This window comes from Oncorhynchus masou, chromosome 6, assembly GCF_036934945.1.
Source record: "Oncorhynchus masou masou isolate Uvic2021 chromosome 6, UVic_Omas_1.1, whole genome shotgun sequence".
Lineage (NCBI taxonomy): Eukaryota > Metazoa > Chordata > Actinopteri > Salmoniformes > Salmonidae > Oncorhynchus > Oncorhynchus masou.
Genome location: NC_088217.1, coordinates 47,167,798 through 47,311,976, shown reverse-complemented (window position 1 = coordinate 47,311,976; position 144,179 = coordinate 47,167,798). Strand labels below are relative to the sequence as shown.

The 144,179-nt window shown below is 42.5% G+C and overlaps 4 protein-coding genes across 8 annotated transcripts; 3 read left to right on the top strand and 1 right to left on the bottom strand.

Annotated features, from left to right (window-relative positions):
- Window positions 1-30,294: 30,294 nt before the first annotated feature.
- LOC135542158 (FERM domain-containing protein 4B-like) lies at window positions 30,295-101,750 on the top strand. 3 transcript variants are annotated; one of them, XM_064968870.1, is made up of 23 exons: window positions 30,295-30,475; window positions 63,174-63,239; window positions 63,358-63,452; window positions 63,757-63,849; window positions 64,318-64,402; window positions 67,447-67,503; window positions 67,871-67,893; window positions 85,301-85,384; window positions 86,301-86,366; window positions 86,853-86,910; window positions 87,672-87,758; window positions 93,308-93,384; window positions 94,094-94,232; window positions 94,858-94,999; window positions 95,138-95,268; window positions 95,365-95,481; window positions 95,648-95,876; window positions 96,134-96,190; window positions 96,322-96,469; window positions 97,115-97,279; window positions 97,501-98,231; window positions 98,444-98,594; window positions 100,259-101,750. In XM_064968870.1, exons 2-23 carry the CDS (start codon window positions 63,174-63,176, stop codon window positions 100,692-100,694), a joined length of 3,237 nt encoding a protein of 1,078 aa, XP_064824942.1. In that variant the 5' UTR covers window positions 30,295-30,475; the 3' UTR covers window positions 100,695-101,750. The 3 variants fall into 3 exon arrangements, with proteins under 3 accessions (XP_064824942.1, XP_064824943.1, XP_064824941.1); XM_064968871.1 differs by lacking the exons at window positions 30,295-30,475; window positions 100,259-101,750 and adding exons at window positions 59,697-60,174; window positions 98,969-99,733; XM_064968869.1 differs by lacking the exon at window positions 30,295-30,475 and adding an exon at window positions 59,701-60,174.
- A 5,022-nt stretch (window positions 101,751-106,772) lies between these two features.
- Window positions 106,773-110,130, bottom strand: arl6ip5a (ADP-ribosylation factor-like 6 interacting protein 5a). The gene is made up of 3 exons (XM_064968867.1): window positions 109,830-110,130; window positions 107,976-108,193; window positions 106,773-107,845 (listed from the first exon to the last, which is right to left on the bottom strand). The coding sequence occupies exons 1-3, from the start codon at window positions 110,006-110,008 to the stop codon at window positions 107,667-107,669; spliced, it is 576 nt and encodes a 191-aa protein (XP_064824939.1). The 5' UTR covers window positions 110,009-110,130; the 3' UTR covers window positions 106,773-107,666.
- Window positions 110,131-111,263: 1,133 nt separating this feature from the next.
- Window positions 111,264-119,669, top strand: LOC135542157 (CCA tRNA nucleotidyltransferase 1, mitochondrial-like). 3 transcript variants are annotated; one of them, XR_010456028.1, is made up of 6 exons: window positions 111,264-111,331; window positions 111,753-111,888; window positions 112,236-112,426; window positions 112,689-112,794; window positions 117,881-118,043; window positions 118,212-119,669. XR_010456028.1 is itself a non-coding variant. In XM_064968868.1 (5 exons), the coding sequence occupies exons 2-4, from the start codon at window positions 111,753-111,755 to the stop codon at window positions 112,758-112,760; spliced, it is 399 nt and encodes a 132-aa protein (XP_064824940.1). In that variant the 5' UTR covers window positions 111,264-111,331; the 3' UTR covers window positions 112,761-112,794; window positions 117,881-119,669. The 3 variants fall into 3 exon arrangements, 1 of the variants encoding a protein (XP_064824940.1); XR_010456029.1 differs by lacking the exon at window positions 112,689-112,794; XM_064968868.1 differs by having other exon boundaries at window positions 117,881-119,669.
- Window positions 119,670-131,909: 12,240 nt separating this feature from the next.
- Window positions 131,910-133,263, top strand: LOC135541131 (vasopressin V2 receptor-like). Its single transcript, XM_064967248.1, has 2 exons — window positions 131,910-132,774; window positions 132,985-133,263. The coding sequence occupies exons 1-2, from the start codon at window positions 131,910-131,912 to the stop codon at window positions 133,188-133,190; spliced, it is 1,071 nt and encodes a 356-aa protein (XP_064823320.1). The 3' UTR covers window positions 133,191-133,263.
- Window positions 133,264-144,179: the final 10,916 nt, after the last annotated feature.

The window sequence follows — 144,179 nt, the reverse complement described above, 5'->3', positions numbered from 1 at the left end:
AAAAAAGCACACATTAAGATCAGGTGTGACCAATTAGTGGGCGCGTCCAGCACACCTGAATACACTTAACAAGATAGAGGATAGAGAGAGTTTTGTTGTTTCTGAGAACGGAATGTATATGTTTTTAAATAACATTCTTAAAACATATTCTGAACATTACTAAAGTATTCTTGAGGTTTTTATGGAGATTTCTTCACGTTTGGGAACAATTTGAGAACATGATTTTAAATAGAACAATGAGGAAACATGTAAGAAACGTTATGCTGAAGTACTGAAATTCCCACAGAAGACCGTTGTTTCTTAACGTTCTATGAACTATTTGACAACATTCCCATGTGTCAAACCAGTTGGAGAACGTTCCTAGAACATTACCAACATTGAAATGAATAGTAACCATATTTGAACTTTTAGAAAATGTTATGTTAAAGTAATGAAATACCAAGAAAATACATGTTTTTGTCAGGTTCCTTAAATGTGCTGAGAATATTCCAAAGCCAACCCACTGGGCACACACTGGTTGAATCAATGTTGCTTCTACGTCATTTCAAAGAAATTATGTGGAACCAATGTGGAATGCATGTTGAATTGATGTCTGTGCCCGTTGGGAAGCAACTATTCTGCACCATTCCCAGAATGTTGTGGGAAGGTTGTATGCAAAATAACCATAGGACAATCCTGCTCTCACCAAGCTCTAAAAATCATATGCTTCTCAGAATATGCCAGCTGGTAAGTGTCAAGAAGGTATGATGTGTTCAACAGAGTGGGAGAGAGAGTGGAAGCTGTTGAGAATAAACAAAACACTGAATGCATATCAGTGAAAACACAGCTCTTCCTTGAAAACAAGAGAGACTTTGTGTGTTTAAGTGACCGATATGCTCTGGATTCCATCGTAGCCTCAAGGCAGTGGTTTTTGCTTTCTAGCCTCCCAGCCCATAGATACAAGCCTCTGACATTTCAGGCATAGGAGCCGCTGTGATGCCATGGGCTGCTCAGCTAAGAAGAGGGGCCACAGACAAAGAGGCATCTTCTACTTGTGCTGTGTGGTACTGAGCCTATGGCAAGAGACGTTAACAAGAATGTAACCCTTCTCTACCCAGAATGGGAAACATTGTCCAATTTAAGAAATTAAGGGATTAAGAAAATGCACTTGCCTAAATGATGAACAATGAAGTTTATGTGTACAGCTGCATAAACCAACAGAGCTGGTTTATCATAGCCTGGCATGAGACTATGAGATCTCTCAGCTAAACTTATGACAGTGGAAGTCCATTAAACAAGAGAGGTCTGATACTGTACATCCTGCTATGGGGTCAGGAGGTGCAGAATGCATCAATGCGTCATATCATTATAGCACAAAACCAAAAATGTAAACCACAACAAATGAATACAAAAGGCAATTCATTCATTACTATTTGTTGTAGTTTTTATTTTTGGTTTTGTGCTATTCATTGCTGGACTTGATATGACACATTGATGCATTCTGCACCTCTTGACCCTACAGCAGGATGTACAGTATCAGACCTCCCTTGTTTAACAGACTTCCACTGTCATAACAAGTTAAGCTGAGAGATCTCATAGTCCCATTCCAGGCTATAATAAACCAGCTCTGTGGGTTTATGCAGCTCATTGCCAAAATGCTGAAGTATCCCTTTAACTTTCACATTATTAGTTATTATTACTTCACATTGCATTGGGATCCTTGGCCGTATACCCTTGTGTGTAAAGCCCCTAAAATCGAGGCAGGGAGAGAGTCCTCAGAAATCCAGAGTGATGTTGGTATACTTACTGAACTGTGTTGAAACAAAGACCTTTTTCAAATTGCTGGGTTTTGACAAAGCATTAAACCTCAGCATTAAACCTCCTCTCCAAAATAAGGAGCACAATGATGGAGCATTATGCAGCTCTGCACTAGGCCCCAAGCTGAACATTTCCAGAGGTCAACCCTACTACCAACTATCAGAGAGAGGGAAAGGACAACAAGTCTACTCTCCATGTGGAGGTAAATCTGATGGTATTTAAAAGTCAACTGTCTCAGTTTATTGCAGAATGGCCAACTTTATTTGATATCAAATATTTGGTATCAATTTATGAATTTGGATGATTTATGAGGCTATTTATTTATGAGACGCAGTCCCCTCCCAGTTCAGCCCTCTCCTGCTCCTACTGTGCCCATGCAGGTGAAGCTTTGCTGAGCTCCATGGGTACAAAAAACCTTATTGATGTCAAGCTGTGATAATCATCTAAGAACCCCTTATCCTAATTCTGCACTAGCCACCACTTACCACCACAGCACTACCATAGATTTAACTGGTCACAGCCACACAGAAAATAGGACTCTCGAGTGATAAGCCCTAATAAAACCTTTGTTGTTCTCATGCTATAAAAAGGTTTAGATACCAATCAAAAGTGTATATTTTTGCCGCACAGGAACAATGTGATCTTCGCAGTCTGGATAACTGCAGCACAGCTTTGAAGCAAGCAATCCAAAATCTTACATTATGAAGATACAACACAGATAATGTCTATAAGAACAATCCTTCTTGTCTATTTCGTTTGCTTGCTGTTTCATCTGTTTATTTTAGGCTGTTCGTGTTTCATGCAATTTTCCTAATTTAACTATTGACTTGCAGTAATGACACATGCCTTTGTGTATGCCAGAAATTAAAATGTTCTCTTTCGCCCTCTAACTGCTGTCACGCCTTGGTCTTAGTATTTTGTGTTTTAGTTAATTAGTTGGTCAGGCCAGGGTGTGACATGGGTTTATGTTACTGTGTTGTCGCATTGTTTTTTTTGTAGGCATTGGGATTGTGGTTGATTAGGGGTGTGTTTAGTTTAGGTTTGGCTGCCTGAGGCGGTTCTCAATCAGAGTCAGGTGATTCTTGTTGTCTCTGATAGGGAACCGTATTTAGGTAGCCTGGGTTTCACTGTGTATTTCGTGGGTGATTGTTCCTGTCTCTGTGTAGTTTCACCAGATAAACCAAAGTGACCGAGCCTTTCTTTTTACTTGTTTTGGAAGAGAAGAGAACGAGCGCCATTCTCCTTGCAGAGATGGTGCTAAATACATCAACACGGTCGGTCCCTGGGATTGGGCTGGCCAACACGATTCGGTTTGCTTGGAAGGAAAAGGAGTTGGAGCCTTTAGGACGGGAATCTTTTGGAAGGATAATATTGATGGGGATTCTAAAGCTGACGGTGAAGGACGTGTTTTGTTTCCAAGGCAACTCGGAGGGAGCATACGACGTGGCACTATATACAGAGGAAAAACACGATGATATCCTGAGGGCAAGAGCAGTGGGATGTGAGAGGCCGATGTGCCACTACGAAATAACAAGACTGGCGAAGAATAACTTTAGGGTTGTAACTGTAAACATTTACAACCCTTACGTTAAGGACGAAGAGGTGAGGGCTTTTCTGGGGAGATACATGGATAACGTCTCCTCAGCAAGGCACCTCAAAGACTCCCTTGGGTTTTGGAATGGGAGGAGAGGCTTCCAGGCCCTCCTCAGAGAGGACCCAAAGGGACATGCTGGCTACCTCCATCCTCCTGCTATGTTCTCCCTAGGGGCTGACAGGGGGACGTTGTTTTATGCACGTCAGCCCCCAATTTGCTGTATGGCCTACGGTCACATATTCGCCTCGTGCAGTACAAGAAACTGCAGATTTTGTGCATCTGAGGATCACGAAGCGAGGGATTGTGACACGCCTAAGACGTGCCATGGGTGTGGCTCATCAGCACACCTGTGGCGGGGGTGCCTGGCCCGTCAGAGGTCATATGCATCTGCGGCTGGGGGGGAGCAGGAGCGGGGGATGGGGGAAGAAGAGGAGGGGAAGGAAGCACGCCTCATGACCAGAGTACAGGTCCAGAGGGGAAGGCCACAAGGAAGGAAGAGGAGCAAGAAGCGGCGGATGGAAGAGAGAAGGAAACGGAAGGCACGGGAGTAGGAGAACCAGGAAAAGCGGCGGAAGAAGGCAACCGAGTGGAGGAGCATGAAAGAGAAGAAAGCGAGGGAGGAGTGGTGGAGAAGGAGACGGTGGAGGAGCAAGTGGACTGGGGGGAAAGTGCCCTGGTGGAAGAGATGAGGGGTATGGTGGAGGAGCTGGCGGGGGGGGTGGTATCTCTCCACTGCCGCCATCACCAAAGAAGAGAATGAAGAGGAGGGTGCGATTGGCAGACAGTGAGGGGGAGGGGATGGCCAAGAGAGTGATGGGGGTGGGAGAAACCTCTGGGTTGCTGCTGGTTTCCCCAGGCCCTCAACTTCTGTTGGGTGGGGACACACCTAACAAGTCTCAGGACTGGGTACAGGAGGAGGTGGGGAGTTTTTTTGGGGGGGACTCAGCCTCCCCAATTTTTTTCCAAACCAGCTGCAACACTGGGGAGGGGGAGGATTGTGTGGGTAGACCCAGGGTGCAGGGCACCCCGGAGCCAAACACTATTCCTGCATCCTGGGATGGTGTGATGGAGGAAGAGGGGGGGATGTCGGGATTACGGATGGTGTTCTCACCGGTAGATATGGAGCAGGGGAGCATCGGGTGAGTCTCCTGTTTTTGTTTTTTTCTGTCTGGGTTTAGAATTTGAGTGTATTACATGTTTTTATTTTTTCATTGAGTCTAATTTTACTTTTGCTAGTTTAAATGTAAGGGGTTTAAGGGATTTTGTTAAGAGGAGGGCGGTTTTTAGTTATTTGGAGGGTGTGGGGCTTGATTTTTGTTTTTTACAGGAGGTTCACCTGAGGGATGGAGGGGATGTTAGTAGGTTTAAGAGGGAGTGGGACAAGGGGGAGTCGGTTTGGGGTGTTGGGGGGGTGCACTCATCAGGGGTAGGGATTTTGTGTGGGCACAGGGAGGTAAAAGTGGAGGATTCTTTTGTGGTAATGCAGGGGAGGGTTATAGGGGTGGATGTCACGATAAGGGATTGTAAATTTAGATTAGTGGTGGTGTATGGGCCACAGGTGGTGGCAGACAGGAGGGAGATGGTGGACTGTCTGACGCCCCTGTGTGTCACAAATAGGAAATTAGTGATAGGGGGGGATTTTAATACAGATTTAGGAAGAGGGGGGGATAGCAGTGCAGGTGCCATTGCCAGGCTAATGGCTTGCCATGGTCTGGTAGATGGTAGTCTGCACACTACTCCGAAAATGGACGGTCCTACATGGCGCAACTCCAGGGGGGTTGAGCGGAGGCTCGACTATATTTTTGTACCCAGGTCTTTGGGTAAGTTGTCTGGGCGGCTGTTGCCTGTTTTCTTTTCGGATCACGACAGGGTGTTCCAGCAGGTGGGGTCGCCAGTCTGCCTCTTTGGTAGGGGGTACGGGAAGCTAGATCAGGATGTGCTGGAGGAGCAGGCTTTTGTCGACGGGTTTTATGGTTTCTTTTGGAGGCTTGAGGGCCTCCGGTCCATGTGCGAGGGGGTGTTAGAGTGGTGGGAATTAGTTGAGGTGAGGATTAGGGCTTTTATAATAGGGTATTGCAAGAGGAAAAAAAGGGAGGAGAGGAGGGAGGTGGATCGTATCCAAAGGTTAATTGAACTCAAATACGAGGCAGGCAACCTCGGCGGGTCGTTTGACTGGGAGAGATCCGCAACCCTAAAGGCGCAGCTCAGGGAGTTGCAGGAGCGGAAGGCTCAAGCTTTCCTGGAGCGTGCGCATAGTGGCTTTCTAGAACATAATGAGACTTGTTCTGCTATGTTCTTTAAGTTGGTTAGGGCAAGACAGAGTAGGAAGGTAATGCATGGTGTTAGGGAAGAAAATGGTAGTATAGTTAGAGAACCAGAGGATATGGTCAGGGTGACAACTGATCATTTCCAAGGTTTATTTAAGGAAAGGGAAATAGATGTAGAGCAGGGAAATGTGTTTTTAGAACACTTGTCCAGGCGGTTGCCGGAGGACATTAGAGAAGTGATGGAGGCCCAGATCTCACTAGAAGAGGTTGAGAGCACTCTTAGGAGGATGGGAAAAGGGAAGGTGCCTGGGATGGATGGGCTGCCAGTTAAGTTTTCTCTCAAGTTTTGGGGTATACTTGGACCAGTGGTCCTCGAAGTCTTGAAGGCCATCCTTGAGACGGGGGTCCCGGGGAGATCAATGGCTGTTGGTGTGCTGTCACTTTTATATAAGAAGGGGGAAGTAACAGACCTTGGCAACTGGCGGCCGTTGACCATGCTGTGTGTAGATTACAAGCTACTTGCAAAGGTTTTAGCAGACCGGTTGCGCACAGCCCTTCCCTACGTCGTTCATGAGGATCAGACGTGCGGGGTAGAGGGCCGCTCTATTAGATGGAACCTACAGTTAATCAGGGACTCCATCGCTTGGGTTGAAGATAGAGGACTGCCTTTTATGGTAGCAGCGCTAGATCAGGTGAAAGCCTTCGATCGCGTGAATAGATCCTTTTTATTCAGAGTGTTAGTTCGATTAGGATTTGGGGAGAAGTTTATAGGATGGATTCGTACATTATATGTCGGAGCGGGGTGCCGAGTTAGTGTAAATAGTCACTTGGGTGACATTTTTGACCTCTCGTCTGGGGTCAGGCAGGGGTGCCCACTCTCGGCTCTCCTCTTCGTTCTGTACATGGAGCCTCTGGGGTCTGCCATTAGGGCAGACACAGGGGTGGAAGGTTTGCTGATCCCTGGAAGTGGTGGGCTGCGTGTTAAGATGACGCAGTACGCCGACGACACTTCCTTGCTGTTGTGCAAGGACTCGTGCCTGAAAAGGTCCCTTGCCATCTTTGGGGATTTCACCCGAGCGTCGGGAGCAGTTCTGAACCATGCAAAGTCTTCCGTCAAGTTTTTCGGAAGATGGCGCGGTAGAACGGATGTGCCTGGGGGGTTCTCTCTCTGTGAGGGGGCCCTGAGGATTCTCGGGGTCCATTTTGAGACCTCCGGCTCAGCGACACTAAACTGGAACATGCGTATCGCAGTGGTACAGAGGAAGCTAGCAATGTGGAAAGCTAGGTATTTTTCTTTTATGGGCAAAGTCCTGGTCCTAAAGGTGGATGTGTTGCCGTCTCTTTTGTATTTGGCATACATCTACCCATTGCCGGCTTGTCTGAGGAGGCCTCTAGTGAGGCTTGTGTTTCAGTTTATGTGGAGTGGCAGGTGCGAGTGGGTCGCCAGGGCACGCATGATCTGTCCCATCAGGGAGGGAGGTAGGGGGGTACCACATTTCCCCCTCAAGCTGGACACAATTTTTGTTTCTTTCTTGTTAACGGAGCTTGCTCAGCCAGTGATACACCCATCCGGTTACCTCCTGCGGGTATTTTTCTCGTATCAGGCGAGAAGCATAATGGTGTGGTCTAACACGGGTCCTCGGGCGGAACAGCTGCCGTGGCACTTTGGTCATGCGGCCAAGTGGCTGCGTGCGCACCCTGAGGTTGAAGTTGCCCGAGTAGGTTTAGATCATAGGCACCTGTACGAGGAGGTCAGAAATGCAGGGAGTCCGGCGCCTGTAGTGGGCATCTCGGAAGTGGTCTGGGAGGGAGTGCAGGCGCGGGGTCTGGACAACAGGCTCAAGGACCTAAATTGGTTGAGCCTTCATAAGTGTTTGCCGGTACGTTCCATCTTGTACCGGTATAGTTTGGTGCAATCCCAGACCTGTCCAAGATCCTCTTGTGGCAGGGAGGAGACTGTGCGCCATGTCTTTTGGGACTGTGCCTTTGCCGGAGTAGTATGGGCTAGAGCACGGGTGTTGTTAGGTTTGGTAAAGGGGGATTTTGTATTGACGTGGGCCAGGTTAGAGAGGGTTGTAGGGAGAGCGAGAAGGACCGATAGGGACAGGTTTCTGCTCTGGATTCTCATGAGTCTCTTTAAACGGGGGCTGTGGGAAGCAAGGCAGAACATGGTGAAGACAGGGAGAGACTGGGGGTGGAAGGGATAGTGAGGAGGGTGGAAGGAGATTTGAGGGGGAGGATGAAGAGGGAGGAGAGGAAGTGGGGGCAGCATGCTGCTCGGGCGAGGTGGAAGGGGGGTTTAGGGCTGGGTGTCATTTAGATTTGTAAGAGGATAGATTAGGGACGGGGAGATAGGGAAAGGTATTTTGTAGGGTGACGGGGAGGGAAGATGCTCCCCTGAGGTTTTGTTTGGGGTTTATGTTTAGTTTAATTAGTTTAATTAAAATACCATTATTTGAGTATGTATGTAAATTATGAGTTGTAAAGAATGAATGGTATTGAAGATAAATTATTTTTTATAAAAACAAAATTAAAAAAGGCTGTACTTAGGTTTCTGCATGGAGCAGCCAGAGCTGCCAGTCTGCATGGAGCAGCCAGAGCTGCCAGTCTGCATGGAGCAGCCAGAGCTGCCAGTCTGCATGGAGAAGCCAGTCTGCATGGAACAGCCAGAGCTGCCAGTCTGCATGGAGCAGCCAGAGCTGCCAGTCTGCATGGAGCTGCCAGTCTGCATGGAGCTGCCAGTCTGCATGGAGCTGCCAGTCTGCATGGAGCTGCCAAAGCTGTTTGTCTGCATGGAGCTGCCAAAGCTGTTTGTCTGCATGGAACAGTCAGAGCAGCCAGACTCTGCCAGACTCTGCCAGACTCTGCCAGACTCTGCCAGACTCTGCCAGACTCTGCCAGACTCTGCCAGACTCTGCCAGCCAGCCAGGATCTGCCGGATTCAACTGCCTGGCTGGGCTGCCCCTCAGTCCCGAGCTGCCCCTCAGTCCCGAGCTGCCCCTCAGTCCCGAGCTGCCCCTCAGTCCCGAGCTGCCCCTCAGTCCCGAGCTGCCCCTCAGTTCAGTGGGTTTCTGGGTGAGGACTATTAGGCCATGGTCGGCGGCGAGGGTGGATTATCCCAGGACGCGAAGGGGAGGAACTATGACATTTATGGAGTGGGGTCCACGTCCCGAGCCGGAACCACCACCATGGACAGACGCCCACCCGGACCCTCCCTATGGTTTTGAGGTACGTCCGGGAGTCCGCACCTTAGGGGGGGGGGGGGTTTCTGTCACGCCTTGGTCTTAGTATTTTGTGTGATTTAATTAGTTGGTCAGGCCAGGGTGTGACATGGGTTTATGTTACTGTGTTGTCGTATTGTTTTTTTTGTAGGCATTGGGATTGTGGTTGATTAGGGGTGTGTTTTAGTTTAGGTTTGGCTGCCTGAGGCGGTTCTCAATCAGAGTCAGGTGATTCTTGTTGTCTCTGATAGGGACCCGTATTTAGGTAGCCTGGGTTTCACTGTGTATTTCGTGGGTGATTGTTCCTGTCTCTGTGTAGTTTCACCAGATAGGTTTCACGTTCCGTTTGTAATCGTCATTTGTTTCATTAAAAAAACATGAGTAACCAACACGCTGCATTTCGGTCCGACTATTTAAAATAGATAAATATTATGTAAATAATACCTTATTTACATAAGTATTCAGACCATTTTCTATGAGACTCAAAATTGAGCTCAGGTGCATCATGTTTCCATTGATCATCCTTGAGATGTTTCTACAACTTGATTGGAGTTCATCTGTGGTAAATTCAATTTATTGGACATGACTTTGAAAAGGCACACACCTGTCTATATAACATTCCACAGTTGACAGTGCATGCCAGAGCAAAAGCCAAGCCATGGAGGTTGAAGACATTGTCCGTAGAGCTCCGAAACAAGATTGTGTAGAGGCACAGATCTGGGGAAAGGTACCAAAACATTTCTGCAGCATTGAAGTCTCCAAGAACACAGTGGCCTCCATTATTCTTACATGGAAAAAGTTTTGAATCACCAAGACTCTTCCTATAGATGGCCGCCCAGACAAACTGAGCAATCGGGGAGAAGGGCCTTGGTCAGGGAGGTAACCAAGAATCCGATGGTCACTCTGACAGAGCTCTAGAGTTCCTCTGTGGAGATGGGAGAACCTTCCAGAAGGACAACCATCTATGCAGCATTCCACCAATCAGGCCTTTATGGTAGAGTGGCCAGACGAAAGCCACTCCTCAGTAAGAGGCACAAGACAGCCAGCTTGGAGTTTGCCAAAAGGCACCTAAACACTCTCAGACCATGAGAAACAAGTTCTCTGGTCTGATGAAACTTAGATTGAACTCTTGGGCCTGATTTCCAAGTGTCATGTCTGGAGGAAATCTGGCACTATTCCTACGGTGAAGCATGGTGGTGGCAAAATCATGCTGTGGGTATGTTTTTCAACGGCAGGGACTGGGAGACGAGTCGGGATCAAGACAAAGATGAACGGAGCAAAGTACAGAGAGATCCTTGAGGAAAACCTGCTCCAGAGCTCTCAGGACCTCAGTCTGGGGGCGACGGTTCACCTTCAAACAGGACAATGACCCTAAGCACATAGCCAAGACAACGCAGTCGTGGCTTCGGGACAAGTCTCTGAATGTCCATGAGTGGCCCAGCCAGAGCCCAGACTTAAACCTGATCGATTATCTCTGGAGAGACCTGAAAATAGCTGTGCAGTAACGCAACATGACAGAGCTTGAGAGGATCTGCAGAGAATGGGAGAAATTCCCCAAATACAGGTGTGCCAAGCTTGTAGCGTCATACCCAAGAAGACTCAAGGTTGTAATCGCTGCCAAAAGGTGCTTCAACAAAGTACTAAGTAAAGGGTCTGAATACTTATGTATTTAAAAAAAAATGTGTAATAAATGATCAAACATTTTTCATTATTGGGGATTGTGTGTAGATTGATGAGGGGTGGGAAAAACAATTGAATCCATTTTAGAATGAGGCTGTAACCTAACAAAATGTCTAAAAGGTCAAGGGGTCTAAATACTTTCAGAAGGCACTGTATATGGAAGGTTGTATCTATAGTGGCTACATGTGAATGGCTGTGTTTTAAGACTTTTAAGACTTTAGAGGGGCAATCTGCAGTTCGAACAACAAAGAGGCCACCTGACCTTGGTTTAGGTTAACAGCTGAGTGATGGGGCTTGAGAAATGGAACTACTCACAAATTCATAGACACAGCTATGGATACACGTGCTGACCATACCTGAGATCAAAAGTATAGTTTTAACCATGTTTAGAAGCTATACATTGTTTATTTACAATGGTATTTTTTACAAACAATTTTGTATTTATTTTTATTTCACCTTATTTAACCAGGTAAGCCAGTTGATAACAAGTTCTCATTTACAACTGCGACCTGGCCAAGATAAAGCAAAGCAGTGCGACAAAACAACAGAGTTACACATGGGATAGACAAACATACAGTCAATAACACAATAGAAAAATCTATATATAGTTGATGTCGGAGGTTCACATACACCTTAGCCAAGTACATTTCAACTCAGTTTCACATTTCCTGACATTTAATCCTAGTAAAAATTCCCTGGGTTAGGATCACCATTTTATTTTAAGAAAGAGAAATGCCAGAATAACAGTAGAGAGAATTATTGCTTTCAGCTTTTATTTCTTTCACCGCATTCCAAGTGGGTCAGAAGTTAACATACTAATTGAGTGTATTTGGTAGCATTGCCTTTAAATTGTTTAACTTGGATCAAATGTTTTGGGTAGCCTTCCACAAGCTTCCCACAATAAGTTGTGTGAATTTTGGCCCATTCCTCCTCACAGAGCTGATGTAACTGAGTCAGGTTTTTCAGCCTCCTTGCTCGCAAACACTTTTTCAGTTCTGCCCACACATTTCTATAGGATTGAGGTCAGGGCTTTGTGATGGCCACTCCAATACCTTGACTTTGTTGTCCTTAAGCCATTTTGCTACAACTTTGGAAATATGCTTGGGGTCATTGTCCATTTGGAAGACCAATTTGCAACCAAGCTTTAACTTCCTGACTGATGTCTTGAGATGTTGCCTCAATATATCCACATAATGTTATTTCCTCATGATTCCATCTATTTTGTGAAGTGCACTAATCCCTCCGCAGCAAAGCACCCCCTCAACATGATGTTGCCACCCCCGTGCTTCACGGTTGGGATGTTCTCCGGCTAGCACGCCTCCCCCTTTTTCCTCTTAACATAACAATGATTATTATGGCCAAACAGTTCTATTTTTGTTTCATCAGACCAGAGGACATTTCTCCAAAAAGTACGATCTTTGTCCCCATGTGCAGTTGCAAACCATAGTCTGGCTTTTTTATGGCGGTTTTGGAACAGTGGCTTCTTCCTTTCTGAGCGGCCTTTCAGGTTATGTCGATATAGGACTCATTTTTACTGTGGACATAGATACTTTGTACCCATTTCCTAAAGCATTTTCACAAGGACCTTTGCTGTTGTTCTGGGATTGATTTGCACTTTTCGCACCAACCTACGTTAATCTCTAGCAGACAGAACGTGTCTCCTTCCTGAGCGGTATGAGGGCTGCGTGGTCCCTCTATAAGGGTTTTCGTCTTCCTCCTCTGACAAGGAGGAGTAGTAGGAAGGATCGGAGGACCAATGCGCAGCGTGGTAAGTGTTCATTATATTTATTTATAACTCAGAACACTAAATAATAAAACAACAAAGAGAACGAAATGAAACCGAAACAGTCCTATACGTTGCATACATAAAGCACAGAACAGAAAATAATCACCCACAAAACACAATAGAAAACAGGCTACCTAAATATGGTTCTCAATCAGGGACAACGATTGACAGCTGCCTCTGATTGAGAACCATACCAGGCCAAACACAGAAATAGCAAATCATAGAAAAACTAACATAGACAACCCACCCAACTCACGCCCTGACCATACTAAAACAAAAGACATAATAAAAGAACTAAGGTCAGAATGTGACACCCATGGTGTTATACTTGCGTACTATTGTTTGTATAGATGAACGTGGTACCTTCAGACGTTTGGAAATTGCTCTCAAGCATGAACCAGTCTTGTGGAGGTCTACAATTTGCTCTTATTCTCCATGGACTTTACAGTGTCCAAAGACTATTTGGAATTAGTGCTACAGGATGCAAATTTATGTTTCAAAAAGCTAGCCTTTGCTTTCTTAACAGACTGAGTATATTGGTTTCTGACTTCCCTGAAAGTTGCATATCGTGGGGGCTATTCGATGCTAATGCAATACTCCACAGGATGCATTGAGCTGATCAAGGGCAGTCAAGTCAGGAATGAACCAGGGGCTATATCTGTTCTTAGTTCAACATTTTTTTGAATGGGGCATATTTATTTAAGATGGTGAGGAAAGCACTTTAAAAGAACAACCAGGCTTCCTCTACTGACGGGATGAGGTCAATATCTTCCAGGATACCCGGGCCAGGTTGATTAGAAAGGCCTACTCGCTGAAGTATTTTTGGGAGCGGTTGACAGTGATGAGGGGTGGTCATTTGACCGCGGACCCATTACGGACGCAGGCAATGAGGCAGTGATCATTGAGATCTTGGTTGAAGACAGCAGAGGTGTATTTGGAGGGCAAGTTGGTCAGGATGATATCTATGAGGGTACCCATGTTTACAGATTTAGGGTTGTACCTGGTAGGTTCCTGGAGTAAAAGAATGGAGTAAAACAAGCTTATATGTTGTGTTCTGATGGGGTATGACAGTTGAACAAAGCTCATGAGGGATTCATAAGTTATATTTTTCAAGAATCAATGGCTATATATTTCAAAAGTCCAAACATTTATGTAGGATATGGAGATTGCCCCTTTAATATTCACATGTAATCCAATAAGAAGGACTGTGGTCTTCTTAGGGAGGGATTAGGGAGGGGATTTATGAACTTCACCAGGTTTTCATGACATAAAAAAAATGTTTAAAAGGGTCACTCATGTAGTAATTATGAAATGGCATGTTTGGTATGTGCTATCCCAAATGTCAAGCATCAACTGCGATAATGTTTCATTGTGATGATTTTGAGCCAATTAAATATTATCCTGTGAGCATTATTTCAATGCAGTATTTAGTTTCCTAAACAAGCAAAAGAATGAAAGTATTGGGCCTAATTAAGAGCATTCTTTGCTGACTTAGTGTTCTGTGTGTGGTAAAACTCTGTGCATGCCATTGTCTTGACCCCTGAACTGGTTCCTTACTAGTTTCTCGCAGGGTCAGAGGTAACTTGACTAATTAAGGGTCCCCTCAGTCTTTAGATAAACTCATCTGTGTTGAATGTTTTCACTTTCATGGCCCAGCGGCTCTGCCTGGTACCTTTAAGCTAATTTTGCCTGCATGCATAATTTTGGAGGGACCCTGTTTATCTAGGCACAGACAGGTCAAATTCAAACTGCCGCGATGTGTTTACTAGGGACATTAGATGTTGGTGGGTCATTTTTACAATGAAAGAAAACCCTACACTTCTGAGAACCTCTTTAATGTCAAGCATTTCTCTAAAGCTTTCCTGGAAACAGCTGGATGCTTCTACAAAGCATTGGATTCACAGCTGTTTAAACATTATTGAATGTAAAATGTATAATGTTCTCTAAAATATTACAACCATCTTAAAAACCAAAGAAACTTAAAAAAACAAACAATATTTATCAAAACAAAACATGAACTAATGTGTTGTGCAAGGCTATAGGAGGCCACAACCACCATGTGACTGAAATAGAAACAAGAAGTCTGATAAGTATGCAGAAAGGAGATACAAGGCTATCAAATGTGAACAAACTCTGATAGCCAGAGTAGTCTGTTGTGACTATCACAAAATAAGTAGAACTCAAAAACTTCCTGCAATGCAGTAAATGTAAAACTTGTAATGTATCTGACGTTTCAAAAGGCTTCTGAAGTTTGTAATTTCCACTTTAAAATGTCAAACTTGATTTTCCCTTGTGAAAAATGTATCAACCCCTACAAAAAAGTCCATTAATTATAATCCACACAATAATTCCCATTTGCTGTTGCTGCAGAATTATTTTCCAGCTCTAAGAAACTGGCTCAAATTAAGACCCTGCACCTGTAGGAGGGGATAATGTGCTCGCATAGATCTCTGATTGATAACTAATAACATCTCTATCAGGACAGGTATAATATTGCTAGATTCTTTACTTAAATATTTTATCAGCCATAACAGCAGCACATGCATTTTCATGATAATTCATCTCTGGTGGAGAATTTAGTAGCAGAGGAAACCCTGCCAAACAAGCATTCAGTGTAAACAGTAATAAACATATAGAACTAATTAAGCATAACCAGTACATAAGGGAAACCCGAGTGCATCAGCTGATATTGCACCAATTGGATTCACACTCTTAATTACATGCGGTCTATTTCAAAAGACCCGTTCTACACAAGCTTCGTCGATGCCAGATGTCACGTGCTCACATGCGCTGGCGGTTATGGGTATATTGGGCTGCAACCCAACATGGCGATTGGAGTATGGACGAGTGGGTTTTGTCGAAAGGAGTGAGGGAATGGAAAGCGAATCAGCCAATTGGGCAAATTTGTTGACAATCAAGAAGGCTATGTAGCCCTTGTCTGCGCTGGTGTCTCTTGCTGTTGCTCGCAATGCTTGCTGTTCTGATATCTCACCACCACCTATATGGGTTCTGTGTTTCATATAGTTTATATTCTCACTGCCTGTAGTTATATTATAATTTTAATATGTCTCTTCGCTCTGAAGGAGCAGAGCCCTAACGCCAACACATGCATTATATTTTCTAATAAATGGTTAAACGTACACTTTGTGTTTTCTTTCTGAACTGAGATTAATGGCAGACAATTGCATGCTAAATCCCAAATAGCCAACCTTTTAGGATACGACACATTTAAAACACAGAGTTGCTGCTTGGCCCCTTTCTTTTAACAAGCACAACTAACACTCTCCATGCAGTAGGTTCCATTGAGCAAAATATAATAACCATCCTATCGAAGCCAATTAGGAGTCACGCGATGAAATGTTTAATGGTTCTCCCACTACGACTCTGGAAAGCGTGCAGTTTATTATGACTCTGGAAAGCGTGCAGTTTATTCCGCATTCACATGCTAGTCAGAAATTGGAAACTACTGTTACTACAACCAGTTGTTAGAGAGTCGGACATGTCGGAGTTTCCTAGTTCTGACCCGTACTTGAACGCGGCAATATGCTACAGATAAATTGTGATGAACTTCAAAGGGTGGTGAATGTGCAATGTGATGAGCTTGATACGCCATTCCAATAAATATCGAGGGTCTTATTCTGGTGACATTATGATCGATGCTTGGCTGCCGTTTGACAAATAATATCGCTCTTATCCATAATAATCAAATAACGTAGGTAGCAGGGTAGGTAGCAGGACTACGCTGTCTCGGCGAGCTGTTGGCAAGAACGCACTTGTCAAGACCGGTGTGGGCACATTTGCTATATAACGCAACAGTTTTTGTGTCAAAGCCATCAATAGAGTTGAAAATGCCATGGAAATCAATTTAGCTTGAATTTTTCAGTCAGTAAATTGGAATTTCACCGCAAAATGTATTTGTATGTGCACTAAGTCATCACTCAGTCTTTTATCCACAAAAAGTCAGTTTGATGGAAAAACATCTCTTGTGGGGGAAATGCGCTTATTGTTTTATGCAGATTTTTTGAATATTCACAATATTATTTTCGCAAATTGGTGGAAACCGAGCTAGAGAAAGTAAAATAAAACAACAAATACATGCAATTTAGAAAATATAAAATCTTACCTGTTCTTGATTCCTAACAGTTGCCTTGGGAAAACATTGTAATATCCTTCTGTCTCATTGCAGAAACATACTAACACTACCATTAGTTTTTAGAGTTCACTAGGACGTACCAGAAATCAAAGCAATGAAAATGGTCAATGTAGTGGAGCAAATAGGATTAAACATGTTGAATGCCAAATGTCTGGAAACAGAGGTATTTTGTCAGGAGATAATCCAGATATGGATTTAACACAGTTCAGTCTTAAAAAGCTGTAGTTTTCAGTTTTAAGGTGACACAGTCACCATTATTTATGTAATGAAACTCCATAATCATGTTAAATGAACAATCTTAACAAAAAAATGCTATAAACTGTAATCTGTTCATAGTCACGTTTAATCAAGAATCTAAACTAAATTCTGAAAAACGGGCCACTGAAAGACAATTCAACTGCAGCACTAACTATAGCAACCCATGTACCTAGGAATCAGTGAAAGACAGAAGCTACAGATGCCATGCCCATGCCCCTACCTCTTGGCAGCTCCTCTAGTACCTCCACCCAGAGCAGTGAAAAGAGAGTGTCCAAACCTACCTGCCTGGGATTGTGGTAGTCTTAGCTTGAGGACTTCCATGGGTCACAGCGGGCAGGTTGGGGGACGGCGTGACATTGATGGTGGGGGTCTGGGGGGGGGGGTGCTGAAGTGTAGAAAGTGGTGTGAGGGGTGCCTGGTGCACCTCACTCCCTGTTCCCCCTATTCCCGCTGCTCCTGCGAGCTGTTCCCACTTCAGCTGCTGGCGGAGAGGACGCGTGACGTCACCACGGGGGGGCACACTGAGAATCCAGGGGGGCTTGGAGAACACATGTAGGTCCAGGGGATCTCTGCAGACCACGGCCCAGCCAGAGCAAGGCAGAGCTGGGGAGAGAGACACAGTCAGGACACAAACACACACGCAGTGAGAGGCTGATTGCATTATTCTGAGCCATCCAGGTTTAACGAGCAGGATGAGGCATCATATTAGAATACAATTCAACGAGAGAGAGAGGTAAACCGAGGCATTATGAGTATGTAGGGAAAGGAGAGATTTTGTTCGGAGCATGTGGAGAACAATATGTGAAAGAGGCACATACATTATTATGTAGGTAGCAAGGAACTAGCAAATAAGGGGAAGCTGCAAGTACAGGTGTATTGTCGCAGCAGAATAATCCTGTAGCAACAGGATTTGAACAATTAGTCCATAATGGTTAGGCTATCAGCTGTCCAAAATGAGGCTGCATGAAAAATGGAATACTGTTAATATAACCATGTGTTAGAAAATTATTGACAACAAAATAGTGTTCAAATTAAGATCATACACCTGTAGTTGGTGGGGGAGAGAGAGATGCTGGAAGATTCTTACACAGAATCTAAACTTGGACTATTCTCCCCTGATGCCTGATCAGAGTGGAATTCTGGGAAAGCTGTGACCAAGACTGGGCCACTCAGCTCCTAGAAGTGGCCTGTGGCCCTATAACCTCAGAGACGTGGCAACAGCAGACTGGCTACAATATTGACCTGCCTTCTTGGAACAAGACTCTGCAGTCTTATCATGTGCAATAATACAAATGAGCAATAAGTCATTCCTCTCCATCTATCACTGTTATTCCCATCCACTCTCTTCTCCCTTTATGAAATGTACAATGTGTTTCTCAAGACGGACTCTGCCGATCCCAGACCTGAATGGATGTGGCAGTGCATGTACTGTCAGGACGAGGCATTCCCTGGGTAAGTGATCCTTTTGATAAAACCACCGCAAAGCCTCTCAGCCTGCGCAGCTGTGTGATAATCACGCTAATTAGCCAGTCATGTCAAATTCAGCCACGCACTGCAACTATCACTTAGCATCACCATGCCCGTGGTGGAGGCTTCGTGATCTTATAACCCCACCCTAAAATATCTAGACAATCCCACTATTCATGCAGACTGAAACTGCCCAAAACAACAAGCAAGAGTCCTCTGGCTTTCGTCCACGTACACAGTTATAGGAACTACACAAATGTTAAGCTGCAGACATTTATAAAGACATGAGTTATGTGGAGTTTATGGCCACAGGGATAGCCCCCTTTTTTCAATTTTTGCCTAAAATGACATACCAAATCTAACTGCCTGTAGCTCAGGCCCTGAAGCAAGGATATGCATATTATTGGTATCATTTGAAAGGAATCCCTTTGAAGTTTGTGGAAATGTGAATGTAGGAGAATATAACACAATAGATTTGTTCGAAGAAAATACAAAGACCAACCGTTTTTTTCTACCACCCTCTTTAACATGCAACAGAAAGGTCCCAGTTCTAGTCATCACTCTGGTTGTAATTCCGATTGTGTCCACGAGATGGCAGCAGTAAGTGCAAAGTTTCAGATGGATAACTTGAAGTATGAGCAAACTACATGACATTTAGTGTGAAGTCACCCAGGTACATTTGGGCAAATCATGGAGGAGACATTTGCATTCATATGACATTTTTTTGCAAGACTATCATCAAATCTGTATATTTGGACTTTTCCAGTATTAGTAGCCATATTATAAGTTCAACATTTGGAAAACAACCAGTTTTCATAACTTCATAACTCTGAATATTCTTATAATTTTTGTCCAAAGGGAAAGGCATGCTGTCGCACAATGTTAGTAGCTACATTTTATGACAGATACATGGTTTCCAGATATTCCCATAAAGCCCAGCTCATTGGCTATCTAGCTAGCTTTGATTGACCCCTATTTGTGCTTATTTGACAAAGTTAGAGCCATTCAAGTGAAGACCACCCGCGTCATCGGCATGCCATGAAGGCGTCGCTCTCTGACCAAATATAGGGTCCTATAGGATATACTACACCCCTAATGATATAGTGAAGTCTGGTTACATTCTAGATTCTTTGAGGAATACATACAAACATGATTTGACTGGTGGAAACAATGTTTAGGGTTAGATTTTCACAGATTCCTTTCTCTGCAAATTGAAAAAGTGGAAATACAAAATCGATCGTGCATGTTATACAGACTTTAAGGATATGAAAAAAGATTTTCTAACAAAACGACACTTCATGTTATCTCTGGGACCCTTTGGATGATAATTTAGAGCAAGATTTCAGAATGTAAGTACACATTTCACCTTCAGAGGTGAATTTATCAAACCTATCGCGGTGAAAAAGTGTTTTGTTGTTAGGAGCTCTCCTCAAACAATAGCATGGAATTTTTTCATAGTAATAGCTACTGTAAATTGGACAGTGCAGTTATATTAACAAGAATGTAAGCTTTCAGCCGCTATAAGACACTTCTATGTACCAACATTTGTTGTTTCTCTAAAATCTGCGATCGTGACAAAAGGTGCTGCATGATTTACAACTGTCCGGTTGATGGGACACCGATCCCTAAGAAGTTTTAAGCTACAGAGAGACATCAGGGGAGGGTTAAAAGAATTAACAAAACCAAACCAAATAACAAATCATTGTGCCATACAGGAACTACATGGCCTGACAGGACCATCCCAACAGGGTCTTTTCTCATCATGTAGGTTCATCTTCAGGCTGTGTCAGACTGACCTCCATTGATCATAGCCACAAACCATTAAGGGCATGGTCCTGTGTGGCTGTTAGTAAAGTGTGGCGCTAGTAATTCTTAGGTTGGGGGTTAGATTCCTGCTGGGACCTTTATACAAAACATTTATGCACTCACCGTACTGTAAGTCACTTGGGATAAAGGCATCTGCTAAATAGCATATATATCAAATATTATTATGCATGTATATAGGGCAGTAAGGATAAATGTTATGTACCGTACAGTGTAACATCATGCAATAGACTATATTAATTTTCACAGAAGTCACGCAACACTAGGACACGTGTTTTCTAAAGGTAAGTCAAATTAAAAGTCTAAAGGCATGCAAAATGTGTATATTGCTGTTATTTACTAGCAATTCCTTATCTTTAAAAGTACCAGAGAGCCCACTATGGACATTTTTTGTTCCAAACAAAATGTCTAAGAATAAACAAAATCAAAAAGGGTACTTTTGAAATATTTATATATTTTTTTATTATCCATAAATTAATGTCAACAATTTGCATTCTTAATCTAAACTGGCTTTGTAGCAGTGATGCCATTGATGTCTCAATGTTTAATCTACTTTCTAAGTCTAATACATTTCAATAGCACAACATGCATATTATCTTCCATTGAGAAATGTATTTTTATTGAGACACTGTGAAACATATTTTATGAACAGTATAGATATGCAACAAGGCAGTTATTGTTTGTTCCATATCCATATGTTCCATTTTCTGGTCTAGTTAGAAGTTACAAAGTATGATATTGTAGCCAGGGAAATCCCTCAAAAGCTTGGTTGAAGCTTACATACATTTTTATTTATTCTGCCACATATGCTGGGGCAATTTAATAGAACAATATTCTAGATTTACACCAGGGGAAGAAAGCATCATCGAATTGGTATTGTGAATTGGGTGGTTCGAGCCCCGAATGCTGATTAGCTGAAAGCATTGGTATATCAGACCGTATACCACAGGCATGACAAAACATGTACTTTTACTGCTCAATTTACACTGGTAACCAGTTTATAATAGCAACAAGGCACCTTGGGTGTTTGTGGTATATTGCCAATGTACCACGGCAAAGGGCTGTATCCGCGTTGCGTAGTGCCTAAGAACACCCCTTAGCCATAATATTTTTGCCATATACCACACCACCTCAGGCCTTATTGCTTCTCTCAGAAGAAGCATGGAGAATTTGGGAGCAGGTGTCTTGCACCTAACTCACTGGTGATACCAATTCAGTGACAAATCCCCATAAAAATTAGCTGGAGATATCTTTTTTTTTTGCACTGGAGTCTCAATCCACTGCATCCACATTTGTAACACTTCCGCATCTGCGGTCAAAGTGAACAGACATGTTAGTCACAACACGAGACATCCCAAAAATTGGTCTCCTCACAAAATCATCTGTAGCGTCCGGATTGGCCTACAAACTATTCCCCTCTATGGAAAGATGAGACTCACAACCAAGTACATTTCAGTTGTTTTGCTATAGAATGCACACAGGCCTTCCATTGACATACAAACTATTCCCCTCTTTGGAAAGATGAGACTCTCACGAAGAATTACATTTCGGATGTTTTGTTCTCGGATGCACACATGCCTCACAAGACTCATCTGAAGGTCCCCTGGTACCAGTCTTAAAAAAAAGTATACACGGAGACTGTTTAGTGACAAAAATAAGGGGTTCAAATGAGGGGTTAAATACATGTAAAATGATATTTCTGATATCTCTCAGATATAGGACAGACACTTAAGAAAAAACGTAATTCAGATTTTTTGGGGGGACTATCTGTTGTTCAATGCGTTTCTATGGTCTAATATCAGTAAGGCCATAACATTTTTCATCAAATCTTTTATTTTGTATCTTTTTTTATGCATCAAAAGGTCTTACAATTCTCAATCAAACAGCAAAATGTTCCTTGGTTTGACCTTCTTAAAACAATTACAATTTCTGTTGATTATGTCTACATTCATTGATGCTCCTTACTGACAAATGTGCCTTTTTTGAAGCCTGATAAGTCGAGACACCTGAAATGGGGCTGACACTGTCCGGTGAAAAACACACATGGTCATGAGCCAGTTATGTTAAAAGGAAATAGGTGGATAATATCTGATTGCCGGTCGTAGTAACATTTTTAAAAAGTTACGCCGCCTATACAATTATCTGAAAAAGTTGGGTAAACGGTGTTTACCTCTGTTTACTCTCCACTAGGCCTACACCACTGCCGGTAGTCTACCCTCTCAGCTGAGGCAATTTTACACACATGAACACAAGCAGAACCAGTAGCCTACATTCAATATAATACAAGTTGATTCAAAACATGTTTTACACACTAGTCCATGAGCGGTCCAAAATTCATGAGTTAATATTAGCATAGAGTCTTCACAGATCATGTGACATAAAACACAACCTTTCTTTCCTAACATTAATGACATTTATGATGGTGTTATTTGCCATTAAGCATTTAACAATTGAATTAGAACATAACTTAAACCCTGTACGAATCATGGATCTTGGAGTTCTCGGAAAATGCACTGTAGGCCTAAGTGTAACTAAATCAATTCAAATTTGATTGGTCCGAAACACATATTTAGCAGATGCTATTGCGGGTGTAGCGAAATGTGCAGTAATATCTAACAACACACAACAATCTAAAAAGTAAAATAATGTAATTAAGAAATATAGAAATATTAGGACGAGCAATGTCGGAGTCCGGAGTGTGTGTGTGTGTGTGTGTATATAATAAATAATATATTATAAATATATAAATATAATATATTATAAATATATAAATATAATATATTATAAATATATAAATATAATATATTATAAATATAATATAAATATAATATATTATAAATATAATATAAATACAATATATATATTATAAATACAATATATATATTATAAATACAATATAAATATTATAAATACAATATAAATATTATAAATATAATATATATATTATAAATACAATATAATATAATATATATATATAATATATATATATATATATTATAAATATAATATATTATAAATATAATATATTATAAATATAATATATATATAATATAATATATATATAATATATATATATTATATACTACACAACCAAAAGTATGTGGACACCTGCTCCTTGAACACCTCTTTCCAAAATCATGGGCATTAAAATGGAGTTGGTTCCCCTTTTGCTGCTATAACTGTCACGCCCTGACCTTAGATATCTCTGTTTTCTTTATATTTTGGTTAGGTCAGGGTGTGACTAGCGTACACTCAGGGTGTACGCTAGTTTTTGTATTGTCTAGTGTTTTTGTATGTCTAGGGTTGCTGTAGGTCTAGGGTTTTTTGTATTTCTATGTTGGCCTGACATGGTTCTCAATCAGAGACAGCTGTTTATCGTTGTCTCTGATTGGAGATCATATTTAGGTAACCATTTTCCCTTTGGTGTTTGTGGGATCTTGTCTATGTGTAGTTGCCTGTCAGCACTAATTTGTATAGCGGTTGTTCAGTGTTCATTCTTTAAATAAGAATGTATGCATGCATACATACATGCATGCATGGCTGAAATAGCCGAATCCACTAATTTGAAGGGGTGCCAGGACCTGCCAATCAGAATGAGTTTTTCCCCACAAAAGGGCTTTATTACGGACAGAAATACTCAATTTCATCAACTGTCAGAGTGGCTGGTCTCAGGCAATCCCGAAGCTGAAGAATCTGGATGTGGAGGTCCTGAGCTGGCGTGGTTACATGTTGTCTGGGGTATGTCCCCCCCGTCCCCAGTGAATGTTGCGCCCCTGTCTGAGGTTGTGAGACGTACTGCCAAATTCTCTAAAACGACATTGGCTTATGGTAGAGAAATTAACAGTCAATTCTCTAACAGCTCTGGTGGACATTCCTGCAGTCAACATGCCAATTACATGCTGCCTCAAACTTAAGACATCTGTGGCATTGTGTTGTGACATAACTGCACATTTTAGAGTGGCTTTTTATTGTCCCAGGCACAAGGTGCACCTTTGTAATGATCATGCTGTTTAATCAGCTTCTTGATATGCCACACCTGTGAGGTGGATGGATTTTCTTGGCAAAGGAGAAATGCTCACTAACAGGGATGTAAACATATGTGCACAACATTTGAGAGAAATAAGCTTTTTGTGTGCATGGAAAATTTCTGGAATGTTTTATTTCAGCTCATGAAACATGGGACCAACATTTTACATGTTGTGTTTATATTTGTGTTCTATATGACTGATCTCATTGAATCCTATAAGTATCATTGACAGCTTCAGGTGAGTCTACAGACACCTCCAGTTCAGTGAATCCATGTGATATGTTTGTAGTGCTCATAGACATGTCATCCTCTTCCCTTGGGTTGAATTCCTGCCATTCCTCTTCCCCCTGCCTACATCACACACTCTAGGACAGTGGATCCAAACCTTTTTTGGTTACTGTACCACTAACTGAATTTTGTTCTGCCCGGAAGTACCCCTGAAGTACCCCGTCATGTGCATTTTACCATTAGGCCTATGGTCTCATGAGTCTTCTCAAGTACACACTAGGCCCCCTAGTAGGGAACCACTGCTCTAGGAGGCATGTCAGAGCAAGCCTGACACAACAAAGCATGTCAGCTTCACTGTGAAATAGCATCACCTCGAGCACCGGTGAGGGTGGAGTAGCCTAGCTGCCTAACCACCATAGCCCGTACTATATTTGTGCAAATAGAGTCCTTTTCACACGAGTGTACACGTGAGATTTGGTTTTGGGTGCCTATATTACTTTGTGGACAATCCTGAAACAAAGGGACAAACCTGATGAGCACACCCCGACAATATTAATTCTCTTACCATGATAAAGATGGCTAAAATCCTATGAATAGTAGTTAATCTTGCCAGCATTCCATAATAGCTACATTCCACTGATGTAGATTTACCATTGAGAAATGAGATATACATCTAAAAATAAAAATCTACGTGCTCAGCTACAGTGCTTGAAGCATTAAATTGGATGAACACAGGAAAGCCTTTTCTCAATTGGATTTGCTCAACTCTTGCTTCCTGTCTCCTCCATCCTCTCTCACCTCCTTTTGGAAAAAGGTCAGAAGTAATTGAGGAGAAGCAGCGAGGAGAGGGAATGTGGACGAAATTGCGCTTGAATGAAATTAGGCTCGCCTTCTCCTCCGCATGGCATCAGGCAAATTACGTTTACAGGGGTGGATCCCAAAATAAATGTATAAAGTGATACAAAAAAGAATGTTAGTTGTGCAAGACATTTTTATCGTAAGTACAGTAGCATGTTGTTTTTAAACGCATGCATGCTTTTCTCCTGCGACAAAGCAAAAGCTGATTCAAAAAAGGCTGTGTGCCAAATTTCTAAACTCTTCCATGAAGGACTCAGGTAGGATACACAAGGTGGCTATCATGGACGGGAAGACACTCTTCCCATTCACCTACTAACAAATTGACATCTCCTCTACCACTTCTCGGTTTACGGGTCAAGGAGGAGAGAGGGCGGAAGAGAGAGAGTGGAGGACTGACTTTTCCCAAATGAGAAAAGGCCAGTCTTCATTCCAGCGGTAATGCTGTTCAGTAACTGAGTCACATGTTATCTCCACGTCAGGATTATCTCCAGTCCAAACAAAGAATGGCCCAAGGTTTACATCACAGCTACTCGTATTATCCTTAATATCTCTAGTTTAAAAAATAACCATTAGTCTAATAAACATCAATGTGAAATATTTATATCAGTAATCATAAAAGACATCACTAATCATCATCGTTTTACTTAGCCTGCTCCAGGCAGTAGGTTGTTAAGATCTGCACTGACCAGTTTTTCATGGGCTTGCTCTTCAACAATACCTGGAACAATTCAGAATCTGACTGCATACTTTCCAAGTGAAACTCTCGCACAATAGCTACAAATAATCTACACATAATTATGATGAACTGTCATTTGAAAACAAAAGTTATTTCTGTAGTCATATCCTGTGAACACCAAAGGGTGGGTTAATCAACAACTACTTGTTTTCCATGATGATACTGAGAAAGCAACAGGCAGAGATAATAAACTAGCCTACACTAACTTCAACTGTGTTATACTTAGCTGGTATATAGCAGCACACGGTTGTAATTTTTAATAGACTACCCATAATATTCTAGGCCTCACAACAATTCTTATAGCATAAATTCAGCTATTTGCTGCGCAAATTAGTGTGCAAGGAGACTGTCCAGTTCCACGTGCACTCCACTAGATGGTAGTGTAAGGCAAGAGGAAGTCCAGGAATATTCATTTCTTTCTCCTTGTCTGTCATCTCTGTATCCTGAAAACAGATATTTATTTTACCCTTAATTAACTAGGCAAGTGTTAAGAGCAAATTCTTATTTACAATGACGCCTACGCCGGGCGATTGTGCGCCCAATCATGGCCGGTTGTGATACAGCCTGGAGCGACCCCTCTAGACCGCTGCACCACTCGGGAGCCCAGATATAATGAATGCCCTGGGGGGGATGTGCATGAGGATATTTGAAGATATCTTAATATTTTAGTTTTATTGTATTTAAAAGTGTGTTTTAATGATAAGCACTTCATCTCTAAATATGATCAATTTTTGTAAAAAGAAATTATGGGCCACAAAATTGCACTATTCACATATTATGATATATGTCACATTGTCTGGTCTAATATGTTGCTCATCATTCATGTCACTTTCATTCATATAAACATTATAAAAAGTGTCAGGTATACATTCAGGTAAACATAGGGTGCTGATATTATGGCTTTAGCTCAAAATATGATCATAAATCATCATTGGAGTATTTGCAAACCATAATGCATGAATGCAGCACATAGAACCTGAAACAGGAGGTACAGGGAGACACATATTGGAGAAATAAAGGAAACTGCCAAACGAAAAACCCCTCTATCCCCCTCTGCAATATCCCCACATTACACCTCATCATTTTAAAATGGGGGACGGGCTGACAAAGCTGAAGGAGAGACTAATGGTGGTGTAATTCAGTATGACCTGGAAAATGAAGAATGAAGGCTGGTGGCTGTATCAGTACAATACCATTGTACAGTCAACCTGTTTTGACTGCACTGCTGAGTGAGATGGGATGTCTATAGCCCATATAGACACTAGCCCATATGGATTCAACACCCACAATTATTATTGTGTCCTTTGTTTGATATTAGGGATTGTACACAAGTTCACAACACAAAAAAACAGTTGTAGTTTGCAAAGTTAATGAGAGGTGATCGTCTGAGCATCAAATACCATATTACCAGTTAACCAATGTCAAGTCTAATGGTAGTGGCAGTCAGAGATAAATTGGCCCGAGGCCTGTAAAAGGAGACAGATTCTTGGAGATGCATGGTGACATGGTGCACACTGACAATGGCCCCAGCAGGGAGATGGGCACAGTGTGTCAATCAGCTCAAGGTCTCTCCGGTCCTGAAGGTTACCCCTCCTTTCCATGTTAACATCTGCTTCATGAGGAACACTGATGGGGACATAATCCCTTCTATTCAATATTAATGGTGTGAACCTCCCCTGCCTAAAACAAGAATTACTCCACTTTATCAACATGGTATTTTGAGGTAGACTATTTAAACATTACTTACGGTACATACCATTCATCCAAATGTATTATTTTTTGTATTATTAAACATAATTCTCAAAATCAGTAATTACTTACAATTTTCTTAAAAGATCTGTCCATTTCCTCATGGACCTATTCTTAACTACAATAGAACAATGGCCTATAAATAAATACTTATGTGATGCATTTGGTTGTTCACACCTGAACAAAAATGGTCTTAATCCTAAAACAATATGCAATATGAATTTTAAGTATGTTTGACTATGTAGCCAATACCTTCTTTCTCATAATTAATTAATCTTTAAGAAAATTGGCATGCCATCTAGATTTATTTTTAATGTATCATTGAAAATGACAGATAAAGGAAGTGTCTGTGGCTGCATTTAGACAGGCAGCCCAATTCTGATCTTTTTCATGAATTGGACTTTTGACCAATCAGATCATCTGTCAAAAAAAATATCTGATTTGAAAAGATCTGATGGGTTTGCTCAAAATACCAATTAGTTGAAAAAGATCAGAAATGGTCTGCCTGTCTAAACGCAGCCAAAGTGACAAGGCCTTCTGTGGTAATCTCCATGGGACCTGAAGCCAGGCAGAGATTTGGGGATAGAGATTCTTAGGGCACACATGGCACTGGGGTGAGCCTAATCACTCGCTACCAGAAATCCCCACAAATGGGGGATGGGGGTGGGGCAGTCCCATGGGTGACTCATTTCGGATTTGAAGGAAGCATTTTGCCTCTGTACACACTAGTCAGTTGCCTAGACACAAAGGATAATAATTGGTTTCAAATAATTGGTATGCAAGGGTGAAGATTGCTAATGGGTACCACCCACCTTTGGTTTGCATATTAACGCTTTGACCTGGTTGAGCTACACTATATTTACAAAAGTATGTAGAAACCCCTTCAAATTAGTGGATTTGTCAGTAGAATGGCCTTACTGAAAAGCTCAGTGACTTTCAACATGGCACCATCATAGGATGCCACCTTTCCAACAAGTCAATTCCTCAAATTTCTGTCCTGCTAGAGCTGCCTCAACCAACTGTAAGTGCTGTTATTGTGAAGTAGAAATGTCTAGGAGCAACATTTGCTCAGATGTGAAATGATAGGCCACAAAATCTCACCGTACAGGATTGCCGAGTGTTGAAACGCGTAGTGTGTAAAAAATCTTTTGTCCTCAGTTGCAACACTCACTACTGAGTTCCAAACTGCTTCTGGAAGCAAAGTCAACACAATAACTGTTTGGCGGGGGCTTCATGAAATGGGTTTCCATGGCCGAGATCGGTGTGGTAGAACTTGACTGGCCTGCACAGAGCCCTGACCTCAACCCTATCGAACAACTTCGAGATTAATTGGAACGTCGACTGCGAAACAGGTCTAATCGCCCAGCATCAGTGCCCGACCTCATTAATGCTCTTGTGGCTGAATGGAAGCAAGTCGCCACAGCAATGTGCGTATATTCATGGAACGCCTTCCCACAAGAGTGGAGGATGTGTAGCAGCAAAGGGGGGACCAACTATATTAATGCTCACTATTTTGGAATGAGATGTTCGACAAGCAGGTGTCCATATACTTTTAGTCATGTAGTGTACCTTACAGTAAACCTTGTCAGTTTTTTAAAATCCTTTCCATTTCCTAGTCCTGCAGTTTTTGTGGATTTCAGAGATTTTCCATTGTTCAGACTCCACAATGATCTGGCACTTCCTTCCTTCCCCTTATAACTTGTTTCACAATTCTTTCAGTTGAAAGATACCCATTTTGCACATTCACATAAATTCTACTGACCAAGTACTCAGTCAATATCCATTTTAGTATTGGGCTTGTTAAAAGCTACTAATTCAACATTTTAAATTCTACCAGCTTACTTTTTCACCTAATAGACGAATCATTGTTTTTCTCATGCAGTGAACACTCTCTCTTGGTCTATCTGTGCCCATAAAAGTGGGACATTCTGCAGACAAATTCCAGAAAACTCATTACCCCATTGGTTAGACTATCACTGAGATCAAGATGAATGTATGTGAGAGAGCAGCAGCATCATCTCCACATAACCAGCCATGTGTGAAATCACAGGTCGGAACAGGACTGATATCTTTTCATTATATTCCCCAGAAACCAAAATCCAAATTTATGTGATCTGCAAAGACAATCTTCTCTTCGATACAAATGAAAAGGCAGTGTAATTGAATGATGTGCACCTGCAAATATCTTGACATGTAAATGTAGATTTCACAGGAAAGGACGCATTCATCTCTCTACCATCAACACTTTAAAACGATGGGATAAAACATGTTTCATCAGGTGGGCTTAGTTCTTCTCTGATAACTGATGGATGCAACGTTTGTTCAACGTTTACTAATGTGAATGACCAGCATGATTAATAGATCATTCAATATTTCAACCACTGTAGCTAGCTACAGTATGTTTACATGCAGAGCAGAGCAGACCAGAGCAGCTTGCAGAGCTTTGTTGATATGGGTGGTTCAGCAGGTGCCACATCGCTTGTGCGTGGAGCGTGCGTTTACGCAATGGAGCGCGTTTCTGGCACAGCCAGTGGGAAGTTCGTCTGTTCTGTGAATTGGCTGAAGGTAGGAGGGGAGGAGGCGGGGTGTGGATGGGTGGAACTGTGCGCGATAAGGATATGCACCGGCAGCTTTGCTTCCTGGCTCCAACAGATCAGTTGTCTATAGAGAAAGATCAGCGGTTAAATTGTACCTTTATGAGTTTTACTTGGTTACGTCAGAAGAGAAACCCGGTGGAATAACTTGTTTTTATCCGTGCGGGTAAAAACCTTCTGTTCATACAAAGAGTCCTGGAGCTCAATTCGATCATAACGGCGACAATAAAGACAAGGTAAGGAACTGCCCAGTTGCTTCTCAAACGAACCAAATCATGTTTTATTGATAATTTAAGCAACGCTTATCGATATCAATACTGATGAGGCGAGCAAACATCGGTAATTTGTGCCAAGCCCAACTTATTTATGGTATAAGTTTCACCTGTTTTTGTAGGCTACACGCGGAGATTTTGTTTTTCTTCAGCAATAAACCAACCTAAGCTGGTACTTGCTCTGTGTTCTCTCCCTCAGTTCTATTCCATTATCCTGTTGCGTTGTGCATTACTTGGCACATGTTACATACTTAAACATTTTAAACAAGCTAGGAACATACAATATGAATACATTATTATTATTATTATTGAGACATTGTACAAAAATGTCATGTATTGACCCAGCTTAGTGTCATTATCTACCAATTTGAGAAGAGAACATACACATCAGGTGATGACCAAGCCTGGTCTCAGACTCACTACGCTTGCTATGGTTACCTAAGACAGAAGGATACTTAAGTTTTTTTTTAAAGTAGGGTGGGCGTATAACAACTCAACGCAACTTTTCAACTACTTTGTACTTTTTAGCTACTTTGCATGTTAGTTAACCCTTCCCCCAACCTGAACCCTTTTAGCTAACACTTCCAACCCTTTAAACTAATTCATTAACTTAACCCTAGCACCCAGTCTAGCTAACTTTAGCCAGCTAGCTAACGTTAACCACCTAGCTGGAATTCGTAACATATCATACGTTTTTCAAATTCGAAACATACAATATGTAACGAAGTTGCAAAACATATGTTTAGCAAATTCGTAACAGATAATACAAATTGTAATTTGTCACATTCGAAATGGGGGACGGATATCCACAAATTAATACAAACCATACGAAACAATACTAAAATACATTTACGTACCGAATAATACAAAATGCTCCGAGACCAGGTTGCATGACAGATTGATGTACCACACCAAAACATGCTTGTTTTCTTGTAAATATGCTGTAAACATGCACACATGCTGCTTTTCGACTGTAACACCAGTTTTACACTAGTGTATACACCCTAATGTTATACTAGGGTAATCGTGTTTCCATATCTAGGGCTGACAGTGACGACTTGTGAAGAGCAGAATCAATTACATGATCAAAGCAGTTGCTTTGTGAGAAGGTGTTAAAGTTCACAGTTAACCATTTATGTAAATATTATCTGAAAAGTACCAGTGGCCTGACTTTGGCCCCAAGAGAGCAGGTCCACCGAAGCCATGGCCCAATGAGACACGGGTGCCAGCCTTTTGGGTAAAATACGGGGGTAAATCCTGTATGGAAATGCACCAACAAGGTGTTATTTATGAGCACAGCACGAGTCCAGGGGGACAATAAAGACATAACAGACAACGCTCACAGACATGGGCAGACACAAACAAACATCCAGCCACAGACTTACAACTTCTGCCTGAGTTTCCTGTTTCCTGGGAAAGACCAACAATGGGAGAGAGAGCATGTGATATCCTGTACGAGTCTTGTGTCACTCTGGACTCAAGTACCAAAATAAGGCCATAACACAAATTTGATTGTAATGAAATAAAGTGTAATTGTAGGCTACGCATAGGCTACTCAAAGTAGGAACTTTATAGTACAGTAAAGCCACAACTAACTGTAAACAGCAACCCGATCAGTACAAAGTTGGATTCACAAACCTCAGTTTACCTCAGTACACTCGCTTACCTCAGTTCACTGGTGTCATTCAATGGTCGTTGAAATAGCTATACAGTGCTAATGTGCCTGTCGCTACAGTGATATTGAAAAAAAAGCATGAGGTTGGTTTGTAAAGGGGTCAATATTGAGTTTGCAGTTCATAAAGTAAGAGTGTTACACAGGCCCGCAGAGACAGACGCAGAGCTTTGTCTTATTAAACTTGTAAGGACTTTTTGGGGAAGAACAATTGATTCCCATTCAATATCCTATTTTCCGTAACCTTCATTTGAAATCTAACCCTGAACCTAACCCGAAGCCTTTTTACAAGTGAGGTCTGGCAAAATGTCCTCACTTCTCATAATTTCTTGGTTTGCTATTCTTGTAAGGACTTCTGGTACTCACAAGTACAGTAAAATGTGTACACACATTACAGTAATTACAGTAGAGTACAAAAGCAGGACAGCATTGTTGACTTTAGTCTAGGATGTTCAGTTGCTTTTAATGGGCTCAGTGCTTCCAATTCAATAAAGCTATTAACTGTCACAGAAGATTCCATTGCTGGTGCCCAGCCAGCAAAGATAAGTTATTTACCAATCAAAGTACATTAATGGACTCATCCATACAATCTAGCCTTGCAGAGTGTAAACAGTAGAAACATACCTTTTTTGTCTAGACGTAACTGTTTAGCCTTCAGAGGCAACACATGTAGAAACCTGGTCCTGGGAATAGTGTGATTTCTCACCTTTAGACCAATCCTTTCTTTTGTCTTAAGATTTGGTCGCTGACATTTTCTGTTTTTCCCACGCACCTACCATTTGAACGTTTTTCCATGCACATTGAACAGGAAGATTGGTAGTTATTTGATACTGTGGTCATGCAGGTTTGTACAAATCATGTAATCTGACAGAGTGAGCAGGTCCTGTTGAATAGAGCATTCAGGGCATTCTAGTCTTACAGGCAATACTCTGAACCCTTTACTGACTACAGATTACGACAAAAATACAAAATAGGGGGAAAAAAAGACTAATGCAATAAGTTAATGATCTCTCTCTTCTCAAAGTTATGAACTTTTGCATAATTTCAAATATTTTCTCCAGTTCATTATGCTTGCTTTAATGAATAGGCATACTAATGTGGCTACTCAACTTGATTATGGTAGTGCCTAATGTAAGTTCATGCCCCAAAGCAGTGCTGGTCAATGCCTGTTTGTGGGTCAACTAATCTTTAGCCTTAGCAGTGGAAATCAATTCAAAGCCCCATCCCACTGTAGATGGCAGGGTTGTCCAGAAAGGAAAGCTGATTTAAGAGTTGCAGTAAAAATAATTAGAGTTCCAATTAGGAGTTTGGCAGGGTTCATTGTTTGTTTTATGCCAGAGATAATGCAAGAGACAAGGGGGTGAAATTACTGTGAAATATACATGCAATGCAAAAAGAAAAACATCAAATGATTTGCCCTCTGTGCTCCCAGTCTCTCAAGGAAGGGAACTGTCACAAACATGGTTAACACTGTCAACAGGACTCTCTCTTGTTGGCTGTTATACTGCCTGTGTGGTTGGTTATCTCTGGACCTTTTCCTTGTTTTACGTCTGCTTTTGTCCTTTCACAGGACATCTTGTGTATAACAAATAGTCTAACTTATTTTCATGTACTAAACCATGGACATTCTGAAATGTCCCTTTTAGAGGTCGACCGATTAATCGGAATGGCCAATTAATTAGGGCCAATTTCAAGTTTTCATAACAATCGGTATTTTTTGAGACCGATTTGGCCGATTAAAATATATTTTTTACACCTTTTTATTTAAATAGGCAAGTCAGTTAAGAACACTTCTTATTTTCAATGACGGCCTAGGAACGGTGGGTTAACTGCCTCGTTCAGGAGCAGAACGACAGATGTTTACCTTGTCAGCTCGGGGGATTCAATCTTGCAACCTTACATTTAACTAGTCCAATGCTCTAACCACCTGATTACATTGCACTCCACGAGGAGACTGCCTGTTACGCGAATGCAGTGAGCCAAGGTAAGTTTCTAGCTAGCATTAAACTTATCTTATAAAAAAATAATCAATCAATCATAATCACTAGTTAAACTAGTAATATCATCAACCATGTGTAGTTATCTAGCGTGCCCTGCGTTGCATATAATCGATGCGGTGCAGATCGTTGCTCCAATGTGTACCTAACAAAAAACATCAATGCCTTTCTTAAAATCAATACACAGAAGTATATATTTTTAAACCAGCACATTTAGCTAAAACAAATCCAGGTTAGCAGGCAATATTAACCAGGGGAAATTGTGTCACTTCTCTTGCATGGCATGCAGAGTCAGTGTATATGCAACAGTTTGGGTCACCGAATTTGCCAGAACGGTACGTAGTTATGACATAACATTGAAGGTTGTGCAATGTAACAGCAATGTTTAGACTTATGGATGCCACTGGTTAGATAAAATAATAAACGTCTTGTTTGAAATAGTTTCCGGATTCGACCATATTAATGACCTAAGGCTCGTATTTCTGTGTGTTATCATGTTATAACTAAGTCTATGATTTGATAGAGCAGTCTGACTGAGCGATGGTAGGCAGCAGCAGGCTCGTAAGCATTCATTCAAACAGCACTTTTGTGCGTTTGCCAGCAGCTGTTTATGTCTAAGCCTGTCAACTCCCGAGATTAGGCTGGTGTAACCAATGTGAAATGGCTAGCTAGTTAGCAGGGTGCGCGCTAATAGCGTTTCAAACATCACTCACTCTGAGACTTGGAGTGGTTGTTTCCCTTGCTCTGCATGGGTAACGCTGCTTCGAGGGTGGCTGTTGTTGTGTTCCTGGTTCGAGCCCAGGTAGGAGCGAGGAGAGGGACGGAAGCTATACTGTTGCACTGGCAATACTAAAGTGCCTAGAAGAACATCCAATAGTCAAAGGTTAATGAAATACAACTGGTATAGAGAGAAATAGTCCTATAATTCCTATAATAACTACAACCTAAAAATTCTTACCTGGGAATATTGAAGACTCATGTTAAAAGGAACCACCAGCTTTCATATGCTCTCATGTTCTGAGCAAGGAACTTTAAACGTTAGCTTTCTTACATGGCACATATTGCACTTTACTTTCTTCAACACTTTGTTTTTGCATTATTTATTTGAGGTTGAATTGATTTTGATGTATTAAGTTAAAATAAGTGTTCATTCAGTATTGTTGTAATTGTCATTATTACAAATAATTAAAAAAATTGTCCGATTAATCGGTACCGGCTTTTTTTGGTCCTCCAATTAATCGGTATTGGCGTTGAAAAATCATAATCGGTCGACCTCTAGGCCCTTTGTCAATTTAGGCACAGTCTTTTGAAACACATAAACATAATGCTTTTGTTTGATTTAGCAGACATTTAGGAAGCAAATGTGCTTCTTTGTCCTGTTCAATTTTTTCTGTTATGGTTTGAGTGACTGTACTCATCCTCTTACGTGAGTGGAAGATTTGAATCCCCTACTGTGACACATTTCATGCTTTGGTGTTCAGTGCGATGCAGAGTAGAAAGCACGGGGATTCGGCCTGAAAGGGGATCCTCAGCTGGCAGGGAAGTCCTTTGGGAGGCAGGGCCCATATCATTTAGATGAAAGAGAATGCATTAAGCCAACAAGCAATCTATTTAAGGAAGAGAGAGGATTGCCAGTTTGTGGACAAATTCTACCCAAAATTCCCAGAGCACATGCATTTCCTTATACATAATTTAGAGGATGGATATAAGGATGGATTTATAGATTACCCATTTGTGTCAGTGGACATTGACTGAGGCACTTCACATTAAGTGCCCCTGTCTCATGGGAATAATGCGGGTAATGTCACAATTCCAAGCATTCAGATTCCAGACACTCAGTCTTTGGGTATGGCCCCATTCGTACACAAAATGGAAAAAGTTTGTTATTGACCTCTTTTATATGCCTATTTATGGGGAGCTCTAAGAATGAACTTTGTTACTTTCAGAAACCATGCTGCGTGTACATTTGGTCACCTTCCACCTCTCAGTGGGTATTGTGGTGTATAGGTAGGCTTTTAACAGGAGTAAGATAGAGCCTGAGCTATAGACCAACCTCTTCCCCAGTGGTACCACTGGCAATGGCTGTGCACTGAGGAAGGCCAGAGGCTGTAGGGTAATAATTCCCTTGAGAAGAGCCAACATTAGCCGCACCACAGTGTAGAAAGCACCATCCTTTTGTTATTGTTTGTCTCATTCTCAGTGTTGCAGACCAGCACTCAATTATGCTGAGGCTTGGGAACTGAGAATACCAAACAAAGCAGACCCCATCCCTGGCCCTTGCTCTGTGTCTGTCTGCGGATGCTTCAGTATCCTGCTGCTTTGCCTGCAAACTGGGAGGAGCTTTCGGTGATCCTTCCTGTAATTACCGTGTCTCTTTGTGTGTCTCCCTTTTTTTTATTACGCTCACTATAACACACACACACACACACACACACACACACACACACACACACACACACACACACACACACACACACACACACACACACACACACACACACACACACACACACACACGAGAGAGAAGCTGGAGTGCTCATTTAGGAGGTTTGAGGGCCTGAATGATAATGACCACTGAGAGAACTCTGTGCTGATTGGGGGGATGGATATGGATGGAGAGACCTGAGCAGCTATTATTCTCTCACTGTAGCAGCAATAGAGATGTTCACGGAGGCAGATGTGTTCAGGGAGCAGACATACCCCAAAGCCTTGAAACCAGTGATCAATACTGCTCAGTGGTTAAATCCCCATGTGAGTGTTTTCGCATGGCTACTGCTGGAGGGGTTTGCTTGGTAAAGACATGGCTAGTGAGCTACAGAGCCCTCTGAACCTGTGATATATTGAGTTTTCCTCAATAGCTTGTCTAATGCCTGAAGTGTACTCTTTATTCTTATTGTTTGTGTTTGCGAGATTGCCTCTCCTTGGACAAGCGTATACTCTGTTTGCTCATATTGGAAGACTGTACTAATCATGAAATGTGTATATGTTGTTGATTTTAGGAGTAATTTCTGTGCTGTTTGGCAGATGGAAGACAATGTGTATATCCCACGCTTGGATGAGCCCTGCCTCATTAATGTTGTGTTCTGTGAGACCCCCTCCCTCCCCCAGTAGAGGCCACCTGTCCTTTCCCCCTCCACACTGCTGTCCCTCCCCACCTCTTCACATTAACAGAAGCAAGCTACTAAGCAGGTAGCCAGTAGCAAGCAGTCAGCCACCCTCACTGCTGCAGAGAGGACAGGGGAATACCTGCCCCATGGACCAGCACCCTGCTGATCCATTCAATACAATGAGAGTCCTGATCACTGCTACAGGAAGACAGCTATATGGGAATATGGGCCTGTTACAAAGGGAACACTGAGATTGATATAAAGACACACGGATACATTGTGATAGACAATATAGAGAGTTCTTCAATGGTATACTGTCTTTTGATACTGTTATGGGTGGCTCCACACTGTAGTGTAGGGTTTAAACAGGCTTGGTCACTTCCTAGACAATTCAATGCTACAGACAGTGGTGTCAAGTACTTAAGTAAAAATACTATCTGTACTTTACTATTTATATTTTTGACAACATTTACTTCACTACATTCCTAAATAGCTTGTCTAATGCCTGAAGTACTAATTTAAAATGTACTTTTTACTCCATACATTTTCCCTGACACTCAAAAGTACTTGGACCATTTTCTGTCCTGCTGGGAATTCAAAATGTAACAATTTGCACACTTATCAAGAGAACATCCCCTGGTCATCCCTACTGCCTCTGATCTGGAGGACTCTCTAAACACAAATGCTTTGTTGTTAAAAGATGTCTGAGTGTTGTGTGACCCTGGCTATCCGTAAATAAAACATTAAATTGTGCTGTCTGGTTTACTTAATATAAGGAATTTAATTATTTGTATTTTTGCTTTTTATACTTAAGTATATTTTAGCAACTACATTTACTTTTGATACCAAAAACAGCAGTGGTTCAAACTGCAGAACCCAGTTCCCACATTTGAATATAAACATTCATTTTATCAAACAAAACTATGCTACATTTTATCTCTGGGACCCTCAGGATGACAAATCTGAGCAAGATTATTGAATATAAGTACATTATTTACCTTCAAAGGTGAATGTATCAAACCAGTTGCCTTGATAAAAGTTGTTGTGCACTCTCCTCAAACAATAGCATGGTATTCCTTCATGGTAATAGATACTGTAAACTGGACCGTACAGTTAGATTAACAAGAATGTAAGCTTTCTGCACATATAAGACATGCATATGTCCTGGAGAGTTGGCTGTTACGTCATTCTAGTCACATTAGCGCACATTACATTAGCAAAAACCGTCCCTGTATAGAGACACAGATCCCTTAGAGGTTTTAACTGACTTGCCTCGTTAAATAAATAAAATACAAATAGTAGAAAGGTTGACCTATTCTATTGGTCAGTGTTACTAATCCATTTGTCCCGGCAGTCTAGCCGGCAGTCAAGGGGGTGGGTGGTATCGAGACCCGTAACGTAACTCATGCAAGGTGTAATAGTGACAAAGTAACGGTGAGAACGAAAATCACAGACATCTAAGTTACCGTCAAACACTCAGGGTTTATTTCTAAACACACGGTAAAGGGGGGCAGGAAAATGGGCTGAGCTGGACCCAAGGAAAGAAGCAAATGTCCGAAAACACCCCTAAATTAGACTAGCCTACTTCAATACAGCTAATTGACCAAAAATACAGTGGGTGGTCCGCCCAGTTCTAACTAGTGTTTTAAACTAAGTTTACCTACGGGTAGTGTATGCCGATGGGCGACTTGTTTTAGTAATCCCTTTTCCCACCATCAAACACCATAACAAAAACAATACTCACAGGTGGGGACAAAGTGACATGTAGCGAAAACAAAACCAGAGAGATTGACAGAGAGATGGAGCTCCAGGGGAAACAACTGAATGGGTTTTTAAACCAAGGGAAAGGGGATGTAATTGGGGAATGATGATTGCCACCTGTGAGGAGGGGAGAAGGAGATAAAAGAAATACACACACACAGGATACACACAATATTTGTATCCTTCACAGTCAGCTTGTGTCGAAATAATTCCTAACAGACTCGGGGACAGTTGTGGGATGATAGATCCCAAATTCATACAACAAGTAGACCTTGCCTACTTGTTGTGAATGTAAACAGATCAGAAAAATTCGCTTAAAATATTGATAAACTATTAGGCTATTTATTCACATTATACGCGCAGCAATGCGCACAAGGCAGTATAGGCTACGGGCAAATGTTTGTTCCATAAAGCAATTAGCGGGAAAACACCGTTGCCAAAAGCACACAGCACATGTGAGCTGTTTCATGTGTAAGAGATTAAAATATCTAATACGCAGCAATTTGCATGGTTTGCTCATATGACTAGGATTGTGCTTTTGGTCACTGGACAATGAAAGAACGTTTATATAAAATAATTACCTCCACGGATGTGGTCTGATTTTGGCTAGGCTACTTTAAACCAAGGTACACATTCAGGTTTCAAACAATTTAAGTATATGTTTTGAAAATGCATAGCCTCGCTGATGAAGCCTGCCTCCTGTTGCCTATGCATCTGCTGTTTGAGATGCTGTAGCAGATTTCCCGCTCAAAGTCTCTATCTGTATGCTGTAGGCGTGTGATACATAAGATGCATAACTAACATACTGTACACAATCGCAAATTTAATTCCACAAAATGATGCAAATTACCTATAGACCGATAAGCATGGCCAGTCTAATGTTTTTCCATCATATGGTATTCCATCAATGAATAGGTTAAAAAGCATTATTTTGCAATGGGATTTTTCCTTCTTCTCCCAGACAATTGGCCTGCCTGACTGAGCAGCAGGCGGAAGAGCAATATCCGCCGTTGTAGTAAGGATAAAGCCTGACCTGGAATGCGATGCTAACAGAAGCTGGCTAGCTTTATAAAAGCCTAAGCAGATCTAGCTTGTATACCTTGACTGGACATTGAGAAAACCTGATGCAGTGGGCTTGGCTCTACAGCTGGATGCCTCTGAATCATGCAGTAGAGACAATCTCACCACCCTCCCATAAGAGGGTGGCATCCACACAATGGTTAAGTAACATTCACCCCTGAGGGAGAATGCAGAGACAGGGGAGTGAGGTTGTGTATAAGGGTGCAGGGTGGTGACCTTGTTTATGTTTGAAAGATATGCTACCCTTCAGGGATATGTTTGTCAAGATCATTGTTGTAGCCTGCTGTAACAAAGTCAAAACAGACAGGTTTACCCGTTGGCACTGCTGACACTACAAACCACCTATGCTTAACTGTAAGCAGTATGGAATCAAATGTCTTGCTGTATATGTTGTGCTTGTGTGTACATATGAGACGGTGAGTCATAAATCCTTTCCAGGGATTGTAGAGTATCAGAAGTAGTCTGCTACTACGCTCAGCACCCCTCCATGCCAAACCACGATTCTCCAAAAGCTCAGTTCCCCACCGAAGTGGACTAGACAGACCCTGGGATAAGTGTTCACACTGTGACAGATTGAGAGGTCCTCTGTCACATTGGTGGTTTGCTGCAATGGACCAATGGTGACTAATCCAAATTGACTGCTGTGTATCCGCTAGTGTTTTTTCCCATAATACCCCAGGGACTGTTTTGTCTATGAAATCCACACTCTGAGTATTCACGGTCTGAGGTTTTCATTGTCACTCTGTCTGTATTCCCAAAGCATGTTTTGCTGCCCTGATAAAGCTGTGTAATTGATCTGATTATTTAGTTAGAGGATTGTTTGATAGTCTCATTACAATATCTAATAGTTATAGTAGTTATCACCTGGCAAACACTCTCTAATAGATGATATCTTTGTACAAGGACAAGAAAGAGCAGTGTATAAAATAAGTCAGTAAGTGATATGATGGGGTTGAGTTTAACTGGAGAGATGTACGTATTACGTGTGATGGTTATTTAGCTCTTTGAAGCATTGATTTTTAGCATTGACAATACCATATTTCTACTGTGTGTGTCTGCGTACTTGACAGTTGGTTTAGCATAGGGCTGTGACCGTATTACCGCCACAACGGTAGTCACGAGTCATGACCACAGTCAAATTCCATGTGACCGTTTAGTCACGGTAACTAGGGTTTTTCAAGATCTGATGCTGCTGATGGTCATTAGTAGCCTACCAAACTTGCTAACTACCTGGTATTCAGCACTCTCTTGTCCCTCTAATCAAATCAAATCAAATTTTATTTGTCACATACACATGGTTAGCATTTACGTTAGCAGATGTTAATGCGAGTGTAGCGAAATGCTTGTGCTTCTAGTTCCGACAATGCAGTAATAACCAACAAGTAATCTAACTAACAATTCCAAAATTACTGTCTTACACTTGTGTGTATAAGGGGATAAAGAATATGTACATAAAGATATATGAATGAGTGATGGTACAGAGCAGCATAGGCAAGATACATTAGATGGTATTGAGTACAGTATATACATATGAGATGAGTATGTAAACAAAGTGGCATAGTTAAAGTGGCTAGTGATACATGTATTACATAAAGATGTGGTAGATGATATAGAGTACAGTATATACGTATACATATGAGATGAATAATGTAGGGTATGTAAACATTATATTAGGTAGCATTGTTTAAAGTGGCTAGTGATATATTTTACATTTCCCATTAATTCCCATTATTAAAGTGGCTGGAGTTGAGTCAGTGTGTTGGCAGCAGCCACTCAATGTTAGTGGTGGCTGTTTAACAGTCTGATGGCCTTGAGATAGAAGCTGTTTTTCAGTCTCTCGGTCCCAGCTTTGATGCACCTGTACTGACCTTGCCTTCTGGATGATAGCGGGGTGAACAGGCAGTGGCTCGGGTGCTTGTTGTCCTTGATGATCTTTATGGCCTTCCTGTAACATCGGGTGGTGTAGGTGTCCTGGAGGGCAGGTAGTTTGCCCCCGGTGATGCGTTGTGCAGACCTCACTACCCTCTGGAGAGCCTTACGGTTGTGGGCAGAGCAGTTGCCGTACCAGGCGGTGATACAGCCCGTCGGGATGCTCTTGATTGTGCATCTGTAGAAGTTTGTGAGTGCTTTTGGTGCCAAGCCAAATTTCTTCAGCCTCCTGAGGTTGAAGAGGCGCTGCTGCGCCTTCTTCAAGATGCTGTCTGTGTGGGTGGACCAATTCAGTTTGTCTGTGATGTGTATGCCGAGGAATTTAAAACTTACTACCCTCTCCACTACTGTTCCATCGATGTGGATAGGGGGGTGTTCCCTCTGCTGTTTCCTGAAGTCCACAATCATCTCCTTAGTTTTGTTGACGTTGAGTGTGAGGTTATTTTCCTGACACCACACTCCGAGGGCCCTCACCTCCTCCCTGTAGGCCGTCTCGTCGTTGTTGGTAATCAAGCCTACCACTGTTGTGTCGTCCGCAAACTTGATGATTGAGTTGGAGGCGTGCGTGGCCACACAGTCGTGGGTGAACAGGGAGTACAGGAGAGGGCTCAGAACGCACCCTTGTGGGGCCCCAGTGTTGAGGATCAGCGGGTTGGAGATGTTGTTGCCTACCCTCACCACCTGGGGGCGGCCCGTCAGGAAGTCCAGTACCCAGTTGTACAGGGCGGGGTCGAGACCCAGGGTCTCGAGCTTGATGACAAGCTTGGAGGGTACTGTGGTGTTAAATGCCGAGCTGTAGTCGATGAACAGCATTCTCACATAGGTATTCCTCTTGTCCAGATGGGTTAGGGCATTGTGGTTGAGATTGCATCGTCTGTGGACCTATTTGGGCGGTAAGCAAATTGGAGTGGATCTAGGGTGTCAGGTAGGGTGTAGGTGATATGGTCCTTGACTAGTCTCTCAAAGCACTTCATGATGACGGAAGTGAGTGCTACGGGGCGGTAGTCGTTTAGCTCAGTTACCGTAGTTTTCTTGGGAACAGGAACAATGGTGGCCCTCTTGAAGCATGTGGGAACAGCCGACTGGGATAGGGATTGATTGAATATGTCCGTAAACACACCAGCCAGCTGGTCTGCGCATGCTCTGAGGGCGCTGCTGGGGATGCCGTCTGGGCCTGCAGCCTTGCGAGGGTTAACACGTTTAAATGTTTTACTCACCTCGGCTGCAGTGAAGGAGAGCCCGCATGTTTTCGTTGCAAGCCGTGTCAGTGGCACTGTATTGTCCTCAAAGCGGGCAAAAAAGTTATTTAGTCTACCTGGGAGCAAGACATCCTGGTCCGTGACAAGGCTGGTTTTCTTTTTGTAATCCGTGATTGACTGTAGACCCTGCCACATACCTCTTGTGTCTGAGCTGTTGAATTGAGATTCAACTTTGTCTCTATACTGACGCTTAGCTTGTTTGATTGCCTTGCGGAGGGAATAGCTGCACTGTTTGTATTCGGTCATGTTTCCGGTCACCTTGCCCTGATTAAAAGCAGTGGTTTGTGCTTTCAGTTTCACTCAAATGCTGCCATCAATCCACGGTTTCTGGTTTGGGAATGTTTTAATCGTTGCTATGGGAACGACATCTTCAACGCACGTTCTAATGAACTCGCACACCGAATCAGCGTATTCGTCAATGTTGTTGTCTGACGCAATACGAAACATATCCCAGTCCACGTGATGGAAGCAGTCTTGGAGTGTGGAATCAGATTGGTCGGACCAGCGTTGTACAGACCTCAGCGTGGGAGCTTCTTGTTTTAGTTTCTGTCTGTAGGCAGGGATCAACAAAATGGAGTCGTGGTCAGCTTTTCTGAAAGGAGGGCGGGGCAGGGCCTTATATACGTCGCGGAAGTTAGTATAGCAATGATCCAAGGTTTTGCCAGCCCTGGTTGCGCAATCGATATGCTGATACAATTTAGGGAGTCTTGTTTTCAGATTAGCCTTGTTAAAAACCCAGCTACAATGAATGCAGCCTCAGGATGTATGGATTCCAGTTTGCAAAGAGTCAAATAAAGTTCGTTAAGAGCCATCGATGTGTCTGCTTGGGGGGGAATATATACGGCTGTGATTATAATCGAAGAGAATTCCCTTGGTAGATAATGCGGTCGACATTTGATTGTGAGGAATTCTAAATCAGGTGAACAGAAGGATTTGAGTTCCTGTATGTTTCTGTGATCACACCACATCTCGTTAGCCATAAGGCATACGCCCCCGCCCCTCTTCTTACCAGAAAGATGTTTGTTTCTGTCAGCGCGATGCGTGAAGAAACCTGCTGGCTGCACCGACTCCGATAGCGTCTCTCCAGTGAGCCATGTTTCCGTGAAGCAAAGAACGTTACAGTCTCTGATGTCCCTCTGGATTACCTACCCTTGCTCGGATTTCATCAACCTTGTTGTCAAGAGACTGGACATTGGCGAGAAGTATACTAGGGAGTGGTGCATGATGTGCCCGTCTCCGGAGTCTGACCAGAAGACCGCCTCGTTTCCCTCTTTTACGAAGTCGTTTTTTTGGGTCGCCGGCTGGGATCCATTCCGTTGTCCTGGGTGAAAGGCAGAACACAGGATCCGCTTCGCTAAAGTCATATTCTTGGTCGTACTGATGGTGAGTTGACGCTGCTCTTATATTCAGTAGTTCTTCTCGACTGTATGTAATGAAACCTAAGATGACCTGGTGTACTAATGTAAGAAATAACACATAAAAATACTGCATAGTTTCCTAGGAACGCGAAGCGAGGCGGCCATCTCTGTTGGCGCCGGAAGTAATACTCTGACATAAATGCAAATGTAATCGAAAATCAAATCAAACATTTCATGAGTCCACAAGCTTGTGTTGTGCAACATTTCTATAGGCTATGCAATTGCGTGAGAAAACAAAGTTTTGATGGCCTCTATTAAAAAGAGGAGTATCCCATCAGCTTTCTATAGGCTAGAACTACTATATTTATTTCTCAACATTCCTAATGTTAAACACATTGCTTCGCTTTACAACAGGAGTATAGTCTACCTGGCTGGCATGAAAATGAACCACGGGAAAAGCGTCCTCCATTCCCTATTTAAGTGCATGACATGTTCTGAGACACGTGCATGAAAATGGTCCATTCTAAATCAAAACAAATTTCACACATATATTATATGTAAAGACAAGATTAAACCAAGAATAGTCTGATGGGTGACAATATTAGACTGTCACTTGTGAATGATGCCCAGCTTTTATGCAGTAAGGCAAGAAACAGCTCATGCCTTTTCAGCGACTTTTTCAGATCATAGTCCCTCAACTCATGTAGCCTAGCCCATAGGCCTATATGTTTTGATAAGGTTTTTATCACAACTAAAGTGGCCAAACAACTTCTTAAAATTAAGCATGTTAATCTGCTTTAGAACCGGTGTAGAGCCTAACTGGCATACATAATTGGCAAGTGAGTTTCAATTTTGGGGAAGATAATTTGTGGTCACTTTTGAGAATGGCGTTTTCCTGTTAATTAATTGCATTTTAGAACATTCGCGCATAGCCTACTATCGTGTGTGCATTGCTGCGCTCATAATGTGAAGAAATAGCCTAATAGTTGATCAACATTTTTAAGATAAACGTTCTGATCTGTTGCATCAGTTTCATTGCTTTTAAAACGCTTTTGGATGTGAGTGGTTGCATTAATTTGGGATCTATCACATTCCACAACTGTCCCAGACCTATGTTTGGAATATGGATTTCTCGCAATAGAATAGGTTAACTTTTGTACTGTGGTGGATAGTAGATTGACGTAGGCTAGTGGTTTTGCTGTTCATTAAGCCTACTCATCTTGTTGGTTGACGAAAAGTAAATATGGACCGTTCTAACATCTTAAATACGTGCTTTGGAATTCGATAAGAAGGATGCGCGCAGTTGCATCCTTGATGGGTCTGTCTTTTACTTCTAGCCTACTTCAAGAGCTGAGATAGATGCCTGTGAGGAGAACCTGATCACGTGTCGACATTGGCTAATAACAATTACCATATCTGAGAGAGCTATGCAAGTGATAGGTACTTCAGGAACATGCAGCTGGGAGAAGGGAATTATAATTATTATATCAACAACAGCCGCTGTCCGCAAAATGTATAGATTTATTTTATGGGGCATTATGGCAACACTAGGGGGATGCCACCAGGAAATTCAAGGCATTATCAAGTGCTTGTCAAATTGTGAATGAGAGACTGATGAAGTGTGTGCAGCCTGTGCAAGAAACAAAGCAGAACTCATGGCTTTCAACTTTTTTTCAAATCATCATTAGAGTCACATCATGCAGCCTTAGATTGTATAAAACATCTAAACATATAGCCCAACATTTGTATCACAATTAAATTTGCATAAATAACTAGAAATTGAGAATATGTTTCTTTGTTAACCGCTCAACACAGAATGTGCGCACTCCCTCAGAAATTGTTCGGAGAAAACATCCTATTTTATTCAGCTATGTTAAATTGTATTCTTCATACTATACAATAATGCCACAGACTTCTAAGCAAATCTTGTCTGCTCAAATCAAATCAAATCAAATTTATTTATATAGCCCTTCGTACATCAGCTGATATCTCAAAGTGCTGTACAGAAACCCAGCCTAAAACCCCAAACAGCAAGCAATGCAGGTGTAGAAGCACGGTGGCTAGGAAAAACTCCCTAGAAAAGCCAAAACCTAGGAAGAAACCTAGAGAGGAACCAGGCTATGTGGGGTGGCCAGTCCTCTTCTGGCTGTGCCGGGTAGAGATTATAACAGAACATGGCCAAGATGTTCAAATGTTCATAAATGACCAGCATGGTCGAATAATAATAAGGCAGAACAGTTGAAACTGGAGCAGCAGCACGGCCAGGTGGACTGGGGACAGCAAGGAGTCATCATGTCAAGTAGTCCTGGGGCATGGTCCTAGGGCTCAGGTCAGTTGAAACTGGAGCAGCAGCACGGCCAGGTGGACTGGGGACAACAAGGAGTCATCATGTCAGGTAGTCCTGGGGCATGGTCCTAGGGCTCAGGTCCTCCGAGAGAGAGAAGGAGAGAATTAGAGAACGCACACTTAGATTCACATAGGACACCAAATTGGACAGGAGAAGTACTCCAGATATAACAAACTGACCCCAGCCCCCCGACACATAAACTACTGCAGCATAAATACTGGAGGCTGAGACAGGAGGGGTCAGGAGACACTGTGGCCCCACCCGAGGACACCCCCGGACAGGGCCAAACAGGAAGGATATAACCCCACCCACTTTGCCAAAGCACAGCCCCCCACACCACTGGTCTGCTAAATGAACTAGTGCAGCCCACAGCCATATAGCATAGCCAGATCAAGGCCTAACATAAGAACAAGAGTATGCTATTCTGTTCTTCTGAAATATACTACATTTTCTTCATATCATGTTTAAAATGAATTATGAATGTATTGTGTAGGCTATATTAAGAGGATTTATTATACTTGTTAAAATGTAGATGTTCCAAAGGTCTGCATCAGTGGCTTGTAGGCTATGCGTGAAAGCCAGGAGATGCTAAATGTGTTTATGTTAAATAATGGTCAATTACCGTGAGACCGGCAGTCATTTGCTTGACAATCACCGGCGGACAAAGCTTCATGACCGCCACAGCCCTAGTTTAGCATTCAGAATAACCTTTTCGCTGGGTCCCTACAGACCTTCCTCTGGACACCATTCACATTACTGTGGAAATTGAATGCAGGATGGTGGTAATTCATCTATATTTACAGAACAAGGACGATGTCATTGCTGAACATGGCTATAAATAAAAACAGGCATTTTGCTATTGTGTTGAATAAAACGAGACAAGAAAAACGTATTTTACAACATGACTGAACAGGGATGTTTTGTTGACCAGGCATAGCATGACACTCATGTAATTTTATAGAATAAAGTCACTTCCTAAACAAATACAGTATGTCAGAGGAGTTAGACAATCAAGTATGAGATATCAGCATACATGTTATATGAACCATTATCTGTCTTTCTGTCTCTCTCTCTCTCTCTCTCTCTCACTTCTTTACTCTCTCTCACTTCTTTACTCTCTCCCTGTCTTTGTCTGTCTCTTAGGACCCCCACAGAGATCAGCCATTCATGACCTCCATCTCTTGCATATCATATTAAAACCCTGCAACTCCAGTTCATTTTTCCTCTCTCTAACAGCCTCTGCCTTTCTAAATCTCAGCAGCACCCACAATCCCTTGGGGCCGGGGGCTTATTTGATGAGGGCAGACAGTGTGCGGCTGACACCATGGCCTGCGTCCCACCCCCTCAGCCCCCTCAGCTCAGAGGCATCTGGGTTATGCACACAGGGTTTGTCACAGGCCTCCAGTAGGCCTCAGAGCAGTGTCCTGGAAAGCAGAGAACCAGGTCCCAAATCCCTGGTCATAACAGACATCTCAATGGGGCGGTGTTGGCAGTACTGACCCCCTGACCCTTCTCCCTTTCCTCCACCCCTTGCCAGGCTGCACAAAGCAGGGCTTGACTGTACCGCCCCACCACACACAAAAAGCTTTTCTCTCTCTCTCTCATTCACCAACTGGAGCTTAATCACATGACTTTAATGGGGTATTATTGAGTCTTGTGTGTGTATTAAACATATGCACTGAGAACTTTCCTTAAACACACAATGGGGACCTCTCAGTCACAGACATACTGGGAAAGAAAATACAAATCCTTCTCAGAATCTATAGTTTCATCCCTGGTTGATTGAATGCAGAATGTGTGCTTAATAGCAACCATTCTGAATAGAGAGAGCTTATTGGAGCACAGGGGGAGAGTAAGTTATTAGACTTTATTTCATTTGGTAAACACTACAACGTACGAGACATGTAGCATAGTAATCAAGCGATCACTTATGCATAACTGCTAGACTTGATTATTTGAAGTGCTTTAATCCACTCATGTTTGATTTATGACTACAAAATGTTCCCATCGGGATATCATGGTCTGGAACAGATTAGACACCTGCTCTGCTTCTGAACAGAGGCAGCAGTCAGGATACTTTCCATGTATAGCCATGGCACTGTCCCCGTCACTCTGAAGGCATGGCATGGGCGTCATCTCTGAGAGGAAAGGGAATGCCAACGCTGTCCACCATGCTGTCCTTGCCTCAACCGTACTGTACTGTACGTGTTCGTGTCCTAGCCTGCCTGCCTGTCAGCTGTAGCTCTGTATGTGGAATGGGGCTGTGGCCCGTCAGCTGTAGCTGTGTGTCAGCAGCTGTTGCCCTGTGCTGAAGTTGTATGTCTGCTGCTGTGGGAGGCCATCCTCTTTTAGACAATTAACGGAGCGCTTACAGAACGTGGTAATTGCCATCCTAATGAAATTAGCTAGGGGACACAGATGCTTGATGATCACGGCAGCAATGTCATGCCCTCATTGTGTTCCCTATAGACCCAAGCCTATTAATACTGATAAGTTATGGAATTGGACTGAGAGGTATCTAAATTGAAACAGACATTCGCTGCCGCAGTACCAGAGCCAGAGCACGCCTGAGGTGTGTAATCGTCTCCACAAAGCACCCGCTAGTCAGATGAAAACGCTATGTGAATAATTGTCAGGTGACACTCAAGACTATTATGTACTCCTTAAAAGGGATAAATCATCCACTGATTTGGCCTCGTTTTTTTGGCTTGCTCCTCCTGAAATGCTGGCGGCCATGACAGAAGCCAAATGTGAGTTGGCTTGGGGGTGTGGTTTGATAAGGGGTGTCAGAACCTTGCCCGCAGCTGTTTCGCCACACTCAATTACAACAAACAAACCTCTTGCAGGCTGTGTTCAATAACTACAGGCAGATGCATGGTGAGATGCCAGAGGACGCTTTGAATAGGTTAGTAGCCTCCAGAGTAATATGAGAATGCAATTGCTGAGTTTATGTAGATATTTTAAACTAAGTGTTTTTGATAACTTTAAAATGTATTACCTTTTTTTATTGACCTTTATTTAACTAGGCAAGTCAGTTACTGCGCCTATTGGCATTTTGTCTGGTGGTAATGGGGTAACTAAGCAAACATGTCAGTGGTCATACCTTCCTTTCTGGTGTCCTGTATACAACAGGAGTTCCCTGATCCTAGTGCAGAATACACAGGGTTTCTCCCTCCACATATTGACTGATAGCATTCAATTCAATAATTTAAAAAAGACTCCATCACATCTTGCAAGTCTCCAAGTGCTGGCTCCATAGATGCATTTGTGAACATCAATTACCAATGGCAGTTAGGATAGATGATATCTGACAAGGTCTTTGTGAGGTCTTTGCAAGAGCCCCATTGATGGTCATCGCAGTGTAGATCAGTGAAATAGAATGGTCAACACAGCGATCAGGCTGGTTCCACCAGGCTAGGTTATGAAGGTGAATTGGGAATAAACTCTAAATGGTTTTGACCTTTGACCAGGTCAAATATCACCAACCTGATTAAAGTGTCCTCCCTGTTCCTTTTATAGGAATCCTCACAGCTGGTCTTCTCTATGTTGCATGTTCAGCTGCAAACTGGGCATCTCTCAAACAACTGCAGCAGGGAGTCCTCATAAACAATATACTTCCTCAACTTATGAGGTGGCCTGCAGGGCCTGTGACAAGGTGATACAGCAGACAGCCAAGTGGTGAATTGCATTTTGTTATCAAGAAAGAACAAAGCTTTTTGATAATGCACTTCACAACCAAAATTACTCTACCACTTGTATCTGCTTGGCTGGTTAATTAATCTACTAGTAACTTTCAACAACTTTTCACATAACACACCATTGTTAATGAAGCTGTCTGTCATCAGGGCAGTGACTCGGGTCACTGTCAGAGGCCTCATGATGGCGTGTCCTTTTCACAGGAGTCAAGGGAGACACTGGCAGTAACGGAGGTGGTGTCACAGGGGTATTTGTGTCGCATGATACTTATTCTGAGCTTGTCTGACAAGCTGTGAAAAGTGAATTAAATTATATTTGGAGGTCACTAAACCATTGCAATCACATTGCCTGACATGTTATGATACCCCTCTTTGCTCCTTCTGGTAGGTCCCAGCATCTGTTCATGACCAGGGATCCAACTGTGCAAACAGGGTCAATGATTGTCATCAAACCTCAATTAAAAATAGATCTTGAGAAATAACCGTCTAGTTTGGAAGCTAATTCTGTGCTTTACAGATGTAGACTGACTGGCTCCAAATTGGATTAGATTCAGGCTGGTGATGACGATACACTATGCAACCAACTGTGACATGTTTTGCTAATGCCATGGGTTGGTTTGGGATTGTTGCTGCTACTTAGTACCATAGAGATCCTATTAAATTACTAGAGGGGCTGTGTCATCAACCCTCAAAGTTCCAGAATGGGGTGAAAATGGCAGCCATATTGGTCAGGGAGAAATCCAAACCAGTCTAATTGGAATTAAAGGCAGTAGAGCGATAATCCAGATTTTACTTATGCGGGAAAATAAAAGGGATGTGAATATCAGAAATTGTGGAAGAATTATTGTCAACCAAAAATGGTTATATAATTCTAAATACAATTGACAGGTTTTACACATTTTCTATTTTTAAATGGCCTCTAAAATATACATACAGTGGGGAGAACAAGTATTTGATACACTGCCGATGTTGCAGGTTTTCCTACTTACAAAGCATGTAGAGGTCTGTTATTTTTATCATAGGTACACTTCAACAAAAATCCAGAAAATCACATTGTATGATTTTTAAGTAATTAACTTGCATTTTATTGCATGACATAATTATTTGATACATCAGAAAAGCACAACTTATTATTTGGTACAGAAACCCTTGTTTGCAATTACAGAGATCATACGTTTCCTGTAGTTCTTGACCAGGTTTGCACACACTGCAGCAGGGATTTTGGCCCACTCCTCCATACAGACCTTCTGCAGAACCTTCAGGTTTCGGGGCTGTCGCTGGGCAATGCGGACTTTCAGCTCCATCCAAAGATTTTCTATTGGATTCAGGTCTGGAGACTGGCTAGGCCACTCCAGGACCTTGAGATGCTTCTTACGGAGCCACTCCTTAGTTGCCCTGGCTGTGTGTTTCAGGTTGTTGTCATGCTGGAAGACCCAGCCATGACCCATCTTCAATGCTCTTACTGAGGGAAGGAAGTTGTTGGCCAAGATCTCGCGATACATGGCCCATCCATCCTCCCCTCAATACGGTGCAGTCGTCCTGTGCAAAAAAGCATCCCCAAAGAATGATGTTTCCACACATGATGGTGTTCTTGGGGTTGTACTCTTCCTTCTACTTCCTCCAAACACAGCGAGTGGAGTTCAGACCACATGACCTTCTCCCATTCCTCCTCCGGGTCATCCAGATGGTCATTGGCAAACTTCAGACGGGCCTGGACATGCGCTGGCTTGAGCAGGGGAACCTTGCGTGCGCTGCAGGATTTTAATCCATGACGGCGTAGTGTGTTACTAATGGTTTTCTTTGAGACTGTGGTCCCAGCTCTCTTCAGGTCATTGACCAGGTCCTGCCGTGTAGTTCTGGGCTGATCCCTCACCTTCCTCATGATCATTGATGCCCCGTAAGGTGAGATCTTGCATGGAGCTCCAGACCGAGGGTGATTGACCGTCATCTTGAACTTCTTCCATTTTCTAATAATTGCGCCAACAGTTGTTGCCTTCTCACCAAGCTGCTTGCCTATTGTCCTGTAGCCCATCCCAGCCTTGTGCAGGTCTACAATTTTATCTCTGATGTCCTTACACAGCTCTCTGGTCTTTGCTATTGTGGAGAGGTTGGAGTCTGTTTGATTGAGGGTGTGGACAGATGTCTTTTATACAGGTAACAAGTTCAAACAGGTGCAGTTAATACAGGTAATGAGTGGAGAACAGGATGGCTTCTTAAAGAAAAACTAACAGGTCTGTGAGAGCCGGAATTCTTACTGGTTGGTAGGTGATCAAATACTTATGTCATGCAAATTAATTACTTAACAATTATAGAATGTGATTGTCTGGATTTTTATTTTAGATTCCGTCTCTCACAGTTGAAGTGTACCTATGATAAAAATTACTGACGTCTACATGCTTTGTAAGTAGGAAAACCTGTAAAATTGGCAGTGTATCAAATACTTGTACTCCCTACTGTACATACACAGTGCCTTTGGAAAGTATCTCTGTACTTTGCTCCGTTTATCTGTGATTCGATCCTGACTCGTCTCCCAGTCCCTCCTGATGAAAAACATCCCCACAGCATGTTGCTGCCACCACCATGCTTCACCGTAGGAATGGTGCCAGGTTTCCTCCCAACGTGACACTTGGCATTCAGGCCAAAGAGTTCTATCTTGGTTTCATCAGACCAAAGCATCTTGTTTCTCATGGTCTGAGAGTTTTTTAGGTGCAATTTGGCAAACTCCAAGTGGCCTGTCATGTGCCTTTTTACTGAGAGTGGCTACCGTCTGGCTACCGTCGAGTGCTGCAGAGATGGTTGTCCTTCTGGAAGCTTCTCCCATCTCCACCGAGGAACTCTAGAGCTCTGTCAGAGTGGCCATCGGGTTCTTGGTCACCTCCCTGACCAAGGCCCTTCTCTCCTGATTGCTCAGTTTGGCTTGGGCGGCCAGCTCTAGGAAGAGTCTTGGTGGTTCCAAACCTCTTCCATTTAAGAATGATGGAGGCCACTGTGTTCTTGGGGACCTTCAATGCTGCAGAAATGTTTTGGTACCCTTCCCCAGATCTGTGCTTCGACACAATCCTGTCTTGGAGCTCTACAGACAATTCCTTCGACCCCATGGCTTGGTTTATGCCCTGACATGCACTGTTAACTGTGGGAACTTATATAGACAGGTGTGTGCCTTCACAAATCATGTCCAATCAACTGAATTTACAACCGATGGACTCCAATCAAGTTGTAGAAACAGCTCAAGGGTGATCAATGGAAACATGATGCACCTGAGCTCAATTTCGAGTCTCATAGCAAAGGATCTAAATACATACAGTACCAGTCAAAAGTTTGTACACACCTACACATTCAAAAGTTCTACATTTTAGAATAATAGTGAAGACATTTAAACTATGAAAAACTATGAAATAACACATATGGAATCATGCAGTAACCAAGAAAGTGTTAAACAAATAAAAATATATTTGAGATTTGAGATTCTTCAAAGTAGCCACCATTTGCCTGGGTCACAGCTATGCACACTCTTGGCATTCTATAAACCAGCTTCATGAGGTAGTCACCTGGAATGCATTTCAATTAAGAGGTGTGCCTTGTTAAAAGTTAATTTTCTTTCCTTCTTAATATGTTTGAGCTAATCAGTTGTGTTGTGACAAGGTAGGGTTGGTATACAGAAGCCCTATTTGGTAAAAGACCAAGTCCATATTATGGCAAGAACAGCTCAAATAAGCAAAGCAAAATTACAGTCCATCATTACTTTAAGACATGAAGGTCAGTCAACTCTGGACATTTCAAGAACTTTGAAATTGTCTTCAAGTGCAGTTGCAAGAACCATCAAGCTCTATGATGAAACTGGCTCTCATGAACACTGGCACAGTTACCTCTGCTGCAGAGGATAAGTTCATTAGAGTTAACTACACCTCAGATTGCAGCCCAAAGTAATAGACACATCTTAGCATCAGCTGTTCAGAGGAGACTGCTTAGATCAGGCCTTCATGATTGATTTGCTGCAAAGAAACCACTACTAAACGAATAATAAGAAGAGACTTGTTTGAGCCAAGAAACACAAGCAATGGACATTAGACCAGTGGAATTCTGTCCTTTGGTCTGATGAGTGCAAATGTGAGGGTTTTGGTTCCAACCGTTGTCTTTGTGAGATGCAGAGTAGGTGAACAGATTATCTCCGCATGTGTGGTTCACATCGTGAAGCATGGAGGAGGAGGAGTGATGATGTCTGTCTTTAATGGTGACACTGTCTGATTAATTTAGAGTTCAAGGCAAACTTAACCAGCATGGCTACCACAGCATTCTGCAGCAATACGCCATCCCATCTGGTTTGCGCTTCGTGGGACTATCATTTGTTTTTCAACAGGACAATGACCCAAAACACTCCTCCAGGCGGTGTAAGGGCTATTTGACCAAGAAGTAGAGTGATGGAGTGTTGCATCAGATGACCTGCCCTCCACAATCACCTGACCGCAACCCAATTGAGATGATTTTGGATGAGTTGGACCGCAGAGTGAAGAAAAAGCAGCCAACAAGTGCTCAGCATATGTGAGAACTCCTTCAAGACTGTTGGAAAAGCATTCCAGGTGAAGCTGGTTGAGAGAGTGCCAAGAGTGTGCTAAGCTATCATCAAGGCAAAGGGTGGCTACTTTGAAGAATCTAAAATCTAAAGTATATTTTGATTGAACATTTTTTTGGTTAATACATGATTCCATGTGGGGGTTTTTTCATAGTGTTGATGTCTTCTGTTATTCTACAATGTATAAAATAGTACAAAGAAAGAAACCCTTGAATGAGTAGATGTGTCCAAACGTTTGACTGGTACTGTATGTAAATAAGGTATTTTTGTTTTTTAATACATTTGCAAACATTTCTAAAATCCTGTTTTTGCTTTGTCATTATGGGGGGGGGGGGGGGGGTATTGTGTGTAGAAATGGTTTTATTTAATCCATTTTAGAATAAGGCTGTAACATAACAATATGGAAAAAGTAAAGGGGTCTAAATACTTTCCGAAGGCTGTGTGTGTGTGTGTGTGTGTGTGTATGTGTATATATATATATATATATATTTGTTTTATTGGAAAGCTGTTTTCTTGTCTGCATTGTTTTAATGGAATATTGGCAGTGAATTTGAAAAATGTATAAAATCATTCCTCTAAAACTGTCTGGCTAGCTAGCTAACGAACATATGGTGCAGATAAATTGTTCAAATTCATTTTTTTACACTATCTTATCCAGTGGTGGTCGGTGCCGTTTAAGAAAAATAAATGTATGAGCCTTATTTCTATTACAGCATATCGGATGACTGTCATTCATATTCCATTCACCCAGCCCAATGTAACATCCATAGGTTTAGGCTACTACATTATGCTCCAATTTTCCCTGTACCCATCATGAGGTTGCTACAACCTAGCTTTTTAATTAAAGTTTACAATGTAGGTGCAAAGGTCGAGAGAAAAATTGGAGTAATCAAGGTGACAGTGACACATTCAGTAACGCCTTGCACACTCTTGCCTGCATCTAGCTGACCTAGGGTGTAATCATTAGTCCAACAGTTGCAAACAAGAGTTTCTATTGGACAAATTCATGTATGTTTATTCCCGTTTCGTTCTGTTTGCTTCCGTTTTAAGAAATGTTTTTCAACACAATCAGCAGAATTAATACGTCCCTGATCACACGCAAACACGATTCACTTTCATAGCAGCCACATACAAGCAGCATCATCCCTTTGCTCATTATATAATTCCTTCTCACATCTACATGCTCCCTTCCTCTAACCTTTTCCCTTCGCTTGTGCACTGCAGTGCACAACATATCAGCTGTCTGTGAACAGGCGAAAAAAACATTCCGAGCCAAACATTCATATCACAACTGCTACACACAGCCTAAATCGTTGTTTCCATTTTAGCTAATGTCATAGTCAACATAGCTACTAGAACTAACACATTAGTTAACCCGCTGCAATCATGCAGTACAGTTTAAAGTCAGCAAGCTGTTTAGCAGTTACACCGGCAGGCCCCGGTGGCAATAAATTAATAAAATCAAGAGCCTGAGGTCTGCCGTCATGTTAAGTATGTTACTGTATAGCTACTGTATTCCAATTTAGGCATTTATCAGTGCTATTTTCAACCCGTATACAGGTATAGGTGTAAAAGGCTACACTGGATCAGGGATCTCCAACGCCTGTTCTGGAGCGCAACAGGATGTGCAGGCTTTTGTTTCAGCCCAGCACTAACACTGTGGGCTAGAACAAAAGGACAAATGTAGACAACTGCCTTACTCTTATTCAGTAGTGGAATCTAGTCTAGTAGTGTGATATTACTCCGCCTACTGGTGATTTCTGGAAACTGCAGTATGTTCAACAAGGCAGCAGTTCCCTGATTCTCCACACAACAATAGATTGTATTCTGGTTGTTAGAAGAGAAAAAGCACACTCTTGAAGTCATGAGGACAATAATTAGCACAGAAATAAATTGATTCCTCTGTGGAGCATTTATGACTTGGAGGGGGCTTGTCAGTGATGTGTTTATGAGAATGACCTCAGAGTGAAGAGCGGGCCAGAGTGTGAGGTCATGCTGCAGTCAGTGGTACCAGCCTCTCCAGTGTGTCTGTCATTATGGAGACATATGGGTGAATGAGCGTGAGAGGGACAGCTGGGGCTGTCCACTCACAGTGCGAGAGGAAAAGATAGATCCATACTTTCTTTCATCAGGGACTATAGGGAAATATGTAAGGTTTCCCAGATCAGTGTAGCAGATAACACTGCTCCTCTGCGTTGTATCACCACCACCATTCTTCAAAAGGCCCAGATGAACTGGAAATGTGGATTTTGTGTGGGAGGTAGTCTCATTCCCTTACAGTGCACTATAAGATTGGCAAAGGGAGTCTAGTGTGAGGGGGAAATGTCAAGCTGGACTGAGGCGTCCATTTATAGAGCTGAATAGAATCTCCTCTTAAGACATGGGCATGGCTGATTTTTAGGAATGGATAAAGAGTGGTTACTCCCAATGAGAGGTATACGGTTCTTACTTTCCTCTGAATTCACAGACAGTTTCTTGTTTTGGTCTCACCCCTATCTCTACCGCAAAGCTGCCGACTGGATAAAAATCACACATGGACATCAGCTGTGAATAGCAGGCACCTGCAGGCATTGTGTGTGTGTGTGTGTTTTGGCCTCTGGCTTGGCTGTTATTTTGTCTCTCTATGGAAGACAGCCCCTGTACAGCCATATGTTTTCTAGGAGCAAACAGACCTTTCCCCTCTCACTGTGGAGGGAATCATGTGGATACTGCCTTGTCCAAGTCTCTGGACAGTATGGGATAGTAGATACAGTTAGACGGAATGACACTTTACTTAAAGTAGTATGTCATCTATAGGTCCTGCACCGGTTTTACAATGTATGTTCTTGCTTTATCTAGCGAACACAGGCTACTCTTTTTATCAAACCCATGTTTTGAATATACAATTTGAAATATTAACCAGAAAGTTTTTTTTTTTTGTAATTTTGTCGTCGAGATGGAATAATTAAATTCCTCCTGAAGGTATTTTCATAATGGAGCAAGATGTTAAAGCTACAATGCAGTGCCATACACTGTGCTTTTATCTGTAGCAGATGCATTATTACAAAATGGTTAATGTTTTTGCGTGTGTGATTGTTTAGTTCAATAAGTGTTTGTCTTCACCGCACTAGAAAACTATAACTATAAGATTTAAAGAATGTCCTTCCAGTCAGAACAATGGGCAGAAGGCACAGATGATGAGAGATTTTCGATAGATGACCGTTTACACTTCTGAAACTGCGACATCATCATGCTCGTCACAATCCTTCAGCTGCTAATGTTCTGTGGACAGTGCTGCTTGGGAACATTTGATTAGCCCATTTTTATGATGTAGCCAATGGTTTAGCATTGCTTTTTACCCCAACAGTAATCAGGACCGTTATGAGTATTCACTCAACTTTGTTTCGGATGATCACTCGGATGTTGTTCAGAGGGCTTTGCAACATGTCCTGTTGTACGTTTTGACTGCAGAATCTTTTGTGTTCTATGAGACTCGGATCACTCAAATAAACAGCAGGATATTGTTTCCAGATGAGACACATCGTCCGACTGAACTATAGACTTATATAATTGGGACTCTATAGCCAAGAACACATTTTTCTCTCTTTTCACTTGTTTTCTTCAGTTTCTGTCAGAATGGTGTGTGGTTCTTTGGGAAAATATGAAGATCCTTCTTTGCTAAAAGGAATGTAAAAATGCTTATTCTAAATAAAATAAATAATTAGTATTTTTTTCCCCCCACAGTATGTCAATGGTCAATGTTTGAAATGAAAAGCAAATCTATGGAAACTACTTTTCCTAAGCTATAGCCATTTCATTCGGTTTATTCTCAATTTCCAACATTTGACATTTTCAAAAGGAAGACAGTTTTAGTAATAGTGTTTCTGCTGTACTGCCTCTGCTGGTCCAAATCACACAGGTTATTTTGAGTCTTCCTGTGGAATATGATGGGCGGAGACAGCTGCTCTCTTTAGGAAACTGCACCCGGAGTACTTTACAGAGAAAATGAATGACCTTCAGAAACCATCCTGAATCACTCAAATCTATAACAATATCTAATGTGATATGAGATATTAATTTAATATCCCTGATAATAAGTGAACAACTACAGTACACTGTGTGCCTAAAGACTTGGCATCAGAGATTCCCTATCTAAGTTAACAACACAGTAGGAAACCTCAAGAAAAAAAAACGATCCTGCTAGTCAAAGAAAATAGAATGTTTATGAGGCAGAGATGGAGGGATTGAGCTGTCCGTCAGTCTGTGTGTGTGTGCAGTATGTGTGTGTAAAGTGTGTTTATGTGGTAAGCAGACCAAGCTTCTTTAGGCTGGTTCTCTGTGGCTTTGTCCTGCCCTCCCTCTCCTCTTCGTCCTGTGAGTGTGAGGCTATGTCTTGGACCAGGACCCATAGCGGGAGGCTGGGACACTCCACTCCAGCTCTACAACTCCAGCCTCTCTAGCCCAGAGCTGTGACTCACACAGATTACATCAGCAGGGAGACATACTAAAGCGTGTGTGTAGTAGTAAACTACTACTGACGTTCCTCCAGGGTATTGACATTCACAACAGCATCTAGACACCGAGTGAAGTCTGTCTTCAACGCAGCAGCGTACATTCTCTTGGGCCAGGAATCTCTCAAGCATCACAGACGTTCTACAAACTAGGATCAGTAGAGGAAGGCTGTGCTGAGCACCGGGAACCTTGATCCCTGGGAGTGAGTGAGTGAGTGAGCGGTGACGGGGCAGCTATGGCTGTGAGCTTCATGTCTCGAGTGGAGGAGCTGCTGGCCTCAAGCAGCCTGGTTGTTTGGAACTTGGCGGAGCAGACCCTCAGAAGGTGGTCCTCTCAGGGGCTCATGCCAGCCCGCCGCTTCCTACAGACATGGTGGCAGCTCGGGGACTTCTATCAGGTACGCTGAAACTGCATTACTAATCAATCCCTTTACTCCAGGGGAAAGGTTGTACTGTACATGCTGCTCAAATCAATGTGGCTTTTATTGACTGCTCTGTTGACAGTTACGGTGCCAGCTGCTAACTGGGAGGTACTGGTGCCGCCTGGAGCGAGATCATGTCTGATCTATTCTAATTTGACTTGTCTTGTTGATATCTTGCTTTCTGTAAATGGGCATATCTGTCAGGAGTTGTCTGGGGTCTATAGAATAACCATCACGTTGTGGCGATAACGGAGTATGTCCAAAGGGGTACTACATTTCAATTTCACTTTCAGAATGATATGCTGTTTTTGATAGATTGCCTTGGACTGGTTAGTGTCCAGTTCATGGTGTCTATTGGGTGAAAGTTTGGAGTTTGTACCTGTGAGGACTGAGTCCCAGAGACAGGTTTACAGGGGTCTCATGGCACATGTGGAAGTCATCAGGAAGCAGCATGGCCATTCTTTTGATCTCCCAGATAGAAGCGAAGCACTTTGAAATGCTGTTTTTTTGCTGGAGCACCTGAATGGGATCTTGCGTGTGCACAAATGACACATCCTCTATAACTCTACGTACATGTCTGTCAAATCTTGAAAATGTTCAAAAATGTCAATAATTCAGATGTGTCAAATTAGGAAAGGTTGGCCTTCATGAAGTAATACTAAACCAAATGGCATGATTCATATTTGTAGATCATTATCAGTGAAGATGGATGGTGACAGGAGATGGTAATGAGTGAGAATATGTGGGGCTTATTGCAGTGAATTACAGGCGGGGGCTAACGCTGCAGGGCTGGAGCTAAGCCCATGTAGGTCAGTGTCTGGAGGTCGTGTGAAGAGGCCATGGCTGGAACGCCCCACCCCAATGACAGGCTGTCAAGGGGATGACCTCTGTGTCATGGCTATTACACATCACATGACCTTCCTTTAATCCTGCGGGTCAACCTCTCTAAAGCCATGGCCTCTAGCCTTCTGCAAGCGTGGGGAGGAGGGGTGTGTGTGTGCGGGGGCGGGGGGGGGGGTCCATCCTTAGTGATTCTTAACTTAGTTACTTAAAGTAAAAAAATTGTTAGGATAGATAGTCACCAACAATTCTTATTTTACTGCCATGCTACTAGGACAAAATAAATGAGTGAAAAAAACATTGTCGATCCCGATCCACGGCACATTGTACATCTTTATAGTCTAAGGGTATTTTAGGCGTCTGTTTAAATGTTTTATGAGTCTCTCTGTCTTTCTGAAATTGGTTGTGCAGTGAGCTGTAGCGTAATTCTTTGGAGATAAGGTTCAGACTGAGCAGTAGCTCATTAGTTGCTAAGGCTAATTTAAAATAGGTGGTGGTGTGAGGGTAGGTAGACAGGGCTTTAGGGGGCAGGAGAAGGGCACAAGCGAGGAGCAGAAAATCAGAGGGCGTAATTAAATGAGTACTACTGTTATTATACTTTATCCCGTTAAACAATGTTAGAAGACTAACACATTTTAGACCATGAAGATACTGGCCTCTTTGTTTTTATGTTTTGATGTCATTTGTCCGTAACAATGCAACATTGATAAATATAATGTGGTGTGGATCATGCACTGGACAACCGCATAATCCCTTAAAGGGTTACTATAGTGACTAATCCCTGCACAGACAATGGAGCTTGTGTAATTAACAGCTACAATAATTCTCTATATTAAGATGGATTACACAGAAAGCACACAATGTTCTATGCAGACCGGCTCTATAGTTTCATCTGTGTTACAAAAACTCTAAGAATTTGATCGTCATCCAGTAATCCATGATTGTGTTTTTGTTCTTTGCTGTATAGGTGGGCTATTGAACCAATCGGAAAAGGGCTTGAATTCTCAAGGGATATAATGATTCAACTTTGTTTTTGAAATGCCTACAAACTACACTTTTGAGTTTAGAAAAAGGGGAGTTTACATAATTTTGTGTTTGCGTGACAGTAATTAAAACGTTTGGTCCAGACATGTTCACAAGTGAGTACATTTCAATGAGGTTTTATGTATTCAAAAACAAAGCAAAAACGTAGCCTGTATAACAGTTTAAAATCAGCTCTGTTGTGGTGAAGAGAACAATATGTTCTGGTAGACTGTAGTTAACATCAGCCCAGAACGTCTATTCCCACCCTGTGGTCACTGGTCCCTAACGTGACAGTCACTTTCCACCACAGAGGCCAAGCCAGCCAAGCCAGTTGGGAGCCACATGTTTTTCACTCCAACGGGTTACAGAAACAAATGTTGTCATCTTTGCCACATTCCTGAGTGTCAGGCAGCCTTGAGAGTCAACATTGACACGAATCCTGTGCAGCATCTTTCCCTGGTTTCCCTGCAACTTTCGCAGACCTCTTACATGGCCATTCTTTCTTTGTCTCTCAGGTTTACCTGACCATTCAGTGTTTCTTGTTTCTTACAACTGTGTTGGAAACAAATGTCCTTAATCCTCTACACACTCTCAGAAGTACAGAATAAGGAAAGCACATTATAGGTCTTAAAATATCACCAACAATATCACCAACCGTAGTTTGAATGCCCACTATGTGCCGTTCACGCCAAACACCGCCACACACTCATCTCACCCAAGGACATGGAATAATATACGGCAAGCACACACACACACACACACCTGTAAAATGTGCCGACAGCACCCGAACACTAACATCCATTTGGACAATGGAAAAGGAATCCATTCATCTATTCAACAGCTATACCGTAGATGATTCATTTTCTTGTCTTACATGGGAGGAAAGGCTTGGATCATTAGATTTGGTTCATGTTAATGAGAGTGGTGCAGAGGAAGGTCATGGATGTAGGGTGTACAGCTGCCGTGCCGCTGGTTGGGTCTCAGCAGTGCATGGCGACACCAGGATTTGAATGGTGGTGCTAGAGTGAGGGTGTAGTAGCCGCTGTGCTGGGTGTTGTGAAAGTGTCGCCATGCTGTCTGGGGATCTCATCATGTCTGTTCCCTTCCCACAGATGACGGAGGGCCGGCTATGCCAGGTGCACCTCCTGGACGACAGGAAGCTGGAGCTGCTGATCCAGGTAGGTACGCACCCTCTACACAAACTCAACCTCTGTGCTTTGAATTGTCGTTATTCTCTAGTGTGGAAACGTCATGCGTTTGTGTTCATTTGTACTCTGCCTGGTTTCATTTTCCTAGCCAAAGCTCTTGTCCCGGGATTTGTTAGATTTGGTGTCCTCACACTTTAACCTGAAGGAGAAGGAGTATTTTGGACTATTCTTCATTGATGACACGTATGTACAATTCCTAGCTACATTCTAGTTCACTGACATATGTCCAATATGTTGGTGTCAGATATAAAATACTGTATATGGGTGCAAACCAGTCGAGCTCTTTTTCCATGCTGCTGATTGCATCTCCATGACACAAGTTGAAATGATGCAACTTAAGAGAGAACTTTTGTATTAGTCTAGCAGTTGACAGCACAGTTAAATGGATAGCATCTCTTGTAAGTAACATGGGTTCTAACAGAGTAGTCGTGTTGATGATCACGTATTCTGCCTATAACCCTATAAATCTGCTTGTATCCTTCCCAAGTGGTCAGAGTAACTGGCTCCAGCTGGATCGCAGGGTCCTGGATCATGACTTCACTAAAAAGACTGGTCCAATGGAGCTCAAATTCCTGGTCAGGTGAGGGATCTCTCTCTCTCTCTCGCTTTCTCTCTCTCTCTCAGCTGGTAGCCTACAGTATGGACCACCGTACTGTACCAGCCAGCTACCCTATAGTGTACCACATCTATCATCAGGCTGAGGCTTTGACAGTGTGTCTTACATGCTCTTAAATCCATTGACTTACCCTTCCTCTTTGCAAATTAGGCTATATGTGGTTTATTTGAAAATCCATTGAGGAAGAAAAAGTAGGTATCTATAAATGTTGCCCAGGCTCAAAGAGCTACGACATTGTTCATTCCCCCAGTGTTGATAGGAGGTACTTGTAACCCTGACCACATGCAGCTCGTCATGTCCAGTAGATGGTGCTAATGTAATATTCTGCAATATGAACGACTTCTGAAATTGGGGTAGGCAACCAGGAGCATTACCCTTACACCTAATTCAAGCACTTCATTTAATTACATCATGTCTATTTGTGTCTTGCAGGTTTTATATTGAGAAGATAACATTCTTGAAAGAGAATACAACAGTAGAGCTGTTTTTCCTAAATGCCAAATCGTCAGTCTTTAATGTAAGTGGATGTAGCTACTTTTCTTACATTTGTTACTCAATATGATTTTATTGAGCTTACCACGAGTCAGCCCTCCATAGCCTGTCCTTCAATTTCCATGCCAATGCACATATTGTGCTTACCCTGTTCCACTGCATGCTCAGACATAAACCAATTGAATGACCTGTGATCATTTGAGAAGTGAAAATATAATCCCACAAATGTAATTACAAGCCAAAGGTTCCTGTTGTGGAATTCTAGTTGATAGGATGTCTGGCTGCTAGAACTGAAAGTTGGCTCCAGACATCAATATCTTAAAACAACAAGCATGTGGGCCAGAAACACAGTAGGTGGCCAGAGAATTCTTATGTCTACACATTATTTTCAGAAGACAGTAAGGACTAGCTGTTTGACTGGACACTCTCCACTCTCATTACTATCAATTATTTTAAGTAGTCTTTATAGTAGTTCTTCTACAGAGTTACTTGAGTTCTTCACTTGACTTGCTGACTTCACAGAGACTTCCCTGCTTTTGTTTTTTGTAGGCTACTCTAATGCAAAATTCTTCAACACAATGATGGCTTTCAGGCTTTCTCCAAGAGTACCAAATAGTTCCCTAATCCTTCAAAATATCATTTGACTTAGGGCTTTCTATTTGGAAACACTGCACTGTACAAACATGGAAAAGAACAATATCCTGATTCACTGCCTCTTCTCTCTGAGGCCTGTGCATATTTCCCATGCCACACACAGCTCAGCCAGACTAGAAGAAATCAATTTCTGAGCTGTGTTGCTGTAAAACTATTAGATAACCAAGAGGAGGAAATCATTGGATAATGCAGCTGGAGGAACAGGTCTAACATTTCATAATGTACACATACAGACACACATACATCACATGGTCACACACACACATGTGAGAATTGTAAAATAAAGTAGTGTTATCTACCAGTGATTGTAAAGGGTTCAGTGCTGCACCCACTGTTGACTTCCCTTATTAGTCTGACATTGGAAAGCTGACCTTTGACCATCAATTGCTTTTTTTTATTATTGCAATTTGATTTTGGCAGATGCATTGAATAATGATCATCAATAGCACTCGTACTGTCTTGCATTATCTCCTCCTCCTGTATTATACATATGCTAAAATGATTTAGTCAATTCTACTGCCATTTACTTTATGTTCGTATTCGTATCTTTTGTTTTCTTATTGTTGTTGCATTGTCGAGAATGTAAGTATTTCGTTGGACGATGTATACCTTGCGTATCCCGTACATATGACTAATAAAACTTGAACCTTAACAGAATTATACTGAACGAAAATATAAAAGCAACAATTTCACTGAGTTATATTTCATGTAAGGAAATCAGTCAATTGAAATAAATTCATTAAGCCCTAATCTATTGATTTCACATGACTGGGCAGGGGTGCAGCCTTGGGGTGGCCTGGGAGGGCAAAGGCACACACACTCGGGAGCCAGGCCTACCCACTGGGGAGCCAGGCCCAGCCAATCAGAATTAGTTCTTCCCCACAAAAGGGCTTTATTACAGACAGAAATACACCTCAATTTCATCAGCTGTCAGGGTGGCTGGTCTCAGACAATCCCGAAGGTTAATAAACCAGATGTGGAGTTCCTGGGCTGTGGTGGTTACATGTGGTCTGCGGTTGTGAGGCCGGTTGGACGTACTGACAAATTCTTTAAAAATATGTTGGAGGTGGCTGATGGTAGAGAAATTAACATTCAATTATTTGGCAACAGCTAAACATTCCTGCAGTCAGCATGCCAAATGCATGCTCCCTCAACCTGAGACATGTGCAGCATCGTGCTGTGTGACAAAACTGCACATTTTAGAGTGGCCTTTTATTGTTCCCAGCACAAGGTGCACTTGAGTAATGATCCTGCTGTTTAATGCCAATTGATATGCCACACCTGTAAGGTGGATTATCTTGACAAAGGAGAAATGATCATTAACACGGATGTAAACAAATTTGTGCATTTGAGAGAAATTAGCTTTTTGTGCATATGGAACATTGCTGGGATCTTTTATTTCAGCTCATGAAACATGGGACACTTTACATGTTGCATTTCTATTTTTGTTCGGTATATATATACATACATACATACATACATACATACATACATACATACATACATACATACATACATACATACATACATACATACATACATACATGTATACATGTATGTATATATGTATGTATGTATGTATATATATATGTATGTATATGTGATATATATATATATATATATATCAGTATGTCTGAGTAGCCAACAGCCATTTACATTTGTTTATCACCTGCAGTTGCTGAATTACTTAAGAGGAAACGATGGATCCCATTCCCAATAGTTCAGATGTGATAGGGGGTACATGTTTTGCTATCTGGGCGGCGACCCATGTATTTACGCGCCCTTGATCATTTCCACGCCACGGAGATAATCTTACATCTTGAGCAGCCTGTCTGCCTTTCTACTTTAGAGGGTACTAGCAAGCTAATAACAGCCCTACCCTGTCCTCCATCGAGTGACCTAAAAATGTCATGCACACTGCCAATTCATAACCCTGTATTGAACTTAACATAAATCCATTTGATATCATACACACTATAAATACGTTATGGGATACGTGCATTTTGTGGATAGTGATCCAACGTTGCCAGGAGTAACTTTTTTTCCCCCTGGTCACTGGAGGAACGTGAACCTGCTCTCAGAATGTACCATTTTGATAAGGGGGTTGAAATGATAAAGAACTGCGATTATACTGGCTTTTTGTAACTATTGTATGCACGTTCGTTCTATGTTATGATAAACGTAACAATAATTCGTTTCCATCGTGGATGAAGAATATGAAAAACTCTTCTAATATTCCGACTCAACCTTAAACACGGCACCCACTTTTCAGTGACAATGGTTCAGTCGGTAACTGTGGAGCAGAGGTACGGCTGGTAATGAGATTTGCCTCGAGTCAAGTGCTACTGTTCGAATGTGGTACACTTGTTTTTCCACCCTATAATATTGCAATTTCTTTTTTTCCCCCCACGGCAGGAGATCATCGAAGTGGAGAGTGAAAACGTTTTCAAATTAGCTGCTTACGCCTTGCAGGTAAATTTATTTTTGTAGTTTGTGGAGTTGTCATTCATCAGCGATTTGAATCTAAACTGAATCTACACTGCATGCATGCACGCTTGTTACAAAAAAAGGTTAGGGATTCGGAACTTTTATTTTGAGAGATGTGTAGTAGTTACGTTTTTACTTTAATATTGAAATCGTTTACTCTGATTTTAGTTCTTTAGCGTGCAATTATGTTTTTCTGTAATGCTATTCAACACGGAGTGAGATTAAAAAGTGTTCCCGTGGTCCCAAGGAACATTCAAGACTTGCAATGACATAGGCCTATTGATGTTGAAGTCCTCCAGGCTACTTGTTGTATCATCATCCCCACTAATAAGGGTGCTATTTTGTTTCCCAGGAGGCCAAAGGAGACTACACAAAGTAAGGATTCACTCATGTCAACTCAAATCGATAAATAAATAATATTATTAGAATACAGTCAATTGTGTGTGAAATTATGATCTGCATGCGTCTTTTGTTAAATATAATTGTAATAAAATTGCTTAAACTTGCACAGGCTATTCACTCAGTCGCATTTCCAACACGTTTTTGTGTAAGCTTCAAGTTTCTTAATTAATTAAGCAGTCTACAGTCGTATTACAGTAAGCAATCTACGCATTTGTTATTTACCCCATAATCGATGCTTCTATGTAGTTTGACCCACATGTTTGAGACCTGTGGTGTTGGGTCGAAGCTCAGTGGACAACCCAGGCAGGGAGGGTCGCAGTGGTCATTTAATGGTTAATTACATTGGTTCAGATTTGGGGTTTTATCTTGGTGTTCCCTTAGTAGCCAATGATTTCCTTGATGTTGTTCTTTTGGTGTTGAGCTGGAATTTGCTTTACATGCAACTCTGTTTTTATATGGTCCCTGTTTTATGTATTCCCTGTTGATGAAAGCATCTGTAGAAGATACACAGTGATGCTTCTAGATGCAGTTTTCCTGCTCAGTTCTGATTGCATGTTAAATGGGACGTGTTTTATTGTTTTCAATCTACTTTGCTCAGTAGCCAAATGCTATAGGCCCTACCCTGGAAAACCTGACCTCAATTGCTTTCTGTTGAGTTTGTGTCCTGGCTATTGCATTTCCTTTCCCCGCATCTAGTTCAGTACACTGAACTATGTCTTGGGTTAGATTGTTGTTGGCTGCACAAGATGACAATCATTCATCTTCTCCCTCAATGTTATATAGAACTAGGACTAATATGTTTTTGTGGCAGTATTAAGCACTTTAAGGCTTGGCCTAGTGATAAGGTTTGTTATTTTAGTTGTCAGTTGGAGAGGGCTGAGGTAATCAGTAAATATTGTCCTGTCTGTCAGAGTGGACGAGCTGGTTATATTGCTGAACCTGTGGGGCGTTTCCCCCAGCTTGGGTCCCCTAGAGGCCCCTGGCTATTATCTGAACACAAGGCTTTGTGTTCTGCTCTGTAAGGAATTGTATGGTGTGAATACACACCGTGATATTTAATGCTGAAAATGCCTGTTTGTTTCTACGTTAAAGTCCCATCTTTCTACTCTCAAAAACTCTAGGATCAATTTTTTTTCAAGCCCACCTTTCATCAAGCTTCAGAGTTGATGGTGATTGTATTCTATTCAGACTGGCCAGTGAAGCCCTTCACAGCTTTGTATTGCAGTATGTTAGGGGTGATTTACAGATTTTCTTTAGCCCTGAGGTGTCAGGCAGCTACATGAGTTAATGTTTCAGCCTTTGAGGGCGTGGGGATGTGCTGCACTTTGTCCTGACTGAAAGCACAATGAAACAGACCCTGTCAACAAAGTCTGTAAAATCATTGTGGATGGCAGCCTGTCCAACTATACAGCCCAGCCTACACTCTCTTGAGTTGTTCTTAGGATAATACATTATTTTTTCTCTCTGATGGTTTTCATTTGTACCTTTTTGGAGGAGGAAGATTGGCAAATCCCCTCATATAACATACGCTGCTTAAGACAGGCATTGCGAAGGGCCCTGCAGCTCTGAGATTAGATGTGGAGGAGTTAGGGAGACCCCCCTTTCCAATTTACAGCCTGTTCTAAGAGGGATGAGCCTTAAGAGTGCAGACCCCACTGGCCCACTGTAAACTGCCAGGCGTCAGAGGGACTAACCATTATGATGTCATCTCTCGTGGTCAAAGCTCCCCCCCAGTCAGATGTTGTTAGTATAATACATTAGGTCTATAGGTCACAGCAGGGGTTTCCAACCAAGTGGGGCGAAAACATTTTGTGGGGGTCTTCCTTGATTTGAATATATTTTTTATATATATACAGTGGGGCAAAAAAGTATTTAGTCAGCCACCAATTGTGCAAGTTCTCTCACTTAAAATTATGAGAGAGATCTGTAATTTTCATCATAGGTACACTTCAACTATGACAGACAAAATGAGGAAAAGAAATCCAGAAAATCACATTGTAGGATTTTTAATGAATCTATTTGCAAATTATGGTGGAAAATAAGTATTTGGCCACCTACAAACAAGCAAGATTTCTGGCTCTCACAAACCTGTAACTTCTTCTTTAAGAGGCTCCTCTGTCCTCCACTCGTTACCTGTATTAATGGCACCTGTTTTGAACTTGTAATCAGTATAAAAGATACCTGTCCACAACCTCAAACAGTCACACTCCAAACTCCACTATGGCCAAGACCAAAGAGCTGTCAAAGGACACCAGAAACAAATTGTAGACCTGCACCAGGCTGGGAAGACTGAATCTGCAATAGGTAAGCAGCTTGGTTTGAAGAAATCAACTGTGGGAGCAAGTATTAGGAAATGGAAGACACAAGACCACTGATAATCTCCCTCGATCTGGGGCTCCACGCAAGATCTCACCCCTTGGGGTCAAAATGATCATAAAAACGGTGAGCAAAAATCCCAGAACCACATGGGGGGACCTAGGAAATGACCTGCAGAGAGCTGGGACCAAAGTAACACAGCCTACCATCAGTAACACACTACACCGCCAGGGACTCAAATCCTGCAGTGCCAGACGTGTCCCCCTGCTTAAGCCAGTACATGTCCAGGCCCGTCTGAAGTTTGCTAGAGAGCATTTGGATGATCCAGAAGAAGATTGGGAGAATGTCATATGGTCAGATGAAACCAAAATAGAACTTTTTGGTAAAAACTCAACTCGTTGTGTTTAGAGGACAAAGAGTTGCATCCAAAGAACACCATACCTACTGTGAAGCATGGGGGTGGAAACATCATGCTTTGGGGCTGTTTCTCTGCAAAGGGACCAGGACGACTGATCCGTGTAAAGTAAAGCATGAATGGGGCCATGTATCGTGAGATTTTGAGTGAAAATCTCCTTCCATCTGCAAGGGCATTGAAGATGAAACGTGGCTGGGTCTTTCAGCATGACAATGATCCCAAACACACCGCCCGGGCAACGAAGGAGTGGCTTCGTTAGAAGCATTTCAAGGTCCTGGAGTGGCCTAGCCAGTCTCCAGATCTCCACCCCATAGAAAATCTTTGGAGGGAGGTGAAAGTCTGTGTTGCCCAGCAACAGCCCCAAATCATCACTGCTCTAGAGGAGATCTGCATGGAGGAATGGGCCAAAATACCAGCAACAGTGTGTGAAAACCTTGAAGACTTACATAAAACGTTTGACCTCTGTCATTGCCAACAAAGTGTATATAACAAACATTGAGAAACTTTTGTTATTGACCAAATACTTATTTTCCACCATAATTAGCAAATAAATTCATTAAAAACCCTACAATGTGAATTTCTGGATTTTGTTTCCTCATTCTTTTTGTCATAGTTGAAGTGTACCTATGATAAAAATGACAGGCTTCTCTCATCTTTTTAAGTGGGAGAACATGCACAATTGGTGGCAGACTAAATACTTTTTTGCCCCACTGTATATACACACACACTGAACAAAAATATAAACACAACATGCAGCAATTTTACTGAGTTACAGTTAATGAGGAATTATGTCAATTTTAAATAAATTCATTAGGACCTAATCTGTGGATTTCTCATGACTGGGAATACAGATATCCATCTGTTGGTTACAGATACCTGGACCTCAGGATCTCATCACAGTATTTGTGTGCATTCAAATTGCCATCAATTGAAATGCGATTGGGTTCGTTGTCTGTAGCTTATGCCTGCCCATACCATAACCCCACCGCCACCATGGGGCACTCTGCTCACAACGTTGACATCAGCAAACCGCTTGCCCACGCGACGCCATACATGTGGGCTGCGGTTGTGAAGCCGGTTGGACATACTGCCAAATTCTGTAAAACAATGTTGGAGGCAACAAATGGTAGATAAATTAACATTTAATTGTCTGGCAACAGCTCTGGTGGACATTCCTGCCGTCAGTATGCCAATTGCACACTCCCTCAACTTGACATCTGTGGCATTGTTGTGTCAGACAACTGCACATTTTAGTGGCCTTTTATTGTCCCCAGCACAAGGTGCACCTTTGCAATGACCATGCTGTTTAAGTAGCTTCTTGATATGCCACACCTGGTGGATGGATTATCTTGGCAAAGGAGAAATGCTCACTAACAGGGGTGTACATTTCTGGGATCTTTTTAATTTTTTTTCAGCTCATGGGACCAACACTTGACATGTTACGTTTTATTTTTGTTCAGTATTGATGCATTTTATTTTTTACAATTTGCCATTGTTTATATACAGATCTAAAATGATGCATATATCCGTAATGCTTTAAGCTTGAAACAAGAGGTAAAATGCCCTAGGAGGACACGACACTGGTGCACATGCAAATATATTTGGTTGGTCTCTACGACAGTCAGAAGCAGAGTTACGACCTAAAGTCGACAAGTCAAATAAATTGGACTTTGCTTGGGAAGTAATCTTATAGAATGTGTGACTCTGTTGCTATCAATTGATCTATTCACTTTCTGTAAATTTAAGGTTCATGTAAATTATCATAACATATTTGGTAATGGAATAACATTTGGGTTATTCGGGTCTAGACTTTATTTTCCTTAGGTAATTTAATAATAATTAATATCTAAAATATGTCTTGTCAATCTATGTAAAATTGCAGGAAAGGAACCTCAAAATAACAATTTTCCTAGGTCCCTCAAATGAAACAATATCAAGCTAGTGGCTATGTGAAAAAGGGGCCCTGGGGGGGGATTGGGAGCCCCTGAGTTACAGCACCCCTGCCTGGCACTGTCAATTTACTTACTCAAGTGTAGATTCAGCCTGCTTTTACTGAGACTATCACAGCAATGGGGACCACATCTCTTTTCACACCAGTCTCTTTCCCTGGATTTCCTTTCCATTGAACTACTCTCAGCCCACTGAAATAGCTGACATATGAGTGTTTAGCCTACACGCTGGCTGGCTGGGTGGAGGAGTTGCCCCCAGCCCACGCTGCAGGAAGATAAGACATCGTAATGAATTCCAGATTGCTGACAAGACGATGTGGCTTCAGAGTAGATCACCCGACAACACCAGGCCCAGCGCCCTATAAAATGTATGCCATCAAACTCCGTAGCAGTGAACTGCCATAGCAGCAGAAACCAGTGAACCTTGAAGCAGCTAGCTTGGGAGCAATTATTCAAGTGAGTCTCTCTCTGTAGTGTTTCACCTTTGTGTGGAGTAAGCAGGTTCCCATAACTAGATCATTATGGTCTCTGCATGCTAGTGATTGTTTAGCTTTTTTCATTAACTTTTGAAGATGGAGAAACCTCAAGTGAGATATTTGAAAATGTAAGTTCAGCTCATGCTTTTTGTTTTGTTAGTACGTACATTCGTCACTGTAAATAAGAATTTGTTCTTAACTGACTTGCCTAGTTAAATAAAGGTTACACATCCAATACGTTCAATAAAAAAGGACCGAAAACATAAGTATTATAAGTTGGCCCAGTAGTTTAGAACATGATAAAGATATGAAAGACCTGCCGTTCTGAGTCCTGTCCTAGAGGCCAAGTCATTTTTGAAAAGCTCGCCTCTTGAGTTGTACAGTACCTTTTTAACACTGCATGCCAGAACTGGTGAATGGCTTTTGTTCTGGGCTTCAATGCTCTGGCCTGCCAAGTAAATGGCACTCTTTGGTGATCAGTAATTGTAGAGCAAGTGCTCCCCCCTCGTGTGTTTTGGAGTGACTCATAGTTCACTATCACAGACCTTGATAGTGACATGCAGCACAGTTAGTAAAGAGAGATAACATGCTAATGCTGTGTTTTTAGATCACTTCCAGACTTCGACATAATAATCAGTACTCAAAAGTGAGAGGAAATAGTATTCAAAATGACAAAGTATTGTAGACCTGTGTCTCATTCTTTGCACTGGTATAATATATTATTGAAGTCAATGCCTGTACTGTACACACCAACCTCAAGGAATGTTGACAATGTATATGTGATGGCATTAACAAACACATACTCATGAGTAGGGTTGCAAAATTCTGGGAACTTAAAATAAATTCCCAGATGATCCCAAAATTCCAGTTGGAAGATTCCCGGAATCAGTTAGGAAGGTTTACATTCTGTTTTACCCACTTCATATGTGTAAATACTGTGTTATAGTCAAGGCTCATCCTATATACAGTGCATTTGGAAAGTATTCAGACCCCTTCCCCTTCTCCACATTTTGTTATGTTACAGCCTTATTCAAACTTCTCATCAACTCTAAACACAATACCCCATAATGACAAAGTGAAAACAGGTTGAGAGTTTTTCAACTTTATAAAAAAATATATATATTTACAAGTATTCAGACCCTTTGCTATGAGACTTGAAATTGAGCTCCGGTGCATCCTGTTTCCATTGATTGTCTTGATGTTGCTACAACTCTACTGGAGTCCACCTGTGGGGAAATTCAATTGATTGGACATGATTTGGAAAGGCACACGCCTGTTTATATAAGGTCCCACAGTTGACAGTGTATGTCAGAGCAAAAATCAAGCCTTGAGGTCAAAGGAGTTGTCTGTAGAGCTCCGAGACAGGATTATGTCAAGGCATAGATCTGGGGAAGGGTGCCAAAACATTTCTGCAGCATTGAAGTCTCCAAGAACACAGTGACATCCATCATTCTTAAATGGAAGAAGTTTGGAACCACCAAGACTCTTCTTAGAGCTGGCCAAACTGAGCAATCGTGGGAGACGGGCCTTGGACAGGGAGGTGACCAAGATCCCGATGGTCACTATGACAGAGCTCCAGAGTTCCTCTGTGGAGATGGGAGAACTCTCCAGAAGGACTACCATCTCTGCAGCACTCCACCAATCAGGCCCTTATGGTAGAGTGTCCAGATGGAAGCCACTCCTCAGTAAAAGGCACATGACAGCCCGCTTGGAGTTTGCCAAATTGCACCTAAAGACTCTCAGACCATGAGAAACAAGATGATCTGGTCTGAAACCAAGATGGGACACTGGCCTGAATTCCAAGCGTCACATCTGGTAAAGCATGGTGGTGGCAGAATCATGCTGTGTGGATGTTTTTCAGTGGCAGGGACTGGGAGACTAGTCAGGATCGAGGGAAAGATGAATGGAGCAAAGTGCAGCGAGATCCTTGATGAAAACATGCTCCAGAGCACTCAGTACCTCCGACTGGGGTGAAGGTTCACCTCCCAACAGGAAAACGACCATAAGCACACAGCCAAGACAGGAGTGGCTGTGGGACAAGTCTCTGAATGTCCTTGAGTAGCCCAGACTTGAACCCGATCTAACATCTCTGTAGAAACCTGGAAATAGCTGTGCATCAACACTCCCTATCCAACCTGACAGAGCTTGAGAGGATCTGCAGAGAAGAATGGGAGAAACTCCCCAAATACAGGTGTCGAGCTTGTAGCGTCATACCCAAGAAGGCTGTAATCGGTGCCAAAGATGCGTCAACAAAGTACTACTGAGTAAAGGGTCTGAATACCTATGCAAATGTGATATTTGTCTTTTAATTAAATTAGCAAAAAAATGTCTTATATTTACTTTGTCATTATGGGCTATTGTGTGTAAATTGAGGTGGGGGAACAACTGAATCCATTTTAGAATAAGACCCTTATCTCTGTATATATCAATGATGTTGCTCTTGCTGCTGGTGATTCTCTGAACCACCTCTACGCAGACGACACCATTCTGTATACATCTGGCCCTTCTTTGGACACTGATAACAAACCTCCAAACGAGCTTCAACACCTTAGAACACTACTTCCGTGGCCTCCAACTGCTTTTAAATGCTAGTAAAACTAAGTGCATGCTTTTCAACAGATTTGCTGCCCCCACCCGACTCGCATCACTACTCTGGACGGTTCTGACCAAGAATATGTGGACAACTACAAATACCTAGGTGTCTGGTTAGACTGTATACTCTCCTTCCAGACTCACATTAAGCATCTCCAATCCAAAATTAAATCTAGAATCCGCTTCTTATTTAGCAACAAAGCCTCCTTCACCCATGCCGCCAAACACACTAGAGGTCGACCGATTATGATTTTTTTAACGCCGATACCGATTATTTGGCCGATTTTTATATAAACAAAAAATATATATATATACACACACATATACACATACAGTGGGGCAAAAATGTATTTAGTCAGCCACCAATTGTGCAAGTTCTCCCACTTAAAAAGATGAGAGGCCTGTAATGTTTGTCATAGGTACACTTCAACTATGACAGACAAAATGAGAAACAAATCCAGAAAATCACATTGTAGGATTTTTAATTTATTTGCAAATTATGGTGGAAAATAAGTATTTGGTCAACTACAAACAAGCAAGATTTCTGGCTCTCACAGACCTGAAACTTCTTCTTTAAGAGGCTCCTCTGTCCTCTACTCGTTACCTGTATTAATGGCACCTGTTTGAACTTGTTATCAGTATAAAAGACACCTGTCCACAACCTCAAACAGTCACACTCCAAACTCCACTATGGCCAAGACCAAAGAGCTGTCAAAGGACACCAGAAACAAAATTGTAGATTTGCACCAGGCTGGGAAGACTGAATCTGCAATAGGTAAGCAGCTTGGTTTGAAGAAATCAACTGTGGGAGCAAGTATTAGGAAATGGAAGACATACAAGACCACTGATAATCTCCCTCGATCTGGGGCTCCACACAAGATCTCACCCCGTGGGGAGAAAATGATCACAAGAACGGTAAGCAAAAATCACAGAACCACACGGGGGGACATAGCGAATGACCTGCAGAGAGCTGGGACCAAAGTAACAAAGCCTACCATCAGTAACACACTACGCTGCCAGGGACTCAAATCCTGCAGTGCCAGACGTGTCCCCCTGCTTAAGCCAGTCCATGTCCAGGCCCGTCTGAAGTTTGCTAGAGAGCATTTGGATGATCCAGAAGAAGATTGGGAGAATGACATATGGTCAGATGAAACCAAAATAGAACTTTTTGGTAAAAACTCAACTCGTCGTGTTTGGAGGACAAAGAATGATGAGTTGCATCCAAAGAAGACCATACCTACTGTTAAGCATGGGGGTGGAAACATCATGCTTTGGGGCTGTTTTTCTGCAAAGGGACCAGGACAACTGATCCGTGTAAAGGAAAGAATGAATGGGGCCATGTATCGTGAGATTTTGAGTGAAAACCTCCTTCCATCAGCAAGGGCATTGAAGATGAAACGTGGCTGCGTCTTTCAGCATGACGATAATCCCAAACACACCGCCCGGGCAACGAAGGAGTGGCTTCGTAAGAAGCATTTCAAGGTCCTGGAGTGGCCTAGCCAGTCTCCAGATCTCAACCCCATAGAAAATCTTTGGAGGGAGTTGAAAGTCTGTGTTGCCCAGCAACAGCCCAAAAACATCACTGCTCTAGATGAGATCTGCATGGAGGAATGGGCCAAAATACCAGCAACAGTGTGTGTGAACCTTGTGAAGACTTACAGAAAACGTTTGACCTCTGTCATTGCCAACAAAGGGTATTTAACAAAGTATTGAGAAACTTTTGTTATTGACTAAATACTTATTTTCCACCATAATTTGCAAAAATGAATTTACAATATGATTTTCTGGATTTTTTTCCCTCATTTTGTCTGTCATAGTTGAAGTGTACCTATGATGAAAATTTACAGGCCTCTCTCATCTTTGTAAGTGGGAGAACTTGCACAATTGGTGGCTGACTAAATACTTTTTTGCCTGACAACATGTGCTGACAACAAAATCACACACAAATTATCAATTGAAATCAAATTTATCTACCCATGGAGGTCTGGATTTGGAGTCACACAAAATTAAAGTGGAAAACCACACTACAGGCTGATCTAACTTTGATGTAATGTCCTTAAAACAAGTCAAAATGAGGCTCAGTAGTGTGTGTGGCCTCCACGTGCCTGTATGACCTCCCTACAACGCCTGGGCATGCTCCTGATGAGGTGGCGGATGGTCTCCTGAGGGATCTCCTCCCAGACCTGGACTTAAGCATCCACCAACTCCTGGACAGTCTGTGGTGCAGCGTGGCGTTGGTGGATGGAGCGAGACATGATGTCCCAGATGTGCTCAATTGGATTCAGGTCTGGGAAACGGGCGGGCCAGTCCATAGCATCAATGCCTTCCTCTTGCAGGAACTGCTGACACACTCCTGCCACATGAGGTCTAGCATTGTCTTGCATTAGGAGGAACCCAGGGCCAACCGCACCAGCATATGGTCTCACAAGGGGTCTGAGGATCTCATCTCGCTACCTCTGGCGAGCACATGGAGGGCTGTGCGCCCCCCCCCCCCCCAAAGAAATGCCACCCCACACCATGACTGACCCACCGCCAAACCGGTCATGCTGGAGGATGTTGCAGGCAGCAGAACGTTCTCCACTACGTCTCCAGACTCTGTCACGTCTGTCATATGTGCTCAGTGTGAACCTGCTTTCATCTGTGAAGAGCACAGGGCGCCAGTGGCGAATTTGCCCATCTTGGTGTTCTCTGGCAAATGCCAAATGTCCTGCACGGTGTTGGGCTGTAAGCACAACCCCCACCTGTGGACGTCGGGCCCTCATACCACCCTCATGGAGTCTGTTTCTGACCGTTTGAGCAGACACATGCACATTTGTGGCCTGCTGGAGGTCATTTTGCCAGGCTCTGGCAGTGCTCCTCCTGCTCCTCCTTGCACAAAGGAGGAGGTAGCGGTCCTGCTGCTGGGTTGTTGCCCTCCTACGGCCTCCTCCACGTCTCCTGATGTACTGGCCTGTCTCCTGGTAGCGCCTCCATGCTCTGGACACTACGCTGACAGACACAGCAAACCTTGCCACAGCTCGCATTGATGTGCCATCCTGGATGAGCTGCACTACCTGAGCCACTTGTGTGGGTTGTAGACTCCGTCTCATGCTACCACTAGAGTGAAAGCACCGCCAGCATTCAAAAGTGACCAAAACATCAGCCAGGAAGCATAGGAACTGAGAAGTGGTCTGTGGTCACCACCTGCAGAACCACTCCTTTATTGGGGGTGTCTTGCTAATTGCTTATAATATGTTTTTTTTTGTGATTTTTAAATGTATTTTTTGTTGTTGTTTGTAATAATTACAATTACAACAATACTGAATGAACACTTTTATTTTAACTTAATATAATGCATCAATAAAATCAATTTAGCCTCAAATAAATAATTAAGCATATTCAATATTCCCAGCTAAGAAGTTTAAGGTTGTAGTTAATTATAGGACTATTTCTCTCTCTACCATTTGTATTTCGCATACCTTTGACTATTAGATGTTCTTATAGGCATTTTTAGTATTGCCGGTGTAAAAGTATAGCTTCCGTCCATCTCCTCGCCCTTAGTTGGGCTCGTACCAGGAACACATTGACAATAGCCAACCTCGAAGCATTGTTACCCATCGCTCCACAAAAGCCGCGCCCTTGCAGAGCAAGGGGAACAACTACTTCAAGGTCTCAGAGCGAGTGACGTCACCAATTGAAACGCTATTAGCACGCACCCTGCTAACTAGCTAGCTATTTCACATTGGTTACACCGTCCTAATCGCGGGAGTTGATAGGCTTGAAGTCATAAACAGCTCAATGCTTAAAGCACAATGCTTACGAGCCTGCTGCTGCCTACCACTGCTCAGTCAGACTGCTCTATCAAATCATGGACTTAATTATAACATAATAACACACAGAAATACGAGCCTTAGGTCATTAATATGGTCAAATCCTGAAACTATAATTTCGAAAAACAAAACGTTTAATCTTTCAGTGAATACGGAATCGGTTCTTATTTTATCTAGCGGGTGGTATCCATAAGTCTAAATATTCCTGTTACATTGCACAACCTTCAATGTTATGTCATAATTACGTAAAATTCTGGCAAATTAGTTTGCAACGAGCCAGGCGGCCCAAACTGTTGCATATACCCTGACTCTGCGTGCAATGAACGCAAGAGAACTGACAATGTCCCTAGCTTAATATTGCCTGCTAACCTGGATTTATTTTAACTAAATATGCGGGTTTAAAAATATATACTTGTGTGTTGATTTTAAGAATGACAATGTTTATGGTTAGGTACATTCGTGCAACGATTGTGCTTTTTTCGCAAATGCACTTTTGTTAAATTTTCCCCCATTTGGCGAAGTTGATTGTCTATGTTAGGAAGAAATAGTTTTCACACAGTTCGCAACGAGCCAGGTGGCCCAAACTGCTGCATATACCCTGACTCTGTTGCACAGAACGCAAGAGAAGTGACACAATTTCCCTAGTTAAAAGAAATTCACGTTAGCAGGCAATATTAACTAAGTATGCAGGTTTAAAAATATATACTTGTGTATTGATTTTAAGAAAGGCATTGTTGTTTATGGTTCGGTACACATTGGTACAATGACGGTGCTTTTTTCTCGATTGGGCTTGTTAAATCACCCGTTTGGCGAAGTAGGCTATGATTCAATGATAAATTAACAGGCACCGCATCAATTATATGCAAAGCAGGACAAGCTAGATAACTACACATGGTTGATGATATTACTAGTTTAACTAGCGATTATGTTTGATTGTTTTTTATAACATACGCTTAATGCTAGTTAGTACCTTGGCTCCTTGCTGCACTCGCATAACAGGTAGTCAGCCTGCCACGCAGTCTCCTCGTGGAGTGCATTGTAATTGGCCATGATCGGTGTCCAAAAATGCAGATTACCGATTGTGATAACTTGAAATCGGCCCTAATTAATTGGCCATTCCGGTTAATCGGCCGACCTCTAAAACATACCCTTGTAAAACTGACTATCCTACCAATTCTTGACTTCGGCGATGTCATTTACAAAATATCCCCCAACAGACTACATCCAGTTTGTTGAGTAGAGCATCACGGTAGCATCCGTTTTATCACCACAACCTGTATGCTCTCGTTGGCTGGCCCTCACTACATATCCTTCGCCAAACCCACTGGCTCCAGGTCATCTATAAGTCTTTGCTAGGTAAAGCCCCACCTTCTCAGCTCACTGGTCACTATAGCAACACCCACCCGTAGCACACGCTCCAGCATGTATATTGTACTTGTCATCCCCAAAGCCTAACTGGTTAAATAAAGGTGAAATTATTTATTTTTTAAGCTGTAATGTAACAATGTGAAAAAAGTCAAGGGGTCTGAATACTTTCCGAATGCACTGTAACTACTGCTGTACACACCTTTTCTGTTCATATACTGTCCATACACACACACACACACACACACACACACTCATATATTTAGATTCTGGACTCTGACATTGCTCGTTCTTATGTTTATTATTTCCTTTATTTACATTTTAGGGATTTGGGTGCACTGTTTTGTATTGTTAGGTATTACTGCACTGTTGGAGCTAGGAATATAAGCATTTTCCTACACCCGCAATAACAGCTGCAAAATGTGTACTCTACCAATTAAATTAGAATTTGATTTGAATAAGCAGGAAAACCAGGATTTCTGGAAAACTAGAGGATGTATTGAACGTTCCTGGAATTTTGCAACCCTACTCGTGAGTCATAAGTGCCAGCACATACAGTTGCTGCCAAAGATATTAGCGCCCTTGCACTTTTCTTAAATAATTCCCTATTTCTAGTTAAATAAGTAGAAATGTAATAATAAAACAACTTTTGGTCTCCACCTTGTCATTGAAATTTCAACATAGCAAAACCAATTGTATTTTTGGCATGGACAAAATTATTGGCCCCCTGGGGCCAAGGTAACTGCCTACAAATGTTTTTTGGAGCCATCAATGAGCTTGCTGAACCTTTCTACAGGCATTTTGGCCCACTCTTCAGCAGCAAACTGCTCCAGTTCTTCAATGTTTGTGGGGTGCCTTCCACCAACTGCTGTTTTCAGCTCTCGCCATATGTTATGGACGTGATTCAGATCTAGACTTTTCGCTGGCCACTCCAACATTTTCTTCTTGATCCATTCCAGGGTGCTTTGAACGTGCGCAAGGCATCATGTATCACAGCCGCCTGTGATTGGGCGTCCAATAGGGCGGAACACAATTGGCCCAGCGTCGTCAAGGTTTGGCCGGTGTAGGCCTTCATTGTAAATCATTTGTTCTTTAACTGACTTGCCTAGTTAAATAAAGGTTACATGTAATTATCAGGTGTTGGAATCCAATGTTCAACACAGTGTTCAAAAACGGTCTCTCCGTTAAAGGTTTTGGGTCTTCCAGCAGGACAACAACCCCAGTCACATGTTTAAAAGCACCCAGGAATTAAAATGGTGAACTTCAAATCCATGTAAGGTGTGGTGACAAAGTTCAACTTATTTTAGAAAAAATAGGGAGGGATAAAAGTGCAATGATGTATTTGGCTGCAACTGTACATTAAAGGGGCCTTGGCACGATGTAACTATTTGAATTACCTTTTAAGGTAGACCCTCTTAACTTAAAAGGGCTCTTATCTGCTTCCACTGAGGCACTTTGGCAAGACATAAGTGGATATTAAGCCTAGTCTGTTGGGAAGCATTAATAGCCTGCCTGATAAAAATATGAAAAATGTTCAGACATTGCACCTTTTGTGTTTTATGAGTTATCACTTTCATGCTGTAAGACTTGGGAATTGAACTCTTCTGTTAAACAACAAATGCATGATCTGTGTTCTGGTGTCATTATTGGATATGGGGGTTTATTGAACTCGGAGATAGTCATCATAGAGAGATCGAGGTTAGTAATTAGACATTGTAATGCCAGTAATGACATATGTATAAAACCAGTGTAATATTAACGTGTATTTTGACCAATTGGCAGTGTTGCTATTATGGAGCCTTAAAATGCTCCCTGACCTGAGAACAATCAGATAAAATTGTATTTTTCACATGCGCCGAATATAACACGTGTTGTCTTTACCGTGAAATGCTTACTTACGAGCCCTTAATAACAATGAGGCTATATACAGGAGGTACTGGCACCGGTACCGAGTCAATGTGCAGGTCTGTTGAGGTCATTTGTACATGTAGGTAGAGGTAAAGTGACTATGCATAGATAACCGAGAGTAGAAGCTGTGTAAAAACAGGGGGGAGGTGTCAATGCAAATAGTCCAGGTGGCCATTAGATTAATTGTTCAGCAGTTTTTTGGCTTGGGGGTCGAAGCTGTTAAGGATCCTTTTTGACCAAGACTTGGCGCTCTGGTACCGCTTGCCGTGCGGTAGCATAGAGAACAGTCTATGACTTGGGTGACTGGAGTCTTTGACATTTATTTTGTACCTTCCTCTGACACTGCCTAATATCTAGGCCCTTGATGGCAGGAAGCTTGGCCCCAGTGATATACTGGGCTGTATGCATTACCCTCTGTAGCACCTTACGGTCGGATGCCAAGCAGTTGCCATACCAGGTGGGGATGCAACCAGTCAGGATACTCTGTTGCAGCTGTAGAACTTTTTGAGGATCTGAAGACCCATGCCAAATATTTTCAGTCTCCTGAGGGGGGGAAAGGCATTGTTGTGCCCTCTTCACAACTTTCTTGGTGTGTTTGGACCATGATAGTTTGTTGATGTGGACACCAAAGAACTTAACTCTAGACCTGCTTCACTACAGCCCTGTCAATGTGAATTGGGACATGTTTGGCACTCGTTTTCCTGTAGTGCATGATCAGCTCTTTTTGTCTTGCTCACGTTGAGGGAGAGGTTGTTGTCCTGGCACACTGTCATGTCTCTGACCTCCCTATAGGCTGTCTCATCGTTGTCTGTGATCAGGCCTACCACCTTTGTGTTGTCAGCAAATTTAATGATGGTGTTGGAGTCGAGCTTGGCCATGCAGTCGTGGGTGAACAGCGGGTACGGGTGTGGACTAAACAGGCACCCCTGAGGGGCCATTGTGTTGAGAATCAGCATTGCAGATGTTGTTGCTAACCCTTAACACCTGGGGGTGGCCAGTCAGGAAGTCCAGGATCCAGTTGCAGAAGGTGTTTTAGCTTAGTGATGAGCTTTGTGGGTACTATGGTGTTGAACGCTGCGCTGTAGTAACAGCATTCTCACAGGTGTTCCTTTTGTCCAGGTGGGAAAGGGCAGTGTGGAGTGCGATTTGAGATTGCCTGTTGGGGCGGTATGCGAAGTGGGTCTATTGTTTCTGGGATGTTGATGTGAACCATGACCAGCCTTTCAAAGCACTTCATGGCTACCAACGTGAGTGCTACAGGGTGGTAGTCATTTAGGCAGGTTACCTTCGCTTTCTTGGTTATAGGGACTATGGTGATCTGCCTGAAACATGTAGGTATTACAGGTCAAGGAGAGGTTGAAAATGTCAGTGAAGACACTTGCTAGTTGGTCTGTGCATGCTCTGAGTGCACATCGTTGTAATCCCTTGTTTAAGGGTCTTGTTCACATTGGCTTCGGAGAGCGTGATCACACAGTCGTCCGGAACAGCTGGTGCTCTCATGCTTCAGTGTTGCTTGCCTCAAAGCAAGCATAAAAGCCATTTTAGCCCGTTTGGTAGGCTCGTGTCACTGGCAGCTCGCGATGTCGGACGATGCACTTATTGATGAAGCCGGTGATTGAATTGGTATACTCAATGCCATTGGATGAATCCCGGGAACATTTTCCAGTCTGTGCTAGCAAAACAGTCCTGTTGCATCCGCGTCATCTGACCACTTCCTTATTGAGGGAGTCACTGGCACTTCCTGCTTTTTTTTTGCTTGTAAGCAGGAATCAGCAGGATTGAATTATGGTCAGCGGTGTGGCTCAGCGGTTTAAGGCACTGCATCACTGTGCTAGAGGCGGCACTACAGATCCGGGTTCGATCCCGAGCTGTGTCGCAGCCGGCCCCGACTGGCATACTCATGAGGCAGCGCACAATTGGACCAGCTTTGTCCGGGTTATGGGAGGATTTGGCCGGCTGTGGTATCATTGTCCCATCGCACTCTAGCGACTCCTTGTGGCGGCTAGTCACATGCACGCTGACTTCAGTCGCCAGCTGTATGGTGTTTCTTCTGACACATTGGTGTGGCTGGCTTCCGGGTTAAGCAAGCAGCTTGTCAAGAAGCACTGCAGCTTGGTGGGGTCATGTTTCGGAGGATGCATGGCTCTCAACCTTTGCCTTTTGCCTCTCCCGAATCTGTACATATGTTGCAGCGATGGAACAAGACGAACTTCCAATTGGATATCACGAAATTGGGGAGGGAAAAAAAGGGGTAAAAAGTTCTCCAAAAATAAAAATATATTTTCCAAATGGAGGGCAAGAAAGAGCTTTGTGCACATCTCTGTGTGTGGAGTAAAGGTGGTCTAGAGGTTTAATTTAATGCAGTTATATAACGTAATGATATATATATAACTGCATTAAATTCCCCGGCCACTAGGAGTGCCACTTCTGGATGAGCATTTTTTTCCTATTGAAGATTAAATGCCCCTTTTTCAAAGTCAAAACAACTGTTACAATGATGTTCTTGTGAACGAACTCTGTTAATCATTTGTACAATCCGTGTGTTTCCAGTGTTGAAAGCTCCAGATCGGACCTGAATAAACTACCAGTTCTACCCACCAGAGTCCTGAGAGAGCACCCCTCCCTGGCTTACTGGTAAGCAGTGCCACATTAGAAGCACTTTAACCACAAATGCACAGGGGGAATTAATCCAAGTGGATTACACACAGTCCTATAGATACCAGACCGCCGCCCTGTCGATACCACCCATCCCCCACCACATTCCCATCCCCATCAAAGGGTTTTTAATTGTAGCTAACACCTGGATGCACAAAGCAATTATTTTCCCATGCAGATGAGGGTGGATGTGCACCCAGAGTTCTGCCTGGTACCAGCAGCCTGTTTATCTCAGATGGGCTGTATTCATTAGTGCTCTGTTAATTAGACTGGCTGGCCAGTGGCTCTGCTCTGAGTGCACCCTGCACAGCTAGGGAGGTGCTGACTTCATCATGTCCTCATGGGAGCTAGGCTGGAGAGGGAGGGAGGGAGGAGGCCAGGCACTGTTTTAGAGCTCCCGTGTCTCTATGCCAGTGTCTTGAGTGCATGCTGCCGTGTCTTCTGCCTCAGCGGTCATCTGAGGCTGCAGCTCTACTCACTGATGAACAGCAGCTGGAGTTAGATCAATGAGCAGATTGGAATTACAGGGTTGTGTGTGAGAGTGCGCACGCGCTGCAATCCCTCCATACTGTTAAGGAAAGGGAAACTGGATACTTAGTCAGTTGCACAACTGAATGCATTCAACCAAAATATGTGTTCCGCATTTAACCCAACCCCTCTGAATCAATCCATGCTGTTAAGGGGGATGATTGCAGTGGGAACAAGATGGGATGTGTGTGGGAGCTGAGAGGGAGATGAGATCCTTTGGCTGGCCAGGTCCGTAGGCCAGCCAGAATTGTCTGCATGAACAGGCAGAATGTGTGTCAGGGAAGGACTGTCTCACCACATCCCTCAGTTTGGGGATGTTACAATCGGCGATGGATGAATCATTACAGCTTTTATTTCTCTGTTACAGTGAAGACCGAGTGATTGAGTGCCACGAGAACCTGAAGGGCCTCAGCAGAGGGCAAGCCATAGTGCAGTAAGTAACGTAATGAATTGTCCTTTTATGTTCATCTGGGTCAAGTGCATGAAGGAAATGAGCTGCTGTGCACCTCTAGTCCAGCACGTTCATCAGCACTGCTCCCTCCGCAGCCCCCTCTGTACAGGCTACTCCTGGGTGTTGTTGTTTAAAGGGGATTGCTGTTGCGCTACCAGAATGTGTCATTTAATTAGGGAACAGCTAGCTCTTAATGTGGGCAGCCAGAAGCGTGTGTCAGTGGTCTGCTTGGTTTTACCTGGGAGAGATTAACCTAACAAGGTCATCCACAACCCGGGGTGTATGATTTGAGTTGATCAGTGGACTGCCCCTCTCTCTGTCAAGGCCATGTACAGAAATCGATGGCCCTGCCACTGTAAATGACTGGGGCTTGAAGCCCATTCTAACCTCTGTGCAATGGCCGCTCACGGACATCGATGAGGTGTAACTGCCTGAATTACTGCTAACGTGTCTCCCTCTGTTTTGAAGGTATTTGGCCTTAGTCGAGTCCCTCCCTACATATGGAGTCCATTATTATCCAGTAAAGGTAAGAGCTGCACCCTGTATCAAACTGTAGAAGGCATCCAATATCTGTACTGTTGTGTTCATGTTTGCGTTCCCATCTGACTAACACTGTTTGAGATTAAGAAGTAGAGTTGTCACGATACCAGTATGGCGATACTACAATACCTGATTTTCCATGGAAAAAAAGGAAAACACAAAGCAGGCTGAACTCTGTGGTCCTTTTAAGAAACCTACTGTATGGAAAATATTGTGTGCTGTAGCTTTGGGGCAAAAGACATGTGATTCTGATGACAACATAAGGCTGCTTGTTTCGTTATGGCTGTTTTACTCAAGAAAAACAGTCCGCTTCATGTTTGGTTTCCTTGCCACGATACCTCTGAGTATCGCAATACTGGTGCTGTGACAACCCTATTAAGAAGTAGTTATTTCTTATCGAAATACAGCCATTTTCCCTCTGGAGGCTGATTGGGGACTTAAGCTGGGTGTTTGCTCCGGCCGCATGCTTAGTTAACTGATGACTGAGTGATCCCTCTCTCAGCAACTCTCTCTCCCAGAGCCCCAGCTCCCTCCCAACTCACTCATTAAAGCAGGGTGTCTGAGCACATCAAACGCTGGTGTTAAAATGACTCCCTCATGCTGTGGATTTTTAGGGCTGCTTCAATGTATTTGATCTTCCCTTGTGCTGCTAGCCTAATGGGGTAATTGCCACAGTAATGGCACTTAGTTTAAAACTGTACCACTGAAGCAGCTCTTAATGAGTGGTGTGCCTTGCCTTCTCAACAGGACAAGCAGGGCCTACCGTGGTGGCTGGGTGTCAGCTATAAAGGCATCGGACAGTACGATTTACAGGACAAGTTGAAACCTCGGAAGGTAGGTTGTCCTCCCTTTGTATGTCTTGTGGCTTTTGTTCCTTTTGTCATTCCTATGCTCTAACTCAACACCCACCCCCACTCCTCTGGTTAATGAGCCACCAAACTGTAACTGACGGCAACAAAAATCTTGTTCTTGGCCAGTGTCATGGAAAAGTGGAAAAAGAGAGGGAGGAAAGGGAGGCGAAATTGTGTATCAACGTGGGGGTGGCAGGTAGCGGCGGCAGGAACCTTAGCAGTTAGTGCGTTGGGCCAGTAACCTGAAGGTTGCTAGTTCGAATCCCGAGCCCGACTAGGTGAAAAATCAGGTTAGTTTTATGGAGTAACTACAATGTTTATCCATCCTCAGTTTTCTCCTATCACAGCCATTAAACTCTGTCACTGTTTTTAGTCACTATTGGCCTCATGGTGAAATCCCTGAGTGGTTTTCTTCCTGTCCGGCAACTGAGTTAGGATGGATGCCTGTATAGTGATTTGGTTGTATTGATACACCATCCAAAGTGTAATGAATAACTTCACCATGCTCAAAAGGATATGTCTCCCTCCTTCTGTAACTGATAATGGGGTTGTAGAGGCCCAGTTTACCTTACGGCTCAGCTCCGGTGCCTACATACGCCATAGACAACATTTACCCACACGCTTTTGTTGTTGGCTCAGACAGATTGCGTTCAGAGAGGCCCAGCTCATGAGCTCCATCAGCAGCAGGTTTTCATTTAGAATGGAAAATCAATGTGTTTATGCAACAAATGTTAGTGCCTGGAATCGTATTGCGCCGAATCGTTCCTCTAATCAAACTGATTCACACCGAATCGTTTCAAACTATAACGTATCGGAGCCCATGTATGTAGATGCGTATCAAATTGTCTTGAAAGGGAAAGATAGGATTCCTCATATAGGGTGTAATGTTATTAACTACGACAGTGATTACAAATATGAAACAAAGTTACCGTTTTGGCCTTGTTAAATAAAGAAAATGCTACTTTTGAAAAAAAGATTGTCCTCTTATCTCTCTAAACATCCTCTGCTCACTCGGGGGGGGGTCAATAATTACATAACGCAATATTATTTTTGCGTTAGTTGGCTGTACCTGCAGCAAAAGTCCAGTATTTATTTTCAGCACTTTTGATTTCCATGACTGATCAAAACTTGTTTTTTCTCTTGTCCCTCTAGCAGACATTGGGTGAGCAATGTATTTGGAACATTGAATTGCAATAAAATCACAGTATCGAATCACAATCCATATAGAATCTCAATACGTATCGTATCGGCACCTAAGAATGGTGATAATATCATATCGTGAGGTCCCTGCCCATTCCCAGCCCTACGTCTCACCCACTCTATTTTCAGGGGATTATGTTCCTTTCCATGCACGTTTTGTCTTGTGTGTTTAATCAGCCAGCTTCATTAATAGTATGTGTCTTACCTGTTCCATGTTGGATACCTGTTGGCACAGCTGGATGTGCTGTTGCAGCGAATGCCAAGGCATGTCCCACTTATTAAACCCAGCGTATCGCAGCTCCTTTCCCAGCAGCCCTCCCAGTGGAAGGTGTAATTATGGCGCGCCATGGGGAGCAGGCAGGCAGGGCTCTGGAGCTGGCACCAAGCCAGCCTGGGCTGTCTCTGTGAGGGGCGCTCTGCTCTGAGAGAGAACCATGCTCCAGGGGGCATTCATGCCAAAACTCCTCCTCAGCAGTCCCCTGGTGAAAGGGTGGACTTTTTAAAATTGTACATGCTTTTTTTTGTTAAGTACCCAACTAGCTGCTGTTCTAGAAGGGCCTGTCATCTAGTATAATATTGATAGTGCGTCCTGTTGAGGCTGGCGGCCTTTGTATGTGTTGTCTCTTGGAGAGCAAACAATTGATCAAGTAATAAAACACAATCACCTTGGCAGGGGGGCTGAGAGACGCTTGGGAGGCTGGGAGGGGCTTGTGAGGGGGAGCTGCAGGAGGAGGAGCCCACTTCTGCACTCCACTCGTCCCCTGAGAAATCGTGGGGCATCGGGATGAAAAGGCTTTTAATTGAGGTTCTCCCAGAGTTCAGTGACATGCGCTGAAAGAAGTTACTGTAGCTTAACCTCTCATTATCCTCCTCCTCATGGATGTCAGTTTCATCACAGCGTCATGAATGGGATGAACCACAACTCTCTATCCGTGCCTGCTGGGGTTAAAAGGACTCGTAAGGATTCTACCAAAATGTCAATAGTAGCCAACATGTCATTCTGATAGTCTTGTCTATTGAACTGCGTGTTCAAGCATACCACGACTATGAAAGAAGGGAAGTTTGCATTTGAATGGGTAGAGGACTGAAGACCATGCAGGAGAATCATATGTATGCTAGAGCACCACGTTTTATACAAAAGCTGTACTATAAATGAAAAGGGATTTCTAAGATGGTCAGAGGAGCAAGCATCCGTGATGTAGAGCGCTTTTAGAGCCCAGCTTGATTCATACAGGCTTGAATCATTCATGAGCTCTTTTTCACTCGCTGTCTCTCTGTATGTGTTTCAGTCCATCTTACCCTTCTCCGCAAGTAATTTGACACTTTTGTTTATAAAAAATAAAGAAGAAAAGAATATTCACTTGCAGGTCCAGATACATGGTCAACCAATGTAAGCACAGCTCAGTAAGGATGAAATTATTTTGGTAATGATCATATGACAGACCATACATTTTGGTCTTGGAACAGTAAAAGACTGCTCAAATATTTAAAAGGGTGTTAAAATCGAATGCCAGCTGTGGCAGTGGACCATACAAATCCATTCCATACAAGCCACTTTCACACTTCTTTCACCCTAGTATATATTGGGTTAAAGTCATAGCCTTAATGCGTGTTTGTGGAGTCTAGTCGACTGTAGCAATCTCTCCCGTTATGCTTCTGGTGGAGATGTTCCGTGTTACCAGCCAGCGTGCCATGTGACATGGCATGAGAAGGGTGTGGCCGTACGCATCCTGCATAGATGTGCGAGTCACGGCCTTTGACACACAATCTTTTTTTTTTTTATCCTCAAATGACTCTGTCAAGTCACAAAGCCCTGGGGGGTGGTCTGGGGAGGTTGTTGTGGGTTCAGGGTTGGGTCTGGATCAGAAAGTTCTGGGACTATCTGTGACCACAGGAATTTTGGCATGCACTCTGCCTCTAATGAGAAGTGTAACAACTGAAATAAGACCGAGATGGGGGACCTACTGTTCTGTACTCCAGATGACTGAACGGTGTCTCTCCACCTCGTGTTTTGGTGGTGGTTTGAAGGCTGTTCGCAGCACTGTCTTGGACTGTTCTCTGTCTAGACGGTGTGGTCTTGTAATCAGAGTTTGAGGTGTCACATTTTTGACATTTTGGCAGTCACTACCATCGGCCACACTTGAGCACCTATTAAATGTGCGTGTTGAAATGATCGAATGACCTTGTTACGTAAACATGACTTATCTGTGTCTTTTCTGAATGTGCTCTAATAGTAATTGAGTAATAAGTGGCCAGGGGGTTTGTGAATTCAAGATGAGCCTGTGGGAAGTATGGAGGCTGCTGGTTCTCATTGTTCAGTAATTACCATGCTCCCAATCCACGGTGAGACTAGGAATCTAATTGATTAGGCTAGGCTTGCAGTATCATCTGGAGCAGCAATGGAGAAACTGGTTGACTTTACTACTCTGGATCTCTGGAGATGCTTCTCTTTACAGACTGTAAATCATAAACTACTGCCTCTTTGCTTTTTTTGAGGGGGGGTGGGCGCTAAAGTCTTGAAGTCTGAACTATTATCTTGTGAAACATTGCTACCTAATATACTAAATGTTTGTTATTGGCTACAGCATTTGTTTTGTCAGTTGCAGTTTGTTACATTTTTTCTTTGAAGACAACCTTGTGGTAGTTTGGTTTGCTGGTTTAAGTAACTGGCTTTAGAGGTGTAATGAGAGATTCGTCATTGTCAGGTAGGGCCCGGTTCGAAGAACTGACCGAGCGCTGTCCTGTAGTCACAGCGAGGTGAGGGAGGGGCCTGCTATTAATGATTAGACCAAAGTAGTAGATTCCTGACATATTTGCCTTGTGGGAGCATTTGGAGGCTGGAGTTGATGGCACTCCAAACAACAGGGGTTGGCAAGGTATATAGAACAACATCACAGAGGGTAATGAAGGTGCTACGGGTCAGGTATGACTAGAAGGCTAATCTAAGATCTGTGGATAAACGGAACTGAAGCAGACTGAAAGAGGGTAACAGCGTTCAGTTCTCAGAAGATGAGGTAGAATACCTTTCTGTGTGCACTGTACACAACCTGTTCATCAGGTTTGACTGAAGAGGAAGTGAGTGATCGAGTAAGAATTTGAGAGAGAGATAGGTGCAAGCTGGGTGAGGTGTCTGTGATGTCAGAGGGAGAGGGGTGGAGCCTGCTCAGCTGAAACTCTTCCAACACCTTTCTGGCTGCCTGAGAACAGACAAGAGCGTATTGTTCAAAGAAGTCTCTAGCCCTGTGGGAAACAGCCAGAGGGTTCAACAGCACCCTGATAATTTTCCAGGGATTTAGCACTAAAACCTGCTTTGGTAAGCCTTCCATTTACCTGACTAGGTAGTTTAGAATATATTCAGTTATTTTGTTGTCTTTCTGTTTTTTGGGGTTACCTGTTAGTAACTATGTTAACGTGCTGTGTAATCCACCATTTTAAACCAGACTGACAGTATACTGGCATGTAGAACCTGTTTGTTTTTTAAAACAAGAATTTGGTTGCTGTTGTCATTTAAAAAATATCAGAGATGAGTGAAAGAATAGCCAATATACACTGCGATGTATGCTACAAAGTACAATGTCATGGGCTGGGCTTCTTGTGAGATGATTTCTCGCTGAGGACTGTAGGTAGTCTATGATATATTACCCATATGCCTCTGTAGTCCAGGATAATGTGTTCTATTATTTAGAGCTCTGACTGTCTGCCTGGCTCGCCGGTACCTGGTAGAGAATGTTTATTAAGACCCTCGGCCGTAAATCTACACCCCCGGATTCTGGTGTTAGTGGTGGATTCTCTGTTTCTCACATGGCATGAGAGATCCAAGTCTCTAAAGAAATCCCGTTTTTCACTGTAAGCAGATGTTTCACCCTGACTGAAGTGCACTCCTTCTTGCCCTGTTTTCAGCGCTCTCCCTTCAGGCAGAATGAAATGAGAGGCTTAGTTTTCTGCTAGGCAAGTCTTGCTCTCTGCGCGGGCTTCATTACGGAGTAGTAACTAAATTGACCTTCCACCTGACTGATTGGCTGTCCTCTGTTCACAGCTGATGTTGTTAATGTTGCAAGTTCACTGGAATTTAACGAAGGGCCAAGAGAGAGTCTGGTGTGTCTGGGACAACGCCAGAGTGTTTTTCCATGCTTGTGGCGTTTTCTTTGTGTTTTGATGGTACACACATTGGACGCCTCAAGCAGTTTGGAATGAATAAGGATGTAAATGTTTGTTTTCATGCAGCGACGTATCAAACCACGTCTCTTTGTAGGTCTACACTCACTCAAACAAGGCATGGTCTCGTATACTATGTACTAAGTTGTGTGTCCTGTTTTCTCTCTCTGTCTGCAGTTGTTTCAGTGGAAGCAGCTCGATAATTTGTATTTCCGTGAGAAGAAATTTGCAGTTGAGGTGAACGACCCTCACAGGTGAGAACCGATACTGGATACATCGATCAATCCTGGGTCATGTTCTGTTGGGCCTGACATGGCAAAAAATGTTATTGGACAGGTTGCTGAAGCTCCTCAAAACGTTTTGTGCCTACTGGACTAGGCCCAGAAATCACTCCTTATATTCCAATACTAGCCTTTCGGAAACATTACAACTGGAATCCGAAGCCTTAGTTGTCTGTCTGCTGCCTCTAGCCCGTTTCAGAGCCTAGTGTTAATGAGCTCTCTCTCCAATACAACAACCTGCTAGTCACAAATGAAGGCCTTCCTTCCTGTTTTAAAGTACTTCTGCAGTCTGTGTTCTCGGGACATTTCAGCACTTCTAGCCTCAGTGCTTGATCACAGGTTTAACATGGTGCTGCTAGCCAGCTTGGCTGTAATTAAACAATCACTGGTGCAAAACTGACCTAATGTTGCTCTATCTCTCCGCCATGAATGTATTGAGTTACGGAACCTGTCATGAGATTTAATTTGGATGCTGAGTGAGTTTATGCGAGCAATTGTTTTTGTCATCCCTGATTTGTGTATGATTCTGATACCAGCACCCATCATACCATGTTATTAAAAGTGTATCCACACGTGAGATCCAGGTATTCCCGGTCTGGATTAAAGAGATGAAATTACTCCTAGCAGTAACATGAGTGATTTTAAAAATGTGTGTGTCTTATCTGTCTCCGTTAATCCACAGAAGGACAGTGTCCAGGCGTACATTCGGGCAGACAGGATCGGTCATCCACTCGTGGTATGCCAGCCACTCTCTGATTAAAACCATCTGGGTGATGGCCATCAGTCAGCACCGGTTCTATTTGGACAGGAAGCAGAGCAAAGTGAGTCTTCTCTTCACTCCCCCCTGCATCTGGAGGCTCTATGCTGTTCCTAGCCTTATCTCAAGGCCTCATCACCCTCGCCACGCTATCGGATCTATCTCCACACACCATCTCTCCACTCCACCATGCACATCTGGCTTGTCTTTACCTTTAACTCCTCCCAGTTGCTAACATGTCTCTGCCCCAGTATCTTATGTGTGTTGTACTATTGTTAGACTAGCCCAAGCTTGGCTATGGGGATTCTTGAAGTAATGCTGAGTTGCTTTGTTGTTTTATTTGATGAATCAACTGAAGGGCCTTTTTGGATGTGTTTGTTTAGATTGTGCATATTTTAGTAGGTTGTTGTGCACTGCTGCTGTTTCCAAGTTGAGTGTGAGCGATGAGATTTGCTCCGAGGGGGTGAATGAGTGCGCGTGTGGCTGCAGTCAATGTTTTTTTGCCTTCCAGAAGCAGATGGGGCTCCTACCAGTGCTCATCCCGGAATAGTGCTGAGGCTGATTAATGACAGAGAGACCGAGCTCCGCTCCCAGCCTAAACAGAAGCATGCAAACGGGTCTCTCATCGCACGGCACAATCATTAAGATGAAATACTGACTTTATCTTCTCTCCTTGTCTCTCTCTCCAGTCCAAAGTTGCCACAGCGAGAAGTTTGAATGATATCACCATGGACCTGACCGAGATCAGAGCGCCCAGGATCAGTAAGCTGTCCAGCTTAGAGAGTAAAGACCAGCTCATCATGGCCAGCAACGGATCCCTCATCTCAGCAGGTAGACAATAAGCTTAGGTCCATCCAGCGTAGTTGGACTGTTATCTGTCGTATTGGCTCCCATTTAAGACAAGTGATGGATTAGATTCGATGAAATTAGTGGTCATCGTGGTCTAAATATAATGCCTGCCTGTTGCAGGATCAGCAGACTCCGAGGTGAGCGAGGAACAGAAGAAGAAGGTTGCTGACCTGAAGAAGAAACAGCAGGATCTGCAGGACTTTCTGACTCAGAAACTGGAGGAGCTCAAGAAGATTTGCCTGCGAGAAGCTGTAAGCATCTTTAGCATTCTCAAGGTCCTGATTTCAAGTAGATTATATCCCAGCTGATTTGTTATGTTTTTTGTTGTTGTCGTTTTGTTCCTCCAGGAGCTGACAGGCAATCTGCCTAAAGAGTACCCTCTAGCCTCGGGCGAGAAGCCCCCCGTGTTCCGTCGGCGCATGGGGACAACCTTCAAACTGGACGACCTCTTCCCCTATGACGCGGTTAGTGTGGCAGTCACAGGATGGGAGCAGCGCTGGCTGTCATAACAATGTTTGCTAATAAATCTTAGGCTTGATTGACATTAGTGAAATGTTGTAATCATATATTTAGACTTCGTTCTGCATGTCTGTGTGTAAAATTCAGTTTGTGCTGTGTGTTGTCCGGCAGGATCCCCACCTGAGGAACCTGGAGAGCAGGTTTGCCCTGCAGCAGAAGATCGTGGAGGCGGCGACGAAACTGGCCAACGAGGCTGAGCTCTGTAAGACAGTGAAGAAGAAGAGGAGGAGGAACTGCCTAGACGCCATGAGGAAGCTGCATGAGATTGAGGACGAGATCAACGAATACAGGGTCAAGATGGGCAAGAAACCCACCCAGAGAGCATCAATAATCATAGCAGGTAGCCTACACCATGCCATATCAGCCGGCAGACATTACAAACTGTCACAGTGATAACATGGTTTATATTGAGTGTAGCTTACAGAGGAGTCAAAGAGAACAGAATTCCTGCCAGAAGCACCTTGTCTGTATTAGCCGGAAAGGAACTAGACTTCAGGCGATGGATTTTAATCAGATGTGGATTTGTTTATTTAATGGCTTCTAATGAAATGCCCAAAACAAGCACATCTAAAGCCTTAGTCTCTCCCCTTTTCTCAGATGATGTGAACTCCGCCGAACTCAGCTCCCTGTCCGACAGCCTTACTCTGGACGATGGTGAGTGCTGCGGAGGTTATATTCATTCATTCATACATACATGCATGCATACATTAGCTAAACCTCTGTATCATCCCCCATAGCTCTTAGCAGACCATAACAATGACAGTTCCTTCCCCTGTGTGTTTAAGATGAGGATCTGGGAGACCAGAGGCAACGGTCCCGCTCGGTGCAGTACTCTCCCCGGCCCCACCACTCAGACACCCTCAGTCTCCACTACCAGTCTGATCGACGGGCCTCCGCTCACAACCAGCTCCAGGACCTCGGCACCAACAGCAGGTAGGCACACTTAGCACGGACCTGGCTAGTGGCTTCAGCTCTACTGGCTCTGGGCTGTTTTGTTATCCAGTCTCAGTTATTCTTGGGGCCCGGAGAACCATAGCAGCAGCCAGTATAAACCTGTACAGGAGAACTAGGGAGGGCCGCCTGCATTCCTACCAGCCGACCGCCGCCGCCTCTCCTACTGCCCACCACAATCTCCTCTTATCAGCCCAAACCCGCTCCACTTTTAAGAATAGACGGCAGTAAGCATGTGTCTGCCTGCTAAGGAACAGACCACAATCCCAAGGAGGGGGGAAAAAGCAGTCTGGGACCAGAAACGTTCAGAATTGGAATGTATTCGCTCACTGTGTGAACATTTACCAAATTACATGGATGATGTGCTGTTGGGAGAGGAGAGCAGAATTCAGTGGTTCATGTAGGTTTCATACAGCTACCATTTTTGTAATGTTATTTGTTTACTGTTCCATGAAGAGAAAGATCAATGAGCTATGAAATGACTGTCACCCAGGGGAAGGTTTTGACTGAAACCGCAGCACGTTTTTCTGTTTTGAGTCGAGACGCAGAGGTTGTGTCACCACGATAAAAGCTTCACCCTGAGGACGTCAAGTCTGTGAAAAAGCATTGTTCTTATATGTGCTTCAGATTACATGATGGTGAAGTCCGGGAACCGTTCCACTACAATCACGCGGACGCCTTATCGAGCCACATCAGCCCTTACAAGCCTGCCTCCAGACAGCCACGTGACGCACGCAGCATGCCTCCAACTCCGCTCCTCACCCGCAATGCCTACAGCAGTACCCAGATCAGGTAGGCCAGGCTTCCATGTCCCATTACACGCCTCGCATACACAGCTGCCTCCTGATGTTCACCACAACATCTGTCTCGGCACCAGCCATGAGCCCCAATTAGACTAACCTCCTGTCTAGTGTTCTCTGTACAACGTATTGTAACCCGATGTAACATAGTTTTCCATATTTATTTTATATGAGAACGACCGAGGATCCTATTCTAATGGTGTTTATTCCCAGGTCGGAGGACGGCCCTCAGCATTTCCGCCAGCGGAGTGGCAGTCTGGAGTCCCAGTCTCAGTTCCTGGTCGAGACCGTGCCCCCGGCGCCCGCGTCCGTCTTGGCACGCCGCAGCAACAGCACGGAGTTCCTGGACGACGGCTCATCGTACACCAGCCAGTCCAGCGTGGAGTACTCGGCGCCCGGGAACCATACCCACCGCCCCAGGGACCGACGGCGGGGCAGGAAGAGCAACGTCTATGCCAACTCGGGCAGCATGCCCAACCTGGCACAGACTGACGCCCGCTACAACACATACCAGCCCCCCCGGGCACCGCGACCCACCACCACGGCCTACTACGTGACGGGCTACCCCAGCTACCCAGAGCCAGAGCCCTACTCTAACGGCGTCTACATGTACCACAACGAGTTGGAGGGTCATTACAACATCCACCCCTCCTACAACGCCGCGCCGGCCTACCACAGACATGATGCGTACAGCAGTCGCTATGGTGACGACGAAACGGACAGTATGGCCCACAACCCCTACGCCACGCTGAGACCGCCCAGGAACCGCCACGCTCCGCCCAGGACGGAACACGTGACCAGGAACATCCAGAAGGCGCTGGTGGAGGAGCACCTGAGAGGCTGGTATCACCGCAACGCAAGCCACAAGCAGCCACAGGCCTATGACTACAATCAGAGGGGTTCCCAGCAGAGCCTTGGCTACCAGACCATGCCCTACTCTTCAGGTACAGACAGCATGCCAAAGTCTCTCCTCTCACATCACTCGCATCCAGTCTGTTAGTCAAAGGCAATTATTTGGTTTCACTTGTATGAGCGGCGCCCAACTCTGCGTTCGAGCATGTCGACAAACGCTAACGTTCAGTCACTCGTTAGCGCTCTATATCTCAGAGCTATGTCATCCTGTTCTAACGTTACTTTCTTCCCGTTTCTGTTCCAGTCTCGTCTCATCAGTCCGCTTCAGCAGGAGGCCGGCCCGGTCACCTGCGTGGCGGTATGGTAGAGTACGACGTGCCCCTGCCGGTGCAGCAACATTACCCCTCCTATGGCACAGCACATTACGGCACAGCTCACCACCCCGCCTACAGCAGGTGAGCTCCTGGCCCCATTTCAGCTTCTTACCTAATTAGATACTTAACCCATGGCCCTAAGAATCAATACTGTGTCATTATGTTGAATGGATGCTTGCTGGAAAAAATGAAGCTTCCATTTGGTTTATCAGTCACACACCATTGTGGCCGACATTAGGCTCCCTTACTTGACCACGATATGTCCCAGACGTTTACAAATACCCTTTGATAGTTGGTGCTCCCTCAGTCACAAGCCAATTAGCATGACTGCTTGGATTGGATTATAGCATATAGCGTCTGTCTGTGCAGCCAATGGTCAGCTCTTCCTCTTACTGGGATTACGAATGGTGGTTCCTCTCCTGCTTTAACTGTCCACTGGAACGCTCTCTTCATAGATACGGCTCCTCTTCCTCCTCCTCCCAGCACTCTAAGCGTTCCTGGTACAGCCCTGATGGCCAGAGATGCTGTGGCTTTGTCCCTGCCAGCTCTTCCTCTGCTTCCTCCCTCCTCCCCTCCCCCTTCTCTTCCTCCTCCCCTCGCTGTGGGCTCCGGCTGAGCACAGGGCTGGTAGGCCAGGGCTCTAGTCCCCATGCAGCAGCCCCACAGCTCCAGAAGCCAGATACTTAGTAAAGTCTCCTTTGCTAAGTGTAGCCCATGATAGTAGTAAGTAACCAGCTACCAGGCCTGTCTGTGGTTTTGCTTATCAGTCTGTCCTCAGTGTGACCTCATTGCTTGCTTGTTTTTATTTTTTAAGTGAGCTAAAAACGTCCTGGTCTGTACCTTGGACTTCTCTTTTTCAATGAGTATCAAAGCTGTTTGTTTGAGCCGCCTCGCTCTCTCTCGCTCTCTCTCGCTCTCTCTCGCTCTCTGGTAACTGCATGGCTATTAGGATTATTGTCTATGCCTGCCATCTCTTTCAGCTGCCATACTAGTTCCAATTGTCATCCAGCGGTCACATTTCTCTTATGGGGTGTGCAAAGCCACACATACACCACTTAAGCTGCCTCCTCCCTCTCTGTTATTGCTATCACTCACCCTTGACCCTCTCGTGCACAGATGTCCCCCAGCAGAGTATGAGTGGAGATGCTGTGGTAGACTGGAGCCGGGGCCAGCATGGGCTCCGGGGTCATTAGAGATGTATGACGCTGGTGCCTATCATGGTACTGAGTTTTGACCAGCGAAATGAAACCGCCTAATCAAAGGCACCGCACTAAAGAAAGGGTGAGAGAGAACAAACTACCCACAAAGATGCTATGGTGTTGGTGGGGACTCATTTTGTACGTGGCAGTTCTTCTCCTCTTTACTCGTGGTGGTGTCCACTGTTGGTGGTGGTGGTGGTGGTGGTGCAGCTCTGGAAGTGGTGGTATATGTGGAAGAAAATGTGACCCTGCCTGTCGGATATCTGAATGCTCTGTTTCTCATGCGTGTTGTTCTGTGCATCTGCTTTGTTTTTAGGTGTGAGAAAAGTTTAATCCTGGGTCAAACACACACATTTTGGCATTTTCAAACCCGGCATAGAATTGTCAATTTTTCATTTCTCTAGCACTGTATCCCAACCAATCAATATCCCAGGGTTAAATTATTCAAATAACTTTCCACCAGTGAGAAATGTCTGTTTGCTTGGATTGTGTTACCAGCTCTGTTTATTTTTAGCCTAACCTGTTTGTATCCTGTATGTGTTGCAGATCCTATGTAGATGTGAACCAAACAGAACCATTCATCAGCAGCCAAACCGATCCATTCATCGGCAGCCAAACCGATCCATTCATCGGCAGCCAAACCGATCCATTCATCGGCAGCCAAACCGATCCATTCATCGGCAGCCAAACCGATCCATTCACCGGCAGCCAAACCGATCCATTCACCGGCAGCCAAACCGATCCATTCACCGGCAGCCAAACCGATCCATTCACCGGCAGCCAAACCGATCCATTCACCGGCAGCCAAACCGATCCATTCACCGGCAGCCAAACCGATCCATTCACCGGCAGCCAAACCGATCCATTCACCGGCAGCCAAACCGATCCATTCACCGGCAGCCATACAAACTGCAGCTTGGATCCAGACGACCAGCGACTTTACTGGCACGAGGGCTCCTCCAAACCTGGAACTATAGTCTAGCGGTCAGACCCATCATGAACGGTCTCAACTTCCACTTTGTGACACTTTCATGTGCCTTGGACTGCACTTAACTGTTTTTCTGGATGGAAGAAGGGACCCAAAGAATCAAAAAACAACCCTATGGAATTCACACTGGGAAGGACCTAAAGTCGATGTACAGCTGATTTGAGTTCTCCTACACAGAATTACCAAAGTGGGTCAATCTGCATACAGTCATAGTTTCTGAAAGCAGAATTACAACACGGTCACCTGATCTGAATGTTCTGTATTGTTAGAGTCTGTGTGTGTGTTGCGCATGGAGTTGCACTTGGTGCTGTGGCTGGTTGGATTAGTTTGAGGGTCTGGGATGACAGTAGGAGGATGGAAGACAATGAACATGACTTGTCCTGCGTGACCAATATATGGGGAAGCTGTATGCTCACCATTACAATGAAGGATCTTTCAAACAATGACATGTTGAAATTCAAGGATGGGAATTGGATTTTGAGTGTAAGGATGCCAACCAATGGCAACCTGCTGAAACATTCTCCAGTCTACCAGTTTCCAGAGCCCATTCTATGGTAGCGTTGTTCGTAGCTATGTTCAGCACTTGGCTATTCTTTGTTGGTCAGTCTTCTTGCACCAGCCATTTACGAGCGTTTGGACCTCGCTCATTCTCAGCAATTTGATCATCTTTACTTCCAAACGCTTCAGTCTAACGTGTCGGCTTTTATACCGTCAAAGACCATGTTCACACTTTATCAATGACTGTGATGTTAATCCTAAGTCTATTACAGGGCTTCATTTTTGTCGATACAAAATTCATTTTTGTAATTTTTTTAATGCTTACTGCATCCCATGCTGGACTGGACTGGTGCTCTCCATTCCTCAAGAAGGAATTTGTATGTACCTGTTGATAATGTAAATACATTGTACGGTTCTGTCTGTTTTTTGAGCATTTTCTTTTGGAATTTTAAGAAGCATGTAATATATAGTAAACAATCAAATATTAAGCTGGTTCTTAGTTATTTGTCTAATTGAAATGCATTTGAATTAAAACATACATTTTGAACTATATCCTCAGTTCATTTGTGTTTTACTCTCTAAAATGGTTGCTATTAATGTGTCATGAGAAACACTGTTATAACTGAAAAGAACAAATCTCCAGTAACTGATTCAGTAAAAGAGGATTTAAATCCAGATCCATTTAATCAAGCACTTAAATTAAATTGTCTACGTTCAGCCAGGGTAATTAGTTCATTGGGTTTTACCGTAAAGAAAGTACAATGCTTTTTTTTAAACTTAAAATTATGAATTTAGAGCTCAGGACAATAACATAATGACCATTTTAAAGTTCCAATGCAGCCATTTTATATCAAATCATTTCTGGGTAACAATTAAGTACCTTACTGTGATTGTGTTTAATTACAATGGTCAAAAAGAAACAAATAACCTTATCAAAGAGCAATTTCTCATGTAAGAAATTTGCTCTGACTGCCTGGGAGTGGTCTGAGTGGGGAGTGGAAAACCAAAAACTGTTATTGGCAGAGAGGTTTGGAACTCTTTCTTATTGGCCTTGTAACTAATGTACCGCCTGGTGAGATCACCAGGCAGGCCATAATGCCATCCCACCAAAACAGACAGAAATCTCAGGCAGTCTTTTCAAGCGGCTCTTACACTTATGTCACAGTATTATACACCCTCTGAATGGCACACGTACTCCATGTCTCAATTGTCACAATTGTGGCTTAAAAATCTTTAAACTGTCTCCTCCCCTTCATCTACACTGATTTTGAAGCTGATTTAACAAGTCACATCAATAAGGGATCATAGCTTTCATCTGGATTCACCTGGTCAGTCTGTCACGGAAAGAGCAGGTGTCCTTAATGTTTTGTACACTCGGTGTATATCTATCCCCCTGCACTTGCTAGTGGCAACTTATTGGGGTGAAATGTGACTAGTGTAACCTGTCATAGCTGTAAACAACTGTTGCTAGCCTCAGAATTTAAGACTCAATTAGGGTGCTCGGGCTCCATTTTCTGACCACTGTGTAGTCAAGCTGGTTATGTGTCTGCATAAGTTGTAAACCAGACAAACCAGTTTGTTTTAAAGGCAAACCAGTTTGTTTAAACACCCACTGCCCTTCCCATAAATTACAAGCTAGAGTAAACTGCTCTAAACCTGGGCCTGTTCAGAAGTTTACAACATTGAAGAACATTCAAAAAGAAATGCAGTACAGATATAATGGTCATGCTGAATAGGGAAAGGAGTCTGTTCTATTCATTAAATTTCTATCTACATTTTGCAACGTTTCACTTCACTTACTAGTCAAAACTCTGTCCATGTAGTGTGAGTGTGTTTCCGGAACATGGCGCCTCAACTCATCCATGGAGCAGAATGTGACCCTTCACCTCTTTCCTCCCTCCCCAGCCAGCCGGCACACATTTCTCAGCACTTCAAGTATATCCTACTACCATTCCACCACTGTTGACCCTACTATTGAGGCTACAGTTCACCAGCTTGCATTGTGTATCCCTCCTTGGAGTGTTATGGCTCTTAACGCCACTGAACTCTGGGGAGGGTTCCAGGTCCTTGAGTTTACCCGAGGCAGAGCGTGAGAGAGACATACTTCTGCAGCTGTCTTCCCCAGTCTCTCTCCACCTCCTCCCTAGACAACAGCTGTCTTCCGAGTGTCTCTCCACCTCCTCCATGGACAACAGCTGTCTTCCCGAGTGTCTCTCCACCTCCTCCCTGGACAACAGCTGTCTTCCCGAGTGTCTCTCCACCTCCTCCCTTGGACGACGGCTGTTCCAGCTGACACAAGACTACATAAACAATGGGCTCCTGTATGTGTCGATAGACCACAAAGACACTCCCCTGATGTCAAGTGCAGACATGTGGCTAGCTAGACCCTGTCTGCTGCTTACCCTGCTCAGGGTAAAGCAGCTGTCAATCCGGATGATAATTGGTCATCACGCCTCAGGGCAGCAGGTCTTACTTCTGCTCAGGGAGCAATATTCCTGACCTGTAGTTGAGGGGTTAGCTGGATCAGTGTTCTGCACCTAAACTGGGGGGGTTATTGTTTGTGAGATCATGAAGAAACAGTAATAATGGGTAGATGTCTCATAGCACTGCAGATTAAAGTGGTCTCATGCGGGATATGACCGACTGATACAGGGTTCTGATGGCATGATGGATTAAGGCACAGCCAGCTGACGGTGTTGACCTGACTTCATGAATGTTGCATTATGCTGAATTACTCCATTTCATGCCCAGTGACTGACTTGTTGCAACAAAAACAACAAGAGACAGATGTTGTCATCCCCAAACCCATAACAGCACATGAGAACACAACAGCCCCAAAAAATGCTAAATACAAAACTACATGTGCTGTGTCAGCAAACTGTGGTCAAATGCATTCACACAGCAAAGTTAAAAAGCCTGATATTGAGGGTTACACGGGTCATGGTCTGCCAGTAATGGCTAATTAGGAAACACTTTTTTGAATCCCTGTTCAAAATATTCCAAACACACTACAGCAAAGATTGTGTGTGTTTTGGGGAGAGTCTCGGCAGCACAAAGGATGTTTCCTCACCGGGCTCCTTGCCAGAGTAACACGTATGTTCTTAAAGCCTCACACTAAACATCTGTTCAGATCAGGAGGCAATACACCAAACACATGCCTATTGGACGAGCTGCTTCGCACAACAGACATGTTTGTGTAAATCAGCACAAAAACTGGAGGGGAGAGAGAGAACAAGGGCCTCCACTGTGTTCTCTGCTCTGAGACTTGAGTTTACTGCCACTTGGGCTTGTGCGTTCGTGTGCTCCCAGGTTGCTCAATGTCGTCCGCATGAAGGAAAAGTGGCGCAGGAGGAGACATAAATCACACTTGTGCAGTTCTCCGAGAGGACCGATAAGGCCTTGCAGCTGAACTCTCTCTACCGCTCACACTTAAAACACTGCACCCGAGAACACACAGGCCATCAGTTCCTGCTGTCTCTCTCTCTCTCTCTCTCTCTGCATCACACACCCTTAAAAAAGACACTTATGTAAATCATAAAACTTTCTCTCCAAGGCTTGTAAGTGCAATAGAATGATCACTTTGTGATTTGAAATGAATTTCCAATGTGCGCCTATGAGAGGTCGAAGTAGCTGACAACAGCAATCCGGAGAAAGTTTGGCGTTGAGTGACTGCAGAGGAATCCACTCTGTCACTGACTGTGCAGTATTCTGCTCTTCACTATAATCTACTGCAGCCTATTGATTAGCATTGGGACAAGTGGAGAGAAGGTAAAAGCTTGGCCATCCATCACCCTGGAGGTACTGTGGAGATAAAACAGGGTGAGGCGCTGAGTGAATGCTGATGGGACATAGGTTAGGATCCCACATTCCTTTGAAGTTCTAAATCAAACGCTTGTTCAAAGGTCATTTGATTATGAAATTCACAATATTGAATATCTCTCATACAGGTAATTAGGACACAATTGGCTTGGTTCTTTTGTTTGGTCCTTTTATTAGCGTAGAATGTCAGGTTACTTTCTGTCCCATGTTATTAAATAAACCTTTGAATTCAGTGAGGAAAAAAACACCCTAAGCATTTAATGGCTACAGATGTGAGTGCTGTGGGGCGATTTAGACAGATTACCTTGGCGTTCTTGGGCACAGGAACTATGGTTTTCTGCAGTCAAAAGTTGACTCACCTACTCATTCAAGGGTTTCTTTATTTGTACTATTTTGTACATTGTAGAATAATAGTGAAGACATCAAAACTATAAAATAACACACATGGAATCATGTAGTAAGCAAAAAAAGTGTTAAACAAATCAAAATATATTTTACATTTGAGATTCTTCAAAGTAGCCACCCTTTGCCTTGATGACAGCGTCGCACACTCTTGGCATTCTGTCAACCAGCTTCGAGGTAGTCACCTGGAATGTGTTTCAATCAACAGGTGTGCCTTGTTAGTTTGTGGAATTTTATTTTCTTCCAATGCGTTTAAGCCAATCAGTTGTGTTGTGACAAGGTAGTGGTGGTATACAGAAGATAGTCCTATTTGGTAAAAGACCAAGTCCATATTATGGCAAGAACAGCTCAAATAAGCAAAGACAAATGACAGTCCACCATTACTTCAAAACATGAAGGTCAGTCAATCCAGAAAAGAGGATAAGTTCATTAGAGTTAACAGCCTCAGATTGCAGCCTAAATAAATTCTTCACAGAGTTCAAGTAACAGACATTTCTCAACAGCAACTGTTCAGAGGAGACGACGTGAATCAGGTCTTCATGCTCGAATTGCTGCAAAGAAGCCACAACTAAAAGACACCAATAAGAAAAAGAGACTTGCTTGGGCCAAGAAACCCAAGAAATGGACATTAGAACGGTGGAAATCTGTCCATTAGTCTGATGAGTCCAAATGTGAGATTTTTGATTCCAACCGCCGTGTCTTTGTGAGATGTAGTGTAGGTGAACGGATGATCTCCGCATGTGTGATTCCCACCGTAAAGCATGGAGGAGGTGGTGTGATGGTGCTTTGCTGATGACACTGTTGTGATTTATTTAGAATTCAAGGCACACTTAACCAGCATGGCAACCACAGCATTCTGCAGCGATACGCCATCCCGTCTGATTTGCACTTAGTGGGACTATCATTTGTTTTTCAACAGGACAATGACACAAAACACACCTCCAGGCTGTGTAAGGGCTATTTGACCAAGGAGAATGATGGAGTGCTGCATCAGATGACCTGGCCTCCACAATCACCCGACCTCAACCCAAATGAGATGGTTTGGGATGAGTTGGACTGCAGAGTGAAGGAAAAGCAGCCAACAAGTGCTCAGCATATGTTGGAACTCCTTCAAGACTGTTGGAAAAGCATTCCAGGTGTAGCTGGTTGAGAGAATGCGAGGAATGTGCAAATCCGTCAGCAAGGCAAAGGGTGGCTACTTTGAAAAATCTAAACTATTGTTTTGATTTAACACTTTTTTGGTTACTACATGATTGTGTTATTTCATAGTTTTGATGTCTTCACTATTATTCTACAATGTAGAAAATAGAAAACCCCCAGAAAACCCCTTGAATGAGTAGGTGTGTCCAAACGTGACTGGTACTGTATTTATTTAACACCTGTTGAAAACAAAAATTCACAACTAATAATTTACAGTGATTTCACAATTCCTCCTTCATAGCCAAGCCGGTCAGTTGTTTCTCTTAATTGAAAATAATTAAACATAGATTAAACACCTCCAGATCTTCTGAGGAAAGAGAGCAATAAGAAAGGTAGTACAGCTTAGTAGCAAAATAAAGGTCTACTCTCCACAAATCAGCATTTTCACATTGCAATGTTTGCATCAATAAAAGGGAGAATGCACAGCACTTTAAAAAGCTAATTTCCTACTGCTTAATTTGCAAGATAAATTGTGAATTAATCTATGGAATAATAAACCTAGTTCTGTTTATTTTTCAAACCAAGTGACCTCAATCAGTCCGGTCACAGTTTTGCTTTTAACGCCACAATATTTTCACTCCTTATATTTACAAAAGTCACAAAATCTAAATAAGTTGTATAAATATTGCATACAGGATTTGGAAACACTTGCCCAACTACACACACAAATCCATTCAACGGGGAAGAATAAACATGTGAACTATTGAGATGCAGACATCACTACTTTAAAACAAACAAAAAAAAAGTGCTCTGACAAGTTTTGGGTGGAGTAACAAATACCCTGAGGTTAAACTAACGCTTGTGTTTTCAACACATGTTCTCTAGTCTAGACACACATACACTTGCATGTGCAATAGGCAATACGGTTTCTAGCTGAAGTCTTCAAACAAGCTGAGATGTATTACAATCATTCCCATTCAACATTGACTGCATGCAATGAGACTGCACGTTAAAAGGGGGTGTGGAAAGGAATCCTTTCCCATCCGGTCAGAGAGGCTGATAGGGGACCTACGACAACACAGGGACTGTGGCGCCTGTGTGGAGTTCTCATCCTTCCTTTAGTTTTCCTTCCAAGAATTCTTGGATCTTTTGCAGACTCTCTTCCTGCTGGCCCAGTGCATCCAGTAGAATACCTATTGGTGACTTCTTTAGCCCCGCCCCCTCCATTTTATTCTCCAGTTTATTCTTCATGTTGCGAAGGCGAAATGAGGCATGTGCAAAGATCACTGAAATCCAAAGAAATAGATGCAGATTAATATTCTTAAATGTGCACGACACCTCTCTGCCTAGAACTAATGTGATGACATAATGAAGTGTAGGCTAAAAGAAACAATTAATACAAACAAAAAAACATACAGAGAAGAGGAAACGTGATCCCAAATATGAAGACCATGACGCCATCGAAGAGAGACATGAGGAAGTAGCTGGCAAGCATCACTGCCATGACAAACAATGTGGGGTTCTGCCTCTTAAAGTCCTTGATCATGGCCTTATTCTCTCCAGCCCACACTGAGCCCAGGAAGACCAATGACACCACCGCCATGCCCATGAACATCTCCATAGGGTTCAGGAACCTGCAGGGAAGCACAACATACTGAACGGGTAGGATCATACACTGGCTGGAACAGTGTGGAAGTGTGTGGAACGGTTGATCTTTCATACATTGTAGTCAGTGGTACCATCTAGTGGTGAAAGACTGTCAATACATCAACATGACTTCCAATTTTTCTAATGAAAATGTGTATTTCTACAAAACATTATAAACTCAATCACAATAAGAAAAAAGCAATTTCAAAGATTATGGTGACGTGTTACTGAAGTGAATCTACATCATCAAGAGATTACAAAGCAGTGACATTTACGATAACTGGCAAAAGAAATGGCCTGATGAAGGATGAGAGGAACTTTTAAACAGCAAGTAGTTTGGACATTGCTTCACAGGCTATGTTAAGGATGTTAGAATTTCCAATAGTTTGTCTCAGACTTTATTCTAGAGTGTTGTTTTAGATCATACGACTTTCTGACATTACATCTTCAGACTCCAATGGTGAGCTTTCCCCAACCCACAGTTATTTGTAGTTATTTGATTAAGGACAGCTTACTCGCTGTGCTCTATTCATCTCATGTTCCTGTTATCTAGAACAGCAGCTGATGAGTGAGCAGGGATTAGGGGCCTAGTAGCTGACCACCATAGCAACAGTGTGTCATCATAATCAAGTAGGTCTAGCCAAAAGATGACTATTTTTAGAAACCCTAACTCCACATTTATTAAGTGGAAACTCTTCCTCTTAAGACATTTTTTGTGATCAAGTGTTAGTAATGCACTGTCATGTTCCACCATTTGTAAAAAGACAATGTCATAAATCTGAGCAACTTTAGAAACAAATGAAGAAATGAGACACTTGCAAGGCCTTTATATTAATTTTCTAAAATTATTGTGAAATTAAACGTGAACATCATAAGAGAAAAGCTTAACTACATTTGCAATAAGACGTTGCAAGTCGGGTTTCAGGGGGATGCTAGACAAGTCTCTCAACCTGTGAAGCGTGTCCACTTCCTCTTCCCCAAAATAGGTCTGGAGACTGTTTTACCAATCATGCACTCAGTCTCCCTTGGCATTAGCCGTATCATGCTGCCAATCCTTCAGACATGGCAATAGAAGGAGAAAGCTCATTCAGATGAATTGTAAGAAATTACAAAATGCCAACATATGCTTTGGTAGCAATTAACATGGCAGGAAGCTCCTATGATTAGACTTTAAAGTGAGTCTCGCTGCCCCCAAAATTCGCAAATGATACCCAACACTTTAATTTCAGGCTGGCATCAGTTAAAAGTACAATCTTGGATATGGGAATATGTTCATTGGTCATAAATAATCATTTTCAATGGGTAGCCTAAGAATGTATGCCTCAGCTTTTAGCGCAACTGTTTTACCCTATCATAACCCAACATGTACTCCATTGTTCACAACAAAACAACAAGAAGCACCAATAATGTAGGCCTCTATACCAAAACAAGTGGCGGGGCTGTCATTGTGCTCAAAAAAGAATCCCAGATTGCAGCTTTTATAGACGTCAACACAACAGTTATGGTGATGGCCAGAGTTAAACATAGATGAATAGACTGGGTAATGGTGGCCTACAGTAAAGCAGATTTCCAGATATTTTATGTTGTCGATACAAATTGTGGAAAGCGTCTCATGCTACTTACCCCACAATAAGGAAAACCATGACAGCCATCGCCAAATAGTTCGTCTGATAGTAAAGCAAGTTGTTGACAACCCTGTTGTTCCATTTAGGTAGATCTCTCACGTCTGGTTTAGCAAATCGGTCAGAACCTGGGAAGAAATCGTCCCAGGGTCTCAGCGGTGTGAGTTCTACCTTAGCCATTTTGCTACTGTATGAAGACCATGAAATATAATTAATATGCTTGTTGTAGGCTGCAGAACGTATGCCTGGCAACAACAAAAGGAAGATTACGCTCAAATATCATTAAAAAAAATACCCCTTCCATTTCTCGCGATAGCTTTCAAACCAACCAGTCAACCAATGATGTATATAAACCAATTATTTATATACACACTAGATGACTTTCAAGGCACTATTTTGAAGCCACCTCGCCTCCATCTTGGCACTACCCCACCGGCGTTAACAAATATTTTGGAAGGTATAGGAATGCATTTATTAATGTCTAAATGTGTGTTTTTCCCACGTGTATTCTATTAGACAACTTAATGTATATGCTTAAATTATATTATGTGAGTTAAACATACAAATAAAACATAAATATATATTTTTTTAAATATCCTCGATTTGACTTTGTTTTTTACCAATCAAACTACATAACAACATAATGGTAATCATTTCTTTGAATGGTATATCTCTAGTACATTGATAAACTGGGTAAATAAAGACGTAGCCTAGGCCTATTCATAATACAGTTTAATTCATATTTTATAGGAGTGTGTGTGTGCATTGATTTATTGAGCTTGTTTTGGCTGATTTCATGGGAATATAATCTATTTCCCTTCCATTTGGGACTTATTATTTGGGACTTATTTTATTGTACTATTCAACATCATTTGTATAGAAGTAGCACGTTGTTTTGAACGAGGCATCAGTGGAGCTGGTATGGTGCTGTTTCCAGTAATCTTGAACGCACCAACATACTTGATCCTCTACCAATCAGTAGATGACGTAGACACATTTGACAGAAGTAACGAAAGTACACAAACTATAGTACCGAACCGTTTTTCATGTTATAGTACTGTAAAAGTGTCGGCATACTGCGCAACACTAATCTCTCTGATGAAGTTTGATATATTTCAGAGTGATCTAATGAATCAATGTAAGCGTCATCAACCATATATTTCCAGTCTCTGTTAATCTGTGTATAGAGCAGTCACAATTAGCTGACAAGTGGAATTATGACATTAAGTATTTAGTTTGGGGAAAATGTTAGGCTTAGGTAGAGACTGCCCAAAAGTCGTAACAGACCGAGAACACAAAAGTGTCCAACAAAGTAACAGTTCATGCAAATGTTTGCGTGAAATCTCACGTTGTTCTACTTTACCCCGCCCTTTTTTACGACGAAACGCACTCTCATTGGTCAGCGAGCTCTTGTTGTGAAAGCACACTTCCTGCTGTTGAATAAGCATGGTATGGGAATGTTTCTAAGACTCCCAAAGTCGTGAAATTCTTCATATTTTGTTGGTCAGTTCACATTAAATTTTTACCCAACTGCATGACGATATAAGTATACTTTACCAGATGTACCTGTTATTTATTTATTATATATATATACATATATATATATATATATATATATATATATATATATTATATATATATATATATATATATTTCGCTCACATGAGCCAATATGCTTGCTTCAGTTAGCTACTGTACTGTAGCTAGCGGAACCGGGTTATATGAAAAACATGGAATCCATGTCTGGAGGCTAGCTACTAGCTGTAATGAAATGTCTACGGTAGTTGCTTGGTCACTAGGTTGCAATTAGCAGAATGTGTGTTGCAACCAACACTAACGTTAGTTCATTCATTGCCACTGCACATCATAGCTAGCTAACCACAACTAGCTATAGCTAACAGTCCCTCTGCTCAACATCATCTAGATGTGGGGGAGAATCCTGAATCCTGTGGTGATGAGCAGAGTTCGTCTCACTTCGAGTTTCAGAAGTCTCCTTACCATGCAGCTGAAGACTACAGAGGTACAGTCCTTACTCAGTGATGGACTGAATGGAATAGCAGGTGAGAGCAGAAGCCAGGTCTAATCTATCACATTCTCATCAACTTTTACTTAGCTAGCTACCAACCAATTTATCTGGATCAGAGTCTAGATATTCATAACTGCCTTTCAAGGTCTGTGGCATGCAAATTCATTCGTAGCACTGTTCAGAAGTTGATCCTCTCAAGTAGTTTTTTTATTCTCTAATTAGTGATGAGGCCAGGACTTGAGAAGCAGGTTTGGATCCGAATGTATTAATCAGTGTGTCTACTTTTTTGTAATTGTAATTGGGTGATGCAGGGGCCAATGCATGTCAACAGTATAGATCTGATCAACTTATGTATTTAGGCATGTCTGTCTTTCTCCATAGAGCTCTTTGAGAAGTACAAGTTTGAGCTGAGGATAGCAGGGGGTGCAGTGCGGGACCTCGTCTGGAAAACGGCCAGAGGATGTGGACTTGTGACCATGGCAACACCAGAGGATATGAAGAGCATGTTCCAGACTGCAGGGATCAGGAGGATCAACAATAAATGGGAGAAGCATGGGACCATCACTGCTCGAGTAAGCACATCTCAAGATTATTATGAAGTTTGACCAGCAATACACAAATATTCCCTGCTTTTACAATCCAATTAAAGATACAGGATGTAAGACTGCTGTTGTAAAAGAAAGTGATGTTGCCTTTCACTAGCGACCTTTCTTTTTACACTATGATTTTGCTATGATGGGAATAATTACTTTCACACTACAGTCATTGTAGTGCAAATTATGCTGTACAGGAGGTGTGTATGCCTTTAAAACACATTTGTCTTTTCATCTCTAGCTTCACAATGAGAACTTTGAGGTGACCACACTGCAGGTGGATGTTCACTTACAGACTGGCAGAAAGACGTAGAGACCTCGCCATAGAGACCTCTCCATGTTTTTAGGTGTGTTTATAGTATATATATTCACATCTTCTGGCGTTAATGTCAAACTTGACATTAGAAAATCAAAAAACATGTCTGGTTTGATTTCTGTCCAAACGGGGTTAGATTGGATTCTATATAAGCGTTTCTGAAAGTTTGGTTTGCGGACCTGTTATTGGAGGGTCGCGAAGTTAATGTATAATATTTCATTAATTACTGGAATTGATTTGGCCAAATGCAACTGCGCTCTCGGTTCAGTGTGCTCTCTGCTCTTGACAGCTGCGCAAGTGGGAGAGGTGAGGGGGAAGATGCCTGTGTGCTTTGCAGTTTACCGGATCTTTTTTCTGCAGTTTTCTTGAAGTTCACTCCGTGACCCACATGCTGCTCTTTCATACAAACTTTGAGAAATAACGAGGAGCACCCACAATGTGTTTTGTGTGGGGAAGTGCTTAGTAATGAGTCTCTCAAAACGAACAAATTAATAAAATGACACGTCCTGACCAAACATCCGGGTACAACATGACGGTAAACACAGGGAGAATGCTTCAGGAAACAGTGCTTCGACAGTGGAAAGTAAGTCAGCCAACAAGGCATTGTTGTCATTTTATAACAGGTGATGATGATACTGTAAGCAGAAATAAGGGAGTACTATCTCTCATAGTAGTAGATGTGAGATCCTCTTTCAAACAATCCCCTGGCCTTGTGACGTTACACAGCTAATAACTAACATTAGCCAAAGCAACCTAGCTAGCTACTGATAGTGCAACCCTAAGAAACAGTACAGCTGAAGATGAAAAGTTCAGGCCTACTGTACATTTTGCTGTAGAAATTATTGTTGAAAACAAGTCTAGGTTGGAACTATTACTGTTAAAATATAGTTAATTTTTATTTTGAACTAGAGTAAACTGATTGAAGCAAGATGCTTTTTGAGGCAAACACACTGACAAAGTTCTGGGTTGCTCATCTACAGCAGGAAGCGGTCTCCTGCCTGGCTGAGAAAGCAGTAGATGTTCTGATCCAGTTTGGCACCACATACAGTTGAAGTCTGAAGTTTACATAGGTTGGAGTCATTAAAACTCGTTTTTCAACCACTCCACATTTTTTTTGTTAACAAACTATAGTTTTGGCAAGTCGGCTAGGACATCTACTTTGTGCATGACACAAGTAATTTTTCCAACAATTGTTTACAGCAGATTATTTCACTTAATTCACTGTATCGCATATCCAGTGGGTTAGAAGTTTACATACACTAAGTTGACTGTGCCTTTAAAAAGTTTGGAAAATTCCAGAAAATGATGTCATGGCTCTAGAAGCTTCTGATAGGCTAATTGATATCATTTGAGTCAATATGAGGTGTACCTGTGGATGTATTTCAAGGCCTACCTTCAAACACAGTGCCTCTTTGCTTGACATCATGGGAAAATCAAAAGAAATCAGCCAAGACCTCAGAAAAAAATTGGAGACCTCCACATGTCTGGTTCATCCTTAGGAGCAATTTCCAAATGCATGAAGGTACCACGTTCATCTGTGCAAACAACAGTACTCAAGTATAAACACCATGGGACCACGCAGCCATCATACCGCTCAGGAAGGAGACACGTTCTGTCTCCTAGAGATTAACGTACTTTGGTGCAAAAAGTGAAAATTATTCTCAGGACAACAGCAAAGGACCTTGTGAAGATTCTGGAGGAAGCAGGTACAAAAGTATCTATATCCACAGTAAAACGAGTCCTATATCGACATAACCTGAAAGGTCGCTCAGCAAGGAAGAAGCCACTGCTCCAAAACAGCCATAGAAAAAGCCAGACTACAGTTTACAAATGCACATGGGGACAAAGATCGTACATTTTGGAGAAATGTCCTCTGCTCTGATGAAACAAAAATATAACTGTTTGGCCATAATGACCATTGTTATGTTTGGAGGAAAAAGGGGGACGCTTGCAAGCCGAAGAATACCATCCCAACCGTGAAGCAGAATCGTGTTGTGGGGGGTGCTTTGCTGCAGGAGGGACTGGTGCACAAAATAGATGACATCATGAGGCAGGAAAAGTATGTGGATATATTGAGGCATCATCTCAAGACATCAGTGAGGAAGTGAAAGCTCGGTCTCATATGGGTCTTCCAAATGGACAATGACACCAAGAATACTTCCAAAGTTGTTGCAAAATGGCTTAAGGACAACAAAGTCAAGGTATTGGAGTGGCCATCACAAAGCCATGACCTCAATCCTATAGAAAATTTGTGGACAGAACTGAAAAAGTGTGTGCGAGTATGGAGGCCTACAAACCTGACTCAGTTACACCAGCTCTGTCAGGAGGAATGGACCAAAATTCACCCAACTTATTGTGGGAAGCTTGTGGAAGGCTACCCGAAACATTTAACCTAAGTTTAACAATTTAAAGGCAGTTCTAGCAAGTATTAATTGAGTGTATGTAAACTTCTGACCCACTGGGAATGTGATGAAAGAAATAAAAGCTGAAATATAAAATACTAAATAAAGTGGTGATCCTAACTGACCTAAAATAGGGCATTTTTACTAGGATTAAATGTCAGGAATTGTGAAAAACTAAGTTTAAATGTATTTGGCTAAGATGTATGTAAACTTCTGACTTCAGCTATACATACTGTATTTTATTCTATACTACACCACTGACTGTTAACCAGCCATCTCCAGCACATCAGAGGCTGCTGCCTATAGACATAGATTAGGAATCACTGGCCACTTTAAGGAAATGAAACACTAGCCAATTTAATAATGTCTCCATATCTTGCATTACTCATCTCATATGTATAAACTGTATTCTATACTACACCACTGTATCTTAGTTCAATGCCGCTCTGACATATGTGTATATTCTTAATCCATTCCTTACTTAGATTTACATGTATTTTGGGTATATGTTGTGAAACTGTTAAATATTACTTGTTAGATATTACAGCACTGTCGGAGCTAGAAACACAAGCATTTCGCTACACTCGCAATGACATCTGCTAAACACATGTATGTGACCAATAAATTTGATTTGAATATTACGATATTTCAGTTAATCCAGAGTTGTCTGAGGTGTAAATGGGACAGGTGTTAATGTTGGACTTGGCTATGGCAATCAACAAATTCAACTTTAGTACGTGAGTGTTTCTGTATGGCGTTTTTATCCTTGTCAATATCTACCGGTCTGCCCCCAGGTTTTATGGTCAGTGTCAGTCAAGGCAGGGGAACATGACCCTGCACCCCTGGAGGCTATCAGGGAGAACACCTGTGGTCTGAAGCCATATCAGGGGAGCGCATCTGGATTGAGTTGAAGAAGATGGTGTTAGACACCCATGCTGCTCACTCACTAGAGGTCATGTATGAGCTGGGCCTGGCTCAGTACATAGGTGAGGTAGAAAGCCCTGTTTCCTAGGAAATATGGTATGGGGAGATGTCAAATATATCAACAATCCTTACTCAAAAGGACCATTTTATGGAGGAAATGTATTTAAAGTTCCAAAAAAGCCTGGCCTTTTTATGTCCTGGTTTTGTGAGGAATCACCCAGTCATTAGTGCCTTTTGAGGTCGTTTCGGTTAGATTATTTATTTTAGATTTCGGTAACTTAAAAGAATAAAAAATAATATATATATATATATATATATACATTAAATGCATTATGACTTTTTTTAATAGAAATTCCAAAGTCAAAAATAGTGAACGTTCAATTACCAAAACATTGAAAATATTCCATGGACTCTGTCAGGTCCACATTGGGTAGATATCAATATAAAATGGGAAACTACTATGAAATAATACAATATTTCAGTTATGTATATAACCTAGTCTTTATTTGACATCTCTGCTCAGGCAGTAGCAGCCAGACAATGTTATCTCGTGCTCCACATACTGTACTGTCTTTAGTCATCCAATTTAGCTAGGCTAGCCTTCCTATGCATGCTGCAGAGCTGTTTTACAAACCATTTTACTAATTCTTCAAAGTAGATAAGGCATACTTTCATAAACTGTCTATCCCTTGCTCTTATCATTGTGTTGTGTATATTCCTCCCTCATGTGGTCTGTGTGTATCTTACAAGGCAGGTGTAAAATTGTATCCATCTTTGTTGAAACTGGAAACGATTGGATTATGGTCATTTTCATTCATTACCACGTTTCTGCGCTGAACTAGGTTGAATATTTGCTTAATGACAACTCCCTTCAGCCCAGCACCCCACAAAGTTGGACTTGATTTCTCTTGTGAAAGATTTAATTTCTCTAGAGAAACGGCACGTTGGGTTTACAAAAAAAATAATTATAACTAAATGCAATTCAAGTAATTGAACCGACTTCGGTCAATTAGTTGTTTAATAACCAAAACCCCCCTTTTAAGTGTTGGTTATTCGCTCAGCACTATTAAATAGTCTAAATGTTAAATCGGAGAAAACACAAGCTGCTTTCAACCTAAAGCCATTTGATGAGTCGTTCTCAAAACAAAATAGAAAATATCTGGATTCACTTTTTTTTCTCCCCATACATTGGTGTGGGGTGACCACCTTTCTCCCCATACATTGGTGTGGGATGACCACCTTTCTCCCCATACATTGGTGTGGGGTGACCACCTGTCTCCCCAGACATTGGTGTGGGGTGACCACCTTTCTCCCCAGACATTGGTGTGGGGTGACCACCTTTCTCCCCATACATTGGTGTGGGGAGACCACCTTTCTCCCCATACATTGGTGTGGGGTGACCACCTTTCTCCCCATACATTGGTGTGGGGTGACCACCTTTCTCCCCATACATTGGTGTGGGGAGACCACCTTTCTGAGATATGATTATAGAACAGTTAAACCAATCCCACATTAATCATTAGCCTTTCATTGCTCTAATCTCACCAAGCACCATTGAGAATTGGCAAACTATCCAGTTTACAATGAGTCTTACTGACAAAATCCAAACTAAACCCTAAAGTATGCATGTAGGTGTCATGCAACCAATTACGTAAAGCAAACCTCAAAGTACTGTGTTTAGGTCCTCATGGTGACAGATCACTAGAAATGTTCTCAGCGAGAGCATAGTTTTTTGTTTTTTTAGATAGTCCCATAATTATAGTTGTGTAAGAGTTGTGCTTTTATTCCCAGGTTTACCTGCAGAGGGCGACATGGAGGAGATGACGCGGGTCTGGCAGCACGTTAAGGACCATTCTCCCAAGCCCATGACTTCCTGGTCAAACACAGGCGAGACCTCCATAAATCGCAGGAAGATCCAGACAGCATGAAGCCCTACACTGACTATATCATAGATGTAAGCACAGCCATTGCATAACAAAATTAGTTGATGTGATGATACTAACTATATTTAGAATTTTATGACTGTCAAGATGGTGTCCTTTTGGAAAGGAGTTTGCCATGGATGGCCTAACCTGACAGCAGCACATGGTCTAGTAGATAATTTTATGTATATTGTTTGCAGAGTTGAGAGGTGGATGCTCAAAGTAAAGTGTGTCAGCTGCTTAAGTACCAGGGCGAGGACAAGTTACTGGTAGAGATGAGCAGATGGTCCACTCCTCGCTTCCCCGCGAGTAGGCACGACTTGAGGAAGATGGGCATCACCTCTGGCAAGGAGATTGGCACTATCCTACAGAACCTACGAGACGTGGGAAAAAAGAGATGAACAAAGCCGAGCTGCTTAGTCATGTCAATAAGACATGATCCCAGTGTGTGCAGGGCTGGAAGGGGCTGAGTGTGTGTGTGCACGGCCCTTCTGCTGACTGAAATCTGTTGATTGCACTGGTTCACAGAACTGTAAACATCTGCAACCATCAGGCGTTACCCCCACACACGTCTTTGAGTGTTGGTTATGAGAATGAGAGAGAAACCCTACTTTTCTTTTTTTTACAGCGTTGAAATGAACTAATTTATCCCAGTGCAGCACATAGAGTTTGGATATTGTGCTCTCAGCTAAACAGCTGTCTATGACATTTTTTTTTTAGTTTGTAATCAACCAGAGCCACTGCAATCTCTCAGCATCTGTGGCAGTATAGATACCGGGACCATTTGTATATTGCCTGCCCTGAAATGCCTTTGAGATTGGGCAATCTGGTGTTTAGTTTGGATTCAGTCAATAAGAGTAACTGAAAACTGGATAGTTTGCCAATTCTCAATGGTGCTTGGTAAGATTAGAGCAACGAAAGTCTAATGAGTAATGTGGGATTGGTTTAAATGTCCCATAATCATATCTCAGCAAGGCGGCCTTTGTGGGGCGAAAAAAAACAACGTTAATCCAGGAATTTTCCATTTTGTTTTGAGAATGACTCATCAAATGGCTTGAGGGTGAAAGCAGCTTGTGTACAGTGTGGCTTCTCCGGTGAAATATTTAGGCTTTTTAATGAAGGTTTTGGGTGATTCCTCATGAAACCAGGACAAAAAAGACCATGATTTAGGAAGAATTGTTGACATATATTTGACATTTGTATCTAAAAGCAAAAATGAGAAATAATGAATCAAAGTTGGCATATTTCTTTTACCGTTATGGAATTACAAAGTTCCAGAGTGAGATCTCTGATACTGTTAAGAGTTATGATAAATTATATACAGAGAAAATGGCATAGTAGGCAATGTAACCAATCCAATCACTGGATTACCTTTTACTTGCATCATTGCACATCCTGCAAATTACCAGCAAACGCAACCATTTTGAATCCATTTTAACATTCACTCTGCTTTTAATGCTTACAAACGGGATTATAACTCTAGAAGTAGCAGAGATCCCACTCTGGAACTTTGAATTGCCTGCAGAGTATATTATGGTCTACAATATATACAGTGAGGAGAACAAGTATTTGATACACTGCCGGTTTTGCAGATTTTGCTACTTACAAAGCATGTAGACGTCTGTAATTTTTATCATAGGTACGCTTCAACTGTGAGAGACGGAATCTATAACAAAAATCCAGAAAATCACATTGTATGATTTTTAAGTAATTTATTTGCATTTTATTGCATGACATAAGTATTTGATACATCAGAAAAGCAGAACTTAATATTTGGTACAGAAACCTTTGTTTGCAATTACAGAGATCATACGTTTCCTGTAGTTCTTGACCAGGTTTACACACACTGCAGCAGGGATTTTGGCCCACTCCTCCATACAGACCTTCTCCAGATCCTTCAGGTTTCGGTTCTGTCGCTGGGCAATAAGGACTTTCAGCTCCCTCCAAAGATTTTCTATTGGGTTCAGGTCTGGAGACCGGCTAGGCCACTCCAGGACCTTGAGATGCTTCTTACGGAGCCACTCCTCAGTTGCCCTGGCTGTGTGTTTCGGGTCATTGTCATGCTGGAAAACCCAGCCACGACCCATATTCAATGCTCTTACTGAGGGAAGGAGGTTGTTGGCCAAGATCTCGCGATACACGGCCCCATCCATCCTACCCTCAATACGGTGCAGTCGTCCTGTCCCCTGTGCAGAAACGCATCCCCAAGAATGATGTTTCCACCTTCATGCTTCACGGTTGGGATGGTGTTCTTGGGGTTGTACTCATCCTTCTTCTTCCTCCAAACCCGGCGAGTGGAGTTTAGACCATAAAAGCTCTATTTTGTCTCATCAGACCACATTAACTTCTCCCATTCCTCCTCTGGTTCATCCAGATGGTCATTGACAAACTTCAGACGGGCCTGGACATGCGCTGGCTTGAGCAGGGGGACCTTGCATGCGCAGCAGGATTTTAATCCATGACGGCGTAGTGTGTTACTAATGGTTTTCTGTGAGACTGTGGTCCCAGCTCTCTTCAGGTCATTGACCAGGTCCTGCCGTGTAGTTCTGGGCTGATCCCTCACCTTCCTCATGATCATTGATGCCCCGTAAGGTGAGATCTTGCATGGAGCTCCAGACCGAGGGTGATTGACCGTCATCTTGAACTTCTTCCATTTTCTAATAATTGCGCCAACAGTTGTTGCCTTCTCACCAAGCTGCTTGCCTATTGTCCTGTAGCCCATCCCAGCCTTGTGCAGGTCTACAATTTTATCTCTGGTTGGCCGGAATTCTTACTGGTTGGTAGGTGATCCCCCCCAAAAAATGTTTTTATTTATTTCACCTTTATTTAACCAGGTAGGCAAGTTGAGAACAAGTTCTCATTTACAATTGCGACCTGGCCAATATAAAGCAAAGCAGTTCGACACATACAACGACACAGAGTTACACATGGAGTAAAACAAACATACAGTCAATAATACAGTATAAACAAGTCTATATACGATGTGAGCAAATGAGGTGAGATAAGGGAGGTAAAGGAAAAAAAGGCCATGGTGGCAAAGTAAATACAACATAGCAAGAAAAACACTGGAATGGTAGATTTGCAATGGAAGAATGTGCAAAGTAGAAATAAAAATAATGGGGTGCAAAGGAGCAAAATAAATGAATAAATTAAATACAGTAGGGAAAGAGGTAGTTGTTTGGGCTAAATTATAGGTGGGCTATGTACAGGTGCAGTAATCTGTGAGCTGCTCTGACAGTTAGTGCTTAAAGCTAGTGAGGGAGATAAGTGTTTCCAGTTTCAGAGATTTTTGTAGTTCGTTCCAGTCATTGGCAGCAGAGAACTGGAAGGAGAGGCGGCCAAAGAAATAATTGGTTTTGGGGGTGACTAGAGAGATATACCTGCTGGAGCGTGTGCTACAGGTGGGAGATGCTATGGTGACCAGCGAGCTGAGATAAGGGGGGACTTTACCTAGCAGGGTCTTGTAGATGACATGGAGCCAGTGGGTTTGGCGACGAGTATGAAGAGAGGGCCAGCCAACGAGAGCGTACAGGTCGCAATGGTGGGTAGTATATGGGGCTTTGGTGACAAAACGGATTGCACTGTGATAGACTGCTTCCAATTTGTTGAGTAGGGTATTGGAGGCTATTTTGTAAATGACATCGCCAAAGTCGAGGATTGGTAGGATGGTCAGTTTTACAAGGGTATGTTTGGCAGCATGAGTGAAGGATGCTTTGTTGCGAAATAGGAAGCCAATTCTAGATTTAACTTTGGATTAGAGATGTTTGATATGGGTCTGGAAGGAGAGTTTACAGTCTAACCAGACACCTAAGTATTTGTAGTTGTCCACATATTCTAAGTCAGAGCCGTCCAGAGTAGTGATGTTGGACAGGCGGGTAGGTGCAGGTAGCGATCGGTTGAAGAGCATGCATTTAGTTTTACTTGTATTTAAGAGCAATTGGAGGCCACTTAAGGAGAGTTGTATGGCATTGAAGCTTGCCTGGAGGGTTGTTAACACAGTGTCCAAAGAAGGGCCAGAAGTATACAGAATGGTGTCATCTGCGTAGAGGTGGATCAGAGACTCACCAGCAGCAAGAGCGACCTCATTGATGTATACAGAGAAGAGAGTTGGTCCAAGAATTGAACCCTGTGGCACCCCCATAGAGACTGCCAGAGGTCCGGACAGCAGACCCTCCGATTTGACACACTGAACTCTATCAGAGAGGTAGTTGGTGAACCAGGCGAGGCAATCATTTGAGAAACCAAGGCTGTCGAGTTTGCCGATGAGGATGTGGTGATTGACAGAGTCGAAAGCCTTGGCCAGATCAATGAATATGGCTGCACAGTAATGTTTCTTATCGATGGCGGTTAACATATCGTTTAGGACCTTCAGCGTGGCTGAGGTGCACCCATGACCAGCTCTCAAACCAGATTGCATAGCAGAGAAGGTATGGTGAGATTCGAAATGGTCGGTAATCTGTTTGTTGACTTGGCTTTCGAAGACCTTAGAAAGGCATTGTAGGATAGATATAGGTCTGTAGCAGTTTGGGTCAAGAGTGTCCCCCCCTTTGAAGAGGGGGATGACCGCAGCTGCTTTCCAATCTTTGGGAATCCCAGACGACACGAAAGAGAGGTTGAACAGGCGAGTAATAGGGGCGGCAACAATTTCGGCAGATAATTTTATAAAGAAAGGGTCCAGGTTGTCTAGCCCGGCTGATTTGTAGGGGTCCAGATTTTGCAGCTCTTTCAGAACATCAGCTGAACGGATTTGGGAGAAGGAGAAATGGGGAAGGCTTGGGCGAGTTGCTGTGGGGGATGCAGTGCTGTTGACCGGGGTAGGAGTAGCCTGGTGGAAAGCATGGCCAGCTGTAGAAAAATGCTAGAAATTCTCAATTATGGTAGATTTATCAGTGGTGATAGTGTTTCCTATCTTCAGTGCAGTGGGCAGCTGGGAGGAGGTGTTCTTATTCTCCATGGACTTTACAGTGTCCCAGAACTTTTTTGAGTTAGAGTTGCAGGAAGCAAATTTCTGCTTGAAAAAGCTAGCCTTGGCTTTTCTAACTGCCTGTGTATAATGGTTTCTAGCTTCCCTGAACAGCTGCATATCACGGGGGCTGTTCGATGCTAATGCAGAACGCCATAGGATGTTTTTATGTTGGTTAAGGGCAGTCACGTCTGGGGAGAACCAAGGGCTATATCTGTTCCTGGTTCTAAATTTCTTGAATGGGGCATGTTTATTTAAGATGGTTAGGAAGGCATTTAAAAAAATCCAGGCATCCTCTACTGACGGGATGAGATCAATATCCTTCCAGGATACCCCGGCCAGGTCGATTAGAAAGGCCTACTCGCTGAATTGTTTCAGGGAGCGTTTGACAGTGATGAGTGGAGGTCGTTTGATCGCTGACCCATTATGGATGCAGTGAGGCAGTGATTGCTGAGATCTTGGTTGAAGACAGCAGAGGTGTATTTAGAGGGCAAGTTGGTTAGGATGATAACGATGAGGGTGCCCGTGTTTAAGGCTTTGGGGAGGTACCTTGTAGGTTCATTGATAATTTGTGTGAGATTGAGGGCATCAAGTTTAGATTGTAGGAAGGCTGGGGTGTTAACCATGTTCCAGTTTAGGTTGCCTAGCAGCACGAGCTCTGAAGATAGATGGGGGGCAATCAGTTCACATATGGTGTCCAGAGCACAGCTGGGGGCAGAGGGTGGTCTATAGCAGGCGGCAACGGTGAGAGACTTGTTTTTAGAGAGGTGGATTTTTAAAAGTAGAAGTTCAAATTGTTTGGGTACAGACCTGGATAGTAGGACAGAACTCTGCAGGCTATCTTTGCAGTAGATTGCAACACCGCCCCCTTTGGCAGTTCTATCTTGTCTGAAAATGTTTTAGTTTGGAATTAAAATTTCAGTATTTTTGGTGGTCTTCCTAAGCCAGGATTCAGACACAGCTAGAACATCCGGGTTGGCAGAGTGTGCTAAAGCAGTGAATAGAACTAGAAAATAAATACTTATGTCATGGAATAAAATGCAAATTAATTACTTAAAAATCATACAATGTGATTTTCTGGATTTTTGTTTAGATTCTGTCTCTCACAGTTGAAGTGTACCTATGATAAAAAGTTACAGACCTCTACATGCTTTGTTAGTTGGAAAACCTGCAAAATTGGCAACGTATCAAATACTTGTTCTCCCCACTGTATATAAAAAATTGTCAAATAAAAAACAAATGTATATTTTCAATATGCATGTTTATATTTTTCTATATTCATGAATTAATGTAAGAAATGTGTTAATGAAATCAAAATGCTACTGATATTACAGAGCAAGCGGTGAAGTTTCAGATGTAGCACCTACAGACAGTGCTTAATTTGTCAAATCGGGAGGTCCCGGAACACAGTGAGCGTGAGAAGAGTGGGGCTCTGAGGTACCAGAACACAATGAGAAATACATTTTGTCAAACAACATAGCAGCGTGGCAGACAGAGTAAACAGCCAAGTAGGCTATCCATGGTGGGGAAACAGACTGCACTCTACAAGGTGCTGATTTAATTCAAAGCATTTTAGACGTTACTGCAGTATGCACACATACTTTAGTATATTTGCAAGGCTTACACAAGTCCAAATTTCTTAGTCTGATTTTCTAGACATGAATGTACAGCAACATTTTTATACGACACTGGGGGAAAAAATGCCATATGCATATACACACATACTCAGCTGTGGAGCTTACAAGACACACATTTCATATAATTGTAAGACCTCAATGTAGCAGTAGAACAAATCACAATATCGGAATATAACTTCAAATAAAATAAATCAATGTCGGCTGCAGCAGAACACACACGAGAATATATAGGCATCCTGCCTATGTGAAGCACATATTCAAATTACCTTCACAGTACAGAACAAGTTTGTAAAGAAAAAAATCCTAACTTAGTTTCCAAAACCTCCCACATTGACTCTCACCATGTCAAGTCCATTTAACTCATGAGAGTCAATTTCTTGCACAAAGCCATGAGCGGGCCTGTGGCTGTGATGTTTAGCCTCTTAAGGCTGTCCGGAAGACTGGCTGTAGAGTATATTTTTTTCATTTTGAGTGTTAACTATAACCAGGGTGTCCTCTTTAACCTTGTCTAAAAGGCTTGCTGCCACCAAATGTGCCTTGGTTCGGGCATGTTTAAAAAAACTTTTTTTCTGAGGGCTTTTTGCTGTTTGTTTACGCCTATGGCATGTGATGTTAAATTACCGTACATTCCACCCACTCTTTTGCTACTTTAATCTCTCCAGTCGTTTCTAGACCCAAACTCCCTACCTTTTTGCATGTTGTACAACCCAACTCTAAATTCTGCTTGACAAGCCAGGGGTTATACCTTTGTTTGTTGTTGAACTGCAAATTGCACCTGCTCAGAGCACTTTGTCGGTGAATGCACTGCCCCCCAGCTTCCCGTCTCCCTCCGAGTCTGACTCGCTAGTAGGCTTACTAATTAGTGGAGGTGCCAGTGGTGATACACAGTTTGCCCCGTACTCCTCTCCTCTGGCACTGACAGTTTTCTGTCTCGTTCCGAGTTTGATTCACCATATTTCTCTAGGTTTTTGGACTTGAAAATTGTCATCAAAATCGATTGCCTTTTCTTATCCATTTAAAAAATGTTTTTACTTTCCCACGATTCAAATTCAGTAGGGAAATGACTAGCCTAGGTGACGTGATTACATAGGGACCTCTTCACTAGCTGACCACCACTCCCCATAACCTCTATGTACAAATAAGAGAGCAGGTCTGGAATCAGTATACAGTATAGGATGATTACACAGAAGGATTACCACGCTTTTACACGACTGTCTTTCTGGGGACAGGAGAAATAACAAGGAGGTAACTTGATTTAACGCTGATTGCTTTTATTAGAATGTCTATAGTGTGAACAGTTAAACAATTAATAAATCATGCCGCGAGAGGTACCAGATGCGGGCAAATAGGTGCCGGAACAAACAAAGTCAAATCTGAGAGGTGCCGGGTCCTATCCTCAAATTAAGCACTGCCTACAGATGAAGCATTATGGCGTCTTAAATGAGGCCTTGATAAGGCCAGTGTCAACCTGTCATTCAGGGATTTCCAGTTTTGCATGTTATTTTGGCATTAATACATGCCACATATCCGTTTGCAAACAAGAAATATATATCATTGTGTTAATAAAGCCACATACAAACATGGTCTCTTTTTTTTTCTTTTTTTTTTAGTAAGGCAGCTCCAAAATGCAGGTGTTTCAGCCTAACTCAGTGCTTTCTGTGGTGGTGGAGCAAGCCAGCAGAAAAGACGTGACGCCGTGATTGGCTCAGTGTTCTGTCACTCATGGGAACACTACCTCTCTGCCAAGTTTAAGGGTAGAGCTATAAAATTCAAGCCCCTTGGGTGCTGCCATAGAGTTATATTAGAAGTGGCCATCCAAAAAGGCTCAAGGTCATTGGCCACAGATAAATCAAATCACACAACTACAGTAGCTTTGATTGGACATGTCAACATCATACTTTCAAAATCTTAGCTAGCAGTCATCATGAATAATCCTTGTCATACAGTTGAAATTGGAAGTTTACATACACTTAGGTGGGAGTCATTAAAACTTGTTTTTCAACCACTCCACACATGTCTTGTTATAGTTTTGGCAAGTCAGTTAGGACATCTACTATGTGCATGACAAGTAATTTTCCAACGATTGTTTACTGACAGATTATTTCACTGTATCACAATTCCAGTGGGTCAGAAGTTAACATACACTAAGTTGACTGTGCCAATACACAGCTTGGAATATTATGTCATGGCATTAGAAGCTTCTGATAGGCTAATTGACATCATTTGAGTCAATAGGAGGTGGATGTATTTCAAGGCCTACCTTCAAATGCAGTGCCTCTTTGCTTGACATCATGGGAAATCAAAAGAAATCAGCCAAGACCTCAGAAAAAAGTGTATACCTGGTTCATCCTTGGGAGCAATTTCCAAATGCGTGAAGGTACCACGTTCATCTTTGCAAACAATAGTATTCAAGTATAAACACCATGGGACGACGCAGCCGCCATACCGCTCAGGAAGGAGACGTGTTCTGTCTTCTAGCGATGAACGTACTTTGGTGAAAAAGTGCAAATCAATCCCAGAACAACAGCAAAGGACTTTGTGAAGATGCTGGAGGAAACAGGTACAAAAGTATCTATATCCACAGTAAAACGAGTCCTATATCGACATAACCTGAAAGGCCGCTCAGCAAGTAAGAAGCCCCTGCTTCAAAACTGCCATAAAAAGGCCAGACTCCAGTTTGGGGACAAAGATTGTACTTTTTGGAGAAATGTCCTCTGGTCTGATGACACAAAAATAGAACTGTTTGGCCATAATGACCATCATTATGTTTGGAGGAAAAAGGGGGAGGCTTGCAAGCCAAAGGACACCATCCCAACCGTGAAGCAGTGTCATGTTGTGGTGGTGCTTTGCTGCAGGAGGGACTGATGCACTTCACAAAATAGATGGCATCATGAGGACAGAAAATTATCTGGATATATTGAAGCAACATCTCAAGACATCAGTCAAGCAGTTAAAGCTTGGTCGCAAATAGGTCTTCCAAATGGACAATGACCCTAAGCATACTTCCAAGGATGTGGCAAAATAGACAACTAAGTCAAGGTATTGGAGTGGCCATCACAAAGCCCTGACCACAATCTCGTAGAAGGTTTGTGGGCAGAACTGAAAAAGCATGTGAGAACATGGAGGCCTAGAAACCTGACTCAGTTACACCAGCTCTGTCAGGAGGAATGGGCCAAAATTCACCCAACGTATTGGGGGAAGCTTGTGGAAGGCTACCTGAAATGTTTGACCCAAGTTAAACAATTTAAAGGCAATGCTACCAAATACTAATTGATTGTATGTAAACTTCTGACCAACTAGGAATGTGATGAAAGAAATAAAATCTGAAATAAATTATTCTCTCTACTATTATTATGACATTTCACATTCTTAAAATAAAGTGGTGATCCTAACTGACCTAAGACTGGGAATTTTACTAGGATTAAATGTCAGGAATTGTGAAAAACTGAGTTTAAATGTATTTGGCTATGGTATGTAAACTTCCGACTTCAACTGTATGAAGCGAAATAATGAAGAGAAATTATAGATAAAACACAACAAGTTAGAAATCCCAAATTCAACAATGAGTGGTTTGGAAGGAATCAGTGGCAAACTGCAAGCATTGCAAAGCAATCATTAGCCTGCTATTCAGTTGAGTAGCTGTGTGGTCCTAAGTCTAATATTAATGGTCTCTTTTCCTGGTTTAAAATTATTTACATTCAACATTGACAGCATGGCCAATGAAGCATGATTTGTGCCGCGCACAAAACAACAACTCGGAACTGCGAAATCAGACTTTAGTGAGTTCAAGACAACTGGGACCTCGGTAAAAACGAGCTTCGACTGGAAAAATACATTTTGAACTTTCATCCAACTAGGAATTGTAAATTCGGAACTCGGGCATCTTTCTAGAGCAGGCCTGGGCAATTCCAGTCTTTGGGGGCATGATTGGTGTCATGCTTTTCCCCATCCCTAGCAAACACACCTGATTTAAACTAATTGCATTTTGTAATGAAGATCATGATTAGTTCATTATTGGAGTTGGGTGTGTTAGCTGGATCTGGGGTAAAAGTGTGACACCAAATCAGGCCCCCAAGGACTGGAATTGACCAGGCCTGTCTAGAGCTACCACCTAAAGATCACTGATGTCATCATGGTTATGCCCCCCACCCCCGAGTTTCCAGTTGTCTTGAAAGCACCATCAATCCAGAGAATACCAGACTTTGATGACAGTTTGATGACAACATTTTCCCACGAAGGACCTTCTCTTCACCACCTTCCTGTTCAAGTGAGCACAGCACAACAAGGTGAGTCCAAAATTGTCTCGTATGTTGCTGCATAAATTATTAATATGCCAAGGAGATATGTATACTGTAACTAAGAAAGTAATACCAAGTGTATGTTGTGTAGTAAGCTGTTAGTTGCCCATGTGCCTCACCCTAATCATTTGGTCTATTTTCACCTCTTAATTTCACCGACTGTTCTGACTTGGTGGTGCACATGTAGCCTGTAACCTGTTTTTTTTAGAAATGTAATCATTGAATATTATAAGAGCTTTCATTGTCTGCTTATATGCCCCCTTTTATTTATCCTACTGTTCTGACTAGGTGTACAGGGAGAACACCCTAAGAACAGCCCATGTTCTGAATTCTGTTGCTGTACATTTCAAAAGTGCTGAACAAATAGTTATATTGACTACGTCCGTCCTACCTTGCTCATTAATGTCTTAATCAAATTTACGGATTGCCTCTTATCCACTTGTCGTCCCCTTATGCAATAGTTTGTACTGTACATCTCAATTGTCAGTAGAAACCACATTTGTTTGAGCAAGTCAGCCATATCAACAATGTTTTCAAAAGTCAGTAAATGAGGCTGAATGAAATGTTTCGCTGCCAGACAAGGCTCCGCTGATAGACAGGTGTAGCAGTGGCTGTGTTGGGACTCTGGTGTTGGGACAGCTTTATGTAGGCCCTAACAGTTTGTGGACACCGTTATAGTGCAAATCCTTTTTATTTTATTTTTTACCCCACAAAGATTTACATGCTAAAATCGCCACTGGGTAATGCCAAATCAAATTTCATACATATGACAACTTTTTAATTATTTATAAATCATGCTTTTAGCTACCAAAGTCATATGTGTGTGCGTGTGTGTTTTACATTTTTGGAAATTTAGAAAAAAAAAAAACTATCACATTTACATAAGTATTCAGACCCTTTACTCAGTACTTTGTTGAAGCACCTTTAGCAGTGATTACAACCTCAAGTCTTCTTGGGTATGATGCTACAAGCTTGGCACACCTGTATTTGGGGAGTTTTTCCCATTTCTTGTCTGCAGATCCTCAAGCTCTGTCAGGTTGGATGGGGAGTGTCGATGCACAGCTATTTTCAGGTCTCAGAGTTGTTCATGTCCGGGCTCTGGCTGGGCCACTCAAGGACAATCAGAGACTTGCTCTGAAGCCACTCATGTGTTGTCTTGACTGTGTGCTTAGGGTGGTTGTCCTCTTTGAAGGTGAACCTTCACCCCAGTCTGAGGTCCTGAGAGCTTTGGAGTAGGTTTTCATCAAGGATCTCTCCGTACTTTGCTCTGTTCATCTTTCCCTTGATCCTGAATAGTCACCCAGTCCTTGCTGCTGAAAAACATCCCCACAGAATGATGTTGCCACCACGATGCTTCCCCGTAGGAATGGTGCCAGGTTTCCTCCAGACGTGACGCTTGGCATTCAGGCCAAAGAGTTCAGTCTTGGATTCATCACACCAGAGAATCTTGTTTCTCATGGTCTGAGAGTCCATTAAGTGCCTTTTGGCAAACTCCAGGTTGTCATGTGCCTTTTACTGAGGAGTGGCTTCCATATGGCCACTCTACCTTAAAGGCCTGATTGGGGGAGTGCTGTAGAGATGGTTGTTCTTCTGGAAAGTTCTCCCATCTCAGCAGAGGAACTCTGGAGTTCAGTCAGAGTGATCATCGGGTTGTTGGTCACCTCTCTGACCAAGGCCCTTCTCCCCTGATTTCTCAGTTTGGCCGAGCGGACAGCTCGAGGAAGAGTCTTGGTGGTTCCAAACTTCTTCCATTTAAGAAGGATGGAGGCCACTGTGTTCTTGGGGACCTTCAATACTGCAGAAATGTTTTGATACCCTTCCCCAGATCTGTGCCTCGACACAATCCTGTCTCTACGGACAATTCCTTCGACCTCATGGCTTGGTTTTGGCTCTGACATGCACTGTCAAATGTGGGACCAGTGTGTGCCTTTCCCAATCATGTCCAATCAGTTGAATTCACTACAGGTGAAACGAAACATCAAGGGTGATCAATGGAAATAGGATGCATCTGAGTTCAATTTCCAGTCTCATAGCGAAGGGTCTGAATACTTATGTAAATAAGGTATTTCTGCTTTTTATTTTTAATACATTTGCAAACATTTCTAAAAACCTGTTTTCGCTTTGTCATTATGGGGTATTGTGTGGAGATTGAGGAAAAACTTTAATTTAATCAATTTTAGAGTAAAGCTCTAACGTAACAAAATGTGGGAAAACTAAAGGGTTCTGCATACAAATCCCCAACATAATGACATTTCTTTGTCCTGGTTTCGCGAGGAATCACTCTTTTTTATGGATAAAGCGGGTGTATAAAAATGTACAAGCTAAAGGATGTTACTTTAGTGACAAGAATAAATCCCAAGTTTGACTAGAACAAATATTATTCTTAATTCTTAGTAAATGAGTCATCATAATAATTTTTGAACACTAATGCATGCCTTTTTCTGCATGTTTGCAGTGAATCCTTAGTGCTGGTAGCCTATATTATTTTCAGATGTATTGCATTATATATTTTTTATGGCTGAGTTGGTAGAGCATGGCGCTTGCAACGCCAGGGTGTGAGTTTGATTCCCACGGGGGACCAGTACGAAAAAAAAGGTATGTTAATCTATGCACTCACTTCTGTTAGTCGTTCTGCATAAGAGCGTCTTCTAAATGACTCAAATGTGAATGTAATGAAGGCGTCGTTTGGTTATTGTAAATGTGCAGAAGGGTAGCCCCTCCCTCCTGGGGTGCATCCGTAGATATAAATGCTTTGCCACCGCCGCCGCTCCTCTTCATTCGCAGTGGTGGTGCAATCCGTCTCCAAAGTTTTCCCGCGTCTACGTTTTCAACATCTACACTTTAAACAATTGCACATTTACATAAACGTGTATTTCAGTTGTATACATTTAGGCAGATTTTGGTTCATGTTTACTGTACTAGCCAATGTTTTACCTGTGGACGTACGTGCCAAATTGTTTTCGTTTTTATCTGTAAAACTGTGACATTTTGCTTCAAAGTATGACTTTCTTTAGTCCAAATATTAGTAATAGAAGTTTGGAAGCGGAATTAGCCGAGAATTTGTCCCGGGATGAGCGCTTGGCTCGAGTTGAAATAGCCCTTTTAAGCATAATATTTTTCAGTGGAGCAATCTTAAATTTTGGACTGCTATTTGTGCTGTGGAAGAGGAGGAAGCAGCTGTCGAGGATGCGCGTCTTTGTTTTTCACCTTTGCCTGGCAGACCTTGTTGTCACATTTTTCCAAGTTTGTCCGCAGCTGATGTGGGATGTAACGGACAGATTCTTCGGTCCTGACGTTTTGTGCCGCCTGGTGAAATACCTGCAGGTCGTTGGCATGTTTGCCTCCACTTACATGATTGTAGTGATGACCATTGATCGCTATCAAGCAATCTGTAACCCAATGGTTACTTTCCAGAGGCGGAGAGCGCGCTGGAACGTGCCTGTGTGCGTTGCTTGGTCTGTATCCCTCATCGGGAGTCTCCCTCAAGTGTTCATCTTCTCCCGAGTTGAAATCGCGCCTGGTGTCTATGACTGCTGGGCTGACTTCATCAAACCGTGGGGGCTAAAAGCTTACGTGACCTGGACCACTCTAGTGATATTTGTCTTGCCCATCTTAACTGTTATCGTGTGCCAGGTGCGTATTTGCCGAGCTGTTCAAATCAACTTTCACATGAAAACTCAACAAGTATCGACATTTCTCGCCAAACCGCTGCCCTCCAGGGCAAGTAGCGTTGCTGGGGTGTCCAAAGCCAGGATCAAGACCGTGAAGATGACTTTGGTCATTGTCCTTGCCTACATTATCTGTTGGACTCCTTTCTTCACTGTCCAGCTGTGGTCCGTCTGGGATGTCCAAGCACCCACTGAGAGTAAGAGCTGTTCAATCTGTATATCTAAGAAATACCTCCTTTTGTCACACGTTTTAATACCTGGAATACAACTTTACTTGCAATGTATGTTTACTCTAGCTTATGTACTTGGCATTTTGGCGTCACCTCCTATATGTATTAAGGGATATAAATACATTAGGATGCTTTAGATAATATTTAGTCTTTTACATCTTTTGATATTTATTTCAGCTGCAACTTTCACCATCCTGATGCTCCTGGCGAGTCTGAACAGCTGTGCAAACCCCTGCATCTACCTGCTCTTCAGTGGGAAGTGCCCCAAGATACGTGTGGCTTTAGTGTGTGTTAGCCAGTCGGACATGAATGACTCCATACAAGAGGACGCCACTGTGGTTAGCTCGCGGTACAGTTCCAAGAGCCTGTCTATCTCCAGATGAAACAAGTTGACAGGAGCTCAGTCTGGCTCAGGGGTGGGCAACTACAGCCCTCGGGGGCCTGATTGTTGTCACACTTTATCTCCATCCCTAGCAAACACAGATGATTAATGCTGATAGAGCTTGGTGTATATATATATGTAAAGAGCATATATTAAATATTCAGCTCACTAAGCATAGCTGCGAGACGTAGTGGTGCTGCAGCACCCCCTGACAAATCAGAATACCTTTTGAATAATTTTGAGAATAATAAATTCGCACACACCGGGCCTTTTACGAGTCCTGTATTAGCTGACCAATATAGCCATCTGTAGCATAGCCACATTTTTTTCCGAAAATTGTATTTTTTTTCTCCACAAAAGTAGTGCACTGGGCCTTTCATAATTCTGTATTAAAGGCCCAAAATAGCTGTCTGTAGTGCAGGCATTTAAAAAAAATATATTATGTTAAACTAATACAGGCCTTCATGAGACCTGTATTAGGGGACCGATATAAACTCAGCAAAAAAAAGAAACGTCCTCTCAATGTCAACTGCGGTTATTTTTAACAAACTTAACATGTGTAAATATTTATATGAACATAACAAGATTCAACAACTGAGACATGTGACTAACATAAATGGAATAACGTGTCCCTGAACAAAGGGGTGTCAAAATCAAAAGTAACAGTCAGTATCTGATGTGGCCACCAGCTGCATTAAGTACTGCATGCATTTCCTCCTCATGGACTGCACCAGATTTGCCAATTCTTGCTATAGTAAGATGTTACCCCACTCTTCCACCAAGGCACCTGCAAGTTCCTGGACATTTCTGTGGGGAATGGACCTAAGCCCTCATCTTCCGATCCAACAGGTCCCAGACATGCTCAATGAGATTGAGATCCGGGCTCTCCTCTGGCCATGGCAGAACACTGACATTCCTGTCTTGCAGGAAATCACGCACATTATTGTCACGAGCAGTATTGTCATGTCAGGATGAGCCTGCAGGAAAGGTACCACATGAGGGAGGAGGATGTCTTCCCTGTAACGCACAGCGTTGATATTGCCTGCAATGACAACAAGCTCAGTCTGATGATGCTGTGACACACCGCCCCAGACCATGACGGACCCTCCACCTCCAAATCGATTCTGCTCCAGAGTACAGGCATCGGGGCGGCAGGGTAGCCTAGTGGTTAGAGCGTTGGACTAGTAACCGGAAGGTTGCAAGTTCAAATCCCCAAGCTGACAAGGTACAAATCTGTCGTTCTGCCCCTGAACAGGCAGCCCACTGTTCCTCGGCCGTCATTGAAAATAAGAATTTGTTCTTAACTGACTTGCCTAGTAAAATAAAGGTAAAATAAACAAAATAAAAAAACAGGCATCGGTGTAACGCTCATTCTCTCGATGATAAATGCGAATCTGACCATCAGCCCTGGTGAGACAAAACCACGACTCGTCAGTGAAGAGCACTTTTTGCCGGTGATGTCTGGTGAGGACCTGCCTTACAACAGGACTACAAGCCCTCAGTCCAGCCTCTTTCAGCCTATTGCGGACAGTCTGAGCACTGATGGAGGGATTGTGCATTCCTAGTGTAACTCAGGCAGTTGTTGCCATCCTGTACCTGTGGGATTTTCGGATGTACCGATCGTGTGCAGGTGTTGTTACACGTGGTTTGCCGCTGCGAGGACAATCAGCTGTCCGTCCTATCTCCCTGTAGTGCTGTCTTAGGCGTCTGACAGTACAGACATTACAATTTATTGCCCTGGCCACATCTGCAGTCTTCATGCCTCCTTGCAGCATGCCTAAGGCACGTTCACACAGATGAGCAGGGACCCTGGGCATCTTTCTTTTGGTGTCTTTCAGAAACAGTAGAAAGGCCTCTTTAGTGTCCTAAGTTTTCACAATTGTGACTTTAATTGCCTACTGTCTGTAAGCTGTTAGTGTCTTAACGACTGTTCCACAGGTGCATGTTCATTAATTGTTTATGGTTCCCTCGACAAGCATGGGAAGATCTGTGAAGTTATTTGGATTGTCATGAATTATCTTTGAAAGACAGGGTCCTAAAAAAGGGACACTTCTTTTATTGCTGAGTTTAGCAGTCTATAGCGCAGGCAAAATAAAAATCACAGCACCCCCACCCTCAAACATCTTCCTGCTGCTATAACTCTAAGATCTAGCTACATCTGCAAATTGTTAGAGCACATGTATGTTTATACGTTTTTTAGGCACTGAAAATGAATATAGACAGGGAGCTGTGTACACAGATGTAAATACTGACACTAACAGTGTTATAAAGAAAACTCATTGCATATGTTTTGAACACAGATAGTCATTGTGATTCAGGAATGTTCTCATGGCATGAATTGGAACATTCAAGCATCGAGCTGTTTAAGGTGACATATACACAGTGAAATTAACTTATGTAAAAAAGGGCCTATGCCCGACATACTGTCAGTGTTTGAATTCATATTTATTGCAATTTAGTTATTGTAACTGCTGTTAGCCTCAGTGTTTTGCACATCTGATTTATGAAATTATGTCAGCATTAAAATGTTGGGTGGAAAATATTGATTTCAGATATGCAATTTATTAATATATCAATTATTAAATATGAACTATGTGCAGAAAGTAAGCTACTTTATGATGTAGGCTACAATACATCTAGGATGCCAGTAAATGTAGACTATATCTGCTTTCCTCATTTGATCCAGGAGAGTGGGTCAGGTATATTCACAGCAGAGGTAGGCTACTTCAAGGAGTGTCGGAGGGCACTGTGTCCCACGGCCAAGGGAGGTGATGGGTAGACACAGGAGGTAAGATGAATTCCAATAAAATAGCCTAATGATGTCCTCAAGACAAAATAAAACATATATTTACAAGGAATGACACTTTGGCTCTTAGTTACTTTGTACTTAAGTTGGTTGTGACAAAATAAGTAAGAAATAAGAGTTGGCTCATATTTTACTACACCATGGTCCATTTATATGAGACATTTTGGAAAGTATCCTGCACAGGCAATAATAATAAATGAGGATCTTATCATGGCTCTCCATCCTGAATCAATGACACTTAAGAAATTTCAAGAAACTCTTTTCCACTCCCACAAAATCCCATTGGAAGTCTGGTGGACTAAAAGCCTTGGGATAGTGGGATCAACACTCACACAATCACACAATACTGCTAAGACCTGTTATCTTCTCCAGTGTGGCAGCTGTCTCAGTTTGGACCTTTTATGATAAAGGCTCCCACCCTTCATGGGCCAGATTTCTGACAACCAGACGACTCTGTAAGTCTGTTCATTCAGGAAGACATCCTGGCGAGTGGACTCAAAAACTCATTAGGGATCAAACCACACATAGGCCTACTGCACACATGTATTTACTTGTTTCTCTATCTCTCACACAAACAAAAAACATTAAAATCTGACAATAATTGCTTCAAAGTAAGTGTATAAAAGGTGATGATGACGCACATTATGGTTGAAAGGTATTTCATTAAAACTACCATAGCCTATGTCACAGAATAGATTTGATTAGAAATACAAATTAAACAAACCGTCACCCTCAATGGCTCAAATGCATTCGTAATTTGGTAAACACCTGTTTGCATTAGCACAAAGGTTATTGTAGATAGTTCAATTAACCTCAAACAAATCTAACAGTCAACATAGAAAAGCAAAATGGGCTAGCTCTAAGTGCATTTAACGCAGTGTTTGAGCTTTACTTTGCATGTAGGATCCACCAATGTAGCTCACTGCGATTCCAAAGAGGTGGATTTTCATACTGTGATAACGACCACCGACATCGATCCACGAGTACCGCATGAAAACAAACCAGTGGATAAGTGAGAGGATGGGGAGAACTATTCTGGTGAAAGCATTCGGTCTTCTTTTGTATGGTTTTGTTAAGAGTATGTGAACATCAAATGAAAGCGAAAATTACTAAACATGGTTCAACATTTTCATAATATTTTGTAAGATTATATCTCACACCATTGTACATAAAATATATTGTCTTAAATATCTCTTACTAAATAACTGATCTCGACATCTCCAAAATATCTTATCTGTTTTCATGGCAAACTTGCTTTATCAAGTATATGCGAACAGAGGTTTGTGGTAGATAAATAACATCGCTTTGGGCAATGCACATGTTTCAATGTCCGGTGAGGATGTACATGTTTAATCTTTAAGTACAAAGCTAAATAAATGAAGTGGACACAACTAAACCCAATACATTAGCTGACTGTTCCATAGGCTGGGCTGGTTCCATGCACTGTTGAGGTGATGGTTTGTATGATGCATCGAGATCAGCTATACATGTCAGATCCCCATGCAAGATAGGACAGCTCGAAGTAATGTATTTTGTGAAACACAATACACGAAGCCACGTAACATCATGATCGATTCCATGCTTGGGCTGACACTGACAAAGCAGACGATGTCTGTTTCCAAAATGGCAGGGAATATCGATCATGTCTTGTTGTATGACGTAGGCTACAGTGTGAATCAGATTGGTTCATCAATGTTGAAAAGTCATCTGCTGGGTTTTCAATTTCCCTTCTCTGTCAGTTTTGACGTTATCAGAGCATATTCCCACTATCCAGATGGCTATTCAACCGGGATCATTAACGAGATAAAAATGCACTGCTCCAGGTGGATCATCCATCGAACCAATATTTGTGAAATTACTTTTTAAACAACAGCCAGCTTACAAACATGATTGTTCATAATAAGAAATGCATCATGTTTATCATGCTTTAATTATGCAACGCATTGCATAAGAGTAAGCATGAATATGACCAAGATGTAACGGAAAATTCACAGGAGAATGAATGCCAATGCAATTTTATGCGGACTGTCTCGCTCTCTGATCCTTGAAGAGAAGTGTTCCTAATATTCGGGTTTGTATATAACAATCGTGTCTTCTCCGGCAACTGAATGATAAAATGACCTGCAACTGCCATGTGTTTACAAAATCACCACGGGGAAGACTTTGGGGGGGACGCCAAAGAGACGGCGTCAGGGAAGCATGTATAACTCAATAAGATTGATTCAGGGGTGTAAACGTTAATTTGTTGCACATTCCTGATCCTAGGCTACAAAATTACCACTACTACTGCAATAAAAAATACATATACAGGCTACAAAATTACCACTACTACTGCAATAACAAATACATATACAGGCTACAAAATTACCACTACTACTGCAATAAAAAATACATATACAGGCTACAAAATTACCACTACTACTGCAATAAAAAATACATATACAGGCTACAAAATTACCACTACTACTGCAATAAAAAATACATATACAGGCTACAAAATTACCACTACTACTGCAATAAAAAATACATATACAGTCTACAAAATTACCACTACTACTGCAATAACAAATACATATACAGGCTACAAATTACCACTACTACTGCAATAAAAAATACATATACAGGCTACAAAATTTCCACTACTACTGCAATAAAAAATACATATACAGGCTACAAAATTACCAGAAATACTGCAATAACAAATACATATACAGGCCACAAAATTACCACTACAACAAACCTCAAAACAAGCCCCACACACACAGATTACAAATTACCAAATTGCAGCACAATACCTCCAAATCCGTCCATATATCAAACCTACGTTGACAGGACAACAGCTTTCCCAGCGCAGGTACTGTACTATACTTACTATACACAGTGCCATTCCCTACCGTTAAAGTTTAAAACACTGCACACTAAAATGACACTTCACAAAATGTGAAAGTGCAAGGTGTATAAATATATATATAAATAAAAGGCAAGGAGAATACGTTTTGGGCATCACAACATGTGCAAGCAGATACGTGATTAGACTGGCGAATAGGGAATTAATGCATATTAAGCCCTTGGGGATGTAGGGGTTTTTAAATCCAAGATCCATCGGGCATCGCGCTGGAGAAGGCGCTCATCCAAATTGCGGCATCTGTGGCTTAAGAAAACAGTCAAAGGCACAGAATGTATGATCAGTCACAGCATGATTAGCCTCATGAAAATGTCTGGCCACTGGTGATTTTAGGTAATTTCTTCGGATGGCACTGCGATGCTCGTTGATGCGTAACCGTAGTTGTCTGCGCGTAATACCAGTGTTGCAAGCCGCATGGACAAGATCATACATTGTTAGAACCACAGTTAATTAATCTATTGATGGTGTATTATTTATTTATCACGAAAGAACTGGATTTGTTGGACTTTTTAGATGTTAAAATGTTCCCCCGCTGCTCTCTGATCTTTTTTTAGCCTACCCGAGTAGTTCATATCTATTGCTTCTGATATTGTTATATAGCCAGACGGTTGTCTATTTCCAAATATTTGTGACATTCAATTGTCAATTGTTTTATCCTATATATTCCTTGTTAATGAGGACCTGGATCTTGTATGTTTCTTGTAGTGTTGTCTACACGCACCAGCAGCCCCCCCCCCCCCCAAGGTGAAGTTGGTTTTATATTCACACGTTCATACATTCAACTGACATTCAACAAACATTCATCAGACATTCAACAGACATTCACCAAAAGCCATTTAAAATTCAATTGTATAAATCAATAACTAATTCATCGATTGTCACTGAAACACAAACCTAGATATGGTTTATTCTATAAATGTCTAGCATACTTTTACAACTTTTGTTTTGAATAAACATTCCAGTTTTGATTTGATGGAAATACATCAAATTTTTCAAATGCAATTTAAAGCTGTATAAATCAATAACTAATTCACCGTTTGTCACGGAAACATCAAACTAGGTATGATTTATTTTATAAATGTCTAGCATACTTGCACAACTTTTGTTTTGAGTAATAATTCCAGTTTTGATTTGATAGAGGGCATGTAGTCCGTCTAGAGGGCATGTGGTCAAAGTTTTAACGAGTCTGTTATACCCTATTAGAAGGGGTCTGGCATACAATTCTGCATCTTCAGTCATATTAAATTAGATTACAGGTTAAAAAAAAAACTACGGGATGAAGGGGTCAGGCCTGACCAACAAAGAAGACAGGTGGATGGATCAAGAGGACCAACACAACCAAGAGGATTAACATGGACATTCCACAGTGGAGATAACGAAAACTAAGAGTGAACCATAACATACACTACCGTTCATAGGTTTTGGGTCACTTAGACATGTCCTTGTTTTTGAAAGAAAAGCAAATGTTTTGTCCATTAAAATAACATCAAATTGATCAGAAATACAGTGTAGACATTGTTAATGTTGTAAATGACTATTGTAGATGGAAAAGGCAGATTTTGTTAAATGGAATATCTACATTTTTTAAAACATTTTTTTCAAAACTTTATTTAACTAGGCAAGTCAGTTAAGAACAAATTCTTATTTTCAATGATGGCCTAGGAACAGTGGGTTTAACTGCCTGTTCAGGGGCAGAACGACAGATTTGTACCTTGTCAGCTTGGAGGTTTGAACTTGCAACCTTCCGGTTACTAGTCCAACGCTCTAACCAAACCTTACATAGGCATACCGAGACACATTATCAGCAACCATCACTCCTATGTTCAAGTGGCACATTGTGTTAGCTAATCCATGTTTAGCATTTTTAAAAGTCTAATTGATCATGAGAAAACTCTTTTGTAATTATGTTAGCACAGCAGAAAACTGTTGTGCTGATTTAAAGAAGCAATACAACTGGCCTTCTTTAGACAAGTTGAGTATCTGGAGCATCAGCATTTGTGGGTTCGATTACAGGCTCAACATGACCAGAAACAAAGAACTTTCTTCTGAAACTCGTCCGTCTATTCTTGTTCTAAGAAATGAAGGCAATTCCATGTGTTAAATTGCCAAGAAACTGAAGATCTCGTACAACGCTGTGTACTACTCCCTTCACAGAACAGCGCAAACAGTCTCTAACCAGAATAGAAAGAGGTGTGTGAGGCCCTGGTGCACAACTGAGCAAGAGGACAAGTACATTTGAGTGTCTAGTTTAAGAAACGGGCGCCTCTCAAGTCCTCAACTGGCAACTTCATTAAATAATACCCGCAAAACACCAGTCTCAATGTCAACAGGAGGCGACTCCAGGATGCTGGCCTTCTAGGCGGTATTGCGAAGAAAAAGCCATATAAATCCAATCTAGTTTGATGATTTTATCAGAATCAGTGAAAACGTTATTGATTTATACCGCTTTAAATGGCATTTGATAGATGTTATGTATTTCCATCAAATCAGAACTAGAATGTTTACTCAAAACAAAGGTTGTAAAAGTATGCTAGACATTTATAGAATAAATCATATATAGTTTGATGATTCTGTGTCAAACGGTGAATTCAGTATTGATTTTTACATTTGTAAATATCTTTTGGCGAATGTCTGTTGAATGTCCGAATGTAAAACCAACTTTACCTCGGTACCCTGCCGCTCTCTGAGCTTTTTAGCCTACTAGGGTATTACATATATTTGCTTCTGATATTGTTATGTAGCCCAGACAGTTGTCTCTTTCCAATTATTTGATAGTCTATATTATTCCTTGTTAATATGCATTGACTCCCTATTCGCCAGTTTCTAATCAACTATCTGCTTGCATCTGTTATGCACAGCAGGTGTCTTAAGTAGGTGTCTTATTCATTTGTTTGTACAGCACTTGTATTCTTTCAAGCATGGATTCAATTTGACTATTTTTGCATCTCGGCCTCCTTGCGTTATTCCTATCTGAAATGCAGCCTTATAGCACACAACAAAAGTACACGAAAGTATACAATGTTGAAGAGAAGCCCCACGAAGATTGGCAGCCCAAGATGCACTCACTAAAACAGCACACACCGTAACCATCGATTCAGGGACATGGATAGAAGGCTACCGCCAGTCAGTGCAACGAAAGGATGCACTGCCAATTTCAGCACCACCGAAGTGGACAGCCAGGACAACAGGAGCATTGTGCCAGGGCTCGCCTCTGAGCACAACCAATAAGCTACATCGGTCATTGTCCCTAAACACATAAAATAACGCATAGCTGTATATCTATCAATAGCAATTAGACCCGCAAAAGCAAGCAATGACATTACGAATCATAGATAAATCTAAAATGCATTGAAGTAAAAAGGAAAGGCCTAAAGTAACTACATATTACATTTTTAAAAATCTGCCAGGCTTACATGAGTGGAAAACCAATTCATTAATCATTCTGGCATGGCCATAAAGGTTGTAGCTTACCGTTTAGAAGAGCTGCAGCCTCCTTGATGATGTGTTGAACCTCATGATACATTTGATTACATTATCCTTCCTGGCAAAATTTACTTGCCAGGTCCCTCTTAAATGCCAGCTGGACTTTCCTTGATGTAACATGCTGTGTTCACTGAATATGTTATTCAGGGTGGAAAATGAATATTCGAACATTGCTGTAGATGCCCCAAATCAATGGTTCAGTGGCAACAGCATAGTCGGCATTGCTGACAAAGGCCCGTCATATCCTTGAAGAACACTGAGAAGAGTTCCATTTGTTGTTGCTGGTTGTTGTTGCGATTTCACTTTGCAAGAATATGCGACCCGCAATAAACTCCACTTCCACTGGTTCAGTTTTGGTTAGATCCAACAATGGCTTGACCTTGTTCACATCCAAAAAGTTTGGGCTCTCGGCATCCATGGCACACGGAGCTTGAAGGAAATGTCAAGGTAGCAGAGCTTCAGCTAAACTCACAAAGCAGAGATGTCACAGAGTGCATTGTGAATGCATATCTCTAAGTTCCACACATTGAACAGTTGACAACTTTGTGACACTAAGAAGAGCAGAGACATCCTCATGCCTCCTCTGCCTTCCAATCATTCTTAATACGTGGCAAACAATTGGAGACAAGCCCCCAAAACTCAGGTGCAGACATGAGATTGTTTGGGAGAGAGTTGTCAAATGACTCTGGAGTCTGTGTTTTTAAAAAAAGAGTACTTCTTTCAGAGAGCAGGTACACTGAACAAAAATCTGAACACAACATGCAACAATTTCAAAGATTTTACGAAGGTACAGTTCTTATAAAGAAATCTGTCAATTGAAATAAATTCATTATGGATTTCGCATGACTGGTGTTTCATCCTAAGATGCTGGGTTCTCTTACTGAAGCCTCCGAAGCGGCCAACTCTCCCATACATCATTGAATTCTAACCGCCCTTGCGTCTCGTAATCCAATCACTTCAATTGTCATTTGTTAATTCAAATAACTCAACCCCTGCAAACAAATCCCATTGGCTATTTGCACCATTTTAAATCTAAACTCATTAACACATTTCTCAATACACCACAACCGGGAATCTGGTGGTTTACAGATACCTTACAAAAAAGGTAAGGGCCTGGATCAGAAAACCAGTCAGTATCTGGTGTGACCACCATCTGCCTAATGCAGAGCAACACATCTACTTCACATAGAGTTGATAAGGCTGTTGATTGTGGCCTGTGGAATGTTGTCCCACTCCTCTTCAATGACTGTGTGTAGCGCAGCCTCACATTCAATCAGCGTGAGGTTGCTGGATATTGGCGGGAACTGGAACACGCTGTCGTACATGTCGATCCAGTGCTTTCCAAACGGGCTCAATGGGTGACATGTCTGTTGAGTATGCAGGCTATGGAAGAACTGGGACATTTTCAGCTCCCAGGAATTGTGTACAGACCCTTGCAACATGGGGCCGTGCATTATCATGCTAAAACATGAGGTGATGGCAGCGGATGAATGGCACAACAATGGGCCTCGGATCTCGTCACGGTATCTCTGGCCGTGTCGAGACATGACAGTTCATGCAGCTTTTGTATTCTGATCATGGAATGATCCAAACCTGTCATACGTCTATATTTACATTTAAATGTGCCCTCCATGTCCACATTGTGTCAGTGGGGAAAATATGATAACACAACAACAGCTGATGGCTGCTGTAGCTAACCAGCAAGCTCGCAGAGGAAGCAACGTAAAATGGATTGCAAACGAGTTAGCATAACTTTAGCCATATTTTCTTCTAAATATTACCCAGATGGCTAGCAT

Bases quoted from the DNA above. Each gene is read 5' to 3' on its own strand.
- LOC135541131 (XM_064967248.1), top strand. From the start codon at position 131,910: ATGACTTTCTTTAGTCCAAATATTAGTAATAGAAGTTTGGAAGCGGAA. The intron at 132,775-132,984 runs GTAAGAGCTGTT...TATTTATTTCAG, and splicing joins TGTCCAAGCACCCACTGAGA to CTGCAACTTTCACCATCCTG.
- LOC135542157 (XM_064968868.1), top strand. From the start codon at position 111,753: ATGTGGGGGAGAATCCTGAATCCTGTGGTGATGAGCAGAGTTCGTCTC. The intron at 111,889-112,235 runs GTGAGAGCAGAA...CTTTCTCCATAG, and splicing joins TGGACTGAATGGAATAGCAG to AGCTCTTTGAGAAGTACAAG. The intron at 112,427-112,688 runs GTAAGCACATCT...TTTCATCTCTAG, and splicing joins ATGGGACCATCACTGCTCGA to CTTCACAATGAGAACTTTGA.
- LOC135542158 (XM_064968869.1), top strand. From the start codon at position 60,013: ATGGCTGTGAGCTTCATGTCTCGAGTGGAGGAGCTGCTGGCCTCAAGC. The intron at 86,911-87,671 runs GTAAGAGCTGCA...CCTTCTCAACAG, and splicing joins TCCATTATTATCCAGTAAAG to GACAAGCAGGGCCTACCGTG. The intron at 95,482-95,647 runs GTTAGTGTGGCA...GTTGTCCGGCAG, and splicing joins ACCTCTTCCCCTATGACGCG to GATCCCCACCTGAGGAACCT.
- arl6ip5a (XM_064968867.1), bottom strand. From the start codon at position 110,008: ATGGCTAAGGTAGAACTCACACCGCTGAGACCCTGGGACGATTTCTTC. The intron at 108,194-109,829 runs GTAAGTAGCATG...GCTTCCCTGCAG, and splicing joins ATGGTTTTCCTTATTGTGGG to GTTCCTGAACCCTATGGAGA. The intron at 107,846-107,975 runs GTATGTTTTTTT...TTTGGATTTCAG, and splicing joins GATCACGTTTCCTCTTCTCT to TGATCTTTGCACATGCCTCA.